This window comes from Sinohyriopsis cumingii, chromosome 13, assembly GCF_028554795.1.
Source record: "Sinohyriopsis cumingii isolate HCF-2022 chromosome 13, ASM2855479v2, whole genome shotgun sequence".
NCBI classification, from domain to species: domain Eukaryota; kingdom Metazoa; phylum Mollusca; class Bivalvia; order Unionida; family Unionidae; genus Sinohyriopsis; species Sinohyriopsis cumingii.
In genome coordinates, this window is record NC_142973.1 from 11,510,868 (window position 1) to 11,655,046 (window position 144,179).

The window sequence follows — 144,179 nt, forward strand, 5'->3', positions numbered from 1 at the left end:
GGATGTTGGATCTCTTAATACTGTTATCTTGTTTCCGTTCATGCTGAGTTCACCTGTCATTGTGTCGCCGGTGCTTCTTACACGATTAGCAACACTTTTTGCAATTTCATCTGTGATGGTTTTAAATGATATTTGAATCTCTGATTCTACCGCCGTCAGTAAACACAGGAATGTTATCAGTGACCGCACCGAGTACTCGTCGAATTATATCATTCCATTTGATATTGCTAGTTTTTAGTTTTCCGTATCGGTCCTGAAAAAGAACAACTTCATCTGGGTCAACTCCAGCCAGGTTCATAATATTAGCGAGTTCATCTTTAGTCGCGTACTTCGACAAATCAATGTCGGATTTTTTTTTTCTTACTGGTAGAAGAAGATCTTCCATAAATATCAACCATTATAATAAGACCTGTTGTTTGAAACGAAGCGGTTACTTGTATAATCATGCACGACTTTATGTGGCGGTTTGGATGACTTTGATATAGCGTCGAGTACATTAATTACTTCACTGCCGCATATTGGCGGATCCGTCATTGTTTGTGTTGGTAGCGTTGAATACCAAACCGCTGCGTGAAGTGGTGCGACATACTTGATAAACTCACGAGGTGAAGCTAAACCGTATGAATAAAAAAAAACGATTCCACGTGGATCAATTGCGTATGCGGTCCAATGAGTACCAGGTCCAGAACGTTCATCGAGATTAATAATACCTGTTTTAGCGCTGTTTGGTCGGTCTGGTAATTGATCTCACATAAAAACACCTCTAAAGTTTTTTATTTTTAGTTGTTTGGCGGAATCAAGTAAATCAAAATTTGATGCTGGAATTAACGAAGTGATCCTGGAAGCCTCAGACCTCTTCCCCAACGAGATCCCGGTAATCTTAATCCGGTCCCTCTTTTTTTTAAACCTCGCCCTGTTGATTTCTTTAGAGCCATTCCAGCAGTGGTTCCAACAGCACCCAATGCGGCTGCTTTTGCTACGGCAGGTGCCGCTGCAGCAATTAATGCTGGAATAGCCGCGAGAAGTGGAAAAATACCGCCTGTTTTAATTGAATCTTTAACTGCACCCGCAGAGAGATTAAGTTTGACGCCAGTCTTTGATTGCTTAGCGTCATTGAAATGTTTAAGTTGACGTTCTGATAATGATAATTTATTTTGACCGCCCTTGATCTGATTTCGCTTTAGTGATAATTTCATACCGCAATTTTTTGCTGAATTTGATTGAAGGTTTCTAATCTGACCAGGAGTCAGACTGACACTAACGTTATGATATGGCATTTTATGATAATACTCGCCATTTTCCAAATGGTGATTAAAGATTTTCCACTGGTGCATCAACGACTCTCATTCGACCACTACCACCTTCAAGTAACATCGCTTTGTCAGTGAGTATAACAGCGATTGCTCTGTAGGCGGCACCACCTGGCAGGCCAGTAACATAAGCTCGAAAGTGTATATCAACGACGGATTGCTTGGATAAATCAAGATGCTCCAGTGAAAAGTAATAAATCGGATACAGTTTTGTAAAATCTAACTGTGATATTTGGAGCCCAGTATCCACATTTTGATCACGTCCCATAAATGACATCAAACGATGATATGCACGCGCTACGTGATTTTGATCAAAATTTAGCAGTATATCTTCGGATGGTTCTTGATGTCCATTTATCCGCAAGGAAACTTCATTAACTCCAAGATTGTCAAATATCATATGTGAATGTAATTGGTCATTCATCCGATTATTATTTTGCAGCGCAATAAAAATGTGTCGTGGTGCAGAAACACCCTGCTGTGATGCTATATTCCACGTAAATAAACTATTAGCATTACCTTGAGCAGTATCTGTGGTTACTGTTAACCATGATAACAATGATTTACCGCCTTGATCCGTAAAAGAGAGTAATTTTTGTTCTTCAGCAATAGATGGAATCATTACTGGCATCCATAATGAAAGCTTCGTTATATTTACTTTACCAGCATCAGCAGCATCAGCACCTCGCCAGATTGCATCATTATCATCAGTTTTTCTTACGAGCACAACTGTGTGTTTAGCTCCAAAGATGACCTTTCTAACATTTCTGCAAAATCCAAAGATGTGAGACAATGGAATTGCACATGAAAAATTTCTATTGTTTTCTGACAACGCTGCTCGGCGTGCTGCAAATCCCAGGTTGTAATTACCATCAGCCCTTTTTATAATATCAAAAGCAGCAGCTGGTCTGGCTTCATATCCAAGGTTAGCTGCTGGTTTTGGATCATCTGCAGTATCTTGTGGTGTCCGTAATTTAATATACGGATTATGGTTGGCATTGTCGGTGGTATCCTTAGCAAACATCATTGTTGGACCAGCTGATCTTGTGTAATCATCAGAATATCTCGCTAGACCAATTATTGTTGTAGCAACATCAATATCCTTCTGAATTGATTCAATATTTCTTCCATCAATCATGTATGTGGCACTGTCAAACAACGCAATAATACCGTTGTTGACAAAACCAACTCGCAAATTGTTACCGTAGTTAGTATTATCCGCCTTTACAAGTTCACCTTCTACTTCAATAAACGCCTCAGCGGGCAAGAAATATCTACTTGTATCCTGAACCTGTAATTCGATTCTCCCCCGCTGATTTGGTTGTCTTGCGTCATAAGAATAAAATTGATAATCACGTACTGATTCATCTTTGAGGACCGGTGCATCCATGTCGAATGCTGGGTCAGACATACACTTGAACATTTTATTATAATTATCAATTTTCCAAATGGTGATCTAAAGACTGCTTCCCGCTATTAAGTTTGCAGTTATATTTCTTTCTGCTTCTTCAGATAATTTTGCTAGTTTTTGATTTGGGGCCTGATTTATTATTTTACTGACATTTGCGGGCATAACTTCAGTGCTGGCCAGTTTTATTGGTTGCTGTTGTTTTTTTTTTTTCGTACTAATCGAGCTAGTCTGTCCTTGACAGTCGAGAACGCTTTACTGGCAAGATTACCAATGGCGCCAGGAATTTTATCACGAACATCCTCGATAGCCTTCATCCCTAATTGTTTTGCAATCGTTATTGCTTTTTGAGCCATCCTTCTAAATAAACCCTGAACAACATCACCAAGTCCATCTCCGTAAACTGTTTTGTAATTTGGCAGTCGTGAGTTTACTACCCTGACCATGATCGGTCTACGCTGAGCGGTTTGTACAATCATTTTTATATTCTAATTAATTAATTGTTTAGTCGCTGTGATAATCATCGGTAATTTCATCAATAAGAGAATGATAAATACTGCGATCCATAATACTACCTTGAAATAATCTTCGACAAATATCAGATATTTCATTAACAATTTCTGAAGAATTGTTTCCAGCTCGTTTTCCTTCAATCAGTATTTCTAGTCGTTCTACGTCAGAAAGAACATTGTTAGGACAGGCAAAATTAAACCACTTCCCAAACCGCTTCCAGCAGCACCTGGTGCATCATGAAATTCTTCTTCTGGAGATTGTGGTCGGGGAAGTGGTTGTACTAATCGAGGAATTTGTGACTTTTGTGATGAGGGAGATTGTTGTGGTGAGGGAAATTGCGCTTGTGGTTGCTGTATTTTTTCAAAATATTTATCTATTGCGTTAATAAATGCAATATATCTAGTATCACTGTTTCTAGCTTGATCAACTCCATGGCGTATACGAAAAATCCATTTGTACCAATTTTCACGACTTATGGAATTATCGGCATACTCGGATTTTAAAACTTTATCTCGTTGATCATAACTTTGCACGGCAAACTTAGCTAATTCATCTGTGTTTTTAAGTTGCTTTATATATTTAACACTTTTGTCTGCAAATTTATCGTTTATATCAACTTTAGCCCTTGCTTGCTGCGTTTCTGGTGTGCGATCCTCCTCATCACCTATTTCAGTAATATCCTCAGATATTTCTTCGCCGACGGGTTGAGGTTGAGCTGCAGCTATTTCAGCTGGAAGATTTCGTAAAATCTTTTTTGTTTTCTTGGTTCTTTCTGCTATTTTTTTAGTCTGCGCTGCGGTTTGTTTTAATACTTGAAGAATACCCTTCTTTTTCTTCTCCTCGTCCTCGTCATCCTCATCATCCTTAAAATCTCCCCATACAGCTTTTTTAGTAATTGTTGTAATGGGTTTAAATAACTCTTCTGTACCTTCTGTAAATTCAACTTGTGATTGTTGCTGCGCTTGTAGGTTTTCTCTAAATGAATCTCTAACAGGAAGAAATTTCTTTATTGCTTCTAATCTTTCTCGAGCTAATCTAGCAGTATGTGATTCCTTGGCTGGTGGCATTTTATTAATATAATAATTTTTAATTGATAGCAGCAGAGGGGGCGGGGACCTCATTTTTTGGTCAATCTATATTAATCATTTTTTTTGTAAAAAAAGGGTGACCATTCCCCACAGTGGTCTGTTCGCCCCCTCTGCTGCTACATGAAAGTAGCACAGAGGTATGCCAACATTTTTTATATTGTTTATGTTGCAAATGCGAACAACTTCACCTTACACCTGTCATTTTCTCAGAAGCACATAGGCTCATAGATCTTTTGGACAAATTCACTATTTTATGATCATTGTGAATTCATTCAGAGACATTCTGGATGATATCATTGCGATAAATAAAGACTATTGGCACATCAACCTTTTCAAGATTGCTAGTACATCATTACATTCAGTATCGGAATTCACTTGGAGCACTCTATGCTATTTGACTTGGGAAAGAACTTTTAGGACTATTTGGGATTTAATTTACAATGCTGTAAATTCCTCTTAAATGTTCACTTTGTAAATTAGAGAAATACACTTATTTTTTTATTTTACAAAACGTTTTGGTTTTTCTTCTTTCAGTTGCTCAGTTTAAGTCCATAGAGTCGTGACAGAAAATGGGGGCTCGTCCGGGATATGAATTGCTTTAAAGCATTTCATAGATAAACTTAAACTGACTTTGTTTTGGATATTTCGTTTTCCCTGGTAAAGATTTTAATTTCACATATTTGAGAAATCTTTATTGAAGCCAAAACTTTTTCGCAGTGTCATGTAAAGTGGAGAACTTTCTTGTAAATCCTACCCAAAAAGGGCTAGAGTCTTTGAAAAAGGACAAGTTCATTGAGCACGCCCTAGGTTATGATCTCTTAGATGCGAACGCTTTTTTTTAACAAAGCAAAAGATAACGAATTTTTTTGATACAGTATTTGTTGTAAAATACATATTTGGGGTTTGATTAGTATGTCTTTATCTGATTTTCGTTGGAAATTGAAAGAATTACAGTTAAAAACCAGATGGAAATAGTATTTTTAAAAAGCTTCAGATTTAGAAGGTAATCATCGAAAGTTAAACACAGAAATAGGAGAGCGAGAGAAATAAAGAAAAAAGAAAGAGAAATATAATTTCAGAAAGAGGATAAGAAGAAAGCAATATAAATGCAGACAGAGAAGCATGAAGATGCAAATACAAATAGACAGAGAAGAAAGAAATATAGATGCAACGTGATAGAGAGGAGAAATATTGACATTGTAAAACTTGTCACTGTGTAAGGAAAAATTACCACAGTCAATGTACAAGGTGACATTACCACAGTCCATGTGCAAGTAAACATTATAAACATTACAACGGTCATTTATAAGGATGCATTACCACAGTCAATGTACAAGGAGACATTCACAGCAATGTACAAAGATACATTATCAAGGGTTAGTATGCAAGGAGACATGACCACAGTCAAGGAAACATTTAAACTGTCATTTATAAGGAGGCATTACCATGTTCAATATACAAGGAGACATTATCACAGTCAATGTACAAAGAGACATCACAGTCAATGTGCAAAGATGCATCACCACAGAAAATGTGCACGGACACATTAACACAGTTAATGTGCAAGGATACATTACTACAGAAACTGGGTACGGAGACATTACCACAGATAATGTGTAAGGGGATATTACCACAGAAAATATGCAAGGAGACATTACCACAAACAATGTGTAAGGAGATATTACCACAGTCAATGTACAAGTAAACACTACAACAGTGATTTATAAGGATACATTACCACATTCAATGTGCCAGAAGGCATGACCACAGGCAATGTGAAAGTAAACATTTCACAGAAAATGCACAAGGAGACATTACCAGAGTCAGTGAGCAAGAAATTTGGTAGAAAGCTAACATAAATCGTATACCTGAACTGGTTTGATTTTTTATTTCAACTGATGCCAGACGGGGAGATCATTGGAAACGTATTAGCAATACGTTACAAGCATTAATTGACGAGAGCAAGATTTATGTACCGTTATCGTCTTTAAGGGTTAGTTATCATGCTATAGCCCCATTGCAACTCTTCCAATCATTTTAACTCTTGAAAATGTTAACGGGCTACAGATTGTTCTTAGTTATAAGAAGCCCTTTTGGGCGCACGCGACGTAAATCCAAGTAATCAGTCAATCAAGTAATAAGAATTCTTCTTAAATGACGAGCTCTACTCAAACCCTTTCAATGCTCTTCTGGAGATAAGAGAATTTTAAGAGCATTTCAAAAGCTTTAGCATAAGAATCAACGTTCGTCTTATGCCTGAAGAGTTTTGAAGTAATGGGAAATTTCCTGATTTGGGAAGAGAATTAGAAGACTTTTGTAAGAATTTCCAAAGGGAATTCGGGGATTGATGTTGTTCTACTATTATTATTCCAGTGCATTTATCTCTTGAAGACGTAAACGAAATACATATCTTTGGTTGGAATCTTATTTCTTGTAACCAATTGGCAAATGATCTTCGCTACCTTTATAAATGCTCTTCGAGATTTAGGAGCGTTAGGGAATTTCGGATGATAACTAGGATACGTCCTATATTTTACCACATACCTGAAATGTGATTTGATATTTCAACTGGCGTCTAAAGGGGTGATCATTAGAAACGGAATAGCCGATACGTTACAGGAATTTAGTAAAGCATGCAGGATTTATATTCATTTATAATTTGTATGGGTTAGTTATTATGCTATAACTCCACTATATTATGCTATAGTTCCACTATAGCTCTTCCATTCATTATAAGACTTTAAAATGTTAACGTGCTACAGAGCTTCCTTATGAATTACAGTTCTTCTTAAATGACGACTAAAGTTCTTCGCAAACTCTTCTAATGTTCTTCTAGAGTTAAGAGCATTTCAAGAGCACTTTAAAAACCTTTAGCATTAGAAACAACGTTCATCTCTTGCCTGAAGAGTGTTGAGGCAATATGTCAACTGACCCGATTTGGTAAGTGAAGTTGAAGACTTTTGTAAGAATTACCGATGAACATTTGTGAAATGCTCTTGCTCTGCTATACATATTCGAGTGCACTTATATCTTAAAGGCGTAAACGACAAAAATGTCTTACTTTTGAATCTTACTTCTTGTAAAGTATTGGCAAATGCTCTTCGCTAACTATATAAATGATCTTTAAGATATACGATCGTTTGGGAATTTTTGAAGAGAATACGGGTAAGTCCTAACTTTTGTCATATTACAACTGACTTCAATAGGAGAGATCAATCTGCCTGATCTAACTTAGTATTAGCTACTAAGTTACAAGAATTAAGTGAAGCATGCAAGATTTATATACCGTTATCGTCTTTAAGCGTTAGTTATTATGCTCTAGATCCACCATAACTCTTCTAATCATTTTAATACTTGAAAATATTCACGGGATACAGATCTTACTTATGAATAATGCTCTTCTGGATTTAAGAGCATTTTTAGAGCACTTTAAAATTTTTAGTAGGAGAAGCAACGTTCGTCTTATGCATGAAGAGTTTTAAGGTAATATGTCAACTGACCCAATTTGGAAATTGAATTGGAATTGTTTTGTAAGAATTACCGAATGGCATATGGGGATTGCTGTTACACTGCTATAATTCTTCCCGCGCATTTATCTCTTGAAGACGTAAAAGAGATGCATATCTTTCTTTGGAATCGTACTTCTGACAAACTATTGACAAATGCTATTCGCTAACGATATAAATGCTCTTCAAGATTTACGAGGGGCACGGAATATCGGAAGACATTTAGGATAAGTCCTATCTTTTGTCACATACCTGAATTGTTTTGATTTGATATTTCTGATGACTCGAATAGTGATATCACTGGAAACATTTTAGATAATCAGTTATAAGAATTAAGTGATGCAAGCAAGATTTATATACCGTTATCGTCTTTAAAAGATAGTTATTATGCTGTTGCTCCAGTCTAACTCTTACACTCATTTTAGCACTTGAAAATATTAACGGTATACAGACCTTCCTTAGGAATAATAATTCTTCTTAGATGACAACTAAATCTTTTCGCAAACTCTGCCAATGATCTTATGAAGTTAAACGCGTTTCAATAGCTTTAGCATAAGAACCAACGTACGTCTTATGCAAGAAGAGTTCTGAGTTAACATGTCAACTGACTAGTCATGGGAAGAGAATTGGAGGACTTTTGTAAGAATTACCAAAGGGCATTTGAGGATTGCTGTTGCTCTCTTATACTTCTTCCACTGCATTTAGATCTTGAAGACGTAAACGAGATACATATCTTCCTTTGTAATCTTACTTCTTGTTACGTATTAGCAAATGCTCTTCGATAGCAATATTAATGCACTCCAAGATGTACGTGTGTTAGGGAATTTTGGAAGCAAATTAGGATACGTCGTATGTTTTGTCACATCCTGAACTCTTTTGATTTTATATTTCAACTGACTCATTTGGTAATTCCCACAAAAGTCCTCCGATTCTCTTCCCAAATCGGATCAGTTGACATATTCCATTGAGGCTAGGGTGCCACCATATACTACTTGCATCCAAACGGTCTTCATCTCTACTCCTTGTAGGTCTCTGTATTAAAGGAACAAATGTCAGACTTAAACCAAAACAATACATCTTGCTATGCGACCCTGTAGAAAAATTATGAAAAGATAAGCAGCCACGTTAATACACCTGAAACGATTATGCACACCAATTTTTCCTTACACAATGACAAGCTTTACAATGTCAAGACATTTGGTTAATTGTTTTCATAGTAAGTATATGTTTGCATCGCAAACTTAAAATGCACTAGTTTATATCTGTCTCCAATAACATGAACTATAGGAACAATATAATTTTAGGAAAAATATTGATTAAAATCTTTCTAGTTATCCACTATCAATACTTGTTTTAAATAAAGCCACCGAGGTTTTGTTTATGAAGCCTGTCTTTCATGAAAGCCAGTAAGTTTTCTTTTGATTCCATGTTTCACGTATCATAATAAATTTGATACCATTAATAATCTCAGGCAATCGTTCGAAAATGACGCACTAAGCTGACTGATAACCTGATTTTCAGTCGACCGATAAGGAGACAGTATTCCATTCACTGCGCTGCACTTGCATATTAAGCATTCGCGACCATGACCTTGTCGAGCGGTAGCGTCGAAATATAGTCTGGCATTCATTAAAGGTATGATAAGTTCAACTTTGTATCGGTATACAAAGTCGAATGCCTGATCTAAACGTTGGTACCAAATTTATTATGCTACGATAAATGTAGCTTGAAATATCAGCGTTGATTCTTAAATAGGTCACGAGAGAAAAGAGAGGTGTCCTCCATCTATACAGTAAATGTATAATTTGTAGGTAAATTTTAAGTAAAGATATACGAGTTCCTGTGGTTCAACAAGGACTCAAAACAGTTACTGACTAGAAGTAGGTCAGATTCGTCCGTGTACTTGGCTGTACGTTCGTCTTCTGGTGCAAAAATAGATTTTGTATCATCGCTATTGTCTTTTGTGACAGGACCCAACATATTCGAGACATTGGTAATTTCAAATGTCGATGAAAAAGATGTGTATAACTTGTGGTATTATTACCAGTGTTAGAGGTCAATGGGTAAAAACTGTCATAGCTAGCGGTATCTCTAATCTTCTGCGTCGCATGATGAATCTCCACTCAGGATATATGTCTTTGTGGGCCTTGCCATTGATAACAAGTTTAGCGGGAAATTCGAATGAGATTCTTGCTCCGTTACATCTTTCATCTCTAATAGTATAGTTCTGCGAGCATCCGTAATCTCTTGAGGACAGTAACGGTTGTATCTATCAATTTCGGATGTTCGACATCATTATTTGCATGTCCAGGAATCACGAAAGTCATCGATTAAAGGCCTCTAGTTAACTCTAGTCAACCTTTCCTATGGGCGTTTACACGATGAGCCATGTTGATATAGAAAGTATTAGGATCAAGCAAAAGTATATCTGACAAAGTCCCTGAAACGACAGCGATGCAATCTTCACTGACTTCAGGTATGCTCCAAGGTAGAAAGTTGTTTCTCCTTTGTCGCGCCTTACTAATGCTTTGTATGCAACAATGTCATTACGCTTTGTTGTCTTCGATCTACGATTGCGGATGGCAAGTAGTTCTTCCTTTGTCATACGAAATGTATATTGAACTGACTTAAAGTCTTGCAAGTACTAAACTATTGGCCCAAGTTTATCGCTTACATTCAAAGCTTTAAACAGTTCAATCACTGATTTATTCCATCTATTACATCTCACTGGGAAGGTACTTAGTTTAGTTTACAACAAACATGAGACTTTAATTCACAACAGTTTTCATTCCACTTCATATCTATCATCTGCAAACAGACATTGTTATTTTTATAAGGGTCTGGTAATATGGTACAGTATTGGTATTCTTCAGTAGTATCATAATGGGGGACTAAGATCAATTTTAACTGTCGCTACTAACAACGCAGTGCACCTTTTCTAGATTCCCTGTGACCTTTCTTTACAGGAGAATTTTTAATACTCACGTGTATTCACGATTGTAGTCGATATGAGTCCACCTGGAAGCTCGCATCAAATGTTTAGAGATTGGAGAACCCTGAAGTGGTAAGTGTGGGCTTATACACTCCTAGTTTAATACGATTCGTTAGTCTGTATTTATACGCGGAATCGTCAGAAGTTTTCCATATCTATCAGCACCGTCAAGAACTACACCATCGTTTTATCTTCGATGGCCACCGAATACATATTGGCAATTGTGCTTTGACTGCTTTGTGCGCCGCGGGATTGTCTGATAAGACACGCATTCTTTTATATAAGTTTTACAAAATTATTTTTCCAGTACCTCCAACCACACCAGTTGCTATCGATGTAGCCCTTACAACAATTCCGATTGGTGTGCCTATGCTAGCTGCGTTACTCGTAATACGTCCGCGAATAATTGGTGTTGCTCAGGCCAGTCCACAAATAATATCCACGACAACAAACACGATTTCGCATTTTGTAAGCAAATTGTTTTACTGATTTAATCTTGCAGCTATTGTTCAGCTACGATTATTTGTTCGAGTTGGTAGCCTTAAGGATCCATCACAATTCAATATTGTGACCACGAAGTATGATTGGTCGGCAGGCAGACCCTGTCCAGGCTCATCACGTCTATGTGCAACACGCACATACACTTACAGGCAATTAAATTCTTTCACTGATCCATCTGTCATGCAGTCAGAAAAAAATCTGTTCCAGGGGGATATTTATGTTTGTGTCAATTGATAGTACGCTTCCACTTTCACCTAGAACTACACCGACTACACCCTTGCTTTGTTTTGTCAACGATCGATCGAAATTTTCGTTCAAGGAAAGTTACAGGGACAGGCACGTCCTTACTGAAGCCTTGGTCTTTTATTTCGCTGGTCGAGTTGGTTTAATCTGCTTGTCGGAGAATTTTATCCCAATGGATGTGTCGGTGAGAATCTTTTTGTTGTTGTAGAAACAATCCCTTGGTAATTTTACGCCTGGTAGTGTGGTCTGCGTTCAGGTTTGTTCAGATGATTCCATGCTGGCCTCGAATTGGTATTGACACCCCAGGGTTGTCAAAACGGTCGATTTCTATTTGACCCTCGATACCTGGGCTACGTTTTCATACACATATTTGTTTTGTTACCTAATCAGCATTGTCAACGTAATCTTTGATAAAGGCAAACCATCACACCATGATTTTAAGAGTCCTCGTTTCTCAGTGATTTCGTCCAGGTTTTGGTGATGGCTCCTATCTTGAGATATTATTAGCTCATTTGTGTCGACGCCAGCAACAACCCGGTTACTCAGCTCTATCAAATTGACTCTGCATTGCAAACCTGGTTAAATCCATATGATCGACGAGTCGTGTTGCCGCGCTCAAACGTTCGTCAATGTCAACACACGTTTTGTGTATACTTCAAGTGTAGCTACTGAGTGACGGTGCAAAATTAAAGCGCATGCCAGGTCGGGGTTCCTGCAAGTGCATGCAGTACTCCAGCGACAAGATATCCACATATTAAGCAATCTGTTCGAGTTTGCGACACAGACTTGAATGAAACAGTAATAGGCGTCAAGCTCTGGCATCCCGGAAAGCCACTATATAGATAATCAACGACATCACGTGGTGGTGCAATTTTGTACGAGACTAAATGTTATCCATTCAGATTACCATGCCAATTTTCTACGTGCGGAGATCATGAACGTTCATCTCGCATAAATACACCATGGAAATGTTTGACTTACTTTGTCATTGCGAATAAATTAGAATTGGTACATGGACATGCTCTGCTTGAATGTGTCCTTTGTTGAGCACCCCAGAAACGATATGCCGCCTCCCACTGCCTTTATCTGAGCCATCACAGATGAGGTTGCAACAGCCCCTAATGTCACTACTTTTGTATCAGTCAAACAGTGCTAAAATCACTGCGAGAAATATAAATATTCTACCGCTTTTTGCATTTACGTCAACTCTGACTTTGACAACTTTAATGTTATAGAGATATCTTTTACCCGCCATAAATTTATTAAGCTATGTTTGAGTTAAACGCAGGTGACATCTCCAGATAACTTTGTAAGTGAAATGCTCACGTTTTATTTTCGCACGCTGGTTGTCACTAAGACTAGCCTTAAATTCTTGACATGACATTGTGTTTTTCATTCATGAATTTGAGCATCAATGAGGATCACGCGGTCACACGTGCCCTTCTATTAACGAAGCATATCGGAATGCGTCTCTAGTTGGGTATGGGTGCTGAGTTGCACTTACATTTTAAAAATGCATACGGATCAGGGACTGTTTGAACAGATCCTAATAAAAAGTACCACGCAGTCTAGTCTCTTTGGGTGAAATCTGCACACATGTCGATGTTTTGATGCAGGTCCATGTACGACCACAGCTTGTAATGTGTATGTGCGATTGAATTGTCTTCAACGCCAAGCAAAACATTTAGGAGAGTTGATGATGGCCGTGTAAACCATGGAAAAACTTTAGACACACCTAACTTGTCAAATATTATTATGCCATTGGTTTTGGTTTGTAGGCCAGTTACCTGGTCTACAGTATGAAATGCCACGAACACATGATTCAGTGCACTGATATCTCGTTGGTTATTTATTGACCATGGAAATTACTGAACGCTGTGATGAGCGCAAGAAACAACAACGTTGACAACTCCAGGCCCAATACATGAAAACAAACGCACTTCTGTTTTCATCGAAGGAGTTATCACAACCATCCATAATATATGTCTTGACAACCCATTACTATCAGCAGCTACGCTGGGACCATGCCAAATTGTAATGTTGTCGTAGTCCTTGCTGGTCAACACGACTAAGGGAATATTTGCCCTTGCTGGTTAACACAACTAAGAGGAATCTTTGCCCTTGTTGGTTAACACGACTAAGAGGAATCTTTGCCCTTGTAGGTTAACACGACTAAGAGGAATCGTTGCCCTTGCTGGTTAACACGACTAAGAGGAATCGTTGCCCTTGTTGGTTAACACGACTAAGGGAATATTTGCCCTTGTTGGTTAACACGACTAAGAGGAATCTTTGCCCTTGTTGGTTAACACGACTAAGAGGAATATTTGCCCTTGTTGGTTAACACGAATAAGAGGAATCTTTGCCCTTGTAGGTTAACACGACTAAGAGGAATCTTTGCCCTTGCTGGTTAACACGACTAAGAGGAATCGTTGCCCTTGTTGGTTAACACGAATAAGAGGAATCTTTGTCCTTGTTGGTTAACACGACTAAGGGGAATCGTTGCCCTTGTTGGTTAACACCACTAAGAGGAATCTTTGCCCTTGTTGGTTAACACGACTAAGAGGAATCTTTGCCCTTGTTGGTCAACACGACTAAGAGGAATCTTTGCCCTTGTTGGTTAACACGACTAAGAGGAATCTTTGCCCTTGTTGGTTAACACGACTAAGAGGAATCGTTGCCCTTGTTGGTTAACGCAACTAAGAGGAATCGTTCCCTTGTTGGTTAACACGACTAAGGGAATATTTGCCTTTGCTGGTTAACACGACTAAGGGGAATCTTTGCCCTTGTTGGTTAACACGACTAAGAGGAATCTTTGCCCTTGCTGGTTAACACGACTAATGGAATATTTGCCTTTGCTGGTTAACACAACTAAGAGGAATCTTTGCCCTTGTTGGTTAACACGACTAAGAGGAATCTTTGCCCTTGTTGGTTAACACGACTAAGAGGAATCTTTGCCCTTGTTGGTTAACACGACTAAGAGGAATCGTTGCCCTTGTTGGTTAACACGACTAAGAGGAATCTTTGCCCTTGTTGGTTAACACCACTAAGAGGAATCTTTGCCCTTGTTGGTTAACACGACTAAGAGGAATCTTTGCCCTTGTTGGTTAACACAACTAAGAGGAATCGTTGCCCTTGTTGGTTAACACAACTAAGAGGAATCGTTCCCTTGTTGGTTAACACGACTAAGGGAATATTTGCCTTTGCTGGTTAACACGACTAAGGGGAATCTTTGCCCTTGTTGGTTAACACGACTAAGGGGAATCTTTGCCCTTGTTGGTTAACACGACTAAGAGGAATCGTTGCCCTTGTTGGTTAACACGACTAAGGGAATATTTGCCTTTGCTGGTTAACACGACTAAGAGGAATCTTTGCCCTTGTTGGTTAACACGACTAAGGGGAATCTTTGCCCTTGTTGGTTGACACGACTAAGAGGAATCTTTGCCCTTGTTGGTTAACACGACTAAGGGGAATATTTGCCTTTGCTGGTTAACACAATTAAGAGGAACACTTGCCCTTGTTGGTTAACACGACTAAGAGGAATCTTTGCCCTTGTTGGTTAACACGACTAAGAGGAATCTTTGCCCGACTAAGAGGAATCTTTGCCCTTGTTGGTTAACACGACTAAGAGGAATCGTTGCCCTTGTTGGTTAACACGACTAAGAGGAATCTTTGCCCTTGTTGGTTAACACGACTAAGAGGAATCTTTGCCCTTGTTGGTTAACACAACTAAGAGGAATCTTTGCCCTTGCTGGTTAACACGACTAAGAGGAATCGTTGTCCTTGTTGGTTAACACGACTAAGAGGAATCTTTGCCCTTGTTGGTTAACACAACTAAGAGGAATCTTTGCCCTTGTTGGTTAACACGACTAAGGGAATATTTGCCTTTGCTGGTTAACACGACTAAGGGGAATCGTTGCCCTTGTTGGTTAACACGAATAAGAGAAATCTTTGCCCTTGTTGGTTAACACGACTAAGAGGAATCTTTGCCCTTGCTGGTTAACACGACTAAGAGGAATCGTTGCCCTTGTAGGTTAACACGACTAAGAGGAATCTTTGCCCTTGCTGGTTAACACGACTAAGAGGAATCGTTGCCCTTGTTGGTTAACACGAATAAGAGGAATCTTTGTCCTTGTTGGTTAACACGACTAAGGGGAATCGTTGCCCTTGTTGGTTAACACCACTAAGAGGAATCTTTGCCCTTGTTGGTTAACACGACTAAGAGGAATCTTTGCCCTTGTTGGTCAACACGACTAAGAGGAATCTTTGCCCTTGTTGGTTAACACGACTAAGAGGAATCTTTGCCCTTGTTGGTTAACACGACTAAGAGGAATATTTGCCCTTGTTGGTTAACACGAATAAGAGGAATCTTTGCCCTTGTAGGTTAACACGACTAAGAGGAATCTTTGCCCTTGCTGGTTAACACGACTAAGAGGAATCGTTGCCCTTGTTGGTTAACACGAATAAGAGGAATCTTTGTCCTTGTTGGTTAACACGACTAAGGGGAATCGTTGCCCTTGTTGGTTAACACCACTAAGAGGAATCTTTGCCCTTGTTGGTTAACACGACTAAGAGGAATCTTTGCCCTTGTTGGTCAACACGACTAAGAGGAATCTTTGCCCTTGTTGGTTAACACGACTAAGAGGAATCTTTGCCCTTGTTGGTTAACACGACTAAGAGGAATCGTTGCCCTTGTTGGTTAACGCAACTAAGAGGAATCGTTCCCTTGTTGGTTAACACGACTAAGGGAATATTTGCCTTTGCTGGTTAACACGACTAAGGGGAATCTTTGCCCTTGTTGGTTAACACGACTAAGAGGAATCTTTGCCCTTGCTGGTTAACACGACTAAGGGAATATTTGCCTTTGCTGGTTAACACAACTAAGAGGAATCTTTGCCCTTGTTGGTTAACACGACTAAGAGGAATCTTTGCCCTTGTTGGTTAACACGACTAAGAGGAATCTTTGCCCTTGTTGGTTAACACGACTAAGAGGAATCGTTGCCCTTGTTGGTTAACACGACTAAGAGGAATCTTTGCCCTTGTTGGTTAACACCACTAAGAGGAATCTTTGCCCTTGTTGGTTAACACGACTAAGAGGAATCTTTGCCCTTGTTGGTTAACACAACTAAGAGGAATCGTTGCCCTTGTTGGTTAACACAACTAAGAGGAATCGTTCCCTTGTTGGTTAACACGACTAAGGGAATATTTGCCTTTGCTGGTTAACACGACTAAGGGGAATCTTTGCCCTTGTTGGTTAACACGACTAAGGGGAATCTTTGCCCTTGTTGGTTAACACGACTAAGAGGAATCGTTGCCCTTGTTGGTTAACACGACTAAGGGAATATTTGCCTTTGCTGGTTAACACGACTAAGAGGAATCTTTGCCCTTGTTGGTTAACACGACTAAGGGGAATCTTTGCCCTTGTTGGTTGACACGACTAAGAGGAATCTTTGCCCTTGTTGGTTAACACGACTAAGGGGAATATTTGCCTTTGCTGGTTAACACAATTAAGAGGAACACTTGCCCTTGTTGGTTAACACGACTAAGAGGAATCTTTGCCCTTGTTGGTTAACACGACTAAGAGGAATCTTTGCCCGACTAAGAGGAATCTTTGCCCTTGTTGGTTAACACGACTAAGAGGAATCGTTGCCCTTGTTGGTTAACACGACTAAGAGGAATCTTTGCCCTTGTTGGTTAACACGACTAAGAGGAATCTTTGCCCTTGTTGGTTAACACAACTAAGAGGAATCTTTGCCCTTGCTGGTTAACACGACTAAGAGGAATCGTTGTCCTTGTTGGTTAACACGACTAAGAGGAATCTTTGCCCTTGTTGGTTAACACAACTAAGAGGAATCTTTGCCCTTGTTGGTTAACACGACTAAGGGAATATTTGCCTTTGCTGGTTAACACGACTAAGGGGAATCGTTGCCCTTGTTGGTTAACACGAATAAGAGAAATCTTTGCCCTTGTTGGTTAACACGACTAAGAGGAATCTTTGCCCTTGTTGGTTAACACGACTAAGGGGAATCGTTGCGGACTATCGGGAATAGGACACGAAAACTGCAATGAGTGTCCACAAAGTGTATACTTTAACCCTACTTGATTCCACCGTTGAAATAATTATTGACGCAGATCAATGTAGGGTATACTAGCAGGCTGTGGGTCTACAAAAGCCGCATGTCCATGTACATTAAAGATATAAAGAATATGATCAGCATGTTCGGCTGTGTCACTGACAAACATCTTAGTTGGGACAACGGACCTCGTCTAATCGGCACTGTATTTGGCGAGTTCAAGAATGGTAGTGGCAACGTCAACGTTATATACAACGCTTTGATTTCCTTTCTGTCGATAAAATATCACGCGTTACTGAACAACGCCATAATTCGGTTGTTGACAATTCCAACCTTAGTACCGTCGGCGTAAACTTTATCGTTGTCTTATCAGTTCTCCGTCGATTTGTTCTAAGGTCTCACACGGGAGAAAAAGTCTGTATGGTGCCGTTTATTTGTAATTACATTTGTTAACGTTCATCGACGAATCTATCTCGGAAAGAATACTAATGAAAATTTTAAAACTCTTCGATCTAGCAATTGAATCGCGTTTATATCAAACACGATATCAGGTGCATCTTTGAATCAGGCTGTAGTTTACACATTATCGAAGTCTACCTCGCCACCCATCGCAAGTATATAATCTGGTAAGTTATACAGACCATTCCTATCTTTTTTTTCTCACGAGGTTAGTACTAGGGGTCACGTTAAGGCGTACTACAATTTAACCAGCAAACGTCAAAGTTCACTCTAATGATAATTTCTTACTACGTACGTCTCTCTCTCTCTCTCTCTCTCATTGACTTGTTGACTCCGTCTCGATCTTGCTCACTTTGTCTGTCTGTATGGCTTTATATCGTCTGCTTCTGTATGTATGTCTGTCTTTATCTCTCCCCCTCTCTCTCTCGCTGTCTATTTGACTCCGTCTCGATCTCGCTAACTTTGTCTGTCTGTCTGTCTGTCTGTGTCTGTCTCTTTCTCTGTCTCTGTCTTTTTTCCGCCTGACTCTATCTTTCCCTCTGACTGTTTCTCTCTTGCTCACTCTCTGTCTGTCTGTCTTTGTCTGCGTATCTGCCTCCCCCTCTCTCTCTCTCTCTCTTTATATATATATATATATATATATATATATATATATATATATATATATATATATATATATATATATATATATACGAATGTAATGTTTAATGTTTATTTTGGGTGCCTTTTTTAGAATTTTAATCGACGTTTTAAAAATCGATATGTATATCTTGAGTGAGTCAAATGTCTCTGAGACAGGGTAAAGTCATTATACGGATATAAATAGAGGATATTTGATTTCTCAAACTGAATAGCTGATATATTTCATCAATTGAGTGAAAATACTTTTTTTTTCTTGAACCAACGAGATGAAATATATCCGTAATTCACTCGGGGTAGCAAAACTAAAATTGTATGCTAAAATGCATTGGCTAGCAGAATGTGCTACGGATTTCTTCCTGTATCCCATGCAATAATGTCGGCGTTTCACTTTTATATTCTGCTGTGTCTTTCGTGAATTTGCTCAGAAAATATTCGTAGCAACATATATATCTTTTCTAATTAAAGGGGAAACAGCACATAAAAATAAAGAAAACATTTATGCATAGTTTGGAATTGAAATCTGTTTTGCCTGCTATCGAAAAAATCTATCCCAAATTTCTGGGTCAAAATGTTTTCTTTATCTGTAAAGAAAAGTATCTGATATACCACTCAGTGCATTATCAAAATTATTTCTCTTAAAAAATCAAGGAAATTCACGGCCTAGCATACAGTATCGACGGTTATATTTTATTTATTTCTCTAATGCAAATTTGGAATGAACTAAACAGACGTATTGATGATGCTTAAATTGTTAAAGCCGCTCGTGAAAGTAATAGTAGCTGTCCAAGAAACTTTCGATGTCAAGAAGGAAAATCGAATATATCGAATATAGATTAATTGGTAATGCCGTATGCATTTCCCACGGTGTTTAAATAATAACCTTTCGATGGAATTTTGATGTATGATGACCTGACAAAAAAAAGCCATTGATCGCCATTTAAAATTTGTAATCAAGTTCTAAAAATGACACTGAATTAGTTGTTACTTAACTACTACATGATCTGTTTGACTTGCATTCGAGTACGCACATATTCGAATCGTAATCAGATGCCGTAAATTTAAACTATTGCATGCTCGTAGAATTTTAAGCTTTGCAGGGTGTGTTGCCGAATCAATGATTTATTCTGTGTTTGTTTCCTTTATTAACCAAGCCTTCTTTTTTTATGCTTTAATTCAGAATGTTTGTCCCAGTTAGTGCTTTCGGTTGTCTCCCTTGAACACAGCTCGTACTCTGAATAGTATGTGAGGATTTAATACATTACCCTAATATTTTTTTTTTATGACATGAAGTTGAAGATGGTGGATATATGTCAATAAATCTGAAAATAAGTTTTATACATAACAATCACTGAGTTGGTCTTTATCTTGTTTTATTTCTGTCTATGTTTTCTTCCATCATTTGTCTCTTCCTCCTTCCTTCATTTTCTTTCTTTCATATATGCTTTTACGATATCTGAATGCGATGGAATAGGTACATTTATGTGAGATACAATTTTGTGATTTTAAGGAGAATAATGTTACAAGCCAGGGGCATTGCTTGACCGAGCGGTGTCAAACCCTGGGGTAATTCTGCTAGAAGTCACAAGTATACCCCAAATTTCCAAAGACTTATATACAACTTCAATTGTAAATTAGAAAACCGACGTGTCCATTCAATACATACATTTTACTATAATCAATGCAAGACCATGGATCTCACAACCTGCCAAATATCTATCAACCGCACATCTGCATGGTTTCCCTTCATCGGGTTTCCAGACCGTCAGCCGTTCACGCCGTAGAAACTATTCAACTATCCCCTAACACAGGGAACTATTCTAACTATGCCACCTTAGGCCAGCCAATTCATGGTTTCAAGGCACATTTAGCCAGTACAACTGAATCACATTTGCCACCTTGGCGACATAAACGGTATCTTCTAAGTCCCTTCTTGTTGATTACATTGCGTAATTTACCGGTTTCCTGCCGTAGATGCTGCCACTGCAGCCATACCACCAGTGTACATTACTAGGTTTAACAGGAACTATGGCACGACAGGGACACTCATGCGGCTCTGACCAGAATTCACTAAATGTGAACCCCTGGCATCATGGAAACTCACTAACACTTCACTCCGTGACGTTTGCTCCTAGTAATTGGCTAATTATTTCGAGCGAAGGAATATTTCCGTGCACCGTGTTCCAATAATCAAACAAGTAATCACAAATCTAAGAATTCCTTAAAACTGGGCGCTATAAGAATATACGCATACTCCAAATTTATTACAATAAATCAAATGATTAAGGTTCACGATATAGATTTTTTTTACCACCATTGGTCATTTCATCTGTATAGTAATATTTTTTTTTGTAAATCGTTTGAGGCACAACAATTAAGTAAGGAAAGATAAAGCTACTGAAATTTAGTCTGCAAAATATCTAAAGTAAACATTAATTAAGCGAGAGAAAAATAATCTTTTCAGTACATGGAATATTAGCTAGCTCATTTCCAGTGCTAGTACTATATGTCACGATACGAGGTTTCATGAATGAAAAATTGATTAAATGAATTAAAATAGAAACATTTGAACATATGAGATAGAGATCCAATACGTCATCGAAACTTTCACTGGTATCTGAGCATTTTTTTATGATCTCTATAGAACTGCAGTTGGACATATTTTAACTGTATTAGATCCTACAGCTAAATTTTGAACATATTCTCACTTGTATATATTGACATAACGGATTCGGAGTTGATATTTCAAAAATCCCAGTCTAATGAATCGACGGACACCATGCTGGACGAAAGAATTTGCAAGCTTGCACGGTTAAACGACTCTTGCATACTAAATATTGCAGTTACAGTTACGTCCCCTAACATTTCCACGCTGTAGCATACTAAATATTCCAGTTACAGTTACGTCCCTAACATTTCCACGCTGTCTTTATAGGTAATCTTGAGACTAGAGTGGATGAGTGACGAATTTTTCTATCTTGAAAAGTGTCAAAAATTATAGGCCAAATTTTTATTATTTGGTTAATATTCTACAGAAAAGGGGTGGACCTGTAAAATGAATAATGTAGAGAGAGAGAGAGATGTACATGGCTTGCCATGAAAAATCTAATTTACTCCTCATGTTGCATAGTACATACGTATCAGAAGATGTTGTTGCAGTTTTGTAATATATTTTGTAACCGATAAACGTCGACAAGCTTTCCTAAGTTTATTAAAATAATTTGGAGATAGAATACAGACGGAAATCTGAGTGAAAATGAATAAAGAATAAATTAGTAACATTTTTGGTTATTCATTTTTTTAAGGAGGGTTTACTAGAAACTGCATTCTGATAGATAATAACGATGACGAAACATCACAATCTTGGATGAATGTTTTTGACATTAGAAAGGCATTCTCTGACTTTATGACTAATCAAATTTATTTCAGAACAGCAAATATTTATTAAAGATGCATCATCGAAATTATATATATATATATATATATATATATATATATATATATATATATATATATATATATATATATATATATATATATATATATAATTCGGATAATGATATACAATGGAATAGTGTGGACCTGTAATAAGAATAATGGAGAGAGAGAGAGAGAGAGAGAGAGAGAGAGAATCTATAACTAGAAAGGAAAGGGCGGGATACATAGAAAATGTATAGCTATGGATATAGACAAATACAGAAAAATAGATCGTTAGATGGGTGAATGGATATTGAAAATGACCAATACATGTGATAATTCTTTATTTATGAGTTTGCAAGGGTCTATTAATTTATCACAAATATAAAGGGTAAATCGGGAAATTCAAAAGCTAGAGATTGACCAAGATTCATTGTATTTAAGATTTACAAGAAGATAATATAAAAATCTAAAAATATTTGCCCTCTAGTTGTTTACCTTGAAAAGTATTTTTTATCCTGTGTGTGACATGCACTAGGTAACAGAATAATTCTCTTGTGTTAGACAGACACAAGGTGATATACATATCTCTTCTCTTGTGCGTGAGATGGAAGATGACAGTATTGATATTGACAACAACAGAGAATTTATGTAATTTGTGTTTCAGAAGTTTGAGTGGAATATCACAAGTATGACACGTCATGCTCTTTTTTTCTGGTTTTCTATTTTGTTTTGTTTTGGGGGTTTTGGGGTGATTGGTAGTGATGTTTATTACGTTGTTTTTTTTTTAGGAACGATGTAATTGACTTGGTATTTGTATTTCGACTTGATCGTCTGATGTAATGCGAGGACGTCTAATCAAATAAAATGGGTATCTGTAATGTTGTCAGCCAAAATTTGAATAAAAAGGCTAATTAAAAATATGCTTCTGCAAAATGAATTCTAAAGTCAGTCAATAATGTCATGATTTAGTTAAGCACCCTTAAAATATGTTTTTCGATCATTATGCAGTCGGAACGTTTGGGGTCTTTTCATGGCACCATTCATTGTGTTTCTCTCTTTGGAAAGAGCCGACGATGTTCAGAATGAGGATTATGATTACAAGCATGGAACTGTGCTCAAATATCATTTTACAGAAATGTTTTAGGACAATTTTGATTGACAAGCAGAATTTGGCAAAAATTCTAATAAACAAGATGACGATGACCATGAAGTAATGTGATGATCGGCTTCTCAGAATTAGCGTCTCCTTCCCAGGCACATATCCAACAATCCTGCGTCTGAAAATAATAATAATAATAATAATAATAATAATAATAATAATAATGATAATAATAATAGTAATAATAATAGACCAGACAAGACAAGACCCTTCGTCTGTAGATAGGAAGTATAAAATAAATGTATGACTCAAAATAATTAAGTCGATTATAATAATATGTATGTAAGAAAAGCCATTATTCCAAAGAGACACTAATATAATAGGAAAAACAAATGGTGTCACAATCCTAAATATTCAGAAATATAACCACGAAACTGGACGTTTCTAATGCATACAGTTATATTCAAAGTAAAAATTTTATATAACAACAAAAAATAGGGGAAAGTAACTAGAACCAATGCAATGCTCTCCTTTCTCTCTCAAATGTTTATCTACTTAACGAAATTCATGTATGATTATTCTCGTTTCTTTTGAAATGTTTCATGCCTTTTAGTATATGAAATATTTGACCTTAATGTACTCGAAGCTTTGTAAAATGAAAGCCATCTTTGATTCATTTTGATATGCTTTGGAAAAGGACCTATATGATTCAGACAACTTGTTACCAGTCACTTACTGTTGTATAAAATGGACCTATACGAGTTAGACAACGTGTTACCAATCACCAGTCATGACAATAAAATAGGTTTTAATACAACATCTAATAAATATATCACTGTAACTGCTTGACATTTTTGCAAGCATCAAAAACACACATTGCTACAATCCTTTTTAAAAGCTAGGAATATTGCTATTTCTAAAACGTTGTAGAAGCACTGTTCGATATATGCAAGCATACCACCACAAAAAGGAAGAACAAAAAAAGAAGAAAAGAACATGAAAAACAAAACTTTTCAAGATGAATATAATGACGACAATGATGAATTTGTAATAAATCTGGAGCATGCGCACTTGCTCAAAGCGTACCGTTTTAAGGAATCCTTAGATTTTTGTGATTACTTGTCTGATTATTGGGATTCGGTGCAATGGAAATACTTCTTCGCCAGAAATAATTAGCCAGTTACCAGAAGCAAACGTCACGGAGTGAAGTGTTTGTGAGTTTCTATAATGCCATGGTTCACTTTTAGTGAATTCTGGTCAAAACCGCAAGAGAGCGACTCTGTCGTACCATAAGCCCTTTTAAAATCTAGTGATGTACATTGGTTGTGTGGCTGCGGTGCCAGACGTTATGGTAGGAAACCGGTAAATTACACAACGGAATCAACGAGAAGGGGCTCGGCAGATAACGTTTATGTATCCATGGTGGCAAATGTGATGCAGTTGTACCGGCTAAATGTGCCTTGAAACTATGAATTGACTGGCCTAAGGTGGCGTAGTTAAAATAGTTCCTTGTGTTAGGGGATGTATAGTTTCTACGGCGTGAACGGCTGACGGTACGGACAGTGGCGTCACTCGGGTTGGTGTCACCCAGTGCGGTAGCTCATGGTGTCGCCCCCATGGTCCTCCTTCCGTAACAGACCATACAGAATCCTTAGTAATGTCATTTTGGTGTCACCCCCTCTGATGGTGCCACCCGGTGCAGTCCGCACCCCCCGCATCCCCCTGGCGACGCCACTGCTGTGCCTGCTAGTCATGTATTTAACTATGATCGGTTATCCGCTTATGAAATCCGACTAGACCGAGCAGTGTGTGCTCTGTAAAATTTGCAATTTTTCATTTTGGTGTCACCCCTCTGAGATGGTGTCACCCGGTGCTGTCCGCACCCCCCGCACCCCCCCCCCCCCAGCGACGCCACTGGGTACGGAAACTTGATGAAGAGAAACCATGTAGATGTGCGGTTGATAGATATTTGGCAGGTTGTGAGATCTCTGGTCTTGCATTGATTACAGTAAAATGTATGTATAGAATGGACACGTCGGGCTTTATATTTTACAACTGAAGCTGTATAGAAGTCTTTGGAAATTTTGGGTATACTTGTGACTTTTAGCGGAATCGCGCCAGGGTTTGACATCGCTCGGTCAAACAAATACCCCTGGCCTGGAACAGTATTGTTCAATCTACAACATTTCACAACAACAACAGCAACAACAACAACAACAACAAAGATCATGAAATGTGATTGTATTGCATCAAATGACGGAAAACAAATAAGAAAGAGTTGTTCAAACTAATTACCTCTCATGGTCAAAAACAAAACAAAGTCATCTATCATTCTATTTGCTTTCATGTCGACAGGAGTTTGTGGCTGTTCCTCTTCACGGTAAGAATGAACGACAGGGATTTCATTAGACAGATCATTCTTAACGTCAGCCGTAAGATCATCCCTCCAAAGGTCATCGAGATATAAATCACCAAGGCCACTGCGCTTGCGCTTTGTAAAGTCTTGAAGAATAAACCAACATTTATATTATCAGCTGAATTGTTTTTATCGTTTATAAGTAATGCATGAATGAATAAAATCAACCTTTCTCAAACACTTTTGACAGTGACTTCATCATCGTGATATCTGAAGAAAAAATATGTATAGATGCTGAGATTTGATATTTACAGGTTACTGCATTTCAATGGAAAAATATGAACGACTTTTTTCCCAATAATACTGCACGACCTCGTGAATACAGTATTATTTTATTTAAAAAGCATGAGTTCATATTTTCCCATAAAAATGCAGTAACGTTTTTATTATATACTCATTTCGTTTTCCTACCTACGGTTTTAAAATAAGGAATACACTACAAGAAGCAAAGTAGTTAAATCTGTGCTGTATTTCAAAATAAATACACAACCGTCGATTCATCAATGCAAAGCAACAATATTAATGTTGAATTTCGTTGGGCGCTCGACCTTAGTTTTGTTTAAAAATTCTCATTTTTGTCTGCTTAAATTGAAATTTAGAGTCATATTGAATGAATGCACATTAATAACGTTTTTTGTTGGTATGGAATGGGCGGAGTTTGTTGCTCTGTTCTGCTTTTCTGCTTATGATGGACTGAATTATCTGGGTCAGATCATTGCAGTCAGAAGAATGTGATTTCAGTTGGAAATGCAGTCGAAATGACAGTACCGTTTGGGTATGTATAAGGTTTACCATGACATGGGTCATTCGGATTTTCAGAAATAACTTAGAAAGTACATTTTGAGGAAAGTCAAGATGCATAAATGTAGGTATATTTTTACCATTCTTATTACCAACTAAATAAGATATATGCTTATGCCCTGTCACTTGCATGCTCACTCTTGGGAGAACCCCAGCTATAACTTGTATCATATTGTATCATAAAGTGTATGTCTTCTATCGATAACTTAACACTGTATCAACGGGGGGAAAATTGCAAAGCAACTGTTCTGTGACAGTCCATTCAGCCAGCTTATTGTCTCTGAGACTTTAAGTTTTCTACCAAAACCTTCAGTTTCATTTTCTCTAAAATTTAGTGTTTTGACTCACTAAGAAAATGGCACGTCTCTGATAGATATGCTTTTCTCTGCTATTTTTACAGAAACCTGGACGGCACTGGCGATAATCTTAACCATTCTAATTGTGATAAATTACGAATATTTCTCCTAAATAATCTTTTTAATGATTACAATGGTATTTTCAATTACTATGTATCTCGCGTTTATTGTTGACATTGCGAATACCAAGTTCATTCGTTTGTTTGTTTGAAAGTTTCATTTATGAGTAAGAAAGTTCATTTTGAGGAAATTCATGATGTAAAACTGTAAGCATATGTTTGACCATTCTTATTACCAGCTGAAGAAGACATGTTTGTACCTTGTCATTTGCATGTTATTTGTAAGGACCCGGCAATTTTATAACCTTTCTGGCGTCTATCGCAAACTTAAATCCGAAACAGTGTGTCAAAAAGTTAACGAGGAATGTGGCAAAACAGCTGGTATGTGGCAGTCCACGAAACAACTGCTTTAGTTCATTCAGAAACAAATTTAATCAACCAAACCGTAAAGCCTCTACTACATGAGTGTACAGGCTTTTTTTTTTACAAAGCAGTTCGTAATACACTATACTATTATTGGACAGACGTGTTGTGCACGTGCGTGCAATATGAAGGCGAAAAATATCGTGCACGATTCTGACAACGTCAAGTCAACGGAAACGAAAATGAACACATATTAATTCAAGTTATTCTCCTCTGGAAATACAAAGATGTCAAAAATAACATATTGGGAAAAAGAGATTTGGATTTATAGTGAAATTAGAATATATTCTTAGACTGTATTATTGTGATTCAACAAAAGACTGTTGGCACATCACTACGACACAGGCCATCACAGGTACATCAACACTTCCTGCGCTGGATTTATTTTAGAATACCACTAAATTTTATTCAGGACCTTAATCATTAGAACTTGTGTTAACATTTCTAGGACTATTTCTGATTTAAATCGAATACCGAATAAGTTCTTTTTACATTTTTCACTTTGCATTCTATGGAAATAAATACTTCGTTGAATTTTACAAAACCTGTATGTTTTTACTCTTTTCTGTAACTTTAAGACCATATAATCGTGACAGTATATTGAAGGAATTGTACTTTTGAGTTCACACATACAATTGCGACTAACAGATTATTAAATATCTATACGTGTTCATTGTTCACAAAGAACTGTCTTACCGAAATAAATAAATTGTCAAAAAGAACAAAATAACATATAAAATCTTTAAAAATATTTTTAAAAAATGGCGTATCCTAAATCATGGACACAGCAGACTTGGGACATCTTGTGAGACTATGGAAATTAGTCACGCTGTTGTACGTGCGCGTTTGTAGCATATTTAAAAGAAACTATGCTACATCGTACGGTATTTTTCTACATTTTATTCCCATTATTGTATATTATTATATGCTCATTTTTTTCCCCGTTAACTTTACATTGCCAGAATCGTTCAATATTCGCCGATACTGAACGCGCGCCACAATACACATATAGCATTCACGTGAATAAAGGAACTACTTTCTTTTGTAAACAAACAATGGACTCAGACGCCAGCACTTTTGATTTGTAAACATTGTGGTTGTTTAAATTTGTTTCTGAATGAACTAAACATGTTTCGTGGACTGCAAAAAAACCCCAGCTGTTTTGGCACATTCCGCGTTGATACAATGTTTCGGATTTAGGCTAGCTATAAATGACGGAAGATTAGGTCCTTACAAATAACATACAAGTGACAAAGCATATACTGCGTTCTTTAGCTGGTGATAAGAATGGCAAAATAAAATATACTTACAGTTTTACATCCTGAATTTCCTCAAAATGTACTTTCTTAATTCTGCAAATCCGAATTACATGAGCCATGTCATCGGTTTTCAATCTGGATTGCACATTTCGAAATTGTGCTGTAATTTCGATGATAAGTGCAATTGCATCTTCCTTATTGCACTCAAAATGAAATAAGGATTAAATTCCATAGCGTCTTTTTGATAATTGCAATTGAAAGACTTCATATTTCCCCCACATTATGATTTCAAACATTGAATGACAGAAACAGACACATTTGCGGACGTAAACACGCTTCTCCCGCGCCACTTCAATATGATGCATTTCATGTATAATTTGCACAGATGAATCCAGTCCAAAATCACAAACTTTCGTCGAATCGAAACAAAATACCAAAATATATTCATTCCAGATCAAATGGAACAGTTGTTGCAATGCGCATTCATTCACAATATGACTGCAAGTTTCAATTTTAACTAGACACGCCATTTTTTTTTCTCGAAAGTTATGTCGAGCGCGCGACTAAGTTCAAATTTATCTGGGCGGAGTTATGTGCGCATTAATAATTATGTCATTGTGTAATGACAAATCTGCGCTTGTGTATTTAATTTGGAATACGGCATTCATTCATTTACGTTGCTTCTTGTAGTGTATTTTGTTTATATAATTAAATCTTAGGTAGAATAAAAAAAATGAGCATGTAATAAAAAGGTTACTGCATTTGTATGGGAAAATATGAACTCGTTTTGTCGGAAGGATATACTGCACTCACAAGTTCGTATAATATTGTATATTACTACATCGTACGGTATTTTTCTACATTGTATTCCCATTACTGTATATTGCTACATCGTACGGTATTTTTCTACATTTTATTCCCATTATTGTATATTTTTTAACGAATATTTTTCTTTTTCTTTTAAATTACAAAATATTCGACTGATTTGTTAAGAATAGAAATCGGGGTTTGTCATAAATATTTTCAAAGTATGCAATTACGAAATCTTATATATGTAATAACAAGAGGAAAATATGAGAATCCAAGACGTATTAAAGTTTATGCAGTTCGACAAAGTATGAAATTGTTTTGTATCCTATAATATTTATCCATCTCATCTGTCTTGTATATTTTGCCCCAAATTTAAATTTATTTTCATCCATTTAATCCTTCGCAGGAAACAATTTATAAAGGTTGACTATATCTTTAATACTTTCATATACTTACCATATATCCCAAAACCCACATTTCTTCTAAGTATTCTGCCCAGAACTGTGAAGGTAAAGGGATGAAATGAAACTTATAAATGTAATGATAAATCCAGATCATTTTGGAAAAACATGCAGGAATCGATTTTAAATAGCCACTTGTTCGTATACATAGAGGGTAACACGTAGATACTTATGTCACCTTAACACGAATCGCCACAACATACTATTCATGGCATTGATTGCTGGATGATAGTTACGTATTTATGATCGATTTTAAATAGCCACTTGTTCGTATACATAGAGGGTAACACGTAGGTACTTATGTCACCTTAACACGAATCGCCACAACATACTATTCATGGCATTGATTGCTGGATGATAGTTACGTATTTATGATCGATTTTAAATAGCCACTTGTTCGTATACATAGAGGGTAACACGTAGGTACTTATGTCACCTTAACACGAATCGCCACAACATACTATTCATGGCATTGATTGCTGGATGATAGTTACGTATTTATGATCGATTTTAAATAGCCACTTGTTCGTATACATAGAGGGTAACACGTAGGTACTTATGTCACCTTAACACGAATCGCCACAACATACTATTCATGGCATTGATTGCTGGATGATAGTTACGTATTTATGATCGATTTTAAATAGCCACTTGTTCGTATACATAGAGGGTAACACGTAGGTACTTATGTCACCTTAACACGAATCGCCACAACATACTATTCATGGCATTGATTGCTGGATGATAGTTACGTATTTATGATCGATTTTAAATAGCCACTTGTTCGTATACATAGAGGGTAACACGTAGATACTTATGTCACCTTAACACGAATCGCCACAACATACTATTCATGGCATTGATTGCTGGATGATAGTTACGTATTTATGATCGATTTTAAATAGCCACTTGTTCGTATACATAGAGGGTAACACGTAGGTACTTATGTCACCTTAACACGAATCGCCACAACATACTATTCATGGCATTGATTGCTGGATGATAGTTACGTATTTATGATCGATTTTAAATAGCCACTTGTTCGTATACATAGAGGGTAACACGTAGATACTTATGTCACCTTAACACGAATCGCCACAACATACTATTCATGGCATTGATTGCTAGATGATAGTTACGTATCTATGATCGGTATGATGGTGCCTTCATACCATGACTTCAAAACACTGCATTTATTATTCAATGAATTTCCCAAAAGAAACGACTCATTTATGTTTCACTTTGTGATATAATTGTATCTTTGGGTCTCATAAAGTTAAAGACCCCAATTTTCCCCAATATATATATATATATATATATATATATATATATATATATATATATATATATATATATATATATATATATATATATATATATATATACAGGTTAGAAAATGTTAATTCGTACTATACGGAGATTCGAACCCGTTTCCGCGGGTGAACGGTGAACAGCACCCATCGCCTTGCATGTAGTCACCTACCCCTATACCATCTCAACCATGCACACATCACGAAACAAATGGTGTGTCAAAGTAGGTGGTTTAAGCATCCGTTTGTGGCAAACACAACCTAAAGTCGACCGAATAATTAACTATCATCTGTACACATTCATTCCAAACTCCTAAGACAGAAATCAAGGTATATGGAGAAAATTATAGAGGATTACGACTATACAGCAAACCAGAACGGAAAGTGATATCCCTGGAGTTTGCGGGAGATTGCTTAATAATACTAACATCATTTTTATAAATACGAATAAATAGCAATATCTTACGCCATTATCACATCATTATGTATTAAAGTTCTCTAACCTGAAGCATGATATAAGAAATGTGTTTTAGTTTGTTTGTTACGTGATCTGCAACAAATTAGCCTATCATTAAACTGAATTTATACCAAGAAAAACAATTGCACTGCCCCAAAACTAAACATTACACAAAGTGCTATTCTTAGGTTCAACCTTAAAACTAGCAACTCCTTCTGATTACATATATTGTACCATACAAAGGTCAACTACTGGTGTGTCTAGCTCACAAGGGTGTCAAGTTTATCGTACGGATAGATAGATAGATAGATAGATAGATAGATACCAATTATGGAAGCTTCTTTTGAATAACTCACCTGGATCTGCACGTATAGATCTCTGAAATAATGAAAACTTTAAATATAAGCTGACAGTGACATGTTCTTAAATTGCTCATTTTCCAATAATGTAAAAGATCTGATTAGTTGGTTATGCGGTTAAAAAACACATTCGAATGTCAACGACAAAGAGCAAACAAACAAAATCAATGTATAGACTGATATTCGAACAGTTTTATCTATGTAATTAAGTGTACGTTGTTATATTCTGGATATTTCTATTTATGTCTGGTCATAGCAACATATTTACTGGCTCTAAGTTTATAATACTCGTGCATTCAAATTTAGGGGAAAACAGAGCAATACCTTTGATTTTGATGAGGAAACCGCGGAGTCTCCGCTATCAGCAAATACACACAGCACCATTGATAATATAATTGAGATGGTGAGGAACTTCATTTTCTTTTGATCCTGAAAAAGGTTACAAACTCTTAAACAAACCTAAACAATATATTTAGGTCGAAAATATTTATCGCAACACAGGAACAGAAAATTGCACAGCCTGATTTTAAATACCAACGAAAATTAATAATAATAATAATAATAATAATAATAATAATAATAATAATAATGATAATAATATTGAGGACATTATATAGTGCATAATCTTTACATGCTTTAAGCGCTTTACAACATTAGACAACACCTATAAGATAAAAAATACTTGTAATGATATGATTACAAAAACAAACACAATGAAATTAGAAAACATAAAAAAAACATACTGAGAATATTTAAGGTAGGAAACATTATTAGGTCATTAAGCTTGTTCTTGCAGTCGAAATAAGTGAGTTTTGAGAGCACTCTTGAATGATAAGAATCACTCTGCTAAAATTTTAGAGAAAAGAGTTTGCCATCTGGGAAATCCTGTCAAGGACACAACCCAACATTCGTCCATTCGTAGTCGTTACAGTATACTGAAAATGTCTTTTCATTCCGGAAACATTCACAACCAAAGTCCTGCTTTCAGATCATTTAATGTGAACCTAGCCGTCTGATCTAATACTTGTACCTGTTAATATGCTTTTTAAATGCTCCATTTCTTAGAACCTATTTTTCGTATCAGTGGTAAGGCAAAACATGAAAATAAATCAAAGACACAGGTGATAACTAGAGAGTTCAACAATCAGTAACTATTTTTTTCTAAATGGGATAGTTTGAAAATGTAACTTTAAGTCCAGCCATATCATCTTTAGACAAATCTTTTGTAATGCTGTTTCTAAATCTCCATACTTCCGTGTCATTTCTTTCCTAAGTATAAGGGACATCATGGAATAAAAGACCAATGTTTTGATCATTTTAAAGTCCTGTTTGGACCTGCTTAAACATTTTAAAGTCCTGTATGGACATGTTTAATCATTTTAAAGTCCTGTATGGACAGGCCTGAAGTTATCGCATGCATTATGCTTTTATTATCTGGAACAGCTTTCTTTAAAATTACACCAATTATTGATTTCCTCTGAGTACGTGGCTGAAATATGTCGTTTTCATGACTCCATGATACCAATTCTAGATCACTTCTGATTGAAATAATAATTTGATCCTAAACATATATATCCAAGAAGATTAAATTTGTCAGGCCTTAAACTACCATACTGTTAACTGCATCTATTGGGTTTTGATTCGACGGATTGAGGGATGTCATTTTCTGGGTAGTTCTTAAAACACCGTTGGTCGTGAAATCATGTCAACTTCCTATTGTTACAAAGCTGTTATCTTTGAGATAGCACTAAACAGTCTCGTAGGTAAAATTTTGAAAGAAACGCCAATACTTTATTTCGTTCCACGTTATTTATAGTTTTGTCAAAAATGCATAATTTCACTCTCTGTTCACAAGGGAATGATCCATACACAGGAACAAATCTGTGCTACCCGGTTGAGACTTCATGGTTTGGATACAATGTGTATAGCGGCTGCTCATTTTCCTATAGTCATGCAACAATGGAACTTTTTTCGTAGTGATAAGTTTGGTGTTAAATCGGCCTGCTCCACTTTCATCTTTGTTAACGTAATATCAGAGAGGCAACTGTCATCATCGTCTCCGATTTAGTTCAGTATAATTTATTTACATCGTGCATTGTGTGAGTGTGTGTGTTTGTGTGTGTGTATGATTCTAAAGGTAAAGAGGATTATCATTTAGAGAATTTGCATCGCCGAGCAAATTTTTTTCCCGTTAAATTCGGTTTCTACATTCTATGAAAAGTCTGAGAAAGTGTAGATATTGGTGATTACAGAGTTTTATTAATGTGGTGTGTGACTTCAAAGATGAGATGGCCCATCTTCGATTTAGCCTTAGGATAAAATTTTAATACTATTAGAAACTAAATACAGATGATGCATCATACGGATATATTTTTTCAAAGCTTTTATCACAATACACTTTAAAAATTATAATAGTTTAAGACAAATAGGGTTCTTAGTAATATATTTTATCTTCCCTCCAGGTATACTGCCACTCATTGTGAAAATAATATAGTGGATAGTTCAAGAATGGCTTTTTTATGTTCATTGACCGGATTGCAATGACTGCGGGGTAAGGCATATCGATTGGCATGTCTCGCCGTCATAGCTAATTACAAAATGCTGATTTTACCAAGGGGTATACTTCAAAAACTGTTAATTGTTCGAGTTTTATTTTCTTCAATCAATATGGAATCCTACACGCACAACGCCTTTTTGGAATTAAATTGATTGCTTCTGATTAAACCTTGCAAGCGATTAACAAGATATAATGAAGCAGATGAGACAAACTAGAAAATAGAAAGAGAAAACTAGCAAATTAAACTGCTGGTATCATATTCTTTCCTTGTACAAAATAAAAAATTAAATTATAAAGGTGACTGAGAGCGTCAGATTTTCTACTTATTTAAACTTAAAGGCAAGATGGTAATATGTAATTTGGTGACAAAATATCATTGTCGAGTGGCCGTGCTGTTGAAAACCCGATCAATCTTTTCGGATTTGTGGAATGTTTGTTAATTTTTGAATCAAAGTGGTATACTTTTATATTTTGAAGGTACAGAATGTCCGAAACTAACGATTATCTGGGCTAGAACATCATGGTTAGAAGAAAAGAAACACGAAACAAACGCACGCGATGGCATCTATACCCAGTGCAAAAGCGCAAGAGAAAAGCCACATATTCACCAGATAAGACACAACATTCTAATTTAATACGTCTGCCAGAGCCATTACTCTTGAGCGAATTAAGACACTGAATACTGACGTCAAACTGGAGTTCATTTTTATTTATTTGCAAGAATGTACAAAAATGTTTGTGAAAGGATCCATATTGTTGAGTGTGAAGCACGTGCAGCACGTCAGCTGGCATGCGCTAAAATCTTTGCATCAGAACGCTTCCTTACAAGTATATTGACCCTGAGGCGTGTCCAAGGCGTACCAACATAATATGTTGAGGGATTGGGGAATGCATGCGATTGCAAATGAGGGCTGATTGTCTGTATTGTATAATTTCCTCACTGACCTTGACCTTGATGGTATATATTGTTGTTGTTGTTGTTGTGGGGTTTAACGCCATTTTTCAGCACACGATAGGCTATATATGGCGGCCAGTATTAATGGTGGAGGAAGAACCCGGGAAAACCCCAGAAAGAACCACCGACCCACGAGAAGCTACTGGCATGCTTTCTCACATACCTACATTGGCTGAATCTGAGACTCGAACCGGCGCAGACAGAGGTGAGATGGCAGTGATCCGTAACGGAGAACGCTTTAGACCACTCGGCCACTCGGGGCCCCCTGATGGTATATATACGTACCAGTTAAATAATTCGTGAAAAATTATGTTCCATTGTTTAAATAAAGATCCATTCCTGATAGGTTACAAACATTGATCCGGCGCTACTTCAAAAGGTTTCCAAATATAAAATTTTTAAATTATAATTTATTAAAATGCATGCACTTAAACTGTAGCTTAATTTAGTCAGACAGATATAAATTTTTAAAAAATTTGAAGAGCGACATTTAATAGTTAAGACATGAGAAAATATGAACTCAGCTGGTAAACGATACTTATATTCACGCAGATTTCTCGTAAATGATATTTACATTGCAAAAATGACAAAATGATGGCAAATATTAAGAACAAAAATGTTATTGCTTTCACACACACACACACTCACACACATATATATATATAGATCTGGTGACAGTAGTTAGAATGTTCGCCTCGGGTGCGGTGGGTGGCGGATACAGAGTCAGACTTAAAAAGGTACTAACAGCTACCTCGCTTGGCGTTCAGCATTAAGAGGTTAGTGTTAGGACTGGTCGGCCTGGTGTCAGGATAATATGACTGGGTGGGACATCATGCTACATGTCTGCGGCATGATGACCCAGTGCTTGACATCACTATAAACTGCCACACTGCAGATTTAGTAGCGATGTGACTGAAAAATTGTTAAAGCAACGTTAAAAATCCAAAGCACATACACACAGATAGATAGATAGATAGATAGATAGATAGATAGATAGATAGATAGATGGCTGGCTGGATATGTAGATAGATAGATAGATATATATAACATCAACATTAAAATAACATGGGTTTTTAAGGCGTTGGTAAAATAACATGGCCTTTAAAGTGTTGGTATTAAGCAATTATATATAACAATACTATTGGTATATCAAATTGTGAGCCGCCGATAGCGCATGAATGTGGATATATAAATATTGTTTCAACATTAGGCTATATTTCAGCAGTAGGCTATCGCTTGCGTATTCTTTAAATCTGTAATTAATTTCCACCGATTAATCATTAGCGTTGTACTAAAATAACGATAAAAATAATAATTCCCATTTTCTAGATAAATTAAACCTGTTGTAAAATTTATTTGAACACTGTTTTCATATTACCAATGATAAAATGTCTCTGTACCTATCAATGATGGAAATATGTAGTCATACAAAACAACTGAAAGGACAAAGTTAGACATGGAGGATACAAGCAATTGTATGGTTGGTAGCAGGGCTGTGCAGAGTTCATTCAATCCGTGAATACACAGTTGCATTTAATTGTATAACTGTATAAATTGTTTAATTTTTTCATTACAAGGAATGAGGCTTGCAGAGTTTTCTTTCAATGAAAAATGTATACAACGAGTGGCATATCATTAATACAGCGTACATACTATACATATATTTGACTTATATCACAAACGAGTACACATATTTGCACTTCCAATGGAGTTACGATATGCTCTTGGTAACTGTGTATTGACCGAGTGAATGAACTCCTCACATCCCTGCAAGTGTGCCCGCTCTACGATTTTTCTTCTTGTTTACAATTACATACGTTGATTGTTTTCTTTTTGAGTTTTTATTTTTATTCACATTTATTAAATCAATATAAGACATAATCATGATTTAAACACAAATTTGGGTTTTATGAAGAAAGTAGTGCACTACAAAACACGGTTAGCCTCTTGTACACTGAACCTAAACTGTCAGGCATTCACTTACTGGCGTATGGAAATTAGCGTAGAATAAAAACTAACCGAAATGAAGAATCAACAAGAGGTAATTAAAATATTTTAATATATTGACAGTTCATCTAAGTCATTATTCTGCTTTAGCTAACATTTCTAAAGACTATAAAACTCTCTCTCAGTGACGTCACTTCCTTTACAAAATTTGAAATTTTTTATAGACAGTCTCTGAGAGAGAGAGAGAGAGAGACAGACAGACAGACAGAGACGGACAGAGACAGAGACAGAAAGACAGAGTGTGAGGACGGGGGCGACCATTTGAACATTTTTCTATTTAATAATTAATAATCGAGTTTTAGAACTTTATAACAGGTTGAAGAAACAACAACAAAAAAGCATTAAATACACTACAGTATGTATGCCTCGTAAACTCGTAACCGACAAATTTAACATGTTGGCCTAATGTCGACTGGCGATTGCAACTATGTATCATTGATACTGTAGATGGATCCCATGGAAAGCTTAATTATACCGTTACGACGAACCAGATTACTGTAGGTTACTTGGTAAAAGTTCAGTTTCAGTATCTTCGTATATATTTCTCTCTCTCGCTACAGATGTTTTTGTCCCTTACGCACGAGAGGGGAGAGGGAATGGGGAAAAAGAAAGGATTCCGATGAAATTTTGTACCATTTTAATTTCATTTAGAAAAAAGGGACTATTAATACTTTTTATCATTACTTTCGTGTCATTTATGATTAATGAATGAGTAGAAATTAACCATTTATCTGTAGGTCTGCAGCTGAAAGAATGTTTATATTGCTCCATGGTCGGTTCACAATTTGATATACCATTAGTATTGGTATATCAATTTGCTTTATACCAACATCTTAAATACCATGTTTTTTTGAAGAATATTTATGTGGAATATATATATATATATATATATATATATATATATATATATATATATATATATGAGTGCGTACGTGCGTGCGTGGGTATGTGGTTTGATTTGATCCCGAACAAACGCTTCAGAGATGTACCTTATGAGTCCATCACAAATGGATCTAAACTATAAATCTTCAGGTTCCATTGTTTCCACACAATTACGTCATATTATGGGATGTTTTTGGAGTATTCTGTTAGTGTGCAGCATCCTTTACTATTTCATCAGTTTTTATTTTGGAAAAGGTTTTAAACCTTGAGAATGATTTTATATTTATTTCCTATTTAAAGTTGCCAATTGAAATATCCTAATATAATGTCTCATTTATATTTAAGAAAACGTTTCCTAATGAAGCCATATCAAAAAATTACAAATGATATTGCATATATCCTATCTTTCGAAAATTGGAAGAGGGAATTTTAACAGACTTGTTCCGCTGTAACCATAGTCGTTTCATTTCCCTCGTTTTGAAAAACTTTCAGTTTTGCTGGGACACTAATAATAATAATTTTATTTGACATATGAAAGAATCGATTCATTACAAGTTGTATAAATAACTCATGACTGAAAATCGTGCTTTGATCAAGTTGGTTACGAATTCAACCCAGTGTTAAGATATATTAATTTCTATTATGTACCCAAACTACAGTGATTCCAAAGTAAATCACCCTCACAAACCCATTACCATATCGAATATTTAAAGGCGGTTTTCGAAAGTGCCCAGTTTTAGTAATGTATGGGTGTTGGTCTTATCAAATCAATGCTCCGGAAAGCATTTAAGTGCAAAAGTCTGATTGGTAGTTGTCACAGTCCTGCTGTGTGTCGATTATATTGAAATGTCTTTAACTGAATTGAACCAGGTTCATTCTTTTGAAACAGAAGATTCTATTTTTCCGAGACACCGGAATTCCCTAACGTCCTCAAAAGCCTCATTAATATACAGCTCCTTCAATTGGCTCTAGTTGTCAGAAAATTAAATTGATTCACATCCTCTTTCTGTTAATTAACAGTTGAAATTTATATTTTACGGTGCTCAAGAAGTCATGACGCTTGTTAATGGATTGCACACTGTGTATGAACAGCCGTTCATGTAATAAGTAATCATTTTTCTAGCATCATAAGTTCATGAGCATTGTAGAACACGGTAGAATATGAACTTCAAGTCTTATAGTTACAAATAGTTCAATAAAATAAGAAGAAACTCGAGGACTAACATAATTATTAATTACGATATTGTCTATAAATCGTGTCAAAGCACGTAAGAAAGATTCATGAACACAAGTGAACACATTATCAGGGAAATCTTAAAACCGTTCAGGTTTACATGTTTACACTTAATACTCACGAACACATTATCAGGAGAATATTAAAACCGTTCTGGTTTACATGTTTACACTTAATACTGACGAACACATTATCAGGAGAATCTTAAAACCGTTCAGGTTTACATGTTTGCACTTAATACTCATGAACACATTATCAGGGGAATCTTAAAACTGTTCAGCTTTACATGTTTACACTTAATACTCACGAACACATTATCAGGGGAATCTTAAAACCGTTCAGGTTTACGTGTTTGCACTTAATACCCATTTTGGAGATCTTCAAACAAATAATCTACATTAATTTTCCCGCGAATTTAGCTGCGAGGGATAACCGTTAACCTGCATAAATCAGCAAGTAGTTCCGCCCCTAACCAAATATAAACTGCCAGTATGATGTAGCCTATACCATCATGCGTGTATTTTGATTTATCTTTAAAACTGATTTGTAGCGTTAGGATCTCATTGGGATTTGCTTTTGAAGATATTTAATAGGAGACATGAAAGACTGGATCAGCGTGCATTAGCTAGTTATCGGGTGCATCATCACGATAATGGATTCCTGGATAATCTTCTGCTTGGTGTCTTGGCTGAGGGCGACTTAATCTATGTTAATATCATCAATCTGATGAATGAATCATTGTATGATTGTATTCCAGTTCTGATACACCCGTGGAAAAATGGATTTAAAAAATAGCACATACGGTACTGTGAGGTTGTAGGATTGAATTCTGAATGATGGTAAGATGCAGTTTTGTGTAAATCGTGTTCAGTTATTGGCTTGCGTTTAGTTGAAAGTCACTATAGGTGCTCGGTATTACCGGTTTATCCCGATTTTTTTCTATTGCACGTACCATGGTATTTTTTCATTGCACTTCGGAAGTTTTCGCTAGTATGGAGTGTACGAAAATTCCCGAGAAATTTTTGTTAGGAATTTCCCTACCTATTATACTAGTGTTGTAGCTAGTAAATGTTTGGCTTCAGTATAAAAACTTCCCATTTGTATCCAGAAGCTCTTTTATTGTCATCATAATGTGTTTCACAGAGTATCAGATATAATGTAATCATCCCACTTTGTAGTTACAGTGTTAGATCACATCCCACTTTGTAGTTAGTGTTAGATCACACCCCACTTTGTAGTTACAGTGTTAGATCACATCCCACTTTGTAGTTAGTGTTAGATCACACCCCACTTTGTAGTTACAGTGTTAGATCACATCCCACTTTGTAGTTACAGTGTTTGATCACATCCCACTTTGTAGTTACAGTGTTTGATCACATCTCACTTTGTAGTTACAGTGTTAGATCACATCTCATTTTGTAGTTACAGTGTTAGATCACGTCCCACTTTGTAGGTACAATGTTTGAACACAACTTATACCACAATCAACATTACGACAGCCAAGTCATCTAGTGTAAGGTAATGACACTTTAACTTTTATTTTGTTTTGGGGGACGCGATTTTATTTTAAGCTGATATATCGAATTTTCTTTAATCTCAAGATAATTATTTTTTAAATAATATAATGGCTATAATATCGTGTTATTTTGCCATAAATCAAAACAAGACAAATTTTAAAAAATTTCAGACTGCATCAGACCATTACATTTATACCTATTACAACTGTGGTATAGCGTGTTACGTATCGTGGCATGTTGAGAAATACTGCGGTATACTTCGGTTACAAAATGTTTCGTGGTTCCCAGCTCTAGAAGACAGTATATATATATATATATATATATATATATATATATATATATATATATATATATATATATATATATATATATATATATATTCTATTTTCAGATGACAAGGTTGAAAGTAGGAAGCATCTGCACTGGTTGCTCTGCATAACTATGAAATGAATACAACTTATGTACTGTTTGATTGCAGAAAATATTTAACACCTAGAAGTTATATGAGAAGTTATATATAGTTTGCAATGTGTAATTATGTCCTTTTTACAAGTTTTAGATATTAATTTATTATTATTCGGAATTGTTTATAAATATATTTTCATTGTTTTCAATTGTGTAGTAAGTAATAGTGTAGACAATATCTGGAATTTTTTTTGAGACCATGGTTTTGTCCATTGAAGAAAAAAAGTAATCCTTGAACTTGAAAGGGTTTTTCATAATTTTTATGTTAATTACCTCGTATCGGTTTTACTAAGATCATTTTTTTTCCCCAAGTTTCTAATTTAGTGCATAACATTATATAAAGTTTTAGTACCAAGTCCTGTTGGTAGTGATGCAGCAACCGCCCAAGCAATTCCCGCAACATTAACTATTTGTGTGTGCGTGTATGTGGGACGAATAGGGGCTAGTTATAGTCCCAGATTCCCATAAACAACATTTTTGTTTATTGACGTGGAGTCTCATAACTAAGTTTGTGTGCTGGAAGTGTCTAGCCACGTACTGGCGCAGTCGAGTGATTCATGACAGAAAGTAAAGATACAATTTGTGTGTGCACAATAACGACCGCTTCATAAACTAAACATTTATACAATTAAGAACAAATGGAACTATCAGCGGAAACGTGAATAGCTGAGTAGTATTTATTTAACTGCAGTTATGCTGGTACAATGCTGGGTACCTTTCCAGTATTGATAATGGCCACAATACACATAGTTTTGAAGGAATCGCTCGTTAGATATACTTAAATATATAATCTACTCAAACTAATACTTGGCTTTTGTTTCTATTGTGTTTTCTTTTTTTAAAGTCGCTATGATCGGGTCTTCTTTAATACTAGGTACTATCCGGATACATATCTGTACATGACTTTGGCAAGAATATTTTCTTTATAGTCATACAGAAAAATGCAACTGACAGAGTTTGTACAGGACGACTTTCGCCAACGTGTCAGAAAGGGCTAACATTAACAGCGAGAAAACCTAGCTCGCTGATCAGGTACTAATTTGGCACCTTTAGTCATTTTAGCCCCAAAAAACTATTATGTCCGTAAACCATGTGACGTTTTGTATTCGTTGATGCTCTGTAATCAAACGAACACAGATTTTTTTCCGATAAAACAGAAACAACATTTCATCTCATTGTAATATTTACAATAAGTGAATTGTGTTGTATTAAATACTATTTTCAAAAATAATTCATCTATATGTCACGGGCTTAAAAGAGCATATATGCTAAAAGGCAAAGTCCGTTTACACGTTAGAGTTTCTAGTGTGTTTAACGTTTGTTTACGATTGTAGATTATAATGTTTGTTTATGAACAACAATTTGCAGAACTAAGTTTTTGCCATGATTGTAAAAATTGTACTTTAAAATAATGTGAAGATGTTGACATAGAACTTTGACCTTAGGAGGTTCTAGAAGGCTACTTTCTTCTTCTCTTGTTTGTTAGTTATAAATATGTAGTTTAGTGATTCTGAGTTTAAGGTCTAGCCTTAGAATGTTCTTGAAGAAAATGTGTTTATGCATTTGATAGAAAAATATCCCACATCCCGGACATCTAAATATGTATTATGTTTTTATGTAAGTTGAAGAAAAGAGAATTATTTCATTCGTATTTTAAACCCAGCTGTCTTCAGATATAATTTGGAGGAATCGTTTATTTTAAAAGTATTCATTGGAATTACAAAGTGCTCATTGACACTTTGAACTAAATTAGTATGTTGAGATTATTGGGAATTAATTAAATACATTCTGAAATTTTTTCATCGTGATATATCACGAATTTTGGCACATCAGTTCATCCAAGAATATTTGCACATCAGCAGATTCTATCACGGAATTCATTCGGAAACACTCTATACGTTTGACTTGTGATAGTGCTTTTAGGAATATTTGGAATTTAAGTCATAATGCTCTAAGTTACTTTTAAATTTTAAATTTATCTTCTATGGAAATAAATGATTTGTTGAATATTTATGTACTTGTTGGTTTGACATTTCTGTTACTTAGTTTAAAACCATAAAGTTGTAACAGCAGATCGGATGGATTATTAACCAAATACTAGAGCAATGCGCATGGGTAGGAAAGTGAATTATGGGGAGTTGATATGCCTTTAAATTACATAGGTAGTGGGATTGACTAAATACTTATTCTGCAAAAAGTACAACTTGTTTTACATCCAGGGACCGAATTCTACGTTCATTTATGATGGGAGCTGTTCGAGAAGTTGACGTTGGTCATCCTGAAGAAATATTGTCATCTGCACTTGTTTTATTCTGACTACCAAAAATCTCAGAAAAACATGTATAAACGTACATGAACAGAGTGTAAGAGATGTTAATTTTTATGTCTAGTCCAAGATCCATGCATATTAAGGTATACCCCCTCCAAATCCCATGATCGTTTGCCTAAAAGATGTTTCTTCTCCAAATCTCATGATTGATTGCCTAAAAGATGTTTCTCATCCAAATCTCATGATTGATTGCCTAAAAGATGTTTCTTCTCCAAATCTAATGCTCGATTGCCGAAAAGATGTTTCTAGAATTGTCACTTTTTGAAACAAAACAGGGCCAGTTGAAATCAAACAAAACAGGGCCAATTGAAATCATATGTTGTAGAACGGTTTTTGACAGTTGTCAGATTCTTGGTGTATACTGGTTATATCAAAATGTCTCTAACTGAGTTAGACTATGATGAATCTGTCACAGGAAAAAAAAACATAACTATGTGAGATGATGCAATCCCTCATGTGCCCATAAAACTTAATAACTTATTTTCTTGGGGTGCATATCAGTCATTAACGTGTACATACACTTATTAAAAACATTTTCTTGGGCTGCACTAATTGTAGATTCTCTCTCTCTCTCTCTCTCTGTGCAATTAATGTAGACAGACAATACTGGTAATGAATTAACTATGAGAATAACAAGTGATATGCAAATCTTCCTTGGACTTAAAATATATGATCAACTTTACGCCAGCAGCTGGTGTCACCTTGTAATGACATTCATGTCGACTGGCAAATGTATCTTAAAGGAGACAAAATCGTTGAACAGTTTTCTTTAGAAAAGTGACTCATGACTAATGAAGGTGATGGCACATTTGAATTGCTAATAACACCAACCATCACTCACTCTTTATTGGTTGCGGGGAAATAAGTAAGTTTTGATACCGTATTGCCTTTTCTCCGATTATAAATGAAAGAAAAACATAATTTCAATTAAACGTCTATTAACAAATCACACAGCTTTTTCTTGCAAGATCTATTGAACCATTTCAGATAACATTCGGTCTCGTGCGGGAATTTGTTTTCGTTCTTTATAATACGTCATGTTTTACAGGTGCGTGTTCAATTCAATTTTATGACATTACGTTTAGATCAAACTTTGTATCAATGGGTTCTTATAATATAGGCTTTTAAAGTGATATACATTAAAATCAAAACATAAAAGTTCAAAAAAACTTATCCTTTTTCAGAATTTATGTCAATATTCTAATTTAAAATAGTATAAAAAAATACAATAGTAAGTTGTAGCTGCTTTGTGCGTTATGTGTTACATTTTTGTTGGTGCGATTGTTATGAATGGTGTTATCATTAAACTGCAGTGTAGAGATTTTAGATTTCTACCTATTTCTCAAAAAAGATCTCTGTGACAAGCGGGGACGTTTAAAATAAAAGGTATATCCTTTTAATATCCTTTCTTTTTGTTCGTTTATTTTCAGCAAGTCTTCTCGGTTTAATAGCACAGTGTCCTTAATCACATTTTATATAAATGGACATTTGAATATTTTAGGTTTATGAACCTTTACTCTAGTTTAACATTTTTTGGTCCAAAATGTGATGGTTTACTGTTTTCTTATCAATTCTAAGGACGATAATTTTATTCTCGATTGAAAAAGTAAGTTTGCCTTCATTGTCAGGTAATACGCAATCATGTTTCACCTCATTCAATTGTGGACGGTTAGTAGACTATGTGATAATTGTTTATTCATTTAGAGCCGGACAGTATTTACATTAAAACAAATGTTGTACAGATACAAGAAAACAGTTCTAGTACATATACAAATTTATTTTAGACACATGTATGTCCTCTATCCTTTTTCCTCGGGAAAATCAAGTTCTAAACATTTATATAGGCGCAGATATTCTCCATTGACCTTATTGTATAGGTCCGTGAATATCGTTCTGATGAACGGTAATAAGACGGATGCCATCCCCAATCAATTCTGATTGAACTATTTTTTGTTGTCTCATGAATAGTTTACCAGGCTATATTCCCAAGGTATGAAGATATTTATGTACAGACATCTCATTAGCGAATTTAAACAATTTGACTTGCTTCTTTATTTGGCAAGCTATTCCAAATACCGCTCTGTATCACTTCTAGCTTTGAAATTGGTATGGCTATGGTCCTAGAAGCGTAGGAAATAGCCTGATAATCAGCTCTGAAATGAAGTAGTTGGGCTTGCCAGATTTGGACTATATCCTTTTATTCGACAAGTACATTCTGTTAGACAAATAATAATAACGCAGTGGGGATCTTTTAAATTTTGTTTTCTTCATAATAGTTTGAATGTTTTAGGGTTTATTTTATATTGTTTATTAAAAAGGATATGTTAATTTGATTTGTTAACCCTGCTTCCTATGTTTCTATTATATTGTGATTATGTTAAAATTATTATTTATCTCTGTACACAACCAAATAAAATGCATCACTCTATTGGCATTTGGATCAATTGCTTATATCAATGGCATTAAAATGAAAGCCGCAAAATTATGCACAAACATGTTTTTTCAATTTCAATTGCACGACAGATGGAACATTCTATACTATAAAAATAAAACAAGTAGGTTTATGATAACTTGCACAACTACTTTTACACTAGTTACTTTCTTTTTCCTTGAGTATATTTCTTCCTTCACTTTGTTTCATGAAAGTATTAATAATAATTCTAGCGGATATAAAGCAGAGTTTTCATAAACTCATCCAAGTGGACATATTAATATTCTCTGCAAGCCTTGGCCAGCCAGGGTCGGCTGTCTGATTCTATCTTGGGGAAAGGCCCCAACCTCTTACTTCCACAAGTGATAGTCTATTCAAAGCACCGTTAAACCATTCAAATATATTCACAATGCATTCACAGCACATACTAGTTAGTTTTCAACAGTATTGACAAAGCTAAGCAACGCTTATATACAACATACCGTCGCAGACCATAATACATACATTTCGATGTACTTGTGTTCAAGATCTCAACATATACCACAAAGACTTTGTTTTCAAGAAAAAAGTGATCTCATCCAACACGAATGTGGAAAAACCATTGTCAGCCCAATCGGCTGCTGTCAGAGACGTGATAATCAATGGTTGTATGGAAATGTCTCAAACTAAATCAAGCTAGTTTCAGTCTGTCGCGATTCATAGTTACAAATTGTTATTATTGTTATTGTTATTGTCCAGCACAGGATAGGCTGTACATGGCGGCCAATATCAATAGTGGAGGAAGAATTAGAAAACTCCTGAACAAACCACGGACCCACGAGAAGCTACTGGCAAGCTTTCTCACATACCCACATTGTCCGAATCCACGCAGAGGTGAGATGGCAGTGATCCGTAACGCTGAGCGCTTTAGACCATTCGGCCACTCGGGGCCCCACTAATTGTATAAAAATGTTTTAAAAAATTCTTTGAGTGACCATGAACCATATTGGATCAAAATATTATACTACATAAACTTTTTCATAACTTGACAAACTATTATTGTTTCGAGCCTTTAACTGTTTTAAAGATTAAATAAGTTGTCGTTACCTCTCTCTCTCTCTCTCTCTCTCTCTCTGCCAATGTTTCCATGTTTTTCTTAACATCGATTAATATGGAATGAATAACAACCAGTGTCTGTTTATGATGTGTTTCACGTCGACAACATGATGTGTTGTTCTAGATTGAAGTCACCTTTCAGACTCCACACACTGAATCAATATTCTCAATAACAGAACGTCTTTGCTACTACTGAAGCCACCAATTGATCATGCTTCATATGTTACAATGGAATATCCTAGTTATGAATTCGCATATGCCACGTTTGTGATGATAGGACACGAGTAAGTCTAGACCAGCTGAAATTAAATTACTTCCGTTCATTAGCAAATCCTACACATATTTCATCCCTACCTTTACAAAACCGTTTCCTGCGTTTTCCTTTCTTTCATTACATTTCCGTTTAGTGTCATTTATTCTACTGTATTCACAAGAAGAAATAAAGCCTTGCGACACAAAAAGCACAGCACTGTATTAGTTAAAAGCCACAATACATACTGACATATTTTAAAAATTAATGAATACAGTTTAAAAGTGTCTATGATGTTTTGATATTTACAGTAGTGTGACATATTAGAAAAAATAAACAAGTTCAGCTCTTTTGTGTCTGTGTTGAAATTACACACGTGAAAAAAGAGAAAATAAAGTACATCAGATATGTTCCTATTAAGTCTGCAGTGTCTTGTTACTGATATAGACGACGGATATTTATTAATAAATTCAAAACTCAAATTAACTATAACATGACATTTATTATTTAGACGTACAATCGTAAAACAATGCTGTACCAGTCTGTAAGAAGCGCGAAACGGAAATGTAGAGGACGGATGCCAATAAATATCCGTCATCTACAATTCCGTCTGTAAGTTCATCTTACTGAGTTTCGCGCTTCTTACAGACTGATACAACATTGTTTTTCGATCTTACATCTAAATAATAAATGTCCTGTTATAGTTAATTTGAGTTTTGAATTTGTGGCGATTTAGCTTACGCCTTGGAATCGGTATCTTGTGCTACTCTAATGCAACTTCAAAAATAGATGAGTTATTTTTAATACTTTTTTGCAATGTTTTATTGGATTTTTTTCCCATGCGTGTCATTGTTTTAAAGAGATTTATTTCTCGTACTAATACAACCCAAAAGTAACGGTCCTGTACCCTTGATGACTCGGATAAGTCTAGTTCATTTGGAATTTCATGTGTTCAGTCTTACTGATCACAAATAATTGTGACCAAAACAGTGACAATATGGCGTCAGACATGAAAATACAATGTATCTGATTATCTTGCAGCAATTCCACCATCGCATCTTTATGGAGAAAACCACCAAACTGCTTGATAGCAGTGGTCACATCCTACTTTCTTTGCTCTTTTCTTACAGAAGCTGAATTGATCCATTGGTTTGACTTTGGCTGTTTTTCAAAACAGAAGTTAATGCCCATTTGCCACATATACGTAGATGAATATATCATCCGTTACGATGAAAACAAATTAATTTTAATACACAATGTCTCCATACTTTCAATGAAATTTTGCATCTAGAATTTTCGGGACCAACAGATTAATGCAATGATTAACTCAGAAAGCGTTTTGAAACAGTTTTGAATCAGTTTTAGGTGATTATAATGAACTACCCCTTATAACTTCACGTCTGTTCAGGGTTTTGTGTTAAAATTTCTATAAGTATTTTTTTATACAAATTAGCCGCTAAGTCTTTAGTTCATTTCTGCATGGACATAATCAGATCTATTTAGTTATAACAAAGCAGATGTGATAAAGGAGAAGCATTGATTTTTAAATGCTGACTTTAATGTTGTATACACTTCCGCGAGTTAAAACATTTGGTTTGATTCAGTAATATATCTGCAGGTCTTTAAACTGGATTGGGCGGAGCACTTTATTAACGTTCAAAAACCATACTATTCAGACTAAGCAGAGTTGAAAGGCAACTTTAAATTATCTCTACAAACTATTAACTCTTCGATTGAATTGTATCACATTTATTGGCTTATGTTATACTTGGATGACGGTAATTTTCAATTCCCGTGATAAAATTGATCAGTCTTTCTCTAGATAAAACTATTTTGAACACGCTGTTCTTATCAACATTAAATAAGTGTTAATAGCTTCCATTACTGAGGATGGATTTTAATAATAGACAGTAGACTAGTATATGTTCTGTATAATTTACAAGGGCGCCGTCTGTTTTACACAAAACTAGCGATTAATCTCATCATAACATTGTATTTTATTTGAATTTTTCAATTATTTTACTGAATACGAAAACATTTGCAAGTTACCATTACCTAATTTAACCCCAGATAAGTGAAAAGGGACGATAGCTTAACAAAGACATTAGGTATTTGAATAAAACAAAATTGCATGAAATCATACTTACGAATTCATAAAATACACTATGCGTGATTAAAATAGGCAAAAGCATTTCTTAAGTCGGTTTGCGTTTGTGGAGATCAAGCTTCCAGGCATTCTTTGAATTACCTTCACATTGCACCAAACAAAGATTTGTATTAGGGATACAAATATAATTCCTGTAAGTGAGGAAAACAGCAACAACGAAGATTAAAACAAAAACAATTAAATGACAACAAAGTTATGTAGCCCACTTAACGTTCATGAGCTGTAAAACTAAAATTCTTCATCAAAATTTGGATTTTTACTTTATAATGTTCATTTTCACAACTTAATCTGGTATACTTGGGTGCCTGACTTTACAAGAGAAAACTTGCATTAACCTTCTTATACAGCTTGACATTTGGATAATTATTTTAAGTTGTTAGCATACTGACATGATGTTTAAACCATTCATTCCAATCCCAATGACGTACATTTACCGTCATCTCCTGGTAATTCTATTAATTGAAGGTAATAATTATAATAGCAGAATCGCATTGTGATGCTCGCTGGAAACCGCAAGTTTATTTTTTTTATCTTTCTCATTGTAAGTCATTGCAAGCATTGCTATAAGATTGTGAACGTTGTATTCTTTGAATGCCTAGACAATCCAAATAAATCTTTTTCCACACCTATACTAACCATCACTTGCATTAAATGTGATCACCTTCCAACAATGATGATTTAGATGCAATTAATTTGAGTTATCGTCATGAATACAGATAGGTTTGTGCATTTGCACGATTAATTCAATTGCTATGCTTAATTACAAAACTAGACCAGAGGATGTGCTTTAGTCAGTGTCAAAGAAAGCCATTAAGTCTCGAAAAGGTCTACAATGATGTATATGTCTCGGGGATATTCTCCCAGTACGCACCTTGTAGATAATGTGCTGCAAATTCACCAATGACAAGTAACATTTGAAACTAGTGGTGACACATTGGACATGTTATTAACATATAGCTCCCTGGTCATTATTTAGTCGTAACGTTTGCAAAATACAAGACCCCGAATTTCACAAGCATATGTTGTAATAGGTTGGATAATAAAGTTCATAAGTTTAATTCCAGATTTACCATGTTTATTTGATGTGGCTAATTTCTGTATCTTTATTTACGCTTCTTCTCTGTCTTTATCATATAGAGAAACATGATTAATTTTATTATATTTTTTATTGCCAAGTGTATATTGAATATGCCTATTTTAGTTTTCTCTGTATTAAGGGTTAAACAGTCAATTTAGAACTGACTCAAGTTGATGTAAGTTTTTCTTATAAGCCAGTTCTACTAGTGGCTAGTTGAGTCATATCATCTACATACATTAAGTATTTTCTATCAATATCCTGTAATACAAAGGGATAAACATGGAGAATTAATTGATCAGGAAGGTCATTGTTACACAAATTTAAATGTTTTTGACTAAGATTGCAGCCTAACTTTAATCTAAACTTTTCTACAAACACGATGACGTAATCTACAGTTTAATTTTACACAAAAAGTACTTCCGTGTACATATATATGATAATCGTAAGAAAAGTTCCTTTAACGGTGTAGTACATTAGCTTGCAAAGATTCCTTCTTCATACTGTATCGAAACATTTTCGTACAATAATGAAACAAGTAAAAACATACTTACTCGCACACATTAATGTGTATTGCTTCGTGATGAAATGTGTACCAGACATATGATCCATTTTTGTCAGGGTCTCAAGCCACTTTAATAGCAATTAATGTCATTAAGTTTGTCTATATATTGGTGTCGTTATCTGAAACCTTTCGGATAATTTTTAAAGATGCTAGAAACAACAATGCCTGTATAATTGGCATCTTCTGCAGGGCAACCCTTAAAGATAGATTTGATCCTACTGTTTTCCACAATTTGGGCAATTTCCCATAGAAAGAATAGCTTTTGGATACAGTCACATAATGACATAAACCAGGAACTGAAGCTGTGATTCTTTTTTATGAACCGAAAATAACTCTGAAGATTTGTTGATCGTAAGTGAGGCAACAGCAGAAGAAAACCCCATCCTAGCGTTATGATAATCAAATACACCAGATTCGTAATAATTGCTTTCATATCAATACTTAAGTCTTGCTGAATATGCAAATTGATATTTTTGTCAAAAAATTAGTAAAATGTGGTGGCATTTCACGAGGAGCCACTGCAGAGGTCCTATCCTCCTCCAAACCACACTGCAGCTTCCAAATCTCATCCAGAGTTTGCCAAAGGACTTTTGGGTTGTCGTTCACCACCATTATCAAATATTCATTAAATTAGTTTTATTAATTTTGGAACTCAGGCTTTAAACGATCTTCATAATTCTTATTAAAAACACTTTTCAGAAGCAAAAGGCGCCTAACATTAACTCCTCATTCTTTGACTCGCAACAGTCATTAACAGGTTAAGCACTCATCATCAAATTAGTGTTTGTATAAGCATGCGTATGAGTTTGTTTGTAAAAGTACTCATTACAGATTCCACTTAATTTAGCAAAGTAAAAACATAGATTACCTGAGTAACAATTAAACCATTCCACATAGTTTATATACCACAGGTGACAGCTCTTCTAATGTGTTACTCTCAAACGCTTATCGGTTTCAAGAGACACGTATTGGAAAGTTAACACATGTGTCTTAAACATCTCCCACAGTAAAATAAAGTTTTTCTAACAGATAATTATTTACAACACAGTAATATACAGTAAATGTTCCGTATTATTATTGTAAGGGGTTTTGCCTGAAGTATCTTCTAGAACGCTAAAACTAGCTGATTTACAAAAGAACTGCAATACATTTGGTCGCTGCTCAGTTTAGTGTATTGCATTCCGTTAATTACGTTTCAGCATTTTCTTCACTATGTAGGTGTTCAAAAATATACTTGAAGGAAGGGAGACAATGCAATATTTTCTGACAATACTTTTCCGTCGGTGACAGGAAATCGTCATGGAGGAATCGATTTAAAGTTTTAAATATGCATTGTGCGATTTCACGATGAGTTACATCGTTATGCTCCATTAGACCACATAACAGGTAATTTAATGTCAATGAGTTAGTTTCAAAACAAAGTCATTTGGCCTAGTTTTCAAAGCAAAAAGTATATTCATAAATAGAAATCAACACTATCTCAATGCGTGTAATATTGTTTATAAGGAGTAGAAAACGGTTTTGTCAGCAGACTTGTGAACAAATTTGTAAGTTTTACTAATTATGTTAATTATATTAAATTAAAAGAGAGAAAGCAATTATTGATTTGAATATATAAAACATTGATTTAATTTTAATATAGTATTATTTTCAATGATTTCGTTACAGATGACGATCATATCGGAAAATCGTTTTAATGTTTATCGTGACTACTTCCAGTTTAAGTTATCACACTTTAACACCGTCATTGTGTTATTCTTTACGATTTTTAGGCGATACCGGATTCTGTTGGATAAATAAAACCATGTTTCACATTTAGTGAAGGCTCAGGACTCATAATAGCCAGGGCTTTTGAATGATTACACATGCTTATTTTAATATCTTGCTGTATGCAATATATAGAGGTTTAGAAACATAGTTTGTGATTTGCATAAGGTGTGCATGTTTTCATCAACAAGACAACATAATGTATTGCATTGAACCCAACAAAACGATTTGACAATATCAATACAATATATTGCTAAATATGTGACATAAAATGCTATCATTTGAATCTAGCATGTACTGTCTCTCTGATGTAATCAACCCATCGTTTACGAGGCACACGTGTGCATATATAACTTAATTTTCAACTATTCAGACATTTTTATGTAAGTCAAGATAATGTCTAGAAGTGTACCGATGATTTGAATGGTTGGATAGTCAACACATGGTAATTGCACTCCAACTAAACGTTTTCCTTTCTCAGATGTGTCATATAAATAATAAACCAGTAAGGATGATATCTTAAAATAACTCATCCGTGTCCATGTGAATGTCATTTTATATTTTACCTTGGTCTAAATTATGAAATAAAATCTTTATCATGTCTTCATGGTTAGTACAAAAGGCAGAAGAAAACGTTTTCATCCACTTATTTGCTACATAAAAGAGGCTGTCTAGTATTCATTGGAATAAATGTGTTTGGTAACTGCCAATTTCATTTTACAGGAAACTGAGTTCTGATTCCTTTCTTCAAGGGTAATAATAAGTAATACTAGTAACTATGTATCAAATTCGAAACTATTCTTGAGCGTAAATAGATAATTTAGGACATTTATCAATCCAGTTTTTCTACCATCCATTGAATCGTTGCAAAAGTGTTTGACTTAGCCCATACATCTGTTTATAAATTGCAAGATTCAAAACCTGATTTCACAAACATATGTTGTAATAGGTAAGATAACAGAGTTCATAACTTCAAACCGACCTTGACACTTTAGTCTATTGTTGTAATAGGTAAGATAATAGAGTTCATAACTTCAAACCGACCTTAACACTTTAGTCAATTGTGACTAATTTCCGCTTTTCTTTTCTGCCTGTACTCTATAGAGAAACATGATCAAGTTTAACAGAGCATTTAATGATTATACCAAAAATCTTATATTCTCCGTCATCTTCAAGGCAATTATTGTTTTTATTGTAAATTGCCATTTATTAACATGGTTACAATCGTCATTGAAAAGAAATGTTGGACTTTTGAAAGCCATTACTACTAGATATTTGTAATAGAAATAACAATTAACAGTAACGTATTGTAACACATGCCACAAGGAAATCAAAGATATCGGGAAAACTATTCGTATGCAACTAATTAAATGGTTTGGACTGAAAATTGTTTCAATGTTTCCCGGTCTTGCTACAAGTGTGAACAGTTAGCACATTTTTTAGTTTTAGTAAAAATAAGCTAGATTTTATTTATCTATAACAATTTTTTAAAAGACATTTTCCTTTTACTTGTGTTGTATATTAGTTTGCAAAAATGCTTTCTCCAAGCGATATCAAATGGTTTTCGAACATCTAGCACAAACATATTTTGCCTTTAATAAGATTTTTTATACAATGATCATTTTCTTCAAAATTCAGGTCTATAGCCAATTTGATAGCAATTAATAACATTATGCTTGTCAATTTATTTTTAAAGCTATTTATCTGAAATGTTAGAAACATTTATTAAGGCTGTTAGAAACAGGAATGAATACTATTGGAAATACACCAGGCTCGTCCTTACCTCGTAAAGCTTCATCATTATTACAGACCTGCTGATTATACCAATCAATGTGTTTTTCAAATTGTAAGCAATATGCTAGCCACTCACCAGGAGCCACCGTGGAGGTCTTATCCTTTTCCGCACCACTGTCAAGTTGTTTTTTTTTTTATCTCATCTAAGGTTTGACAGTAGAGTTTGGGATTGTAATTCTGTCTTATGCAAAATATTCACAAACTGCACCTTGTAACGTTTGTGTTTTTGTTTTAAAAGCTGTGTATATTTTTTCTTAAGAGAGTAACACTGAAGTAAAGGTTCATGATATTCGTGTCGACTGGCTTTAATTTCTCTCGCTTTGACTCTCCAGAGTCCTTTACGGATTAAACTCTCGTCAGCAAACCATTATTGTATAATATTTTGGTATGAGGTTTTTCTTAATAGTTTTACATTTGGTATCGTATCCTATTTTCAGATTGCACTTGGTCAAACTACCACGGATAATGTTGTAAATTCATATTGGCTTGTTAATATCTGTATTCCTGTCATTCGATTTAGTTTTAGACTGATGTATCTTTTCCTAATTACGAATAACCGGATCTGAACTGCCAAATAGAATATTAACGTTTTTTTCTCGATCGTCAAAACGTTTATTAAATCAATATCAAAAGAAACCGATCAATTAATTCCTTTATTTGCCGTAAGATTATTTCAGCTTTCCTACCATTAAAAATGTAAATTGCGTTTTGTTTAAATATTTCAAGAAAATTAAATACGGTTTAGCAGATTACTCCCTGTATCTTATACAATGAACGAAAATAAACTTAGAATTACAATTCGTATGTTTTCTTCTAATTCAGGCCTGTTATGTTACAACGCTTCCAATAACTGGGGGCATTGTAACTGGTTTGTATTGCCATGCAGAAAGCAAAGATATCAGCGATAATTACATTCTGATCAAGCCCCTACTTTTACAGAATAGCAATATTAAAATAACCTCTTTAAGGCCCTTTACTTTGTGTTTACTAAACTTAACTTTATTTTCACCAACAGAAACGTAGAGGCATGTAAAAATTAACAGTTCATTGTGTGGGTACTTCGTACATAAACCACATCAAAGGAACCATCTTCCAAGAAAACATGGCAAGAAAAACAAGAAATACATAAATACGAATGCATTGGAAAAGTTTGTTTTCTTCAATTAATGCACAGAGTATTTCCATCCTTGGCTTCAAACGGCTGGAATACGTCTCCAAATTGTTGGCAATTCGCATGACATAAAATTATTATATTCACGCAGTTAAATATAACGCTACTATTCGCTGTGTTGTCTATTCTTCTATTAACGAACGACGAGAACAGGCAATACATAACATTTATTTTCTAACGAGTGACAGGAAATAATAAACAGCCAAGCACTTGTGTGTTTGCGAGTGTGTGTATATTTGTGTTGTAGATTTTTCGTTTTATGTCCGACTGATGTGTCATTCAACGCCGTAGTTCGTAAAGTTTGATACATTGATCTGAACTTTTATTTACAAGACTGACCTCTTGTCAAAATAAATCTCTTTCCGGTAAAATATCCCATATCGAGGTAGTGTAGGAAGGAAACCGTTTTACTCAGTAGAATTTAATAATGAGTAATGCTTTCGAAAACCTTTGGAGACAAAATGGCCCGTGAATGTTGGGAAATATCCCCATCAGAAAATAAGTGCCTATCATACAGACGTTTGGAATCACAATGAACATGGACCGATATCTATATATGCCAACTACATTAATGCCTTTTATTCATATGTACACCAGTTTATAATACTGCATTACAAACACTAATGTCCTGCAGTATATTGTTTGTCTTCTTACATACAACACAAACATCTGGCATGATCGAGAATCTATTGTGAAACTAAGAATGGTATTCCTTCTTGTCTGCTTCGGTCAATTTAATTTTCTACACATGCATAATTTAAAACAGTATAAAAGTTGAAAATGAAATAATGAGTTTTGTGGAGTTGACAGAGAGAATCCCATTTATTTGTTCTGTCATATTAGACAATGTCAATCCATATAATTTTGCTATTACCTATGGGATAACATTCTTAATGTTATTTAGAGGATGGTGGTATACAGTCGACGCCTCTGCTGTGTATCCTTGATCTTACTAATGCAAAGTCTGACCAATCAAATTCCCATTTGCAGATGTATTAGAATTTGTATTTGTACAACAGGCATACTTGCAATTTATGCACAAACCGACATCGGAGTGCAAAGTTCGTGCAGTCCCCTTCACAATGTCATGTAAGATACAGTTACTCTCTACTCTACGTACTTTACAATCGTGTTTAAAACTCTATCTCACCATTCTGAATTAGAACTTACATTGTTGTATTTGCCTATAAAAAGCGCGGAACCAGCCGTCAACAGCAAGACCCAGATGTCTCATCTTTTTGTTCTACAGCAGATCAGGTTCAACCAAGAAATCATCAGAATAACAAAGCAGACCGTAGTCGGACGGTACATAATACTGTGGTAGATATGAAATTACACTATTCGCTGATGGGCTTGAGTTATATACGAATACAATGATAAAACGAGACATTAGCTATGCTTTACCGATATAGTCAATTAATTAGCTGATAGCGAAACGAAACGGTAGATGACAGAAATACACTTAAATTATCTTCATCGAGCCTGCTACTTTCCGTTGCATTTAATTTGTCATTAATTGATATTGGGAGATTTTCCACAATAAACTGCGGTATTAATAAACTGAAAATTGACAGTTAATGGACGAGGCCAATATGTTATCAATAATTCTCGATGAATTTCGTTGATTAATCACGAGTCAGAAATTAATTACTCGTGTTTTCCTTTTCTTTCAGCATTGTATCGTAACCAGTGTATTGCTCAGACCATTGTTTTCTGACATCATGGTCAATAAACTGATGCTTTCATTCACTAAGAAGAATTCCTTTCAAAGCTTATGTAGTCTTAAGGATTGGCAACCTTTCTTTACTCTTCTTGCAACTTTGGTTAACTGGCCCGTGGGGTGTTGAACTAGTATACATATTTTTTATTTAGCTTAGCATACACAATTGCGTAAATATGCGTATTTCTCATTTTCTGTCTTTCTATTTCTGTCGGTCTGTATATATATATATATATATATATATATATATATATATATATATATATATATATATATAAAGGAATACAAATCATAATGCAAATTTGTAAATAACAGTCCTTTCAAGTGCATTGATACCAGCGTACGTCAGAGGTTGACTGAGACAATTGCACATAGACTGAAAGCGGAAATCGCAAAACCAGTCTAAGCTATTTCAACTCTCAAAGAATATTATTCGCCAAAGACAATAATAAAACAGAACCTAGCCTCATACAAAAACGTAGAATTTACAAAACGTTACATCATTAAGGATCTAATGCAAATAACATATGACTTTATTGTCTTGAATAAATTTATAGTATAAGCTTTCTATTTGTGACAACGATATGTTAATAACATATCATACCATAATGAGTCAGGAAACATAAAAAAGGAATCAAAGAACAACGGAGTCCAAAGATAGTTACGGAAGGTAGTAGTAAGTTCCAACAATCTATTGCTTTTAATTTTGGTAAAGAACTTGTTTCTTACAATGCTCCATTGCTACTCTTAAATGTTGGAAACAGAATAGTATATAAAACAAATATCCTAGAACAGGCTTATTCCATTATCCACCAAAAGTATTTTTGGAAGCAAAAATATGAACATACTTTATTGCTGAGCCTATTTGCGAATCCTAAAACCCAGGTAGAAAAATCACATCGATGTAGAAATAAATTCCTACTTCAGAAATCACTGAGGGTTTGACCCGTATATGTAATGTTCATTGTAAAATTAACATGACCTAAATCGTTAAAATATTGAATTGAGATTTTTTACTAAATTATATAAATTATGGCAATATCATGTATAATTTATGAAAAATTAGTTAATATTAAGTAATTTAATAACTTCTTTCTAACTGACACTTAAATTGTTGTAACTTCTAAATCGGGAATTATTAACTAGACACTGAAATTTATTTCATATTGTGTCATATTTCAAATCTTATTTGATGAAATTATGTTTTCGAACATGGGTCTATACAGATGTGGATGCCATCAAAGGTTCAAAATAGAACGTTAGTAAACAAATAAGCAATTACAACGAAATACGTAAATATTTTTCACTTTGTCAAAGTTGCTATATAAGGTAATATTTATATTAAAACAAAGAAATAAATAAGTGATATGTCTTGAAAATAAGCCCAAAGATAAAATGGAACAACAAAATACTAATTAATAAATAATATCTCAGTTAGAACATTGTAGATGATAATACAAAATTTCATGTCTAAAACGGGTAATACAGATACAATGATAGCACCTAACTATTGCTACAAAAAATGGTAGTAATTATCTCAAATAGTCAAGCTAGACAAGAGATAAAGTAATGGATGTCACCAAATAACAGTTATACATGTATACCTGTATAAAATTCTTTATAACCAACTGTTGTACAGGACCACAATAATAGTTCCTGATGTAATATAAATGTATTTATTAAATGAAATTCTCAACAAAACGAAAGTAATTAAGGGGTTATTTAAATACAGTATGCTATTTATATCAATATTGATGTCCTTACTTTTGGTGCATGACTGTAAATTGTAATGAGCTTTATATAGGTATTTGCAAGTTTTATTTTCAGAATTTATAACAAACCTGTTCACATGTTTGGGGTAATTTTCAATTAAATGATTAAGTCCCATGGGCTCTGTTGCGACTTAATAATGTATGGTGCAAAATGTCACGTGGGAGGTATTGCGACATAAATCGCGTAGGAAAATAACGCGACACAGACACATAAGGTGTAAATAATAGTAAAGAAGTGGATAAATAATTCATTCCTAATCGTATTTCCTATGTTATTGTTTTAAAAAGGTTTGCAGATGTATATAATGTTTTGTTTGGACTATTTATTGGAATTGAAAAGTGCTCATGCGACTGGAGTAAAGCAACATTTCGGGATTATTCTGAATTCATTCGAAAGAGGTTTTGGACAATGTCATTGTGATACATCAAGACTGTTGACACTTCATCATATTCAAGGATATTGGTACATCAACATATTTACAATCTGGAGTTCATTCGGAACAATATATTATTTTGGATTGTGATAAAACATTTTAAACTTATTTTGCTAAGTTTACACAGCTTGTTAGTTTTTGGATGTTTATATTACGTAGTTTATGACCATAGTGTCGTAACAAGTAAACACAGCCCATTGAATCAACGATACAATACAATTATATATTAATAGGTATGATAATCGGATACAGGCCATACAAAATATATAATAAAGAGAACAAATATAAATGAAACGTAAAAATTGGAAGATGTTTGCAAGGGCTCGGTATGTTGGGCATTTAATAGGTTTATAAAATAATTTGAATGACAGATCAGTAAAAAAAAAGTATCAAAAGAATGGGAAAGTCACCATTAGGTGAAGGGCAAAAAGAACTATTTGAAAGATAAAGGTGTAAAAGTTGCATAGGCTTTCACAGCTATTAGGCATGACTACAACAGCTCTTTTGTAAAAGGGTAAGTGGAAAGAGGTATTTGTAGTAACTGTAGTGATGACGGTGATAGAGATTGTAGTGGTGATAAAGGTTTATCGTTTTATAACAAAGTAAAACAAGGAATGAAACATATTACCAATGGCGTGTGGATACATTCAGCATATAAGTAAGTGTAGGTTCAACCAAACTCCGATCTACAGTTTTATGTTCTTCAGGGCCATTATCAACCCAATATTCACTTTTGAATTTGCGCATATCCAATCGTGGTGATAAAGAATGTTAAATATTTAATAAACAATTTTGAATTGTTTCAGATGTATTTTTTATTTCATGGTTTAAATGCTTGATCATCAGGTAATGCTAGTCATCATTCAGACAACATTCGTTTTAATAAACATTACGAAAAAACAAATTAATAGTTTAAGGTGGAAATTACATAGGGAAGGAGAGTTTGATCTCGTGAAACAAACACTAGTTTGGTCTGACATGCACATCTCACCACAACGTTTGACAGCTTGCAAGTATGGCGACATGCCGTCAATTGGAAAATCATCTATTGCAGAAATAATATTTAATTTCCGTCGCATTTTGCTGTTGGTACTACATAATTGTTTATAAGTGGTAGATTTAACTTGAAGCGTGAAAAAGATTGTCACTAGAAACTAATAACTAATTTGCAAGCTTTAGTAAATCCGAGAGTACACATGACTAGTTGCATTAGGTTTTACAGATATATAGACAAAATAATTGAAGCTGTGTGTATTATCAGCTTTGATTCTAAATGCATTAAGCTAGGTCAGCGTACATATAATTGATCAAAACAATCCTCTCTTCCGATGGGAAATTAATGAAGTATTGTTCATCGGTTATTGTAATGGCAACACCTTCCGTGTTGTCGGTAACGCTTATGACGGCAAATAATTGGGATTTTAAACAGGAAACTAATTTTTGGTGTTTTACAGTAAAACCAACCAGATGGTGATATTTCTTTGGAGGATATAATTTTTCATTATATGCTTGGTAAACTGCCCAGGATTGAACACCGATGAACATTATTCTGAAAATCGGAATAAAAACTTTGCAAATATAGGGTAAGATGTTTTAAGATAACAAATATAAAACAACCCTAACCTGTTCCTCACCTTATTCAAAGATGCAACTGAGGCTGTGTCAGACGTACTGAATTCAAAAGCTGTGAATGGATGAACTGATTAATAACTCCAATATCTCTAACGATTCTAGTTAGGACAATTATCTCTCTTTATATATGATCGACAGCCGAGCCACCAGCTCTTCCCCGGTGTTAGTGATCGCACAGTATTACATAGCACAGGTAAGCATTTAGTAGCACACGATGACATAGCACATGTAAGCATTTAGAAGCACAAGTCAACAGGGTACTACAAAATAGTCAAATGTAGATATAATTTATAGTAATTTCGATTTGTGATGACTAAAATAATATTCTTTGAATTTTGGACAAATATCAGAATTAGCTGTACGTGGAGAAATAAGTCTGTAAAATTTTACAATTATTGCTCCATACGTTAAGAATATAGTTGGATGGGACACGGGGGAAATGGTAGAACGACTTAATTGCTTCAACCCTCTGTATCAAAGACACTACCACAGAACGATAACCACAAATTTGGCATTATAAACCTAGTTCCCTTACTATTTACATAGTAACTAAAGTATGGGATTGGCACATTACTTCATTTAAATATACTGCAAAGAAAAATAATAGCTATAGTTCTGATTATGATGTTAATCAAGTCTTATTTTTGTCGATAATATTTTTGTTAAATATATAGTGTGGTATTTTTTGTAATGTTGCTATTAATTTTAGATGAATGTGATTAAAGTGTTACATTATCCATACTACTGATATTTTTTACATCTTCATAACACGCAAAATGAATGAGAACATTTAACATTCCATTAAGTGCCTTTAATAGAAACCACCGGATTTCCTGACAAATTCCGTTCTCTAATCACGAGAAGCTGAAGAAATGCTCACATTTGCAATTTATGGTTTTAAAAGGTCAGGAATCGCCTTCATTAATGTTAATAGCAACATCAGGAAATTCATCTCACCTATTGTTTTATGCCCCATTTACCAATTAACGTTCGCCATGGTTTCCATAATTGAACAAAGACGGCGTTATTCATCGACACATTTTCCCCAAGTGATGCCACAGTGCTAGTTTAGAATTTATTTTATATGACATTCTAATGGTTATTGATTTCTAATAGAAGTCGCAGCTTCTGTGGTGTTGAAGAGTTGATTCTAAAGTGGGAAATCTCAGAGTACTCCCCTACGCAGGTAACGATATCGAGACATAAGAAACCATAGCAGGTAACGATATCGAGACATAAGAAACCATAGCAGAGACAAAACTAGTGAACATTAAATATTGTCACTTACAAACGGTGCACAACCAAGAGCTTCATGCAATGATTGGTGAGGTAAATAAAAATATTCTTTGCAATAAATACCTAACGTTCTCTTTATTTTCTTTTAAGAAAAAATATAAAACATGGTTTGTGCATGGTGCAATATGAAAAAGTGCGACGACTGCAGTAGTATCTACAGATTTCGCCCATGGAATGAAAGGGTGCATAAGCAAAGAAATGTATGGATAGCTGGGGTCAGTTTATAGCGTATCACATCTCTCTCTCTCTCTCTTATTAAATAAAATGACAAAAGGATGAATCCTATGTTTATCTAATGGTAAACACACACAAATCCCAAGTTCACTTTTAGTGAAAGTTTAATCTTAATGAGTGAAGCTGTTTTTAAGAGTTTCAACATGGATATTGAAGACAGATTAAAGATGGACAAAGTAAATCCCATATATCGCCAGCTTATTGATATGAAAGTATACAAGGAAATATTTTGAATAGGTCTCAACTCTTGACTACGTTTCAGGAAATGAAGTCAATTTTAATGGGTTAATGAATCAGTTACGGTTTTGAAGATGACACAAACTAACTTCAAATTTCTATATATTAGACTTTAAATCTTTAGATTTTAACAAACAATAACTATTCACAGAAACTGGTCCCATCCAAAAAGTTGTCATGAAAATTGTGTGACTGTGTGTAAGATTTAGATTTTTAACGTAGCTTTAAAAAAGGTTAAGTCATATCGCTATGATACCTGCAGTGTGGCAGTATAACGTGATGTCTAGCATCATGCCACAGACATGTAACATGATGTCCCACCCAGTGACATTATCCTGACACCAGGCCGACCAGTCCTAACACTAACCTCTTAATGCTGAGTGCTTAGCGAGGCAGCTGTTAGTACCATTTTTAGAGTCTTTGGTATGACTTGGTCGGGTTTCAACCCACGACCTCCTGCATCCAATGCGGAAGCTCTAACCACCGGGCCACCGGAGCGGTCTGTAAGGAAAATTTAAAATTAAAAAAACCCCATTAAGGATATCTCAGGACTACCCGGGGTCTTATCCTAAAATTTAATGTCTGTGTCTTTAATTGTGTTGAAGGTAATTTGCATCATTAATGGAGGGACAGATAGAGATTTACATGAAGTCATAATACCCACCTGTTTAAAATTTGCATTGGGATAACAGTCATGGTCATTGTAGTTGAAAATTATTCAAACATTATGACTGTCAAGACAAAAACAAAACAAATTTGCCTTTCTCTGAACTTAATTACATAACTAATAACTACACACATTAACTATACTGATGAGAATTTTATTTTAATATTTAATACTAGTTATACGTAAGAAATTCTTCCTGAAACAATGTCTTTCGTCTAACCTAATATGATATTACAATTGTTCATAATATATAAATTTTCTATTCATTTGTCATGACTGTAGAAGGAATGTTTGTGAGGTACATGCAAACAGTGAATGGGAAAGCTGCCAAACTCAACTTATTCACGTTACAAGTGATGCTAATTATTATTATTATTATTATTATTGCCTCAACTTTCTCAGAAAAAACTGAGTTTTTACAAGAACTACAATTCCAAACATTTTATGGAATTGTTTTATATATTATGCAGCAGTGTTCCTTTAATATAACATTTGCAACCGTCAGTAGCTAAGACAAAACGTACGCAATATATGGAAGCATTGACTGCTTAGGACTTTGCACCACTTCCCTTGCAAACACTTTTGAAACTGGCATTCCGTATAGCTTCCTTCTGATTATCGTTAGATTACTATATTAGTTTGTTCAAAAACAGTTACATATGTACATACTTTCTAGCTAATATTGTCAAACCGTTCGATGACCACCAAGTTGTTATTGACCATACCTTTCTTTTGTTATGTCCGCCATTTTTAGTATGCAGCGTAATTCGCAAAGTGCAAGCAAAAATTAAAAAAAATGCAAGACAGTCGATGAATTGTTTCGTGTTGTAGGATAGTTCAGATTGTGTATAATGCAATTGTTCTATACCATTACCTTGTGAACATATGGCCTGATTCATATACCTCCTATTTAATGTCGCTACAACTATATTCCATCAGTGAATTAACCATTCGCTTTAGCTTCATATTATTGCTCCTTTTGCTTTTATAAATATATATTTAAACAGACGCAAATGTCACTTCTCTCTCTCTCTCTCTCTCTCTCTCTCTCTCCTGTTTAATAATTGAGACTTACTCTTTATTTGTAAAAGAAACCTTTGTTACCAGATTAAAAAAGGGCAAATTCCGCATATAAATATTTTGGAGAATATATTCCAGAACCCAATTTCAGAAAAAATCTCAATATTTCACCAGAGACTCTAGATAAATATATAAATATGTTCCAGTGCGTGAAATCTGATCTGAAAGATATCAAATAAAGTTAAGAATATTATTAATTTATTTTCAAAATTAAGGCAAAATCTTGTTAATCTATAGACGTATTTACTTGACTGCTAACTCACTCAGACGGCAAGTTTTAACTGAGACCAATTATTGATAAAAATACTCGACACAATGGATCATACTAGTTGACGCAAACTGACACTGAAAGGGATCCAGAGGCATTACCAAGGACGGATTACGGTTATTGGCTGATAATTTTGTGGAGAAAAACAGAAATCGCATTGCCTCGATTGACTTTGGCTTTTAATGTCTATTAAGTTTTCCTGATTAATGGTCGTACATTAAAATGCCTAACAATTCAGATAATTGTTAAATCCTTCTTCGAAAAGTGGCGATTTTAATGTTCTACACGATAGTGAGTCAATAGCCAGCCCTGTATACATTTTATTTTGTTTGAATAAAAGGCAGCCGTTCTAAGTTCCTATGAAAGAACGACTTGCAATAAACACTCAGTTAGTTTGACAGATTATTTAATATTATTTTTGGACAACATTCATTTATTTGCTTCTCTGGCAAATGAGGAATATCGGGCTTTATCTAGCATGGTACAAAATATTTTAGTAATACGTAAGAACGTGAACATTTACAACTTGCATATTTTGTGTGTTTTTATTTTCATTAGTTTGTCAGATTGCTTTTATTTTAAGTATTTTTTATCATTATTTTCATTTTAGAAAAAGGATGAAAATAAAATCTGGATTAACCTTTATCATTGTATTTTGGTAAGAAATGCAATTTCTGGATTTATGTAAATTTTCAGGATGTATGTACATCGTTATAAGTATTAATGTTATTGATAGTTTATCAAATTCCGTAACAATGTACAATATATATATATATATATATATATATATATATATATATATATATATATATATATATATATATATATATATATATATATATATATATATATTCACATTCCGGGGAGTGAGTTCTGATTGGTAAGAAATTGAACTTGCCTTCCAAAAGAAATTCAATAGTTGATATAATTTACCCAGGTCACGATTTCATAAACCATTTCAAGTTCAGCAGAACCTAGCTAAAAGTTTGCATTCTGATCACTTATAAACTACAAGACAAAATTAATCAAACGTGTCATATTGGGGCTTAACATGAAGATGCTAACCTTAAAGACCGTGTTTTCTCGCTTATAAGTTGGGTCAAACTGCAAACAACCAAGATACCGCTTTGCCATAGGATAATGTGTCTGCAAATCAGGGTCTATGTTTTTTTGCTCTAATGATACTCCTAACAATCTGCATATACCCAGATCTGCTGTCGCATGATACCACGGCCAATCTGAGTCTTTGCAGTAGGACCCATCTTACAAGTTCATATGTATAATAGTGTACAATAATGTAAAAGGGGCCGGTTTTTACACAACTAGTATTTATGAATTAATTGTTTGACATTTTATAAGTTGGCTAGAATATTTAAAACTGAGAAAAATCAATTAAAGAAAGAAAATGCTTATCATGCTTTCGGATTGTAAAGAAATAAAACCCAACGACTCTATGCTACAAAAAAAAAAAAAACTTCTTTTTAGGTATATTTCTGTCCGCGAAGGATAGACCATTCTGGAAAGTTTCTTACTTCTTTGATTTCTAGATATATGTAGATATAGTCACAGTTGTCACCGATCACAAATTCTCGATCTGTTTTCCAATCTTCTTAAAGAATTCATGATTTGTCTTCTGACCATGTGAAGCAGTCAGCTAGATACGTGTCTATGGCCACGGTTGTCGGTTGACAAGAATGATGCTGTGTATCTTTATCAGTCTCAAACCAATATTCTCTTCGTTTTATTTCAATGTACACAATAGCTTGACACACTTATTTCTGTTTCAATGTACACTGTAGCTTGACGCGCTCCGTTCACCTCCTTTTTCTCCAATATGATTTTTCGAATTGACATCAATTCAGCTGGAAGAAATTTCCCATGTGCTTCATCGTATAGTTTGAAGTAATCATCTCTGTGCCACATGGTATAGTTTGAAGTAATCATCTCTGTGCTACATGGTATAGTTTGAAGTAATCATCTCAGTGCTACATGGTATAGTTTGAAGTAATCATCTCTGTGATGCATGGTATAGTTTGAAGTAATCATCTTTGTGCTACATGGTATAGTTTGAAGTAATCATCTCTGTGCTACATGGTATAGTTTGAAGTAATCATCTCTACAGGTACTTCCAACTCAGGTCCAAAATTATACCAATTTCATTATTAACGCGTATATTTAATAAGTTTTCTTTTATCCATCTATTATCGTTTTCATTTCACCATCTGAAAATTTTCACTGGTAAATACTGAGGCCATGCTTGCCATAAAGAATGCTTTTCTTATATGATCCTCTTAAATTATTCTGATTGGTAACCTTGCTTTTACCAATCATTATGTCCCAGATGTGGCATATGTTACGAAAATAACACTTAGTACGGTCTTCTTCGGAAATGATTATGGATTTTGCATTTTCTAATCTCAAAATTCTTCATATGCAAGTTTTGCAATCCTCCCAAACAACATGTAAAATATCTTAATGCAATCAGTTCCCTCTGTAAACAATGCAGTTTTATTATTTGTGAATTATCTTTAGATAATCCTGCAAGCATCTATTTATAATTGTTTTTGCAGTCTAAGTTTTGCTGTTTTTCTTCCAGAACACCTTGTCTGTGACAACTAGTCTTCATTCGTAATTGTCTCCGTAACTTTGTCATCGACGTTGACAACGACACAAACTACAAACCTTTGACCAAATCACATTCAAATTGTAAAAGCCAACAATCAGAACCTTTAAATGTTGGCTGAAAATTGTGAATTTCACAACGGAACCTACAACTGAACCTACGCGGTTCGAGTCTCAGATTCAGTCAATATGGGTATGTGAGAAAGCTTGCCAGTAGCTTCTCGTGGGTCGGTGGTTCTTTCAGGGGTTTTCGTGGGTTCTTCCTCCACCATTAATACTGGCCGCCATGTATAGCCTATCGTGTGCTGAAAAATGGCGTTAAACTCCACAACAACAACAGCAACAACAACTGAACCTACATCAGGCATCATGCCGATTGTATTTACTACATTTCATGACAATCTTTTGTCACCATCTAATTTAGTTGACACGGAGAAGTGATTTAGTAGTTCTAAAAATGAATTTTCGATCTTGTGTTTATTTGAAACACCCTAGGTAAATTCCTAATCTCCATATAGTGAGATCTTTCTGCGGCATACAAAATGACTAAAATTTTACTCTCTCTCACGGGTCTAATTTAATTTCTCTCTTGCCTGTACATTCAAAGCCTGAGTAAATGGTGTACTTCTTGTCTCAGACAATTAAGAAATTGATGGATGTTGTAATTTAACAAATGCCTGTACCGGTAACAATCACTTCTGATTATTGCCGTATTGCTATCAGAGAAGCAGAACTCTGATCGCCATGTGTGTCTGAGACAGACAGACAGACAGAGAAAGGGAGAGCACCCGAAATTGCAAATTATAGTTAATGAGTCAGTTGCAGCTTCATGAGCAAATTCTGATACGCGTTTAATATCCTCTCTCTGCATCTTTCTCTCATATATTTATTAATTAAAACAAGCCTATTTATGGTTTTTGCATGAAGTAACCCAGCTCTTCTTCACATAGTTCTTAAACTTAATACAAATTAGAGAAGTAGCCCCTTTTTTCAAACAAACCCTGTCAATATGTCGACTGAACGAAAACATAAAGTGTATTTGTGCTAGTGTAACTTAGACCTGCAACAATGAATCACATTTCACATGCCCTGTAAAAAGGACACAACGTGTCATTTGACGCGTTTTATCTGTCTAGTCATATATTCTTCCCAGCTGGTGATAAAATTTTATGTTTCTGATGATCGTATACCTTATGAATTTTATGAAAGGTCATTAAATAAAATAAAAGTCAGAAAGCACAGTGTTTCACTATGTTGGCTTTTGTTCTAAATCAACTCAAAACTACACAATAAAATGATAAACCTCAACTCTGAGCTCGTAATTGCCTTAAACACTTTGCATGTTCCAAAAACAACCCATTTTTTAAACCTGTTTTGAATCTGTACGTGCGAGATTGTGTGTAAAAAACAACACAAAAGGGAAGATTATCTATAATGCGTAAATTTGACCTTTGTATCGAAATACCGTTTGATTTGCCATCAATTAACAATACCGCCTATTAGCTATATTATATAGAACAAACGTAGTACTTTGTATCAACAGTTAATTTCAGCGGCATTCATATAGATGTATGATTTTTACGAAAAATCGTTATGGCTAATATTTGATACATCGGAAACAATATAAAATTCACAATATAAATAACAATATGGACTTCACGACATAATTTGTCATTTATAACATGCCATACATTTTATTTCCATCACAACAGCTGTTACCTAAATATAATGTTATAGCTCTTGATCACAGTGTAAACAATTTATTAATTCGTCCAAATTACTAAGACTATATTTGAAGATTTATTGACGAAGACTCAAAGGGCCAGAAGACCACTGCATTATGTCTCGCGGACTTGCAAAAAGAATGCTTCCTCAAGCGTGAAAAATAAGACTACTTACTCAAGCGTGAAAAATAAGACTACATACTCAGGCGTGAAAAATAAAATATTGCTTTCTGCACACGAAAAGCCATAAAGGTAAAATAACAATATAAAATAGAAATTTAAAAACCAGAGGGAGAACTTTGGAGAGAAACACACCTTTCGATGAAAACTGTAAAAAAAATCAAACTATTTTTTGATAATCATTTAGTATATAGTTTTGCTCGGGAGTAGGCAGCAATGGTTCCTTTTACTCTCTCTCTCTCTCTCTCTCTCTCTCTCTCTCTCTCTCTCTCTCTCTCACACACACACACACACATACACACGAAAACCGAGACCTATTACATGATGGCAGAGGCGGGAAGAGAAATTGTATGTTGTCCTGATAGCACCCACATTTTAACTATTCCAGACTTTCTTAAACATTTTTCCGGAAGTTTACTATTTTTGTAAAGAAAAATTGCATAAGCTGTGCTCGCACTTCAGGATGAATTGCCATGATAAGTCTTGGGTATGATCATCATTTATAGTGCACGTGTTTTTATTTATTATATTACTTATTGTTCATTTTATTTTTTATTTGTTTAAATTTATTCTTTCGCTGTTTTTCTTTTCTATCTTATATTTACTACAGGTTATGTATTTGTCGCTACGTTTTGATGTATAAGAAATCGAGGTCTGCCAATAATATGAGATTTTGTATTAGATCCTAAGTATCGAAGTGGTTTACATATTCTCTTCGTATTCCAGCACACGCGAGTTCGATCCTGAAAATACAGATTGTTTTAACTGTCCCATCTATAGTTAGTAATCTTCTCCGGTTTCTCTTATTTTGTTACAGACTGTATAAATGTATATGCCTCAAACAAGCATGAATTGTACTTTTGCTTGTTTAACTTCTTGCTTCAAAGTCATTACCATCGTGTACTACATGCATTAATTAAAAAAAAAAAAAAACGGTTTAATGATTATAGCTTCCAGCCCTTACTTAGGTTCTGGCAGGTGGCAGCGGATGGCATCGTACCGTATGTTTGTCGACTGGTTATGCTACGTTATATACCTGTTTATAAAGTCGGATGATTTTTCTTTGTCTGATTAATCTTTCAAATTATGTGATGTTTATGAAACGTGGCCTTCTTTAAGAGCATTGCACGATTCGACAATTTGTTCATATGATGGTGTTTAATTTATAAGTAGCTATACTGACTGGACTAACAATTCTTACTGAATCAGCGTTCCCAGGCATTTTAAGCTAATTTGTTGCAAATCCACCGCTGGACTCGTGCAATGCAATTTCATACTAACAATGGATTATGGAGGAAGCCGGTAGTATTCAGAAAGTGCAAACTAGAATCTATGAAGAAGTCAACTAGTATGAAATCCACTCCCATTTTCATAACATGCATAATTTCACAAATATCACAACAGCAATGCATCGGTAGTTATACAAAGTATTATTATATAAATATTATCAATACAAGCCCCTGACCATTACCATGTTACTTTACCAATTACTGGAAACTTCAACTATAATCATCGTTCTAGATTCGTCTTACACCGTTTCCGACCCCATGTTCAATCCCAAGTTTTAGGTTGTGTGGTCATCCCCAGTGGTTGGTAGTTCTCATCTGGTTCTCCGTTTCTCACCAAAGATCCACTCATATCACCAAACTGGTCTTCGATAATGGTAATTCGTATTTATTATAGCTATTGACCAAGCGATGTATAATATATTAAGTTTAATTCCAGTACGCTCCAGGAATCTGTCCCTGATATTTTTTGTTGAAAACTGCGAGTAATCTACTTTCTTTTCTTGTTCTGTGTAATCAAGATATAGTAACTATTCAAAGAATCCTCATGCAATTTATTTGGAAGAAATAATTGTAACGGAGAACACTGATTTTTAATCCCAATTAGTGCACCAGTCTGACATGCATAGCAACAGATTCATAGCAAAGAATAATATTGCCTTCTATACAATTCGTTTATACGTTTCTATAGAATTTCACATACATGTATTGATGCCGAACCCAGATGCAGATAAAGTAAACGACAAATGATAAAAACTGGCATGATTACTGATATGACAAATATGAAATTTTATCTGGATTATCGACAGTGTACTAAGATATCCATCTTTTACTGACGTTTTTGTAATGGCCAATGACGTTTCGACTGAGGAAACATTCTATAACAGCAAGATGGTGAATCTAGAAAGGCTCTTTTTCCAGATCGAAACGTTGATTTATTCAAATTAAAACTACACAAAAATTAAGCCTTCATACGATATTAGAAGGCTCGTTTAATAAGCAATTCAATTATGTCGCTTTAGAGATAAAGTTTTACTGCCCACAAGTTATGAATTTGTGTCTTATTTTTAGATATTTGAATTTAAACCTGGTTTTATCTCATATCACGTATGTTTACTGCAAAAATAAAGCTTAATTAATGATAAATTCTACAATAGTTGAATTAGAAATATTTTTAAAAAAAAAAAATACCGACATAATTTTGTTGCCTGTCCTTCAAAATTATGCAGATTGTCAAGAGTTTAGATGAGGTGGGTAATGAGGGATGACAAACTGCACAAACTTTCAAATAAGCTCATCAAAGTTTCAATGATTCAATGATTCATGAATCTTATATCTAAAATTAACTATCATCATATCAGTAACAACTGGAAATAACTGGCTTATATTATTTATAACATGTCAATTAATTTGATATTTTGAGACCTTTCTATGTTCTAGCCGAACATTTTGGATGCTTCATTTTGTACTACTGCGACACTTGGACACATTCTTTTAAAAACATGGAGTTGCATAAAAATTTGTCAATAAACCTTTAACTTCGTATCTCTGTACCCAACTAGCCTTCATTATGTCGGCAAATATTCAAGCACTCAAATATTCATTTCCTTACACTTTGCATTTTATTTTTAAATAATGATCTGACAAATTGAATGTTTCTTTCATTTAAAAGCGCTGATTAAAGTACACAGTCCCACAACTTGCAAACGGGGAATCGGAGCAGTTTAGAAATACAGTCTGCTTCACTGCAATGACCGTCATCTAAATGTGTGATCTGTGAAGAATTGTATACCATTTTTCTGGCAATTGTTTATCGAAACAATTACAAGCAAATGATTTTTGACATGTTGGTAATAAAAGTTGCAAATTGTATTCCTGTTCGATGATAAACGTTACCACAGTGATGTATGCAATATGTGTTGGTTATTTTACAGAATATGTCGATATTAATTTCATTTTATGAATTAAAAACATTTTATCTCACGCACATTTTTAATTAGCCTTAAAGATGTCATAAATTTTGCAAAATATTGCATCATTCATTTTATAATCGGTGATTTAATTTATGATTCAATACAGAATCGGTACAGATTAGATATTTATTGCAATGATATTACCAATTTGAAAAGAAGTGATGTTATCCGTTTCACATAAAACGGCAAAGTTATTCCATAAAACAGGAGGATTGAAAAGATTGCATCAAAAATTCTTCAGGAAAGCTTGGAATTTGAGCTCCACACAATATTTTATATTGCCGTATTAGGTATGTGCATATGAATTATGTGAAAAAGTCACTAATTTCAAGTCCTTGGGCATTAGACGAACATGGAATAAGAAAACTCATCCCCTGCATTAGTTTAAAATATTTATCTTATAGTAAGTTGAAATCAGAATAGAATTACAAACACCACCAATTCAGTTACCCCATTTTTGCTTAATTTGTGAGACATTTAATATGAGCACGCATTTAAAAGATCATCAGCCATAGATTGTATAGGAACAAGAGCGTGCAATGACATAACATCATAGATTTTATAGGTACAATAATATACAAAGACATAACATCATAGATTTTATAGGTACAATAACATACAATGCCAAACCTTCTGATATAAGCTTCCAATACTTTTCATCAGAGTTACAACTGTTTCAAATCATTATTTCACAGACTTATTCCAGAATTTGCGTCTTTTTATTAATGTTACATAGTCTTCCGTACTTGCAATGAAGTAAGTCAGTTATGGCTATCAAGTTTCGATTTTTATCATTCAAAACTAAAATAGTAATATTGTATAGTTTTCATTTAATGTTCTTGTCATATATGTTATTAATATATCTTAATAAATAGCTTCACATAGAAACAGAGAGAGAGAGAGAGAGAGAGAGAGAGAGAGAGAGAGAGAGTGTAAAAAGAAACCTCTTGGTTTCTAGATCAAAAATACCTACGGATGTAGGGTAAAAGATCAAACGTATTATGGTTTTTTAAAGGGCAAGGTCACACACAGACTTTTATGCGTCCATATCTCTTCGTATGTAGTCCGTATATGCGAACATTTGTAACATATTCTATGCACATTTAATAGTAATGGCGAATTTTTACAAATAAAATTTAGAGACATATGGTATATCTTAGACATGGTCGGTATATTAACATGTTTCCGACAATAATTTAGCAGAAGGCAGAATCAGGACATCATAACAATAATTCAGTTATAATTGCACTCAGTCAGAGCAATGAACATGTCCTAATTAAGTTTAGTATCTCACTAATTAATGAAGCCTAAAACATAGTTTAGTCTAATGGCCGTTTTAACTGTCTTTGACTGCACCATTTTCAACACAAGTCAAAATGAATAAATTATTTTCCGGGCTCTAATCAATATCACTTACATAACAGTGAGTGGTTGCTAATCGGATGATGAAAAGTAGAATAGCCTTTTAGATGGAATAGCCTTTTAGATGAGTATTTTATAATTTATAGAAGAACTTGTGGATTTAACTGGTTTGTAACTTTAAAATGCCTTCCGTCCAAGTGTGTCACAAAAATAGCCGATCTAAAACAACGCTCAGATCAGCATTAAATTGCAGTTTTAAAGAAGGCAAACACAGCCTTGTCTTCGAAAAGATAAATCAAATCTTTTTAAATATTTGTAACTTTATTAAACTTGTATGTAAAAATATAAATACAGACAATGTTTATCTAAGCGTGAAATCACTGGTAATATGCTCCAGTAATAACAAATATATTATTCAATCATCGGTATTCAAACGTGACAAGGATAAAAAAAAGGGAAGGAAAATCTCGACTCAGGGCTGAGCAAGTGCACATAAATAAAGATGAAAACTATAAAGGAACCGAGACCAGATTCAGTATAGGCATGAATTCAAGCACCTTTATCCATTGATACCTCGAACTCTTATATAGGCCAATTCTTTAAACGAGTGCAGATTTTCAGTGTTCTAATACCCCAAACTGTTCTTTATTACAAATTTTGATACATTCAAAATTTCCCACCAATTAGTACTAGAAGAACATTAATAAGTAGAAAACCTCAACAAGAACTTAAGAAGTCCAGTACTTACCTTATTCACAAAATATATTTTCTTTCACACAGTCAATCTTTCGGTCAGTTATCTCTGTGAGCAGCCAGTTCAAACTATATTTGCTGTTCTTAATGAAGCTTTGCGAGTCTTCTCTGTCTCTTCCTGACGACAATTACTAGAGTACACACGTATGGAAACTTGCGACTAAGCCGTTGGCTCGAAGTGAGTTTACGCCCGCTTGTTCACTCGTACGGACGCAGCCTTTCGAGTCTGTTGTTAGTGATGGGATATCGGTTTAAATATGAACACAGAAACGGATAAGGGGCGTGGATCATCACCAATCAATACACCTACATTCATAATTTCTGTCATACCACAAGAATGTCATTCGGCAGAGGCGTAAATAACAAGCTCCTGATGAGGAAGCTCAATTTTTTTTTTTATATTTTAAAATTGCAAAATATCGCACACATAAAAGGCACAATTTTCGATTGCGATAATGCTACGTTAACAATAGGTTATATACCTGTTTATAAAGTCGGATGACTTTTCTTAGTCTGATTAAAATGGAATTATAAACCATTGGCTATTCCGATCTATACCAAACTCTGCATGATTCAAAGGAATATTAATAATAGCTTAATTATGAAGTTCACTAGACCTACTTTCTGCCAGGAAAAAAAGCAAACGATTTTTTAAAAAATGCTTTTTTGATGTTAGAGTACTTCAGTATGATTCAGTATGGTAAACCCCGCCCGAAGTATCTGGTAAATAACTTTATATCAATATCATATTTTCAGATTTAACGAAGGAGCAAAGCCGTTCACGAGACATATATCCATTTGTCGATTGTTTTAGGTGATACATGATTGATATTCCCTGCAAAACTATTTAATAATACAAGGATTCTTTATTAAAGTTGCTACCTTTTACAATTTGAAAAAAAATAAATAAACTGTTCACGGTCTCAAACTAAAAGTTGCATGAAAATGAATATGATTCGATTAAATATCGTCGTGTGCCTGAAATGAGGGTAATTACATTTCCATAAATAGCATTTAATATTTGTCTTACTCTAAGTAATTCCTTGTCTTTGAAAACATATGTCGATAATTCGCACCGGGCGTCCATGTATACCTTTCTATCTATACTTGTTCAACAATATTTCGCACCGGGTGTCCATGTATATCATTCAATCTATACTTTGTCAACAATATTCGCATGTCCATGTATACCTTTATATCTGTACTTTTTTCAACAATAATCGTACCGGGAGTCCATGTATACATTTCTATCTACACTTTTTCAACAATAATTCGCACTGGGCGTAAAGGTATACCTTTCTATCTATACCTTTTTCAACAATAATTTGCACCGGGCGTCAAGGTATATCTTTGCATCTATACCTTTGTCAACAATAATTCGCACTGGGCGTCAAGGTATACCTTTCCGCCTTAACTTTTTTAAATAGTCACTGGTACAGAGAGTCCACGTATACCTGCCCATCTAAACTTTGTTCAATAGTCATTCGTACAGAGAGTCCACGTATACGAGTCCATCTAAACTTTGTTCAATAGTCACTCGTACAGAGTCCACGTATACCTGTCCATCTAAACGTTATCAATAGTCACTCGTACAGAGAGTCCACGTATACATGTCCATCTAAACGTTATCAATAGTCACTCGTACAGAGCGTCAAGGTATACCTTTCCACGTTAACTTTGTTCCATCATTTAAAAGCATGAGGTAAAAAAATGCATTTGGTCTGTAAGGGCTTCAAAGTTTAAGCGAAGAAACACGCGCACTCACAACAGACCAAATGCACACTTTGAATGGCAAGTCGAACAAATGGATAAGTGAAATACAATTACACGCAATCGACTGTACATGCAGAAATAACCCTAGTTTAATGTCTGAATAGACAAAGACCTTTAACAGATCCTCCTAAAATCTAGTTTTGAAAGCAAGCAACTACTTTTTATATTTGATATTGTTTTTATAATGGCAGCCTTTTTTTGAATTTAATCAAAGACAGTGTCGTGACTGGTTTTTACTCATCCTTCGATCAGCCGGCGTGGAATTTCACTCAAAGTAACACGAATGACAGATTAATTGCATCTCGCTACAGCAAGAGATTATTTTACCGTTGTCTGAACCATCATTAAAATTGTCAAATAACTTTATATTCTGATTCGGTTGCAGACAATTTTACAGTTGGTGTTAGTGTTCCTCTCTACTATTTCAAAATATAATGTACAGAACTAAAACTATAAAACCGTCTTCTGGCAACTTATTTAAAATGTTGCTAATATAAATACTACTATTCTTGTAAGTATAAAAAAATATCAAACCTAAATAGTTTAAAGTTATATGTATTTGACCCAAGTATTATATCTAAATTTTTGTTTCATCTGGAAAAGAAAGGTAGTCGTACTGAATGCCAGAAGTTTGTGGTTTGACGCTATCCTGATGAGACAGTTTCTGTACAAAATGATAACCATCTCACTTTCTACAGACTGGACACTACATTAAAATCAAAATTCATTTCGCGTTTGAAAGAACCTCGCACATTTAGGAAAGGGTTCAAATAAGGCTGGCAAACACACTGTCAGAATAACATTATAAACTTGCACTGTGTGGCTGGCGCACGTGTTCCCTATGAAGACACATGTAAACATGAAAAGTCACAAAGACAAATACATACATTTTAATGAGTGTCTAAACCAAAAAGCAGCGTAACACGTTCATTATGGTGCATGCAATACGCAGAGCGTAAATATCTACTAATGAAATACAACTTCCGTGGTGATATGCGGTGATGTTTCGATATAACTATCTCCCAGGTAAGAACTCGAGCTGTTGACGTGGGTATTTTGCAAACAATATGATAAAGGCCAAAGGTAAAATATTTAGATACACATTCCCAATATGCATAATTACATACAAGTAGTGAAGGGGGATACATTACGTACAATGGAAATTAGCATTACAGACCCCCTTGGGAACATATACGTACAATGGAAATTTAACATGGCGAAAAATCGTGGGAACATATATGTACAAGGGGAATTAACATGGGAATAAATCGTGGGATACTATGCGTACAAGGGGAATTTAACATGGGAATAAATCGTGGGTCAATATACGTACAAGGGGAATTTAACATGGGATTTTTTTTTAAATTTTAAAAAAAGGGGGTAGGCAATTCAAAGGCTATCTCTTTTCGAGAAATATGGGGGCCCTGAAAAGGGCCTTTGGGTTTTCTTTTAATTTCTTCTTTTTCTCCACCAAGTTCTTATTTTATCTCCTACACTCTTCTTCCCTTTCTTTTTTTCTTCTCCTCCTCTTCTTTCTTCTTCTCTTCCTCCTCTTCTTTCTTCCTCTTTTCATTTTCTTCTTCTTTTTCAATTTTTTCGTTCCATTTGCGTATTCTTATTCTTTCCTCTTCATCCTCCTTCTCCTCCTTTATCTCTTTCATAACGCAACTAATCTTGTCCTTTGCTTTTCTTAAGTTATTAATTTCCATCTTTACACGATGGGGACTATAGGAATAATGGTCTTCAACCAGTCTTATTAGCATCTGTTCCATTATTCCTAAGTTGTCTAAAACGTCTTGCAAGGTTTGTATTTTGTCCATTTGGTTTGACGCCATCTTCTTTTTATTCTTTGCAGAATGGTTTGAACGACGAACACTGTGGGTTCTTATAGTGAAAGCGCGTACGTGAAGGAAAACATCCCCCTAAAACATAAAATGGATCTTACCTAGATCATGACCCAACAACGCGCGGACGTGAAGGAAAACATCCCCCTACTTTCTCATTTCATATAATATAACCCTAACTATACTCTCTACATACGCTAATAATCAATAAATAAACCCATAATCTACTATTCACACAAACTTACTTCAGCATTTACAAACACAAACACACAAACACATACACTTCCACTATTCGTAAAGAGTTAGTGTTTATATTCACACTACTCTACCTATGCACAATGGCAATTCGATAGTTATTTCTTTTCTAGAGTATTGGGTAGCCCTTAAAAGGGCTGTTTTTTTTGAACTCCTGATGCACCTATCTAATGGTTGCACCTTCCTGGCCTGGCGCCACACACGCATCTTCTTCCCCAGTCTTCTTTCACCTTTCTTCTGGGGAGCGCAGAGGGAGAATGATTCGCTTCAACACCCCAATCCTCTGTCTCGGGAATATTGAACGACATCCTCTCTTCTCTTTTCTTTTCCTCTTCTTCCCTCTCTCTTCTCTCCTCCTCTTCTTTTTTCATTCTTGCTTCTTCTATGATAGCCTCCGCTGATAGTTCGTTTACTATGCGCCTGGCATATTCCAGGTGCATCTGGAGTTCTAACAGTTTCACTATTCTGCTATTCATTCTTCTGGCTGTGTTGATCAATCAACAAGGGTAGCTAGACTGCCCAGCGAGTTTCAATTTATAGTGAAAGCGCGGACGTGATGGAAAACATCCCCCTAATAACATAAAATTGATCTTACCTAGATCATGACCCAAAACAACGCGCGGACCTAAAAGAAACACTCACTCACTTTTTTATGCTACCCATCACTATTGTAAAATTTTTATAAATCACTTCAATAGACTATCCACATACGCAAAGCAATCCAATCTAACCCAAAATATACACCTCTAACAGCCAAAAAAACAAACATCATTTTAATCTACTATCCATACCAACTTACTTAACCACTTACTAACACAAACACACAAATACATACACTTCCACTATTAATAAAGAGTTAGTGTTTATTTTCACACTACTCTACCTACACACACTGGCAAATTGATCGTTATTTCTTTTCTAGAGTATTGGGTAGACCTGAAAAGGGCTGTTTTTTTGTTTGCTATGGCATTCTTTTTTAGTTTCTAAGAATGCGATGTCCTCTGAGGATAGACTTTCTGGCGATAGGTCTGCTTCTTCGGAAAGAGAAGAAGAACTCTTTGGTGTCGATACGGCAATCGACAAAGCCTCTGTCAGCTTCAGGTTGCTGCTGTTGTTGTTGCTGCTGTTGTTGCTGTTGCTGCTGTTGCTGCTGTCTCTGAAGTCTGTACTTCTCTGTCCATTCTTCTTTTTCCCTGTTCATTTCTTCTCTGAAGAGCTCTTCTATCAGGTCTTCAGTGATTTTTAACATTCTCACATTCTCTATTTCTTCTGGCTTCGGTATCAGACTGTGTCTTACCCTATGCAAATTCACGTAGGCTTCGTTGAGCTTAGCTAGTTTGGAGCACATCTTCGTAGGAGGATGAGTCGACAATGGATGGTTAGACTGGAAACAACCCCGGTTCTTAAAATCAAAGCGCGGACGTGAAGGAAAACATCCCACACACGGTTTTCGAGCCGCAACGTTCAGTGAGTGTCATGAGAGGGATAGTAAGAAATCAAAGAGCATCAATCCAACATTCTTATAGCTAAACAAAACCACAAAGGCATTTTTTCAAAAGACAACATTTTTTATTCAAAAAATCACTTAACACTAAACAACAACAACTCTAACATTTTTTAACAATAATCCAACACTATAACATCAAACAATTTTTTTCAAATCACAAACATTTTTTTCTCAGTGGACAATCTACTTTGAACAGGGTTGACAACGTTGTGAATGAAATTGTGATTTCCACTGTTGGAAATCATTAGGCCATTGATGGACACTACGTTTCCTAGCTTGAGACAAAAGATAAGCATAATGGTCACAAAACCATCGGTCTACTTTCACATCGTTTCTTGAAGAAGAACGAGGATCAAAATGAGTCACTAAATGTTCTAAGGAATAGCCCAGGCTGCGATGATGCAGAAAATACACACAGTACTGTCCACACACCAAGGAATCTGTGCCTTGTAATTTCACGTTATTGAATCGGGTGGTTTGAGCATTTCTTCTCATAAAGTCAATGATATCGTCTTCCAAAGGGGGCAATCCGTACGAATCGAAATATTCCACACATCCTTCTTGAGGAAAGTAAACGGCTACCCAGTGGGTTCCTGGGAGATGACTGTCGTCCGTGTTGATCACGTAAGCTTGATGGTCTTTAGGTTTGCGATGAGGGAGTTCATCTTTAGCACAGACGACAGGATTCCAAGAAGCCGTATACGAACTGTGGTTCAAAAGGTAATAAAGTTCCCAGGTATCCATTGTTTTGTGTTTTCTTCTTCTTCACAGGTAATAATAAGTCGTCAATTCGATCCTGACTTTTTGCTTGAAAATGTCTGACGAATAAACGGTTATTCGTTCTGTTTCCTCACTCTGATTCAGGAGAGCTTCGATACGATGGATCTCTTGAGTGGTTAATGGTGGACAAGAATGTTCACGCAAGTCTTTATACCACTGGTGCAACACGTCTTTGTTCGAGATGAGACTCCAAGCTTCGTCCAGATACTCGTCCAATTTTTCTTCTTGACTTAACATCAGGCATTTATCGTGTTGAATTTGACTGGGATGATCGTTTTGACATCCATAGCAATTTTTCTTGATCAATTCCGTCATTTTATCGACCAAGTGTTTGGCAAAACAGGAGACTAAATGGGCTTCTTGTTCTGGCCATCTCGACTTCATCATGATCACTTCTTCTTTTTCCACAGTCTCCTCACATTTCATGTCCAAAGTTTCTCCACTAGGTAAAGAGGGATAACAGTCTTCCATGACTTCTAGTAATCTAGAATAACTTCTCTCAAACTGTTGATTTCTATGGTATTATCGAATTCTGCATACAGGATGACGTTCACTGTGTTCCCTGCATCCAGTGGACTCGCAAACTGAATTTCCACACGAATCTGGCCGGATTTTATAGGGTGGAAATGTCCCTCGTCGCTGCCTTTGTCTGGAGTGAAATCGAAAGCCCACAAAGCGTAGCCTCCTGCATAATCGTCGTACTTAATGCCGTGACTGGTGTTGGTTCCTAACTGTCCGGTAGCTTCGTACAGGGACAAGTACGATCTCAAATAATTCTTTGCGGCACCAAAGTTAGGCTCAAAGGGTCGGGTACACAAGGTCTTGCCATTTTGGACACATTGTAATGATTAAAGTAGAAAGGATTTTCATTGTAGGCTCCATTGAAAGCTGAATTCTTGACGATACCAACAATCAAACGCTTGGGTAATTGTCCTTGGAACAGATGATCTTCGATCATGGATCGCTGTCCAGCAGGAATGGTGAAGGTTTTCACTTCCACGCGACGTATTGGATACTTGGCGGTCGTTCTGCTCAACGTCTGACTGATGTCGTTACCTACTTTAGGCAGCACTTCCACACGTCGCACGTAGAGTCTGGCTTCTTCGATTTTGGTTTTGTAAGTGGCATCAGCAGCAGCCATCAAATGGAAAGCGGCACTGCTCCGATTCAGTCTCAGGCGGATATCTACCCCGTTTAGCAAATACTTTTCTTGCAACCACATGTCCAAATGCAAGCGATCCGTTAGTTCTAAACTACGACTTCCAGCAATTTTCTTTTGTCGTTCTACAAATCCCGTTGGATTTGAAGCATCCCCAGCAAGTGTAATGCCGTTGAACTTAGTCGCCTGGTCAGGTTTCCATACCACGCAAGCATCCAGATGAGTGTTCTTGGCTTCTTTTCCGTACGTCAAGAGATTTTCCAGGTAGGCTCGATAAGGGTAAGTATCCATGCTGCTGCTGGCCAGTTTGTTATTAAAGTACAAGTCCACTTCGCTGAACAAGGAATGCATGAAATTGTTGACGGAAGCTACTGCTTCATCAGCGTCTATGTTAGCGTTGGGTGGTTCGATCACTTTCACTTTCAAGTATAGGTAACTACTATTCAGATCGATGTAATCTTCGGGCTGTCCTTTGATTTCAAACTCGATGGGAGCGGAATCAGTCAATGAGGAGACGGGATGAAATTCCACCCACTGGGATTCTTGCATCGTCATCATGGTGGGGGGCATGGCAAACATATCCAGTTCCGTCTTGGAACAAGCGCAAGACTCTCGGTGCATCATTTTTTTGTTGCTGTGTCTCAATAATCGAAAACGTCTAAGTCTCGAACGGTTCTTCTTTTCTTGGCCTTTCTAGCTTGAAGTCTGGTAAAAGGGTGTTTTCTTCGTCGTCCCTTTCTGCCTTGTCCTTGCTGAATGCCTGATTCGGTAGCGTGCAGGACATTTATAGGTGTGTCTCGTCGGCCTAAAATGTCTTTACCCGTTTGCAGCAAGACATTTTTGCCTGCCCTCATGAAGGCTTCTTTAGGGTTTTGTTTGTCGATGATGACATTTTGGAGAAATTCTTTGCCTTGCGTCAGTGCCGCATCTTTCAAGGCGTGCAATCCGCGTGTCACCATCGGTTTCAACACCGGAGCCACCGAACGAAAGGCCGATTTTAACATGTCTCCTAAACCGTGTCCTCGCTGTCGAGCAACCCCACGGTACACTGGATACATGACTTACTTACGAGTCGTGAGAGAACCGTTTTCGAAAATGGAGTTTCACCCTGACTTTTCCTTTGGTGAATGGAATATTTTGTCCCAGATCTCCTTTTATAGCAATGTTGACCGTGTCCAAATAAGACTTGCTGACGGGCAAATAGTGAGGATGGACAAATTCGCGGTGGATGTGGTAAGTGTTTCCACCTTCCTCGTCAGTGGCCGTGGCAGAATTTACTTTGAAAGGAATGACACGTAGTAACGGTACGGAGGTGTGTCCCACCACGTTGTACTCCACCACATCGGAGTACACGAAGATCAAATTCAGTCCTTGGTTGAGTTCTACCGGGTAACGAAAATACCTTGCAAAATGCCCGTCGTTGTCAATCTCTGCCATTTTAATCTTTTTGGTGTCCTTATCCATGACCATTTTGAGGTCTCCACCCAAAATGTCATACAATCCAGGGCAAAATTTAATACGTATACTTTTTTCATCACTTTCAAATCTGATGAGTAGACGGTGAACTGTTTGTGGTACTCGATGGTGACACGTTTTTTTGCATTGGTCAGAACTTTGTCAAAGGTTGCATAGAATTTGTCAGCGATGGCTTCCACCAGATGTTGACCACTAAAATAATGGCCTGGGTTAATTTTAAAGCGATAAACGAAAAGAGGAGGAGGAGGAGGAGAAGAAGAAGAGTCACTGCTGCGGGATAATAGCTCCTTTGCAGAATGTGAGTTATGTTGAGGACTGCCCGTCATCTTTTGCTGCAGTGCTGGGTCCAAAATTTCGACGTAAAAAGTGTTCTGAGTTTCAGTGATGTTTTGGATTTGTGTTGGGTGAATCATTTCGACTAAAGCCACTTCCCAATGGGCTTCGTGATCTAACGGGATGGCTTGAGGTAATTTGGCCGTGTAACAGCACAACGTGTTGTTGGGAAACACCTCCATGGAACTGTCACTGGGTAAAGTTAAGTAAAATTGGTTTTGGTGACTCATAATTCCAGAGTTCTGTGGCTGTCCGAGGGGTTAGTGGACGTCAGAGGCGTGTCTCCGTCTAAAATGGCGTTCTGATTGTTTGTTGTTGGAGTGGTGACTGACACTGGCGCTGGACACAACGTTCCCGTTCGAGGAGAATTTCAGGGAGGGATTAGGAAGCAGGTAACCGATGCAACTGCTCAATAAAATGGTCCACAATTGTTTACCTCCTTGTTGCAAACTCAGATTGGCGATGGCTGCCCCGATGACACAATACACCACGAAGATTTGGCAGAAAAAGACGATTTGCGTTTTAGGCACACGTTCTCCACACCACACCCACAAGGGTTGTTTTTGTAAATCTTGCACAGAAGAACTAGGTGAAGAAGGACTGGTCGACGTAGCTGCGTCTGCTGTGTGAAAGGGTATGATGGTCACTTCTTCTTTTTATAGTCGATGACTTGCGAAGCGTCGATCCAAGAATCGAAACTGGGTGGATATCCTTTCCAACGTACTTTGACTTCTTTGACACGTCGTTTGCCCACTTTACGGGTTCTGCGTTCGAGAATGCTTTCGATGTCGTACACGTCGTCTTCTTTTTTGGTGACACGTTGTAACTCGGGCAAATAAAACGATCCTTTGAGTACTTCTCCGTTCATGTCTTCCAATTTATAGACGGCAGGATGACGGCCATGCACTCGTCCAGTGACGCGAAACAATTCGGTCGTCCAGTTAGGTAAGTAACCTTTGTCGAAAGTGCGTTTGGTTTTGCCAATGCGCACCCAATCTCCTACGGTCAACTCTCCACTTTTCTTGGGGACAGCCCTCGTCGGGGACGTACCGAACAGGCGCTCGAACACCAGCACTTCGTTGTCGGGAGTCACGTCCTGCGGGGCACGTCCGATGCTTCGATGGTAAGATTGGTTGTACGCTTGCACCAGGTGCGGTAAGATGTCGATGTACTTCAGAGTGTGGTGATGCGTAAAATATTTCCACATGCGTTCTTTCAAAGTGCGTTGAAAACGTTCCACGATGCTGGCTTTGGTTTCGGGATTCTCGGTGGTAAAAAAATGAATGTCACGTTTCTTTAATTCTTTTTGGAAAGCTTGGTTCAGAAATTCGGTGCCTTTGTCCGTTTGCCATCGAAGAGGGTGACGACCGCTTTGTTTCAACACCCGTTGCAGGGCTCGCACTAACTCGCTGCTCGATTTGGAAGTCAAGGGCACGACCCAGGCAAATTTGGAAAAGACGTCGATGACACAAAACAAATTTTTGTAACCACGATTGTAGCTGGCTAAATGAGAGACATCGGCTAAATCGGCTTGCCATTGATGATCGATGCCTTCCACTCGGGTGCGACTTCTGGCAAACTTGCGTCGAATGGGTTTGTGTAAAGTGTAGGTAGCTTGTTCTTGTAACCATCGTTGCACTTGAGGTAAACGGAGACTTTTCAGTCGCGTTTTGGCAGCACGATACAATTTTTGAACTCCTGCGTAACCTGCAGGATGGGAGGGATCGTAGTAAATGCTGGCTAAGACTTTTTCCATTTTTTGTGTTGGATGGTGTGTTAATAAGACACCCACTCTTGGAGGATGCTACTCTTTTTCTCTTGGGGTACTTTCTTGGATTGCAATGCTTTGCGTGTGCGGCCAGCAATAGGTGTCGAAGAGGAGAAGGATGTCTGAGCGGGGGATATCGGTTCTTGTTTCACTTCTGTCTTCACTTTCTTTTTCTCTTGTGAGGAAGAAGGGGTGGCCATCATCTTTTTAATCCATCCAATTCTGGAGGTAGGTGGTGTTGTTAACTTGCGTACTTTTTCTGGTGGAGTTTGAAACCCTTCCTCTTCTTCTCCTTTTTCTGTCTTGGTCACGGGTACTGGTGGTACTGGTACTGGTACTGGTACTGGTGCTGGACTTTTCATCAAGGTCTTAAAATCTTTCAGAGTGTGTAGAGCTGTTTCGTCTAAAGCTTTCTGGTGAAAGAGTTGCAGTCGTTGCAAGAGTTGACCGTACTTTTGCGATTTTTCTGTTTCGGACAAATCTTGGCGATCCATCAAGGATTGCAATTCGTGTTGTAACTGGGACATCTCGCTCAATTTGGGATTGGGAGGTAAATGCGGGGTGCGTTGTTCTTGCCACCGATGGTATTCCATCCATCGTTTGTAAGGCACTAAAGCTAATTTTCGTCCTTCCATGGAGTTGTCAGGGGTCGATTCTGAGATCTTGGAACTTCCGAGGGCCTTTTTATCTTGCTCCCACCAGTCCTCCCAACATGGTTCCCAAGACTCCTTTCAGTATGGGGCCTAACAAGAGAGGTAAAATGCCTCGACGTTGCACTAACATCTTCTTTTTTTGACGAATGGGAATTTTCTTTTGAACCATTTTCCGAAGAACGTGACGATGTTTGCCTAAGCATTGTTTCTGGTGTTTGGACAAAGGGATCGTGCCTTTCAAAACGTTCAAACAACATTCGCACACGGTATCGATGACCTCTTTGGAGGCCGTTTGAATGAGTTTTTTCGTAGGGGTGGAGAAGCTTTGGACAGGACAGATAACAGGTCCCCATGTTTGGCTAAACGTGGTGGCAGTCCTTTCCTTTTCTTTCCTTGGGGTTTTCTGGAGGGTGACATCTTTGAGTCTTTAGGAGCACCTAAAAACACTGATACCCTACTTGGTCACAGGCCTTTTTTATACTGGAACGCGTCGCCACTGATTGTCTTTACGTCGTATTAGTTTGAGGACAGGCATGACACGTCGTGCAGGGGTACGTAACGGACTAAATCGAGCCAGTTCTTGCTTGGACAAATCCAGTAAACTTTGTAACATGCCCGATCTTTCATGGACTTTGATTTTGGGAGAAGGTACTTTGTGAGCAGCAGCCACTGCCGCTAAATTGGAGGGTCCTGCCACTGGGGAAGTTCTTTTGGGGGTCATCAACGGAGAAGTTCTTGGTGTGATCAACGTCTCCAAGTACTCTTCAGTTCTGGGTGTCATTAACGGAGAAGTGGACAAACGTGAGGCTGCCGGAGACGCAGTCACCGCCGTGGCAGGTCGTGGTTTGCGAGTGTAAGGTTGCGTCCTGGCCGAAGTGCCTCTCTTGCGACTAGTTTTCTTCTGTGGACTTTTCTTTTTCTGAGGACTTTTTCTCTGTTTCTTTTTCTGGGGGCTTCTTTTCTTTTTCCGGGGTGGTGTCTGGTAAGAGGAGGGTCCTGCCACTGGAGAAGTTATTCTTCTTGGGGACCTGGTCTTTTTCTTCTTGGGGCTTCGTTGGACTTTTGTCTTGGGGATAACTTTGGGGGCATTAGGATCCCATCTTAAGAGTGAGCGAATGATGACCCCTCCTAGAGTACCGCTCCCTCCAGGTTTCAAAATGATTTGATTTTTGGTTTGAGTGTCGATGCGGGGATCGGCCAGTTGGACCAAAGCGACTTTGTTTCGATCGAAAAAGCGTTTGGTTTGATGAGGAATCTGAATGATTCCTTGGAGTAATTGACGTGCTGTCACCGTGAACCATCGTAAGACTTCTTTGAGACTAGCTTCTAAGACACGAGCTCGTGTTTGTGGATCTTTTTCTCGACTGATGCCATACAAGGCACGAATCAATTTGACGGGAAGATGCGACTGAAGGGACGTCATGTTCACACTGTGTGAGACAGACGAAAAAGGGTCTGAGGTTTTTATAGATTTTTTTATGGGGAGTGAAATGAAGTCGAGGACGGAGACGTGTACAGGACAGGCCCTCCGTCTTGGCACCAGTGGTGAAACAAGTGGGTACGAAATCGCAAATCCTCGGGGGTCGTAGGTTTCAAATCGACGAGTAAATAGGCGTGTGGCGTTTGAGTGGCATCGTCGTACGCCTGAGTCAGCCAAGGCGTTCCTAACTGTTTGGCTAAGACTTGCACTTGCGATTTATCTCGAGGGCTTTTAAACAAGACCACGTAATGTGCATTGAGACTGATGGTGCGATGGGCTTTACTTTGTTGAAACAAATTTTGGGTGATGTAAACGACACTGGCATTACGGTGATGCCCTTTGCGCGTGAACCACAGTTTAATTTCTTCTTCGTCTTCTCCTAACATGTCGTCGAAAATGACCAAATGGGTTTGACGGGAGTCAGAGACGATGCCGTCGTCTTCTTTAGGAATGCCTTCCACAAACACGATGGAATCGCCTTGACTTTCTCGCAAGAGGCTGTACGCCGATTGCCACTCTTTGTAACACCACACGATCCGTTGAGGTGGCCGATCGATCAAATGATGTTTATGTTCGATCAAACGTTTGACGAATTCGGTTTTGCCAGAACCGCTAGGTCCAGCAATGAGCATGTTAAAGGGATGGCGAAGATACAAAGCCTCCCAACTGGCACGATCTAAATGTTCGTCGATGACTTTGACAGTAGAGGAAGAGGGAGCAGAGACATCAGAGGTAGCCATGGTGTGAGAAATGTCACTTGTGACACGAAAAACAAACAAGACAAGAGTTTATATACTTTTTCAGAACACGTTTATTGAATGTTTTTTATCAAACATGAATACGAAAGACAAAAATACATAAAAGCCAAAGGCTTAAGTACAAGGATAAAAGGCACATGATAACGATGAACGTGGAATAAACACAAGTGTCTGTACAACAACCACATGTTTTGGGTAATGTTCTAACCAGTTCTATAGTAGGGGGTAAGGTCACACAAGTGTCCTCCCGAAAGGGTCTTTCAGGTCTGTCGACGACAGTCCTGTCCTGGGTGACGGGTTCTTCTGGCACCGTCACTAACACGGGTTGAAAAGTAACTTTTATCCTTGAACAACTCTCGTGCATACTGGGCCACTTCTTGGGTCCAAGCCTCAAAACCCCATTCTTTCCAGGCACGGACATCTGTCCAATGGGGATGTAAGTCACAAGCTACATACACAACGTCATACACGTCTTGGGTAGCTAAAAGTTGACGAATCTTTTTTTCCTGTTGAGGTCGAGAAGTATCCAGATGAAAACGCAAGGCTTTGAGCAAAAGGAGTTTTTCGTGACCATTTAAGGCCATGGAGGTGGTAAGTACTGATCGTAAAGAGTCCACAAAGAATCGGCTGGTAAACGAAATCCTAAGAAACAAGTCACTAAGACACACACCAATTGTCGTCCCAAATTGAATGGATACAGTTCTTGTAATAATTGATGGTAATGATCCACGGTTTGAATATGGTCATTGAGTTCCTTCCACGGAATCTGTTGGATGACATGTGACATAAACCGTGGCATGGCAGCCTGTTTTTATATTCTCTTCTTTTTTGGACGCAATACACGTACTTTCTAGCCAGAGATCTTCGTTCTCCAGTAGAGAATCTAAATCTTGCATACTGTAACCGAAACGTCAGAGTTCGTTTAGAAGTTTCCTCTTCCGCTAAGTAGATTCCACGTAACAAATGTTGGTAATCCTTTACCTTGTCTTCCTCAATGTATTGCTGTAGGTGAATCTCGAAGTAACCATAATTATGAACATGTCGATCATTAGCGACCTCAAAGTTTTGAACAATGTCTGACCATTGAAAGAATTTCTGACGAATCAGTTCTCTTATACCATTCAGGTACCAGTGGTTAAAGATCTGGTGACGTAACGGATGTAATTGTTCTTTACGTTTGACTTGTATTTTCACCAGCTCTCGGTAAATCCTTTCTCTCAATTCCACAGGCAAGGCACGAATGTTCTCTTGTAAAGTATTCATGAATAGGTCAGTCCGCACAATTCACAAAAGTAATCCACATAGTGAGTAATTTCTGACCACTGCCATTCAGGGTAACGTCCAAGAATGTCACTGAACTCTTTTGATGTAAACGGTCTAAAGCGATACAATAGGAGGAATGCACCCTTGACCCAAAGAAATCTAACACACTGGTTGACTTTTTTCACTTTCCTCTTATGAATTTCTCGACACATGAGTTCTACAGTGACCCATTGAGATTTCACTCTGGCAAACCCCTGCCAAACTTCCTTGTAAATCTTCTCTTGTAGTTCTTTAGGTAATGATTCAATATCGTTTTTGAAATGAAGTTTAAATACTAGTCTCGGTGATGTCCAACATTTGACTCCTAGCCAATCTGGTTTCTTCTTCGTCAACGACATGGTAAGTTACTTCAATGTCTCGGTCCCACTAAGGGTAAGTAATGACAATTCGGTGACCATCGAGCATGTTCTACGTAGGCCGAATCTTGCGGTTCCCAGTGGTGAAGTGACACACTGCAACTGAAGCACTTGACTTTATCTCCTTCGCCCAAGTAGAAAAATCCGGCTCTGGCTAATTCTTCGGGGGTCGGTCCTCCCAGATACTTAGGTCATTTTCCTTTGAACGATTGAAGACGATTTTCAAAGTCGCAGTATTCCGACAAACGCACAGGGAACGAATATTCGTCTTTCACAGGTTCGTTTCGATGAGGGTTGGGTGACATGAACAGGAGTTTGCTCAGGGCTGGATGACATTCGTAGGGGGGTAAACGTGAAGGTCGACATTCCCCTTTAAACCCAGTAAAATGTCCAAGAGGACGAGCGGCATCACTTTCGCATCCCTCAGGTTTGACACGCACAGCATCACTTTCCATGATAGGGGTAGGGACACTAAAGTTCCCATGATGCTTTACGGCATCGCTCAGGTCACAAGGTACAGCATCGTATCCATCGCAAGGCTCACAATCGCACTCGTCTGCAAACTCCGTTACACAATTACAATGGTAACCACATGGACAATCGCAGTTTCCTTCCGGACATTTTCCGTCGCAATGCATGGGTCTTATCCATCCAATATTAGTCACACTAGAGGAAGATACAACTTTTTTACAATCCCCAAACTGGAACGATGCCTCTTTCAAAGTATTCATCTTGTTCGCTCGGTCTTGGTAGTCACAATGAACTATCGATCTTGACCATAGCCCTTTTTTATACTAGTCGCAATGCAGTCTCCAGCTTGTACATCTTTCCTTTTTTACGTTTTTAATGTCTTGTTTCGGAAGGTACCGTCTCTAAGGTACCGTCAACATTGTACCGTAGTGTGATGGGTAGAAAGGCCATAGAAAGGTAAGGGCAGTGCGGAGACCATCGAGTATGTTCCAGAATAGCTGAATCTTTATAGATACATAGATCCATTCGTAACTTCAGTCCGCAAGCGAAACACTGTACCTCGTATCCCAATCCTGACTCAGGTCCCAAGTAGACAAATCCTGTTCTAGCTAAAACATGCGAAGAAGGTAATCCTTCCCTATCCGTAGGCCATTTCTGAAACGTGTCCAATCGACGGGCACAATCACAATAGTCAGGTAAGAAGACTGGAAAATGGTAGGGTTTGAACTTGGAGTTCTCATCGGGTTTCTCACTCGATTCTTGCTGTGACGAAGTCATCTTTCTGGTGAGTGGCTATCCTCTTACAACCAATGTTTTATACCAACGTGTCCATACGGTAAGGTGAAATGATTGCGAAGTCGAACTCGCTTCTGGTACACGATTTGATAAACTTTTTCCAAAGGTCGACTGACGATGTGGTGAGTGGGTAAACGTACAATCTTGTTCGGTTGGTAAGTGGTCACTTTAAAGTTTCCATCCTCTCCCGATTGCAAGGCTTCTTTCAATACCCCAAAGTTGACCACTCGACTGGTACGATAATTCAGAGTCAGTCCTTTCACTTTGCACGTCGTGTGCACTTCTCCTTGTTTGTCACGGTATTCGTAGCCGTAATTTTTGGGACCGCCACTGACGAAACTTAGAATCTTGTCGTCGGGATGCTCGTCTGTCCAGGCTCCTAAACGGTCTCCTTCGATGTTAGGGTGATGTTGAATCGGGTGATGGATGTAAATGCAATTGTCCGTGTCAAAGTACAGGACGCGTTCTTCTAACAGTTCTAAAGCTTCATACAATTTTAAGCGAGCATGGGCTGTCACGTAAGCCGCAATGATGACATTTCCAAAAGGGTCGTCTTGTACAAAGTCCAGATCTTCTTCGTAATTGACCAAGATCAAATTCTCTCGAACGACGTCCACGTGTTTCATGTATTTGGTTTTGTCGTGAATCATCTGGAAGTAGCGGGAAGGTTCTGTCAAATATTCCGTCTTGGGTAAACACGGTTGTTGTGCCATTTTATTACCCCACAAGCAATTTAACATCACTTTGGCAAACGATTGCCTGCCTTCGTTTTTCTCGATGTGGTCTAAAGTGATGCCTTCTTGTTCGTAATATTTCTCTTTGAATTTTATTTGGTCTTCGGGAGTGTGACACCAGGAAGGATAGCCGCTGGCTTCTTGCTTCAGTTTCAAAAAGGCATCCACGTAGTCGGCGAAAATGCCTTTCTGAGTAGGGTCACCCTTGGGGTATTGTTGTGTCTTGGGAAAGTGGCAAATTTCGTATACTTCTAACAGTTCGTATCCCATGTCCAGAGCTTTGAACAATTCTACGCTGACCCAGGTTCCCGTCAAGGCCCGTTCTTCCTGGCTGTGATGACAAGGCTGGTCTTGGTTGCACGTTTCGGCACAAGTACGGCACAAGGGAAACATCAGTTTGCCTTGACAATGGTGAGGTAAGACGGGATGGTATAGGTTCGTGGGAGGCAAAACTTTACACTTGATCAAGCCTTCGTATTGTCGAATGTTTTTCAGGTCGATGTGTTCCGTTAACAATTGCGGGTGCCCTACAGGAAAGCGACAATATTTGCACACGTAGGGATACAGCGAACACACGTCCAAGTATTTGATTTCTTCTCCTTTCTCTTCGTCGGCTTGGTACAGCAAACAGGTGGCATTGGTCCTTCCTCCGTACAAACTATCCATCGGGTTCAGCGGGTCCATGAACTGGTAACTTTCCACGAGGCGTTTAAACTCGGGATCGGTTTTCATACGGTGATCGTACTCGTGTTCCCACATTTCCACCACTTGGTATCCTTGCTGTTCTAACTTTAGGCGCCGCTGACAAGTGTCCTGGTACAAGTCTTCCATGGTTCGTTGCAAAAACTGATTTTTAGTGCCACGGTCAGGGTAACAAACAGGACATCCGTGAAATAAGCAACCGTTAAACTCGTACACGATCTTGGGGTTTTCTAAGTCCCAGCCATCGACCGAATACGTTCCGATGGTCTTTTCGCCCCCTCCGTTGCGGGCATGCTGAATCCACTTGTCTTCCTTGTCGCACAAGTAATGTAACCAGCGTAAGGCTTTGACCGAGTATTGACGTTTGACAAAGTGGCTCGTTTGAGGGCTGATGACAGCCACGGTGTTTTCAGGCATGAATCGTTGTCGATACACTAGGGAACACGCTTTGGCAATGGTGCAAGCTTCTTTCAAAGGATCGACCCCTCCGTGTTCCATGAACAGTTCTCGAAATTTTCCACAGCAACGCCGTAAAATGTCCACGTCGGAACGACAATACTTTAGCATTTCTTCCTGAAAGTCGAAAGGGTCCGAGGCGTGAATCTGGTACCAAGCGTAGAAAGCTTCTCGTTGTTCGGTACGCATGTTGTCGGGGTCGTAATAGTGAGCCTCAGGCAAATGGGGTAGAACGGCATGTTGATTGGCTTCCGTATTGAAAAAGTGTGGAAAGTACCCTTTAGCCATTTCTGTCATTCCAAACGTTTTAGGCATTCGACTCAAAGGCATGGCCAAGTAACTCATCGAATCTTTAAACTGTACTTGTCCCACTTGCATGAAAATGATTTTGGCTCCGTTCAAAGTCACTTTAGGACGCTCGGTGCCTTGTTCCGTATAGTATCTGAGAAGAAACTGTCCATCGTATCCGGAAAAATTGTGAGCCATCTCTGTGGCATGACGATGACAATCTCCGTAACGTTCGATGTCCTCTTGGCTCCACGTCTTGTCGACGGGGTCTAAGACCCATTGGGCAAAATCGGCTAACGTGTTTGGTCCCCGAAAGATTTTTTCACGCCCTCCGGGAATCTTGCTGCAGTGAGGGCAATGACTGAAGATAGGTTCTTGAATGCACTTCTCGCACGCTCGATGAGCCACGCAGAAATTAGGAATGTGAATGCCAGTCTCTTGCATGCATTCGAAATCGAAAAAGATGAAATTGCCTTTCTTCTTGTGACCGTCCTCTTTCTCTGTTGGGGGTTGGTATTTTTGCACGTAACATTGGTGTTCCAAGTCCACGATGTGGTGACAAATGTGACATTTTTTCTTTCCTGAACATACGTGTGCCTTGGTATTATTGGTACGTATGACTTGTTCACACGTAGAGCACAATCTCAGGAGTTGACAAGCGCATTTTTTCTGTGAACCTTGCGTCTTCAAATGTTGTTGGTAACAGGTAGGGCTGACAAACGTGCGCAGACAAGTTGAACAAGGCACTGGTTCTTCGCTCAGACAGGGTGAAGAGGCCAAACATCCTGTGCATTTCGATCCACAATGCTTGTGTTGCTCTCGATTGTTATTACCATTGTCACATTTCTCACAGTAATAACCGTATCCCAGGAATCCGGTGATACTGGTAATGGTATCGAAATGGTCATCGTGATGATAAACATGAATGTATTTTCCGTCCTTAAAATCTTGGCCTCGAAACAATAGAGGCCCGCGCATTTCTTGAGGGTGCACTTTCAAGGTGTATCGTGGAGCTAGGACATCTTGCAATTTTTGCATCTCAGGAATGCCACAGGGTGTGTCTTTGGACAGTCCGGCTTGTTGTAACAGGAGTTCTGCTTCGTTTCGTTGTTTGGCTCGGTCGGAACGTTGAATAGTGTTCCAGGTTCTTTTCCATTCTACCGTGTCGTTCTTGTTGGCATAGGTTCGTCCCACCACGATGGCACGGGCTAAACACATCTGGTCATGAGGGTTGTTAATTCGGACGAGACTCTTTTTGGTGTTGCGAAGGTCGTCCACCAATAACATCTTTTTGCGTCCAGTCCCTTGAGGAGGAGAGACGTGGGTCATGTCCAGTGTGGCTTTACCATCGGTGATGTCAAACTGATCATTAGATTGTTGTACGTGTTGAATCTTGTCCATGACTTTGGAAGCAGTCAATTCTGCAGGGGTGCTAAATTCGATCCAAACAGGGGATTTCAAACCGTCGTGTTGTATGGAAAGTCTCAAGCGATCGTCTTCTTTGGGTTGACATTGTCGCTTGAGTGCAGTGAGCAAAGAATCCCACACCTCAGTGATGAACACTTCTGCTTTCTCTAACGGCACTTCAGCCTTGAAATCTTTAAACTTCACTGTGTATTTGTAAGCCGTGGTTCTAAATTTTCTAGAGGAGCGCTTTTCCGTCTCTCGAATGGAATAGTACTTTTCAGGGTTGACTAAGGGTGGTGAACTTGGTTTAGAGGGTTCGGATTCTGGTTCACTCATGTCCTCTTCAAAATCACTGGCATGAATTTGTGCCAAGATTTCAGCCCTGGTACGAGGCGATAGATCACGTTTCTGCCTCTTACTTTCTTCTTCTTCTTCTTTCTTCTCGAATGAATGGGATCGTTTCATCTTGAAAGCAAAAAGTCAAATGACTCAAGTTTAAACACCATGAACTACTTTATAGTCATGGCAGACCAGCGTATATAAAAGGGTGTGTGTCTTGTCCTTTCACTATTCATTTCACTCTCAAGCCGAGCACAACGATGGAAGAGACTAACCAGATGGAACGTTTCGTCAGAGCTTTGCGAGGGGTCATTAGAAAATTCTCTTCAGACCAGCCTACGGACTACTCTCCTTCCTTTAGAGATAAAAGTCAAGATACTTGCTATATCTGTCAGAAGAAAGGGCATTGGTCTTCAGAGTGTCCAGACCGTCAAAAAAGAACAAAAACAGGGACTAAAAAAGACAAAAGTCAAGATACCTGTTATTATTGTAAAGAAAAAGGACATTGATCTCCAGATTGCCCAAAAAAGAAACAAGAGGAGTCAGAAGAAAAGAGGGATTCTTCAGAAGAAGAGAGGGATTCTTCAGAGGAAGAAGAGGAAGAAAAAAGACAATTCTATTTACAAGAGGCAAAGAAACAGGAGAACAAGAAAAGAAGAAGGGAAGAAAATGAGGAAAAGACGGTGAAGAAATTCAAAAAACAGAGAGACTAAACAAGGAGAAAGAAGAAGTCAATGAACTTTTTATTAAAGTGTTGTGTTGAGAATTGTGAATTGGATTGTAAAAAAAATGGATAAAAGAATAAATGAATGATATAAGGTAAGAGTCTTTTAGTTATGATTTTAAAATAAGAACGTACACTCACGCACTCATACACAGACACGTACTATAAGGGTAAAACGGGTGGGTTTTTTTGAGTTATTGGCAAATTGAAATTGTATTTCTTTTCGAGAAATGTGGGTGGCCCTGAAAAGGGCCTTTTTTTCTCTTTATGGTGTAGGGGTGAGTTTAAGCAATCAACTTTAACTGCCTTATGCCTTTGCCACGGTCAAGGCCTACTTCTGAACTGCGTAATGTTGATGATGATTGGGTTGAAATCACTAAGGGTGGTACGGTAGGCTTAGTCACAGGGTTGACGTGTTTGGCTCGGGAAGGTCGTATTCTCTTCGGTCGTAATAAAGAAGTCTGATACATTTGTTTCAGACTTCTTAACTCCGCTAAAATGTCCAACAGTACCGTGACCGTTTGATTTTCACCCTCTTGTTTCTTTGCTGCTACTTCTTCTTGCTGTTGTTGCTGTTGTTTTTTTCTTACCTCTTCTTCTTGCTGCTGTAGGAGAAAAGCTTGTTCCGCTTCCTTTTGTCGTTGTATAAATTTCTCCAATTCTTCTTTCTGTCTCTGTCTAAAATTCTCCACTTGCGGTAATGAAGAAGGTAACGAAGGTTCCGGAACAAATTCTTGCGAGGAGAGAAAATCCACAAAATCCCAATTCACCTCTTCTGAAAGTAAGTCCGGGTTCCCTTGGGTGGTCTCCCCTGTTGGTGCACCCCATTGGATCGTTTTCTGAGTTTCCGTCATGTTGAATCACTGTCGCATAGATTGACTACACACAAGCGCTAGCGAATCTATATAGACTACGTGACGTCACAGACTGCTCTCTTCGGATTGGATGAGGGCTGACTGAATTTTGTAACGCGTGTTCGGATTGGTGAATGAACTCAATCCGTTTCAATCCTACCTCTGCCTATAAATAAGCACAGTTCAGTGCATTGATTCACCTGTTCTCGTCGCTTCAAGATGTGGACCACAGTTGAGTCATCCACCCTTGTGTCTTCCATGATGTTTCGGACAGACTTGCTCATGTATGTCCGATCCAAGTGGACCGTTGTCCACAGGACAAACACCAGCCTGTGGATACGTAGGATCTACGTTGAAAGACAAGGATGCCTGAAAAGAGTGCTAATTTACGGGCCAACAGTGAGACGCAGCCTAAGGACAAGAAGAAGACCAATGCGGTGCCATTTATGTTAATGAATACATTAACATAAACCCAAAGGCCCTTTTCAGGGCCAACCATATTTCTCGAAAAGAGATAGCCTTTCATTGCCTACCCTTTTTTTAAATTTAAATTTAAAAATTTAAATTTAAAAAATTTTAATAAAAAAAAAATCCCATGTTAAATTCCCCTTGTACGTATATTGACCCACGATTTATTCCCATGTTAAATTCCCCTTGTACGTATAGTATCCCACGATTTATTCTCATGTTAATTCCCCTTGTACGTATATGTTCCCACGATTTTTCGCCATGTTAAATTTCCATTGTACGTATATGTTCCCAAGGGGGTCTGTAATGCTAATTTCCATTGTACGTAATGTATCCCCCTTCACTACTCATACATGTATAGATAGATACATACATACATACATACATACATACATACATACATACATACATGATTGATACCAAAACTAACCAGTACAAATTACAAGTTCATTTAATATATCTTCTCGCATGAAAACTATTTCAGACACACGAAAAGACATAATTAAAACAGAATTATCTCTAAAGACTAAGAGCTTTTTTTTCCTAAAGAACTTTAACCTAGTGTCAATTTCAAGGAAGTAACGTAAATGATTTGGATGCATTTTTCAATGGCATTAATAATTGGAGACGTTGAAGATACTCAGTAGAAATGTCCAACACTTTCGCTCGGTAAGACTTAATGACCATAAAAAATAGAAGCGAGCGAGTTGAATATATAAAGATTTACTCAAAGTGAGAGTCTCTAATTACATTGAAAAGACGAGAAAATGTCATTGAAGATTTATTCGATATTTTACATAGCATATTTGGGAATAATATACGCGAAAGTACAAAGGCTCTCCTATGAAAACACAAGATTATTAAAACGCAAAATAATATTGGTCTTGGATCTCTTCTATTATATACTAGTAGTACATACTTTTACCACTAACGGCTACGGAGATGGCATTTGGATTTTGTTTGACCAACAGGAAGAAAAACATCATTCCATGTTTTGTGGATTATCTGCGGTCACGCGAGGAACAGTGGGATATAATAATTTTGCTCCGCCATGATTCCAACCTATACGTGTACAGAATACAGTCAGACGTAACAGAATTGGTGCATACTAGTGTATTATATAACAGACATAATGAATAATGTAACTTAATGTTACAAATGAAGAAAACAATACTCATAATGCAGAAACAAATAAAATTGCCCATGGTCCTTAAATATCTGCTTGGCTCCAGGTAAGCAGCTCTTTTATCTCATTTCTGCTTTATCTGGTCTATATCGATTATCGCAGAATAATCCTAAAAGCGTTCCACATATATCCTAAAGAATGAAATGTTCCGAATCAATTCCAAATCATATAATGTACTGGTCTGCCAATACAATGGCATTGTCCAGACCTCTTTTGGATAAGTTCACAATGGTCCAGAATAGTATTTTAGTCAAATGAATAATCCTAACAAATGTCTCCTCTCAAATGATATCTAAACACAACATTATACACATCTTCTGACAGATATTAATACAAGAAACACATGAAACAAAAATCCTAAATAGGAATGAAATAGTTACTCAGTTTTCACCTTTACATTTCTCAGAGTCTATTACGACTATATGTGGCAATAAATACCACGTGACATACGTTACTACTCAATGAAATATTTCACAATACCTACTCACATGACCTACGTCTTAAAATAACCCATCTGACATATCAATCCAATGGGAAATAACGTAACGCTTCTATGAACCCACCTTACCTCACTAGCTAATTAGAAATTAATCTAAACTTATCCACAGGTTCTATGTAGGTTACATTTAATTTGTAAACACTTATTTGTAGATCAAAATCTTTAAAACAGAATCTGCACTCATGGATAAAATATAAGATATATAATATCACTACAATTTTCAGTCATGAACAAAAGTTACGCACAAAACAGACATCCTAATGTACCAAGGGTTACACAAAGTGTTTAATATTTCTGTTCGGGATAGCGATAAGTTTAGACAAGGGTAACCAGACGCATGGTTCATGTTTTGGTTGTCGGTTTGGTGATGTTAATTGATATTACTGTTCTGACTACTTCACGGTTGAATTTTGCTTTTTGGTATGGAAATGCTGGATCAAGGTGGACATGAGAATGTCGCAGGTAACGAAACATTATGCATGTCGTGGTAAACATTTTGCTGTAAAACAATCGACTCTATATAGAAATTATTTCCAGCAACTAAGAATTCATAATTCAGAATTTAGTTTACGTTGAATTCATTTATGGAGAATGTCAGCAAAGTTTTTTTTTCTGGTTTTAATGTAACAAATGTTTTGTCACTAGTGAAGAAGAAACTGATTTTGCTTACCAGATCATTATAGAAGAAATTTGCTTGGACAGACTCCCAACTCGCAACAGCATTTATACAATATATATATATATATATATATATATATATATATATATATATATATATATATATATATATATATATATATATATATATATATATATATATATATATATATATATATCAGTCAACGTGCTCAGCTCTTTGTATATAATATTACATGTGGGAATTAGTATATGTGACTAGCATGATTGGTGTATAGACGACGTTCAGGATTTTGCAGCTGTCTACTGTTTTACACATATCAAGGTGAGCAGCTTCCTGGGAAATGGTCTCAAAATTTCAAATTCAATACAGCCATGAATCACACACCGAGAATAAGTTGATCTATTCCTGGGAAATTGATTTTTGGTTTCGGTAAAAATGAACGTTTCTTACTGAGAGATATAATTTTATCGACAATAAAATATAATATGTGAATGTTACACACCATGATCCTGTTAATTAATTTATACCTTATTTATTTCCAATTTGCTGATATTAATTAACATTCGCATCCATACGAGACAAATTGCTGTTCCTGAGGAAAAATATGAATTAAATTAATAATTAATTAAGCGGCGGTGACATTAAATGATCAACTTCGTTGTACTTTGTGGAACCTAAGGGACCTAAGGGATTGGTGGCAGCAAATCAATGATGTTTAAAATACATGATAGGGTAGTATCCAAAACATGTATTAGATCCAATTGATACACTTTTAAGAAGACACTTTTATCTCATGCATTGGCAAAAACGATATCTTCAATCAATTAGAATTATTATCGACAGAAGAAACGCAATTCTTTATTTTTATTTATAACTATTAAATTACGTAGTTGCATCAAAATGCTACGTTTAATTAAAATATATGCAGAAAATTGACAACAAGTTTAACGTTGTAAAAATGTGGCAGTTATTTAATCACTCTCAATCGAGACAAAAGGCATATGCCAAATTCTTTTAATAAATGTATGAATATCAAGTTAGATTTGATGATGTGACACCAAAGAAGTTCGCTTATACATGTGTAATATCAATTATAGCTTCACTGAGCTAAAGGAGCATTGTTAGTAATTGTTTCTATAACAACACCCGACCACGAAAGAACACAGCAATATGCATTTTCGTGAATTTGAGACCATAGACTTTATAAAGACGTACCATACAGTTTTGTGACTGATGGGTACATCAAATTTAGGAAACCCTGGTCCTTGCTGCTCATGTACTCTGCGTTTATGCAAGGTTAAACAGATATGGAATCCTGGTACGTGTTTAGGCTGGAATAAACAGTAACACAAGAAAGAGTGAGAATAACAAGTTTTGAAAAAATATAATAATTTGTTTCCCTAGAAAATTCTGTAAAAAAATAAAATTGAACTTACGGTTTTAAGAATCAAATCCAAAAATAATCCAAAAATAATCCACGATTAAAATGTATGAAGTCCTAATAGCAAAATGTTCCAATGATTTCAATTCGAGTCCCGACGAAGAATCCAAGATGGAAGACGATGACGTATCCTGTAATATGTAGTGTTGAAGTCCTTGTAGAAACAAGAAATATCACTCCGGTTTTGGAAATCTGAATACAGTTTTATATTAAAAAAAACTGTCCTTGTTCAACAATTGCACATGAGCACACGTATTTTCCAGGAAAAAAGAATTAATCCTTTTGAATCCAATTAATTTCAAATAACTCCAAACAGCACTACGTACAACTTCCAGTGTAAGAGCCCAGCTAACACTGAGATATCTCTCCAAAACAAAGGTTATATCATATTCTAAAACCCACAAAGGGGGTCATGTGATCACATTCCATAACCTCGTCGAAATTATGTACTTGTTAAAGATCACGTGCACCCTATGTGGCCCTGATGAGAACCAATCATTTTACTCTAAGACATAAAAAATAAAGAAAATTGTTTACAGCTTAAACATGTAGTCCCATCATGACCTCGACAACAACCAATCATTTTAAAATAAAAATAGAACTTATTTACGTGGTTGCTACTAATTTTGAATCAAGGTCAGGATCTAGGTCAACACCTGGTGTTTACTAAAACAGTCAAGGTCAAACTATTTTCTGGTAAACGTATCATTTCCAGTGAATAAATTTACATTATAATAGCATGTAATGAAAGATATAAAAAAAGTAAACTGACAAACAAACAATTAAATGGAAATAAATATATATTAAATCAGATATAATGAAATCTAATATACATAACAAAACCGTATTGCATTGTAATTTGTAAAACATTTGGACACACTTTGCTTAAAAAAGTTAACAAAAAGTTATTTTGGACCAAACATAATGTATCGTTTTTCATGAATGATAATAGAACATGCTTAAGCCGCGATGTCTTATTAACGCGAAAAGAAATATAAATGACATCCAGATTTTGTATTATGTGTCTATTTATATAACATGACATCTAATACACCTATTGATTGTAAGTAACATGACCACAATTATTTCTAGACAAGGAAAATGTTTTATTCAACTGACGATTTCACATCCAATAAGAAATAGTTTTGCATGTAGTAAAAAAAATATTTCCAGAAAAAGTCATTTGAAATGAGCAAACTATAAATAGGTTTAAAACAAATATTGTGTTAACTCTTTAGCGTCATTTTGTTTCTCTTCTTCTTCTTCTCCTTCTTCTTCTTATTAATTAATTTAATTTAATTTAATTTTATGTTTAACTGAAATAGCAAAAATAATGTGTGAAAAACAGTGGCATTTTTTTCTAAGACTTTCAGAAACATTTATCCTACAGAACCGAAAGATGTCATCTGAACAAAACATTGAACTCTTCATATTTAACATGTTTTAGGATGTTTCAAATGTTAGATTGATTGCATGTATATTCTCTGTCATCCTCTTCTTTTAATCTAAGCAATCAGTCTTCATCAAAATTTATTTGGTGGTTGCTCTCCAAGTTTCTTGGCCGTGGTTTGAATTTACTTGCAGGAACTTGTCTCTCAAACTAATGAGTAATTTTCGAGCCACGAATAATACATTCCTGTTGTGAAAGTAATTGCTTTATTTCTTGTAGAGGAAAATATTTTATTTGCATTTCCATTACGAATAATTTAAATAGCAAGATACGACGCAAACAGCAAGAACATCATACACTTCATGATAAAGTACTTGAATCAGAAAAAAATGGAAGACTGGATTCCAAATGCAAATCTGCTTGCCACTTTCTCTGGAATGTTTAATTTTATGTCATTAAGTAGATCTTAATAGTTGTGATGTATATAAAATGCATCAGTGTATGGAATTGTATAAGTACAAGTAGCGTAACAGAATATTGGCAAAACCCTGGCTATATAGTGCTGAGTAAGTTAAGATATCCCCAAAAGGCATACAAATAACGAGAAACGTAAAAAAGAGTAAAATCATTCAAACACCAAGTGAAATGTTTCGTATAAAATGCATAGCTTTAAAATGTCAAAGACCTTCGCAACAGGAAGCTTTCCATGACAAAAGGTAATCATTCAAACAAACGCAGGCATCATCGCTGCATTGATACCTTTAACAGATTTATAGACTTTTCTAATGAGGTCGTTTAGCGGAATGTTTTTAAGTAAAACATTTTTTCACTGACTAAGCCTTTATTATATATCAAATAAACCGAGCAAAAGTACAAGTTTAGAATACTCGATCAAGAAAAAATGAATGTTTTTTTTTTTGTTTGTAGAAATCGTTCTGTTCATTTTCCATTCATTGTATTCATGACTTCCAACAAGCGCAACTTTGATCAGCTAAGCTTGCACTATCTGCATTTTTTCTACACTGCGGATCTCATGCGTCTTTAGATATGCGACAAACAATGGTCTTTTTTACTCTCCAACAGCAAGGAATTTTGGAACAATCGAAACACGATTGAATTAGTTCATACAATGTCTATATGATAACTTGTCGATTCTTCTAACGCATGACTAGTCTTTATGTTTCAGCATATTATATTATCTTCATTTAGTGGATGGTTTGAAACGTAAACGGATCATTCAAATAAATTGGACTGTGTATTACATCAATAAAATTCAAACGTTTAATTAAGATATACATGTACCACACATCTATTTAATATTACATGTTTGATCTGACGTTTGATAAAGCTTTTCAAACTGTATTTCCTTATAACGACGCACATTCGAACTACTTAGGAACCTTCTTTTCATTCTTTCTTGACGCGTTGAATCTAGCTTTTGTAAATCACTTTTCGTTTTGAATTTCGTAATACAGTAAAGTTAAATATATTTAGAAAGCGTACAACAGGTTGTGTAATTGATACGAAACCCCATTTGTTTTCTGTAATGAGTCGGAGGAAAGAAATCGTTATAAATACGATTCGGTATGGCCCTCTTTTTCCGCCTACTCAATACGGAACACATATGCTCTTTCGTGTCAATTTGGGTTTATCTATCTCTCTCTTTCTCTCTCTCTCTCTCTATATGTGTGTGTGTGTGTGTGTGTGTGTGTGTGTGTGTGTGTGTGTGTGTATGAATGTGTGTGTGTGTGTTATCAACAACTCATCATATTTTAACAACACATAATAAACTGTTGATTCTAAAGTATGCTATAACGTTCTGATGAATCTCAAGCTAAATGTAAACGATTACTGAATGGCGTGTATCGATATTATTACGTTACTGATACAGTGTACCCTAAATCAGTCACACAGTGGTAACTAATACATTCATCTATCGCTTGGGAACATGTTCTATCATTTTGTACATTATTATGTGTATACGATGAAAGTTTTAAAGGCATCAAAGCAACTTACATTACGATCTTTGTTCTTCTCTTTCAATCTTCAAGATAAGTTATCATCAGCATTTCACATATGTTTGCGAAGTCGACTATAGTTGAAAATTGTTTGCATCACGATCGGAATTTTATTTCACCGCCCATAGTGCATTCCCGTCGTGAACAAAATTGCTTTTTTTTCGGATGAAACTGTTTTTGCCATTAATAAATTTATCACAGTAGGTTGGTACTGGAGCTAATGTATTTTTGAAAAGGGGATATATGTGTGTTCAGTTAGGTAAAATAGTATCTTTCTTTCTTTCTTTTTTCATGGGAATATAAATCTTAGATAAGAAGGACAAGCTATAAGTAATTGCTGACTTGGTCACTAATCCCTGCACAATATATTATTTCCCTTTCGAAATAAAAGCTATTGCGGCAGTGGTTATCGTAGGTAAGGGATAATTTGCTTCTCTAACAGTCAGTCTAAAAGGTTGCATGTATTACAAATATTGGTTAAAGTTTATAACTGGTTATGGGGATTAAGTATCATGTTGCAGCCAGTTAATTCCCTCGGGACATGGATGTGTGATCATTTGGGACATGGATTTGTGATCACTTGGGATGTGGATGTGTGATCCTTTGAATATTGGAACTCATAGTCTGAATAAGGTACTTTACCGAGTACTGTGATCCGAGTACTACCAAAGGTCAGATACAGATACTAACACAGAGAGGAGTCATGACTGTAGGAATCGCAGTATGTACACCATATATTTTGCTCTTGCCTGTAATTAGTTTTTCTTGAGCGTTCATTCTATACCATTCCATGCAACATGCCTAGGATTATTTTGCCTGTAGCGACTATTACTATTATCATGATCTTTACGTGTGTAGAGAGAACTGGCTGCTATGGAAGGTGTTTGACGGCGCCAAAGTTGTGATGCATGATGTCAATGTTTCGGACTAGAACTTCAACACTCTCATTTCTCTAGTGCTTCTTGTCTCTATGAAAAAATAACAATAGCAATTATAATGTTCCCAATATGATGATTTGTGATTACGAATGCACACACACACACACACACACACACACACACACACACACATATATATATATATATATATATATATATATATATATATATATATATATATATATATATATATATATATATATATATATATATATATATATATATGCATTTTTAAGAGACATGTTACAATGGATCAAAAGCAGGGCAAGAGTGCCTACACTAATAACTGCAGTTTCTGGCAAATCTTCATTTTTCAGAATCAAAGAAAAATCCCAGGCTGATGATTAGTAAAGGTAACTGTTCCTTTATGAAAACAATTATATTACATACTGAAGAGAGAGAGAGAGAGAGAGAGAGAGAGAGAGAGCTCATTTGTCCTTTTTCAAACTGTTACTTAAATTTCTTCAAAATGCCGAATAAATACAACGTATACAGAAATTGTGTGTTAAATATTTGACAGTAAATGGGTTTTACACTAAAAATTGATTCAAATATCGTATGCCTACAAAGTCTCTTTGTGTGTAAAACAATGATGTTAATTTTCCTTTGACATATCTATTTTGTCTTCAACTTGTACTTTATGGTACTTTATATGACTCATATGGTCCACATATTTTGTATAATAGTTAACACTGTCAGATTTGAGACAAGCAGATATCATTTTCAATATGTTTTTTTTCTTATCAATAAGAACTTTGAACTACATGTCCACGGATGTTTCCTCTCTCTCTCTCTCTCAGTATCTCTCTCTCTCTCTCTCTCTCTCTCTCTCTCGCTTTCTCGTTTTCTTTTAAAATTATATTTCCTTTTCACTTTGCGTTATAATTACAACCCGTAACATTTCCCAATGGGTTATATCAAATGCAATCTGACCAAAAATATAGACTCAGATGCACCTGATTAATCTATAGACACCGCATGAATTAGTATGTCTCCAACTATTGCATCCCCTAAAGTAGCATACCCTGCAAAACTAGCAAAGCGTATACATACTAAATCATTGGAACACAACCTGGGGTCAATAGACAAGCTTGGTCTTTGATGCTGAAAGTATTTCCGTACATGGATCAGCATATTTTGGCTCAAAAGGAATCTCATCCACTTTATGAATATCGATTTCCCTGTTAACGAATTATATAGATATGGCGTGTCAGCATTGAACAAAATTAGAATCACTGACATAATTAATGCTAGAACATGTGCTTTGGTATTGGTCTGTTTTTGTTGTATTTATTTGTTTCAGTGGGATTTTACTCGAGCATTTTGTGTTTTTGCGCCAGGCTACATACAGAAAATACTCAGTGCTCTGTATAAAATATATCCTCGAGGGAATCGGCTGGCATTTCGGCTGGGAATGATGAAATTTAGTGTGCAGAGAGCTGAGTGAAGTTTGAACTTTGAAAGTAGTATAAAGGACGTAACTCGACAATCAAACAACATCATTTTGCATGTTTCACAGAAACCACTTTATTTTGACTTTAAGAACATGTTTACAACCCAGTCTGGGTGATCTCTGAAACGCTCTACATGATCATATTTTAAAGTTTAGAAATCATCAGAACTATTATTTTCTAGCCACCTAACATGCATTTTCACCATAAAAATCATAAATAAAAACACACATAAATGAGAACAAATTAAAGAAAAGTTCGAACGATTGAAATATTTAGACGAAAATAATTGGAACTATGTGATTCTTCGTAGCCCTTATTTCATATGTGACTGATGATAAGAACGAAAGATAAAAAGTGATAACCAGTAATGCTACGGAAATTGTATATTCTTAGTTTCATTGACTGCATGTAAGAATATTTATTACTGAATACAAATAGTTTTAAGCACTTTAAAGCCCCACCAAGGTGGAATTGGTAATGCGATTAAAATATATAGATGAAAACAATGGAAAAGTATATACATCTTTGTTGCTCTTATTTCACCTGTGACTGCTCTTATTTCACCTGTGAGATTTCTTCATCGCCCACGAACAAATCGAAACGAGACTGCGTCATCAACAAGTTACTGAAGATTTTATACATCGACGGAAGTGACCTATTATCGAACGACAGGAGACTGTTTACGAGAGAAAATCTGTTTTACTTGGTCATGTTGAGTTAACCTTCTGAGAAACGTTAACTCTTGTTCGCAATAATTGTTTATACAAACTTATGCATATTCATGAGAAACGCTGAGGAGAAGGGACAAACAGGAAGAAAAATAGAACACAAAAGCAATGTTGATTAATGTTCACTGAATGTCTTGTAACCGATTCCTTTTTCAACACACTTTTCTTGTTTGTATAGTGTTTGTTACGTAGTAAAGCCGTTGAGTAAACAAAGAAAGCGAGGAAACATAGTAATGAATCTTTAACAAAATCGCATTTATAATAAAGTTGCAAATTCAAATGATTCCACTCTTTATATATCCTCGTATGTCTTTTTTTTAATGGCTGCATTATACAACCTATGGATCTGTTATCACTATTTAAGTGTATCCCATATTCAACCAATGAGAAATTTTTCTCTGTTGGTCTTGCTTCGAGGTAAACAAGAAATAATGTGATCCATATCAATCATCATCACCTTACCTTCCTGTTTGGGAAAAATCAACCACATGCGGTAAAAATTGACACATAAAACACTTACCATTGTTACTGTTGAATCTGATTTATTGTTTTGATTTGATGCAACTAGCAATCCAACTCTTGTGCTCTGAATTAGCGTACAATTTAACCGTCATATTATTCATTACCAAAGTTATCTGTTTAGTTATCTGAAGTCGTAGTCTTTATTTTATTATTTCTCTTTGATCGTACTATTCATTATGCGTAATTTGCAATTACCTCAATAACATTAGGCTCAGTTTTCTCCATTTTACCATTTAATTTTGTATTAGTATACATCTTTTATATATTACTTTTTAATTCAATAGATTTTGTATTAGTATTCATCTTTTTTATAATAAATTTTTAATTCAATAGATTTTGTATTAGTATACATCTTTTATATATTCCTTTTTAATTCAATAGATTTTGTATTAGTATTCATCTTTTATATGTTACTTTTTTAATTCAATAGATTTTGTATTACTATTCATCTTTTATATATTACTTTTCTATTTCAATAGATTTTGTGGGGCCCGGAGTGGCCGAGTAATCTAAAGCGCTCTTCGTTACGGATCACTGCCATCTCACCTCTGTCTGCGTTGGTTCGAGTCTCGGATTCAGCCAATGTGGGTATGTGAGAAAGCTTGCCAGTAGCTTATCGTGGGTCGGTGGTTCTTTCTGGGGTTTTCCCGGGTTCTTCCTCCACTATCGTGTGCTAAAAGATGGCGTTAAACCCTAAAACAACAAAAAATCAATAAATTTTGTATTAGTATTCATCTTTTAAATATTACTTTTTAATTCAATAGATTTTCTATTAGTATTTATCTTTTATATCTTACTTTTTAATTCAATAGATTTTGAATTAGTATTCATCTTTTATATATTCCTTCTTAATTCAATAGATTTTGTATTAATATTCATCTTTTATATATTCCTTTTTAATTCAATAGATCTTGTATTAGTATTCATCTTTTAGATATTCCTTTTTAATTCAATAGATCTTGTATTAGTATTCATCTTTTAGATATTCCTTTTTAATTCAATAGATTTTACATTAGTATTCATCTTTTATATAATACTTTTTAATTCAATAGATTTTGTATTAGTATTCATCTTTTATATAATACTTTTTAATTCAATAGATTTTGTATTAGTATTCATCTTTTATATATTACTTTTTTAATTCAGTAGATTTTGTATTAGTATTCATCTTTTATATATTACCTTTTTAATTCAATATATTTTTTATTACTATTCCTCTTTTATATATTACTTTTTTAATTCAATAGATTTTGTATTAGTATTCATCTTTTATATATTACCTTTTAAATTCAATATATTTTTTATTACTATTCATCTTTTATATATTACTTTTTTAATTCAATAGATTTTGTATTAGTATTCATCTTTTATATAATACTTTTTAATTCAATAGATTTTGTATTAGTATTCATCTTTTATATATTACTTTTTTAATTCAATAGATTTTGTATTAGTATTCATCTTTTATATATTACCTTTTTAATTCAATATATTTTTTATTACTATTCATCTTTTATATATTACTTTTTTAATTCAATAGATTTTGTATTAGTATTCATCTTTTATATATTACTTTTTTAATTCAATAGGTTTTGTATTAGTATTCATCTTTTATATATTACCTTTTTAATTCAATATATTTTTTATTACTATTCATCTTTTATATATTACTTTCTTAATGCAATAGATTTTGTATTAGTATTCATCTTTTCAATTTCGCTGGACTTTGGAACCCCTGCCAACAACTGGTTTCAGTCTCATCATCGATTAATATTTATGTTTTTGAGCATGATCAGTATCCAATGCAGTTTGACCTCGATTATTTTGTTTTTGCTTTATAATTTTCGTTTCCGGATTTCTGATCTGGTTGTTGTCTTTTGTGGCACAATCTGAACCAATGGTAACAAATATGACGGGCATGAGCCATTGACGTCACCGCAACAAAACATTCGACCACAACCGCTGTAACTGATAATTTACGATTTGACATTCGACGCTGTCAAGACAAAAGGAAGGACGATCAAATCAGGGGATTAATTATAACTTTAGAGCAGTAAAATCTTATTTCCTTCAATTGTTATGGAACGCCTACAGAAACTCTTAACAACAAATTGCTTCACATAACACACATTCGTACACAGATGGAACCGAACTATCGCAATGTGTTCATGTAAAGTTACGTAGGAATTTTGTATTCTTGCAAAACACGGTCGAAAATTCTTTGGAAAATGTTTATTGTTTGTTTGAATGCAGAAGTACAGAAATTTCAGAATCAACGCCAATCATGCACTTGATGGGGGGGGGGGGGGCGGGGGGGGGGGGAGGCTACAAAATACGTCGGCTAAGGTTTTCTTCTTGGTTAATAACGGATTGTTCGGAAACTACGAAACAATAAATTTATCATGCCATCTTGCTCATCGTCAACTGAAACAATCAACATATTCTTTTCAGCAACCCTCAGGGCAATATAATATCACCATACAAGAATAAGGATATTATACAGCCAACTTTGCGAAAATACATACAAGAAAGTAAAGATCCTAACAAGGCATCCCTCTTAATTCCGTACGCCGATGGCTTCCTCTCAGACCGAGTGTGGACAGTCAGTAGCAGTGTAGTAAAATGCATGTACTTTGTGTCGAGTTGGCTGTCAATTCTGGTTTTGTTTCTAATATCGTCTTTAACTGAAAGAAGCCGCCGTGTACGAGCTGCAGACACACTTTAGAACATCGTTCTCTGTGCATCTAGACGTCTGTCTTCGGTGTGTTCACTAAATTTTTTATATCGTCTATAATAATCATTAATTCGGGTACTCAGTTAACTGTTGAATCCGTAAACTGTGACATGCCTTAATGTTAAATTGCCTTTCATACACAACGTGGTCGTGAAACATTCTCACCTGTTCAGATTCCGAGACCACCCGAGCTCTGGAATTGAGATTATGCTGTACTCACCCTAGTACTGACCTTGGGAGGTAGTGTGCTAATGGAAGCTTTCTATCGCCCATTCTTTTCATTTATATTAGCAAGAAGTCCATTGTATATGCGCAACCAACGGAGAATAATCTGTGAAATTGGTCAATATGTGACCCTACAAGAGAAATGTAATGGGGATATAATTCGGTGACCTATATTAGTAACCGAAAATACCACCCTTATTACACTAATATTGTCAATCTCTTTGAGATTCTTTATGATGCGAATTAATGCATGTTAGTGGTTTTAGTCAGATCTGTTTTATTTATTATGGCTATACCACACATAATTTTGTATTGCTGCAGAGAGTAAAGTGCGGATTCGTTAATGTTCTCCACCATTGTGTCAATGTACCATCAGACTTACTTTCAGGACCCGTGACAATCGGAGCATTGTTTCTTTGCATATAGAAGGTATTCATTGGGACTTAGATGGAGGTAAGGTTAAGGTAAATCTACTTCGAACTGACAATCCTTACTTTGGATCCAACATTTTATCCTGTTGAGATTAAAATCCCTGATTAATATCCTGCACGTACAGTTACCAAAACGATGGCACTAAACGCTCTTGAAAACGATGTTAATCAGGACATTAGTCATTTAGCTGACACATTTATTGGTCAAGCTTTTGATGAGGTAACCATTGCTCCTGATATTGATTAATCAAGAGATATTTACCAGACTGATTCTCTTTTTACGACTCATGTTCTTTATTCTAATCGGGGTTATAAATGACAGTCACTCGTTGTCGAACAGGAACAATATTCTGAGAACCCCTGTTTGTTTCAGATGGACATTGGCAAAACTGAAGCCACACAAGGCTCAGTTTCTTGTTTGGTAAATTATTGATTCCTTATGAGAAAAAAAACAGACCATCTGAGTTACCCGCTGGTGACGAGTAGTCAATAAGGTAACAAATTGTCGCTCCGAAGTCACATCGATAGAAAATCATTGATCTAGCACATGAAACGCACTTGTCTGTTTGTTTAGAAATCACTTATCACAGGATCATTAATCATTTTTATTTGCTAAAATTAAAAGATATGTTTGTAAATACTGTAGATTTTGTCACACCTGTCAAATAGTAGCAAACAAGAATCAGAAGACACAAAAGGCTGCTCTTCAACATATTCCTGCATTTTGCAAGCTATTTCAGCAGGAAAATGGTTGACATTGTCGGTTCCTTGCTAAAGACCAATACGTGATAATCCATTTGAGAAATTTGAAAGCTATTAATATAGTAAAAGCTTTAATAAAGTTTTTTTAACACTTGTTGGGCTTCCAAAAGATGTCGTGTCTGATCAAGTGTCAAACTTTCTCTATGGGATTTTCCAGCAAGTTATGCATGAACTAGGTATCCAACAGTTTATGTCCTCTACCTATTACCCTGCGACTCAAGGATCTTTGGAAAGATGCAATCAGACTTTCAAGAAAATGATTTGGTCATACTGCTTTGATACAGGAAAAGACTTGAATGAGGGTGTTTATTTACTATTGTTTGTTGTTAGGAAAAGCAGTTAAAACATCGTTAGGTTTTTGTCCTTCTGAACTAAGGTTTAGACATACTGTTCGTGGACCAGTGAATGTATTAAAAAGAGAAACATTTTTTCAAAAGTAGATTCAAAACTTTAATCTTCTAGATTATGTCTCTGATTTCAAATATAACAAACATTCTGACAATTATTCAAGTAAACCAAGTTGCAGAGCAGCATGAAATACAAATACATACTAAGCGACATACTTGTATTATTAAGACTCTTAGTTATACAGTTAGAGAACGTTTTGAATGTATAGAAATATGCCAACCGTCCATGAGCTAAAACAAATGGCATAACAGTGTGGAATGCGAGTACCAAGCCGTGTTCGAAACACCAACTATTGTAATTATCGGATGTGTTTGTGAATGGACAAAACAGTCATTGTATTGCATCTGCTATTGCTACTGAGGCTGATATGTTATGTTCGTGAACAAGAACGTTGTTCGTAGTATAAGACACCATTGGTACAGAGGTCGCTGAAAAATAATAGCTAGTACAAGCACCTGAAGTCAAGTTTCACATGCGAAGTAGTGACTTAGAAAATCACGTGACAATTATCCCATACACTTTAAAACCAGATAAAGACGCTGGATGACTTTTATCCAATGATTCCTCAGTTCATATCGGTGTTGCAGCCCTCGGGTACCATGTGACGTAAAGCGGATACTGCTCTTAATGTGCATTTAATTATGACACTTAACAACAAACAATCATTGGACCAGGATGAATTATAAGTTACAACACTGGTTTTCAAAGCGTTCTTTATATACTTCTGAATCACATGGACTCAAAGGCAATCAATAATAAAATCCGTAAATGTAATGAAAAGATTTTTAACACGTTTGAAAAACACACCAGTGCAAAAATCAGGACGGACTATCTGCTTAACTAGAAGCGCATATTTTCTCATATCAACCATTTTGTGGATCGAATTATATTAACCACGAATGTGTATTCCGGCGCAGACAGTGATAAATGTATCAAATGATAACAGATTTTTTGAACAGGTGATTTTGTCGGTGTTATATCCAGCGAATTATAAAAAGATCAACCTGAAAAAATACCAGTAATACTTGGGTGAACTCAGTTTTTGCTAACATTAAATTTCCAATGCCGGTTATTAATTTTGGCAAAAAGTTTGAACGACAAACTCTGATATCGCTGCTAATGAATTCGATTGCAATAAAGGCATGCAACCAATTCGCTTATCTCCACAAAACGTCAGCTTGATATTGATTTGCTTTTATTTCGTGATTCAGAGTCGACGTACCATTATTTGTGGATCAAAAAATTACCTTAAACCGTGTACCGTCACAGCGTGATCGAGAGTAAGAAATCTCCTTGACGACATTGCATGCAAGCATATCTAATACCAAATAAAGGCTTGAACACCATGACTTGTATTGCGGTGGAATTTGTGAAAAACTACATCATACGCAAGTGCCTGAACCAAATCAAAACATTCTAAATTTACAGCGATGCAATGAAAAATTAAAGTACTCTATGCCGTTTGTGCGGACATCGAATGTCTTAACATTACTGTTAGAAACTGTGGCTCCAATGACTAGGAACTAATAAATACAACACAAGTTGCTAAACAAGTCCGATGCGGATTTTCTTACACTGAATCACCAATATTTTATCGTGGTAAGGACTCATTTGGGTGCTTCTTAAATCTCTCGAGGTAGCAACGAAATGGATTAGAAAACGCCTCTACACACCCACCATGACACTTTTTGCTAGTGATAATAGTTTTCTGGGGCCACTCATTGTAAGATTTGAGATGTTTTTAATGAAAATGAAAGTGGAAGCCAAGTTCGTTATTATCGTCACATAACTTGCTCAAAAAGGATGATTTACACAGCGCATTACGAATTACAATTACGAATTCAACCAAGTCAAACAAACACTTCCTGTAGCATTTCATAACCAGGCTGTGTGGGTATGATGGTCATTTAATAGTGCAAGTAGTCCTGTCAGTGACAAAGGCGCCAACAATTGTTATTCCAAACAATATTGTAAAATATGTTTCTTTTATACTCAGGCAAGAACAGTTAATCGATTCCTTGCATTGTTTAAATTTGTCGTGTTAAAGGACTTGTTAGCAAGTTAGCTGCAAAAAGTTTCAAAGTTGCTAATCCATATTGCACCACTAACACTCACATGTTGACTAATCGTCGGTTTAGCTGGATAGAAAAAACTCAACTGTTATTAAATATGATTTTTAGATGGTTAATATCGGAACGGTTGTATTTAATTGCACCGTCAGCTGATGGTCAACCGTGTTATGAAGTTCTCAGAGATTTAAAGAAAGTGTTGAGTGACGAAGCGTCGGTCAGCGGCAACGCCGCTATCTTGATTTCTTTGCCGCATTTGATGAAGCAATTACCAATGTTGATCTGGATTCAAGTGAAAATAATCTTGTCGTGTATGACGATGTGATGTTTGAATACCAAGTTTGATCCCGCAAGAATATTTTCACGAGGTTCACACAAAAACTCAGATGTAATTTATTTAATACAACGATTTGTACACGTGATAAAAGTGATCCCGGGAAATGTTAACATTATATTTCGTGGTATTGATGCGCATGGTCTTGCAAACATTCGTTAGACTTATTGCGCCGCTGACCACTCGTGGGATGAATTTCATCACATGCTAGCTGAGGTCAATAAGGACCGCTATAGTTTTCAGACAGATGGAACAAAAATATCATGCGGGTCTTGACACGACAGCATATAACACAAAAAATTAACAATGATAATAGTCATATAAAATACATCTTTCCTCCAGTGCTATCGGAGAAGAGTATGAAATGCGACGCCGTAAACACGAGGAAATGATTCGACTTGCACCACTACTTGAAGCTAATAATTATTTATACTTGTACGGAGAAAGTTGTCTACCGTTAGATAAATCCAAAGGAAAATGTACACATACCGCTTGGAATCTTGAGTGTTGCGAATACAATTGTCTTTCCTGGTTGTGATTCTGAGTCGCACTTGATTTCTCACTTAGCATCTAAATCTTAGATCTGTCCATCATGTTTAATTGCCTGCTGAATGCAGGACATGAAATCGTGGTCCCTTTTTTTTTTTTTTTTGATTGGAATTTGTTAAAATTCTTTTTAAATGGCAATGTGACTCCAGATAAAGATATACCATTTTATTTCGCGGGAATCGTGTGTTTTAAGGAACATATTTTCCAAAGGCTCATTCTATTCTGATAAGCTTGCAATACTCGATTGTCTATTGACTGAAACAATAAATATCAGCAATGCCAACATTAAATTTACAGTCAGTACAAACCTAAGTGTCACTCTCGACAGTACGCTCTCATTACACGAAAATTTAATACGTGGCGTAGCTAGGATATTTATACCTCTATGCGGGTCCCCATGCAAAGTTTAACTATTTGTCCCTGCCTATACTATGTTGTAAAACAAAATGATTCGTGAGCCCCTATGCTTTGCATACTCTTTAATGTGGTTGCTACGCCCCTTCATATAATGAACATACACAAGGCTGTATTTTTGGAGATGATACTCATCAGTTCCATTCGCAATTTTCTTCCAGTTGATGCCACTAAAACAATTGTGTTCCTTAGTACTTTTAAGACTGGACTGTTGTAATTCCTTTCCATCTGGTTCGTCTCAGTATCAACTACATAAAATTCAAAAAGTTCACAACACGGCTACTCAGATCAACCTTAGATTTCGAAGAAGAACTGAATGCACCATTCACCACCACGACCCTCCGGCTCTTTAACCTTCACTACCTATCAGTTCTATCAAGAATCGAATACAAAATCTATTCATGATGCTACATTTCTTTGACTAACTTCAGTATAATATACCTATCTGACCTTACTCATGTTAAAATTCCATATAAAAACTTACGCTCCGACCACGATGACCGCTGGGTGGCCTAAGTGATTAGAGCGTCCGCCTCGGATGCGGAAAATCGCTTCTTTGAACCCCGGCCAAGTCATACCAAAATTTGTAAAAATGGTACTAGCTTCTGCCTCAACGTTAAGAGATTAGTGTTAGCACTGGTCGGCCTGGTGTCAGAATAATGTGACTGGGTGGGACATAATGATACATGTCTGTTTACCAACGTCCAGCTACGTGGGACGAATTTGACTGGGTGGGACATGATGATACATGTCTGTTTACCAACGTGCAGCTACGTGGGACGAATTACCCATATATCATATACACAAGAACACTGTGTCCTCATTCAAGAGTGGTCTTAAAACACCTTCTTGACGATTACCAAAACAAGCGTAAAGACTTAATAATATCTACTTCCTTAATTATTATCAATGAGTTTTTGTTTTGTAATGTCATGGTGTTTGTTCCTGTAATCTTGTCGTTGTATATGTTTTTAAGTGTTATCTAATATTGTAATTAGAAGAGTATCATCTGTATTACAGATAAATAAATAGACCAGGAAAAGGAATCTTTGTGCATTGTACAACTCTCCTGCAGTAGATCTCACTAACAAATGACATCTGCTTACAAAAGATGTATTGATATGTGATATTGCATTTCATTGCCTTACTATTAAGTAGTATTTGGCAAAACTTAGATTCCATGACCTGCATGCTGGTAATTGAAATTCTTTTTAGGAGACTGACTGACTACCATTTATTCTTTGTGGGATAAAAAGGGACAACATTTCAAATATAAAGCCCACAGTACCTATTACATATAAGAATATTCGGTAGCTCTGTTACAGGTAGGTTTTTCCATATGTCGTGGATAAAACTTTGCAGTGCATGTGTCCTATGGCATTTTTATTATCGTGAGATACGTTGAAATTCAAGTTCAGTCTTTGCAAAGCATGTAATCTTTGAGCTATCTTATATTTTCAACAGACAGATGAATGTCCAGAACTTGCTTTGCTGGCTTCAAGGACAGACCCGTAGCATGGGTCAACATTTCCTGGGAACTATCTGTTGTGTCGAGTGTTGTGTTGCACAGTATTTGTCTGAGTGGTATAGATGGCAGTATTGACGGACGTAAGCATATACTTGCAAAAATTACACCGTTTTTAATTGGACGTTCGTCTGACTTAGCTATTATTGACACGCATTTGTTATGATGAACATAATAATTCAGTTCTTTAGATTTGTGTAAGTGCAGCCACTGGCGTATAACAGCCTTTGATCCAAACATTAGGACGCTGATCATCTTCATGTGCTACACCAGAATAAACCCATACAGGATTCAGGTTGCTCAAGGGCTGTCGTATACAGGATTCAGGTTGCTCAAGGGCTGTCGTAACTTTTGTGCTTCATTGTACACTGTGCTTCCAATTTTCACTAAAAAGCTGTGCATTGTAAACAGTAGCTTGCACTGACTTTACAATAAACATTTGTTAGCATTGACCTTGAACTACGAATACATGCAGTCTTTTCGTAAAAGCTTTCAAGCCAATCGTCAACAAAATCTTACAAAACACAGTGATATAGTAACTTCTGTGATAAGTAATGCAAACAGTATTGATGCTAAGATAATGCCATCAGCGACAAGGAGATGAGCAACGAGGAGCTTCAATTTTGCTATTGAGTATAACAATTAGAAGAATGTAAAGAATGCAAATGAGAAAAAGTGTCCGATAGATAGTGACAAAGAACTCGTGAGCCTTAAAAAGGAATCCATCTTTCTGCAGGAGTTAAATATATCAAAGCACTAGCTTAATATAAACAGGGTTATATTATGATAACGGAAGGAAATTGATCATCTATAACTCTCAGTTAATTGAACTTTAGCTGTTTTGTTTACGCTGCCTGCATGAAAGATTATATTAATATAAACTGACTATTAGAGAGAACATTATATTACCAATCCAATTGATAATGGAGATGGAGACCAATCCATTTCAAAATAGAGAATAGCTTTTGTTGTTGGCTGTTTTTTTCTTTAAATGAACTTAAAAACAACATATTTTATTGCACCAGAGACAAGAATAAACAAAGATTGCTTTAATTCATGAAAGTTGTTTTAAAATATATTTGGTAGGAATCAAACCCGTGACGTTTTGGTCAGGAGTCGAACACATAACCAACGCAGTTTCGCAATCAAGACTTACATACTTCAAGTTAATGGAACTATGGTAAGAGGTGATGCAAACAAATTTAAGAAGGGGAGACTTAAGACTTGAAATTAGAAGCTGTATAATGTCTATGGTCATGATGAATGTGTTGGAGGGTTTAAAAGAACTTCCATCATAATATTTCAAAACGAAGCTGGTTTGATATGAAGATCACTGTCATCTTGCTCTAATTTAACAAGTCCATGCTTGTGTCTAAGTAATGGTCTATAGGTCAGTTTGAATAAAGATTCATAAAAGGCAGTGAAATTAATAAATAATTGCGAAAATGCTCGTATATAATAAATAATTTGCCTTATCATAACTCAAACCGGACACCCGAATGAACGCATCGCAGTTGAACGCACTGCCTAGGATTGTTCTATAGCCTTCTTTATCAGTTAAGTGTACGAAGAAAATAATTTATTGGACTAGTGTTATGTATATTTAATTTGCATTGTTTGTTGCTAGGTCTGTTCAGTCATTATATGATATAGATAATTGTATTTTGGACTTGATCTTGTTCAACATCAAGTTCAGTTTCTACTTGACCGGAATCATTGATTTTAGTTTTGAAAACAACATGTTTATCTCATTTAGAATTCAAAGCATTGAAGATTCCACGTCAAATGCCGAATCAACCTGTTGTTTGCTACATATTATATTCTAATTTTAGTAACAGACCTTCTAATTATAGCTAAGATTTTATATTGTAAACATTTAGAACCTTCAAGAATGAAATTTTCCATGTGGTAATAGATTTTTAGAAAATGTTAACTGTGACCTGAGGTGAAGTAGAGGACTATGTAATCTTGTTTGTCTTGAAATTATTCATTCGTGCCGTAAGATCTGAGCAGAATCAGTTGTATTGTTGTTGTGTTCAGTATTTAATTTGGGCTGGAATTTATTTATTCAAATTATTTATACAAAGTGCTCAAAAAATAAAATTCTTGAAAATATATACTTGGATTTATAGTGAAATTTCAAATAATGATATGGCCTTGGATTGTATTATTGTGATCCAACAGAAGACTGTTGGCACATCACCACAACACGGGTCACATTCACATCAACACTTCAACGTGGGATTTGTTTTAGAGTACCACTAAAGTTTATTCAGAACTTTAATCATTAGGACTTTTGTTAGAAATTATATGATGCAAGTTTTTCTGACATTTTTCTCTTTGTATTCTAGGGAAATAAATTATTTGCTGAATTTTACAAAGCTTGTTGCTTCTCGCACTTTTCTATTGCTTATTTTAGGACCATAATACTAGGACGAAAAATGATTAAGAAATATTGCATTATGTTGAGGCCTTGATATCTCTTAGGTCGCTGACTGCTGGTCTAAACAGTGTAAATGGGACACGGGGCACCGATGATGGCCCAAAGCAGTTTTGTCGCCCTTAGACCTCTGGTTTTCTGGGCAACCCTAGCCCCCTCTGCAACCCCCCCGCCCCCATTACTACGCTACTGGATATCAATGAAAGAGACTCTCTCGTGGTTCCGTGAGATAACCGCTAAAAGAGTCGAATTGAATACCATACCACACTGTACAAAGGTTTATATACCAAATTTTGAAGTATACGTCCATGCAGCATTACCACGGTTTTCCTTGAAATGGTGGACATTCTCAACAAATAACACCCAAACTTGACAAAAAGTTCCACGGAACCACGAGTCTGCACGGTAACACATAATTGAAAGACAAATTACTGGTCGACGGAAGTGCAAACGAAACAGCTATGCGAGACAGCACATCCTTATTTCAAAACAAGCATTAGCGATACATCATGCCATATGTCAGACAACATATAAACCTGTATGTCAATATAGTATGCATAGTTATGTTCGTTTAATACGAAAGTTAAGTGCACTGGGAATTTTCGAATATAATATTTGACGTCTTGAAGGGAGAAATTCTGATAAACTGCATTAGTGTTGGCGTGGGTTGAAGAATAGTATCATAATATATATCATGTCGTAATAAAATTATCTTATCCACACTTCTATTAACCCCCATATATCATTTTTCTCTCGTTTGTCGTCTTGCATTATGGGATTTTATGCCGGTATGACTGTACATGCACTTAAATAGCCATGTCTGGTCTTATTCTGATGGAAATGCAGACATTTTTGGGATAACTTTGTTGTCGCCTACAAGCTATACTAAATCCAAATCATTAAGTTAACACACTTCAACTGCAACTTTCTCTCCCAAAATTAAATCAGTTCCATTTCAGATAGTCAAGTGAGGTGACCATATTAGATTATCAGCAACAGCGATCTGTAGAATTTGTTGTGGTTACCTAAAAAGCGGACGAACTTCTGTGTGTGAAACGATATTTTGGAGAAGAGGCTATACTCTTTAAAATAATTAGAAAATGTAGGCATACGCTCTCTTATGAAAAAAGATATTTGTATTGATTTATACAGTGGACAGAAAATATTACAATCCACAGCAATCTTCTCAACATTAGTGTGTAAAAAATCAATAATAGGAATGCTTAAGAAACAAAAAAATGAATATCGTTACATTTAAACTTATGTTATTAAATATCATAAAATATTAGATTTTAACCTGCACTTTTATTTCATTGGATTATACGATATATATATATATATATATATATATATATATATATATATATATATATATATATATATATATATATATATATATATATATGCATATGAAACGTGTCTTAGGACGCAAAACATAGGTTAATCAACGAGTTTCCTACATTATATCTAAACTGATATGTAGGTATTTTATTGTCGTGAATAAACTTATTTTAGTTTATATGAAGAAAAATAACTCAGAATAATGTGATTTTGAAATAGATTTAGATAATTCTATCATTACACTTCTGCCTGATATATAATGGCATGCATGTTCCTCATTGGCAGAGACATGTAAGCACTCTAAAAATAGAATAAGTAATGTCTTTATAACAATATATCAATATAACCTCGTACTAAAAGTAGAACGTGTAACGAATTATAACACTATTACATAGTGACAAAAGTGTAATGTATAATGTATTCAAAAACCATATTACATCATGCGTAAAGTGGAAAGTATAATGTTTTCAGCCAGTAATTTACAGCCCATAGTGGGATGTAATAGTTTATTTAAGAGGTCTAATTATGTCATGGTTCCAGTTAGGAATGCGGCTATCTGCTAGAGAAAGACATTAATCTCGTGATATGTGTGTGTGTGTATGTGTGTGTGTGTGTGTGTGTGTGTGAGGTTACGAACTGACCACATTAGCTCTGTTGAGCTACGAGAAGACGGTATCTAACCAGAGGGGCGAATATTGTTCGACACCAAAAGAGATAAACCTGACAAATATTTAGGTTGCATTTGATTTATTTGAAGGAAAGATAGATCCATATCTGTGCTACCCAGGCGGAAGAATTCCAAACTGAAACCAAGGTACAGCTGATGACCCGAAGAGGATGGAGAGAGAGAGAGAGAGAGAGAGAGAGAGAGAGAGAGAGAGAGAGAGGGGCACAGAGAGACAGACAGACAGAGAGACGTATAGACAGATAGAGAGACAGACGGAGAGAAGGAAACGCAATACGGCGGTGCTGACCAGTCACCAACAGTGATTTGAAAAATACCAAAAGAAACCAGGTTATGCTGCCATGCCGGCAATTTGATTTCCATCAGTTAATTGGACATATGATGAAATTTGTTTTACCGACAGAACAGAACGACTAAGTGCAATTGGCATAAATTTTGTAATTGTATTTTTTTACGAGACAGTGTATTGTTTAAATAACAATTTCAGTTTTATTTTGTTTATGCAATTAATTAAATTGTTATACTTTTCATACGGGAGCTCGTGTTGTTCTTTTATGTATATCTTTGCTCAGATCTCTGTTATTTCATCCATTAATTCAACATTTTATGTTGTTAATTACTAGATCCGGGCAATAACACCGTGTTCGATCATCTCCTAAATAATGAGTACCAAAGCAAAATAACAGGTGGGGGATTATATCACTCACTCCCTCACGTAACGTATGAGATTATATATCGGTCAAGTATTAGATTATATAAAGGTCATGAATGAGATTATAAAAAGGTCATGTATGAGATTACATAAAGGTCTAGGCCGAGTCTGCGATTACAGAAATGTCAAGTCTGAGACAAGAGATATGTCAAGCGTGAGTTTGTGGTATTGGACAGAATTGAAGAAATACTTCCAATTTACTGGGGCCAGAGAAGGTGAGATAGCGCGCACTACTAATAAAAATAATAACCGCTGCAACATTACTCCGTTGTTTCAATTTCCACTGGCTGCTATCGGATCCACACCATCATAGTCATCAATTGCTTCCAGCATGATCTGGATAATGATTGCATTAACTGTATTCTTACCTCAAGACACGCGTATAAGAGTCGTGAAATACACTAATGTCTCATTAAAGTTTCATCTGTTATTTATTTGAAGCTAAATTATTTGCAGGAAGCTTCAATTATGCACAATAATAGTTTCCATGACGCGATAGTGTATACCAGTAAAAGAGAGATACATGCCAAGCATGAAGCTAAAAGTAACGATGCTCTCTCTCTCTTTCTCCATAACCGTGTTTATTGTGATGTGCGTTAAATTTAAAGCGAAAATCTAACGTAATATATATTCATTGAATCTTTATTTTTTTATTAAATATAGCTATATCGCACACCTGGGCTAAAAGAATTGATTATATTCCTTCAGGTGTAAATTTTTAATCAATTTTGTTTTAAAGTTTAGTAAGTTAATTTAATAATTATACAATTTAAAGGTCTTTGTGCAAGGTAAGAAAATGTTAAAATTAGATTTTTCGGTCTGATATAATTTTCAAATCCATGCAATCACATTTTCAGGGTGTTGTTGTTTCTTTGTATTTACTTGTTCTTTAGGTCATCATTGTGAGTAGTGAATGGGGATACTCTAGGGTCTGTGGACTTCTTTGTTAAAAGAGTGTTTCTACCCTGGGGTCTATGGGAATTAACATGGGTGGGATACTCTAGGGTCAATGGTAATTTAGCATAGGGAATGTATAACGTCAGTGGACTGAGACTAACTAGGGTCAATAGGAATTGGAGAGGGGTGAGGTCACAGTACTGCACACTGGGAAAGAATGGCAACAATGTTGCAAGGGGATGACCTGAATACGCGTAATTCTAGACACATAGATATAGAGACAGAGTTAGAGACATAGACATAAATAGATATCTGGACATAAATCTATCACACACAAAATATTTTAGGAAAAAGAGAATATGCATCTTTTCGAGACAATGGATGGGCCCTGAAAAAGGACTTTGTTTTTTTTTGTTAACAACATTCAGTTAACACAGAGTGCATCGCGCTGATCTTCTTCTCTTCCTCAAAGTTCGTCTGACCTATGGACCATAGATTAAGACAGGCATCATTGTCTGTCCACATAGATTCTTCTTTTCGGAACGGCCATCTCTGTGATATGAGTAACAGCCCATGATGATCTGACATAGACGGGATATTCCGGGTTGAACAACATCGACGATAGGAGGGTACACGATTATACGTTAGTCCACATCTTGTGATGAGAACATGTGAATGAGCTGAACAGCGGTTATTTATAATGGAAGAGCGGATCGAAACGGGATGAGTTCTTTCACCAATCCTAATATGCGTTACAAAATTAAGTCACAGTACGGAGTAGTTCGTCGGCTTCTCTTTAAAAAAACTTCGTATGACACCTAGCAGAGCTCCAATCAGAAGTTCGATCTGTATTGGCTTTTCCATCTTTCTGGTAGGATTGAGAGTGAAATGAATACTTTGAGGGAAGACAGTAACCATTTATAAAGGGAAGGAACTGACCGTACAATGATATATAGGGTAACATGGCGTTTAAAATGTAGTCATTTGACCTTTTGCAATCAAGATGAAACAATATCATCATTTCGTAAAGAAAGGTAGAGACAGAAACATGACCTATCGCCTCGCACGTTAGTTGAAGTTTTGGCTCAAATCCATGCCAGTGTTTCGAGTCAAAAAATTTCAAAGATGGAAAATACATTCATGTCTATCGTCACGATGAACATTTCGATGCCATTACCAGTATTTCCGTATTATTGGGATACGGTTATTATTGTGAGAAATTTGACTATGGCTATAACAATCGAGAGCAACACAAACATTGTGGATTGAAATGTGAGAGATGTTTGACCTCTAAACCTTGTCTTGGCGAAGGACAAAGACAGGTGCATTGTCAGCGCACTTTTGTCAGACATACATGTTACTAACAACATCTGAAGACACAAGGTTCACAGCGGAAAAGTGCTTGTTAACTGCTGCGATTGTGTCTTACTTGTGGACAAGGTATACGTACTAATAGTACCAACGCTCACGTATATTCAGGAAAGAAACGATGTCACATTTGTCACCAAATCGTGGACTTGGAACACGAATGCTACATTGAAAAATACCAACCCAAACTGGAGGAAGAAGAAGGTGACCAGAAGAACGAAAATTTCATCTTTTTCGATTTCGAATGCATGCAAGAGACCGGCATTCACATTCCTAATTTCTGCGTGGCTCATCGAGCGTGCGAGAAGTACACCCAAGAACCTATCGCTTGGCATTGCCTTCACTATAGCAAGATTCATGGAGAACGTGAAAAACTCTTTCGAGGACCGAACACGCTGGCTGATTTCGCCCGATGAATCTTAGACCATATCAACGAAACATCGAGTCATGAGGACATCGAATGTTACGGGGATTGCCATCGCTATGCAACGGTGATGGCTCACTATTTCTCGGGATACGATGGACAATTTCTTCGCAGAAACTGTACGGAACAAACCACCGATCGTCTTAAAGTCACGTTGAATGGAGCCAAACTCCTTTCCATGCAAATGGGAACAGTGCAGTTTAAAGATTCGTTGAGTAACTTAGTTATGCCTTTGAGTCGAATGTCTAAAACCTTTGGAATGACAAAAATGGCCAAAGGTTAATTTCCGCACTTTTTCAATACCAAAGCAAATCAACAAGTCATTCTAATCCATTTACCTGATGCTTATTACTACGACCCCGACAACATGTTCACCGAACAACGAGAAGCTTTCTACAAAAATGGACTGACCTTTGCTCCAGTGTGAGTGTGATTTGGACTAGTTCAAACGATATGTGGTCTAAATTGAATGTTGTGTGTGGTTAATATCGTGAACGAGTTTAACGTTTTTTTTATTTCACGGATGTCCGATCTGTTACCCTTAACAGTCAAGTGGTGAACTTTGTGGTATTTAAAGAAGCCATTAAATCTGGAAAGGATCAACATTGTAAAGTGACAACCTACGAACCTCACAATATTGTAAATTCAGCCACACACCAAATCGTCAGTCGGCCTTTGGAAAAACTGTATCAAATCGTGTCCCAACCACTTCACTTTACCGTACGGGCACGCTGATATTGGTCAGCATATAAAAAGGGAAAACGTCCAAGACCGATAATTCATTGTGACTACAATTGCCATGCGAGAAAAAAAAATCAGTTTAAACAGACACAATTCAAGTTCGGTGATTCTCAAGTGGAGTGCGACGCTATGCCTTGCGATTGCAGTGATGCCGTACGCTGTGACCTCAGCGATTCAGTACACCATCGTGGGAATTTAGCTATGACTACTACTACACCTACCATGGAAAGTGATGATGTGCGTGTCAAACTAGATGGATGCGAAAGCGGTGCCACTTGTTTTCATGGTCTACTTACTGGCCTTCATCCTCAACGCGAAACCATTCAGCTACATCTATCCATGCCTGTGAAAACTAATTCGGGTTTCACCGTACCCTTATCGAAATGAAACTATGAAAGAAGAATATTCCTTCCATGTGCGTTTTTCTGAATAATATGATTTTGAAAGTCGATTCTAAAAAAATTGGTACGGTACTCAAATAAAACCGCTTCTGTTCAAAATGTACCTTTATTACCTTCAACAGAAGAGGGTATAAAACATTGCTACCATTCCACGACTTTATCAGTTGTGATACAACAGATTCCGTAGAAGGAAGTCAATGACACTATTCAGACCGTGGAGGATGACCAAAACTTTTTACGAGAACTGTATCCATTGAATTGGGGTCGTCGTGTGGTGTGTGTCTTAGTGATTTCCTCTCTGGGATTTCGTTAATCAGCGGATTCCTTGTGTCCTCTTTACGAAAGATACCTACCACCAAAGACATGAGAGTGGTACCTTTAAATGTACACAAGAGTGATGTGTGATGTGATTTGAATTTTTAACGTAGCTTTAACAATTTTTCAGTCATATTGATACGATGTCTGCAATGTGGCAGTTTATAGTGATGTCTAGCACTGGGGCATCATGCCGCAGACATGTAGCATAATGTCCCACCCAGTCACATTATTTACAACCCGATCTAACAAAAATTGGTAAATGGGTTGACAAATGGGTATTCAAACTATCAAAAGGAAAAACAACTGGAATATTATTCTCTCCTAATCCCAGATGCATTATAGAATCACCCACCCTGTACATATAAGGCGAACCCATTATATTTGAGAAAATAGCTAAATACCTGGATATTTATTTCGATCAACACCTCGCATGGAAATACCACATTACCTCTTGAGAATATTTGCTTTCCCTACTCCTATCCAGAATCACTATATCAGAACAACCCAAACCCAAAGCTAGCTAACGAATCCATACTAATCTTCCTCAAAGAGATAGATAAAGTAGTAAAAATCTAATACCATCTTAATAAGCAAAATAATTACTGATACCACTTTATAGATATACATTATATACATTTTATAATTTATTTACCCCTATCACCCTCACCACCATCCTGTTTATTTCAATTATAACTCAAAATTGAAACAGAAAACCCGCCCCCACCCCCAAAAAACCCAATCATATAATTGATTCCGCTTCCATACAGGCCGCTATTAATTTACTATAAGCCATTATGAAGTTTTGCCGGGGTGGGACAGTGGGTGCGGTGGTGGCATACGGTTCAGGTAGTATCAGCCTGTGCGCGGGCCGATACTACAACCTGCACCTACTACTGAATACGACACTGCAGGCAGCGTTAAAAATGTGATTTGTTACACAATGCAGATCTGACCATCCATTGTTAATGTGTCAACCTGTGAAGATGTTTTCCAAACTAGCAAAGCTGAACGATGCCCAAGTCCATTTGCATCGTATCAGGCAAACCCTGATGCCAAAGCCTGATGAAATTGAAAATATTAGAATGTTGAAATCAGCACAAGACCTGATAGAAGAGGTCTTCAGAGAAGAAATAAAAAAGGAGCAAGAAGTGTGGACCAAGAAGTACAGACTTCTGAAACAGCAGAGAGAGCAGCAGCAGCAACATCAACAGCCGCAGAAACCAGACAGAGGTTGTGTGGACTTAGAGTGGGCACGAAAGAGTTCTACTTTTCCTTCGCAAGAAGCATGCCCTATCCTGTGGAAAAGCCGATAAAAGATTGCCACATCCCCAAACAAAACAGGAGAATAAGGAGGAAAAAGAGGATAAGGAAATGAAGAAGAAGACGAAAAATGTAGTGAAGAAGATAAGAAACTGGTGAAAAAGAAGACAGTAGAAGAAAACCACAAAATTACCTCGAAAAGATAGGTTTATGTTCATAAATCAACGTATGTCTATGCCTCTAACTCGGTCTCTATAATTATGTCTATATTTGTCATAAGCGTAACGTGTATTCAGGTCAGCCCCTTGCCACACTGTTCCATCCGATTGAGGTCAGCCTCTTTCAACAGTGTTGCCATTGCTTACTTAGTGAGTAGTACCGTGACGTCACCATTTTCCGATTCCTATTGACCCTAGACAGTACCAATCCGTTGTCATTATATATTCCCTATGTTAAATTCCCATTGTCCATAGAGTACAGCACCCATGTTAATTTCCCATAGTTACCAGGTACAAACACATTATTTTAACATAGAAGTCCCATAGATCCTAAAGTATCCCCATTCACTACTAGTGTGCCATGCAAAATCGATTAGATAGAATAGTTATTTGTTTGGACCAAAGTGTAACTCAGTAATGGAAATGAAGCACTACGGTGGTCAGTTGTTATAAAATTAGGTTACCAGACTCAGAAACAAAACTTGTGTGTATGAAATGTTCCAAACCAGTCGAAATGAATATAAAAGCAAATTTGACATATGTAGCTGCCCATTGAGTAAAATCAAAACAGTACTTTATACAATATTTTTGTTCAAAGTGAATAATTAATTTCTTCAGTTTGGTCAAGGTTGTGTTGACCTACAATATGTAAGATGATACCGCCTATTAACACCAGAGCCAGACTAATAGTCCTTCCATTGGCAACAGGTAATTAGGTAAATACTTATTAAGCAGGTTGTTTGATATACTGGAAATGCCTGTTCCCATTCCTTAGAACTGAAGGTGCATTTTCTTTGCGATCTCGAAATAAATGACTCGAGCTCTAGAGCTTAATGCATTTAGTATTTGTATTTGTTTTTCAGCCATACAACAACACTGTAAAAAAATTGAAAAGTACATTATTCGCTTGTGGTAATCATTTAGGCACTTTACTATGTTCGTTTGGGAATCTATCCCGGAATTATGTTAACGAAAATGGTAAGGGAGTTTTTAATCTTTGTTCAGTACATATAAATGGACAGCGTACGGAATAACTTTACTCGTAACATTGCTTAAGTATAAAATATTATGTCCCATAGACTGCGAATTACAAATCAATAGCATAGAATGTATATATCTACCTTACAGCAGAGGTGACACATCAGAAACGAATAAATAGATGTTAATTCAGATAACAACATCGATCATCCAATCGTATTTTATATAATTAAAAAAATATATACTTGGCTATTAGTCACTAGTCGTTAAAAGTGACGGTTCAGCAATTATTTACAAATGATTTGCTGAAAAGATTAGATTTTGGATAAAAATTGATATTTGTCCAAAAAAAGAAGTAAAATAAAGAATGCAGTGAGATCAAATCTAAACAGAAAAATAGATCACATAAATAATTTTGCGCGCGAAAGTATGCGGCAACTAAAATATATCATTTTGAAGAAATCAAGTGCTAGCTATCCCCTACCCCATTACCATAACGCTAGCAATCCCCTACCAATTACCATAATGCTAGTAAGCAATCCCCTACCTCACTACTATAGTGCTAGTAAGCAATCCCCTACCTCACTACCATAGTGCTAGTAATCCCCTATCCCATTACCATAGTGCTAGCTATCCCCTACCCCATTACCGCAGTGCTAGCAATCCCCTACCCCATTATCATAGTGCTAGCAATCCCCTACCCCATTACCATAGTGATAGCAATCTCTTATTCAATTACCATAGTGCTAGCAATCCCCTACTCCATTGCCATAGTGATAGCAATCCCCTACCCCATTACCATAGGCCATATGCGCAATTTTTTAAAATATTTTAATTTCAACAAATGTAAAAGTTTCAAAAAAGGTTCCGGCGTGAGGTGAGGTGAGGGGGGTGCATTATGTTTAACATTAAGACAAAATTAAAATTATTTACATTTAAAGCTGCCTTCCCTCGCCAAAAATCGCAATAGAGATTTAGTCCAAGGTCAGCTGTGATACGTGGCACTTGTGGTAGATAAATTATGAAAGTTTGAAATTTATATCATTTTAAAGCTAAGTCCGTAAGAAATTCAAGAACAATGCTGCCATTTTCCCCATCACGATCTAGGTCAAAAGTTCAAGATGACAGTTCAAGCTACCAAAAAGTCGATTGCATAGTCTGCTGTATGACCTCAAAAAGCTCATTGACACATCAATTTCTTCCAGAGTTTACATGTAGCAGGAAATTCAACAAAACCAATGCCAACAACGACAACTACAACAACCTAAATTATAGAATGTATAGATGTATAGAAATATTAGCTACCACTAAATCACAATTCATCTACCTGTGTGTGAATTGCTAATCATATGAAAATATTTTAAATTCCCATCGAATTCCCTTTTTTCGTCATCCTCCACTGCAGATGAAACATCCATACGAGTGTTTTCACAAAGCATCTTATCTGTCCTTATTTTCATATATTTGTGCAGAAGTTGGTTTGTTGTTATTGTTGTTGTTGTTTTGAGTTTGTTTTGGGTTTGTTTCACGTTGGTTTTCGTTTAATGGCAAGAGGGCTTCCTGTAAAAATGCCAGCAATATTATAAGACCATCCTCAAAAGAGTTTGCACCTGAACCTAATTGCTTGGAACAGTATCTATTGAAATCGTGTTGATGAATACAGGAAGGGGACTTTATCCATCTTAATATATTACCAACATACTTTATCTAACAATCTTTTGATATTTCAAACCAATAACACAAGACTCCGTTTGATACTTTATCTAACAATCTTTTGATATTTCAAACCAATAACACAAGACTCCGTTTGATGCATTGCACATGCCAATCGAATTCTAAGACATTCGTTTCCATACACAGTTTTTTGTAACATATACTTCTTCACGAAAAACTCAAATACAGTAGTTGACAAGGTACATCCTCGTTTCTTTAGATGTATTAGACGAACAGCGCATCATTATTTTATAATTTCCTTACCTGTGACATGTCTTGTAATTCAAGGTTCTGTCGTACTTTGCTTCCTATCTGCCAACATTGATGTACTCAAAGTAATTTGAAATAGGTTTTTGATCAAATTTCTCTTTCTCTTCATATTCAGCCATCTCTTGACAAATTCAAGGAATTTTCTATGTACAAGATCTTTTTTGACCGTTTGTTACTTAACTCAACCCAAAAGGTTGCTTATGATAATAAAAGAAGATGGTCCTGCAGGCGAAATGATGTTACACAAATATTTCCAGGAGGAAGATTTATTTTACAAAAGAACTTACGAGCAATGAAGGATTTATCTGTTCTAAGAGACATCATATGATTATATTTTCAAGCTACGGTTCTTTTCATGTCTGAATTTCTTTCTTCTGAAGTTAATGTACATTATAAGCAGCACCAATAAAAAAGACCTGCTGATGTAAACATAGTTACTTTGTCCCAAATATTTTACGATATTATACAAAATTAGAGCATATGTCGTTATTTCAAGAAACTATATTCTTATTTCTTTGGTATATCTAAGTTACAGACCGATGTCAAGTTAAGAGAAAACTTTGGTATTGACCCTTTATACATTTATCCCACGGGATCTTGGGTTTCTCAATTGTAACTATCCTCCTAAGTATAATTATAAACAGTAATATCGTGTAAATGTTTAACAACTGCGATACTGCGATGTAATACATTTTGACATTGACGTGCGACGTTGACCTTTTACCAAATATAACGATCATATTGTCCATGTTCCTCTGGGCATAATCTTTAACATGACGTATGCTGTCAAGCTCCCACTGGACAACAACAGGCCCTGGATTAATAATTGCACGATCATGATGCTTTCCCAAAAGTAGACTGGTGAAAATATTTTTGACAAAGAAAGATTATAGTCAAGTTAAGGTATTAACAAATGTGTTTAAAACCCTGATGGTAATGATAAAAGGCACCTGTGTAAAAATAGTAACATATTTTGTGAATTCTCCTACACATGATCTTCTTCCGACGTAAATTCAGAGAATATGTATATTACCTGTCTTAAATGATTCGTATCATTTATGCTTAGGACTGAGTTTTCTGTGTCTGAAAATATGTGTCAAGGAATCGCTAATCAGCAAAGTAATGTAATTAGGACAGGGAGGAAGTTCATCAATTCGTGCGTAACTAAATTATGAATTCTTTACCAATTATTAGATGGTGTAGAACGTGAGCCGACTGAAAGCCAGTCGGTAATTTGTTTTAGCCAAGCGGGACAAAGGAAGTGTCAGAGAGGGCTAATTATGTCATGCTACTCAGTTATGCATGTGGTAACCTCTAACAAGGCATTGATTTATGACATTACGTTGTTTGTGTATAAGGCGAATGATATTAGCTATTTCTGTTGAATATCGATAGACGATATCCGACAGAAATGAGTTGGAATATTTGTTGATCTGAGAAGAACGAAATCCTGACATATATTTTAGGTTGGATTAAATATTTGTATTCGAAGGAAAAAAGTACACCTGACTGCACGGTGGGAAAGAGAACGCAGTCCGCGAAAAAGATGTGATGACGCGAAGAGGCTAGAAGAGAGAGCGAGAGGAGAGATATGGAAACGTCGACCTATCACAATGATTAGAAAAAACCAGAAGCACAAGCTGATGCTGTCAGCGAATCATTTACATGTCATTTTTGTTTATGCAGTTGATTAAATTGTTGTATTTTACATACGGGGGCTCGTGTTTTTCTGTTTTATATCTCTGCTCAGTTCTCTGTTGTTCTACCGTTAAGTTCTGATTAGGTCATTAATTGCTCGATCCGGCAAAAACACCGTGGTCGATCATTTCCTAGATAACGATAACCATAAAACCTTAAGGAGTGGGGGAAGCTCTCTCACATATCCACCATGATCCCACCACAGTATATGTCATCGTCTTTGTCATACATTGACAGTTTGTGCTAATAAAGCATTCTCTGAATATACCCTGTATTCAACTCTTCCATTCCGTGGACGAACAGATCACCTAATATGACTTGACAGAGTTTAAATATTTCCTCCTTCAATCTAGGTAGGAAGCCCTTTTCAACGATTGTTTTAATTTGGAACACCTCACTTTTACCCAAATTGTAAATTTAGGTATTCCAAATGTATCTGCTTCAGCCAGAATCGTGTTTCTTGATACGTCATTAGTGTTATTGAAACTACCAATTAAATTTGGTACAAAATCAGCTCACTTTAATGTTTTACATTCTCCACAATATAGTCTGTGAAACTGTATTTAACTCAATACAGATTTTTATTTTTGGCGGGAGCAAACGGGGTTTGTTTGGTTTTATTTGCTTGTTTGAGCAAGATGACAATCATTCAATGTTTATTTTCGTTTTAAACATCGTTTTCATCAATCATCTGTATCTTTTCAAGGTTTCAGGCTCTGAAGATTTTTCTAAAATCATTGCACGTCATCTCCTATTTTCGTTTTTGCTTTTTTCAAATCAATCATATTTAAAGAAAATATATTTCACTGTCATCCACGTTTCTAACCCTTTATTTGTGAAATCTTGTCCCCGCTTTGATGTATAATGTGTATTCAGATTGTCGAGTCAACTATTATTTCATTTCAGTGTATTTTATTTATTTTGTCCCCTTTAATTAGTTTGCGCAATTGATTGATTTTTCTGCAAGAAACTATTTTTAGGATTGAAGTAAAGATGTCTAATGTACTGTTCTGTGTTTGTTAACAAAATAATACGTATAGGCAATATAGTATGCCTAATAGATTGCATTTGGGTGCTGTCAACAGGAGGACGTAGGAATGATGTCAAATTTTCTACAGATTCGCCATACAATGTTTTCCGTAAATACTGTGTCTATTTTTGAAAATTGATGAAAATCAATTTTCAAGTTAACGAGAACGCTGTGGTTTTCTCTAGAGTTGGTTGCATACAAATTTGCATCTTTACTAACTTCAATTTTATTTTTGAATTTAAATTTAAATTTATTCCTTCTTACTACTGAACTGTTTGCTGTCAGGGGTGACGGTGCTTATCTGTATGATGTGATAATTGAAACGAATTTGTAAATCTGTTGTTCTTTCTGAAACCTTTGAGTATATCTACTCTTATATTACAAATCAACAATTTAACACTGAGATATTTAATGTTTTTATTTGACACATCTAGCTTTGAATGCACTTCTATCTCCTCCAAACATGTAAACTAACAAGCATTTTGTCTAGACACAGTAAATCTTTTTCGTGGAATATTAATCACTTCTATTTTTAAAAAAAATGCATTCAATTAACTGTAGCTTTTTGCTGTAATTTGTGATACGTAAAACATAAGTGTTAGCTTAGCTACTTATCTTAAACTGACTGGTCTATTAATTTTTTTAAAGCTATACATTTTGTAAATTAAGGTACTTTTTATGACGCATGGACCAAGACTAGGCAGAAACAGGTGAGCAATCTTAAAAAAAAACCAACAATATTCGTATTTATATAATGGAAGTTTGAGATTTTTTCTGATCTGGGTCAGCGCTTTTCAACTTTTCCAGCCCCAATAACATTATTTTTTCAAATGTGTATGAATCTCTATTGAATTCACGAGGGTAACCAAAAGCGCAAGCTCGAACGCAAGGTTTAGAAATCCCAATCCGATTAAACCGCCCCCACATAAATGCGGAAAGTGGAACATAAATTTAGCTAGAAAAGCGGGTCCACTTTGTAGCTCGTGCGTAGCCGCTAATATGTTTCTTCATACTAAACTTGCACGGCTAAGAAATTCCAGCCACACGAAACCGGCACGTTTCAGAATGCGCTCTCGCCGTAAGAGCTCATAGTGGCTACTGTGCAAGTGATGTGATGTGATGTGATTTGGATTTTTAAACGTAGTTTTAACAATTGTTCAGGCATATAACTACGATGTCTGCAGTGTGGCAGTTTATAGTGATGAATAGCACTCGGGCATCATGCCGCAGACATGGCTACCGTGCAAGAATCTCACTGTTATACTGATCAGTTTTAGAATTCCGAGAATGTCATTATGCTAGTTCACAAGCATGGTGCATGCTGTGCAGGCGTACTTCATAACCCTGCATGTCTACGATATGCTTCTTAAATCGCAAATTGTATACTACTTATAAAGTGTATCCATCTATAAAACAGCCAGTGTCAACACAATCTTACATGTAAAACTGACTGGCCACAGCTGAAAAATTGTTTCCATTGACGGAGATACCTCAAAATATAATGAGCAAAATCAAAACAGGAAATTCGTTTCTTTTGACTTAGCTATTTTCACTCGTGAAAAAAGAAACATTTCGAGTCATGTGCCTTACTTCGTTATTTGAACCATGATTCCAATTCAGCTTAGAATTTATTTCATCTACAAGCTCCCCAATTTGTTCGCAATGATTAACTGATTAAATTCACTGTTCATCTTGCATTGTTTAGGGTTTGTGAGTCTTGAAATAATTATAAGACACATCTATTCAAATGTATATCCAACCGGTATGAATTATCTTCAACAATTGAAGAAATATCAGCCGTCTCTTCAAGCCTTAAAAGTAAGGGATGTTAACGTCGATTTATTTTAAATCAGAACTAATACATGCCTGACATGATGATGTGTTTGTTTTTGTTTGTTTGTTTTAGTGTTGTTGTTTTTTTTGTGGGGGGGGGGTGTTTTGTTTGTTTGTTTGTTTTAAACTGTAACATGGTTAAACATTCCATTATATAGCTGGGGATTGATGCCATTTAATGAAAATAGCTTAAGAATTCCCACGTGTGTCTCAAATACTTCTTCCTGTCAAGATGTTAACATATTCGATTAGCGACACCGAACAAAAACTAGTTCACCTACTATGCAACCGTCTCGTTAGTTACCATATTGTATTGTGACTGTGTCCACTGCTAGCTTTAATATTGGCATACAGTCAATAGCATCAAGTACGCATAAACAAAGAATACCGGTTCCGCTACCCCGCTTCCCTCGCCAATTAACGGCACATGGATCCAATGATTGCTTTACATTTTTGTATTGCTTCTTTGTTTTAACAGTTTTAGTATTCTGCTCAGTTAGGGGTGGGGTGTTTAAGGTGTTGTCATGTTGTCATGTGTAATGAAATATCTATAAATTTTAAGTACATGAATAACGAGAATTGTATTGTCTTACCTACCTACCTATTTTTCTACCTACCTTTCTAAATACCTACCTGCCAGCCTACCTACCTACCTACCTAACTGCATGCATGCATGCATACATATATACATGCATACACACATCATTGCATCCACACACACACACACGTACGTACGTACATACATACATACATACATACATACATACATACATACATACATACATGTATTAGACAAAATTAGTATTATACGAATCATATATTCTCTAACCTGTATGATAGTTATAAAAAATTATATTAAATATTAATTCTGCCTAGTTGTAAGTCTCTATAACTAATTCTATATAGCTTGATTCCTGTCATAAGAATCTGCAAATACTATCCAGATAGATGCGAATTAATTACTAGGTCACTGTGAAAATGGTTCTGTTACGCACGAGTGCAATTACCACCTACTTTGTGGCATTACGTTTTGGTGACCTGTGTTCGAATGTCGGTAGAGTACGAATTAAAAATTCTCTATCCTGTATGACTGTGTCTAAATTAAGTAAAATATTCTCTGTTGTAATACCGTGCAAGATTTATAAATATATCATAATGAAATTCAAAGCAAGAACTATTGGGAGTGGTAGAACAGACTTATGTTATACGTTCTGTACTTAAATTTGGTGACATACTATTTCAAATGACTTCATATGAAATAGAACGGCCCTTGATCTTATTTATTGGAAATGATTGGGTAGTATTCACTTTGATATAGTCTTGAAGACGACACAGTTTTTTTTTCTGATGTAAGATTGAGAACCATCTGATTTAGAAGCAAAAATTAAACGGCGTCATTATTACTTAGATGTGTCCATAAATGATTCTAAATGGCTCCACCATTATAAAAGATTCGTGCAACACTTCCTTTTGGGTGCTTTCAGACAGTTTAGCCAGAGGGAGCAAATGATCTATATGCAGTTGAAATAGTATGGCATTATTGAATTTTTATTCTATAAAAACGAGTGGCATATATTTTAGAAAGGTTAGATATTTCCTATCATTACACTCGACTCTTTGTATTTATTCCGCATAGACACCGTAGGCAGCAAGAAGATGTCAGAAGTGATTTTTTCTCTCTCACCAAATAAACAGATTTTGAAGACTGCAAAATTTACTTAATTATACACTGTGCCCACCTGTAGTACAAGAAAAATTAGTTTGCACCCTACAAACACAACCAAGCCTGCTTTTAACATTATTATGAAAGTACCTCCTCAGGAAACATATTCCCAAGATCACAACAACCAAAGCATACTAGGAAATGAACTTCAATTAAATAAATAGTTACCTTTCTAATGCGTAAATATTTCTGCTTCACTTAAGTGGCTTCTGAGTTCATTAACCACGTTTGCCACGTTTACGTGTAACGAGGTAGTACCGTACCTTCGACCACTTTGTGGTGTGTTACAGAAAAGGAATCAGATGCAGCTCTGCAGTGATACCAAATAATTTAGACGTAAACTTTCTGCTCGCATTAAAAATAAAGTGGGAAAACCCTAATTTTATACCAGATTTATTTAGACCAAATATTAACTCTTTTCGGAACCGGAGTTTGTGTCAGGATTTTAGACTATTTGGCCTGAGATGTAAAACTGAACCGTCTTAACTTGCACACGGGCAGATGATGAACCTTTGCGAAAAGTAGGTTAAGTTTGAGATTTGGAGTCAAAAGTGGCAGGAGCACAAAAATCATGAATCCAACATAAAAAGCCGTCCAACTTTTACGCTTCTAATAATGTGTGAGCGAAACAGGCAACAGAAACCGTCTTATATACACCTAGGCATCCGGCTCAAAGAATATTCTTCTGATAGCAGATCAATTTGGATGTATTAAGAGGTAACCCAAAGAAATGCGTTTCCTACCCCATTTCAGGCGGAAATGAAAAGAATATATAGGGGTCAATGAGTTAATGCGAGTTTGACTGCACTTATTTTGCATTGCATGAATAAATAATGTCTAATAATAGGACGGTTTCGTTCTAACCAGAGACTGACATTATGTTGGACAATTCGATATTGTTTAGAACTTTATCTTGATACCTATACATTTCTTGTTCGGCTTTTTTAAAGCAGTTCTGATCAGTGTACTCTATCTAGACATCACTGCTATCCGTGTTACTAGAAAAACCGAAATACACGCATATTAACATACTTTAGTTGAATATATCGTGGTACTCACCATAAGTATTATTTGTAAGTGTTTGAATAATAATGAAAACAAAATAAATTTTGATTTAAGGGATTTGATACGAATGATTTGCCTTTCACCTATTTCAAGCACATTTCGTATAATGACGTCACTGGGTTATAAGGTTTAACGCCATTAATAGGCTATATATAGCTACTAGTATAAATGGTGGAGGAAGAACCCGGGAAAACCCAGAGAGAACCACCGACCCACGAGAAGCTAACGGCAAGCTTTTCTCACATACCCATATTGGCCGAGCCTGGGACTCGAACGGACGCAGACAGAGGTGAGATGGTAGTGAGAAGGTATTGATCCGTAACGGTGAGCGCTTTAGACCACTCCGCCACTCAGGGCTCCCCAATTTATTATTATTATTATTATTCCTGAACTATTCCTAAATTAAATATTTGTTTCTGTTCATACTGGTTTTGTTTCAATTATTTAAGACTGTACAATTATTGCCAGACTGCTGGCAACATTCCGTTTGAAGGAAAAACGTTCCCGAAACATTGCTGCAACATAAAGTTGTCGTGATCCGCAGGCACCATACTCAGATGAAAAAGGATAGCATGTACATAAAATGGGTCACATTTATGGAATATTACATATACTGAATATATTTGAAATATTTGATTCTATTTTGAATAATATGTTGCGGTTCAGAAATATGGGGATATGAATATTCACCATAAATAAAACCAATTCAACACACATTTTGTCAAAGATATCTTAACGTACCAAATACTGTTCATAATTATGCTAGTCTTGGTGAACGTGGATGATAATCTTTGGTTACAATTTATACGTTCATATGTGTAAAGTACTGAACTAAAATTATACAGATGCAGACAAGCCGATGTCCTTTCCAGTGATATATTATGTTTTAAAAAAACACAGATGATGTGGGCACAACACATGGGCCAGTAAAATTAAAAGTGTTTTATTCTCTAATTGTTTTGTTTATTTTTTATGTTCTAAACATGATTTGATAGACTGAACTAGAAAGACACACTAAAATTGAAAGGGGTCGAAGAGTTTTAAAAGTATGTTTTAAAGAAAATATCAAGTGTGTTGAGGATGAATATCATTTTGTATGTAATCGAAGACGGAAATATATTGGCTAGATTTATTCTATGAACCCTTCAGTAAATAAATTTACAAATTTAATTTCCACTCAGAAAGTGTTCCAAAAATTGTGTATTTGCTTTCAAACAAAGATATGAACTGCAAAAAAATTATCAGTCTTAAACCTAAACAATACTTTACTAGATTGTTTATAGCACACAGTGTTCTGTACTCTGTTTCATTATGTTATGTAGTGAATGGACTTTCTGTTCTGTTCCGTTCTAAATGCGGCAATTACTTCTAAGGTTTCCAAACCTGAATATTGAAATATACGTCACTAGAGATATACAAAATGTCGTCGAATACTTTTGTACTTTGATATTCTTCACTTACGTTCTGTTTATGTACAATATTACGATTCGCCGCTAATCAGGTATGACCGAGTTAGAAATTGGTAAAAGGTAAGTAATAGATGTAAAAATCACTTAAATCAAAGTTTAATTTTATAAACATAAGTATTCAAACAAATATAAATCATTTCGTATGTGCGCACACGGACATATACTCTGAAAAAATGTAAACACTTGCGTATTTCGATGTTTCTAGTAACCGCTGTTATCCCGTTTCAAACAAATTGAACTTCCATGTTGAAAACCTTAATACATTTAAACTTAGTGTTGTCTTTATTAGCATTTCGGTTTGCAAAGTTACCTCATGTGATTAGTATTTTAAAAGAAATGCCACAGTCGGAAGCTTCCCTCACTATAACTATTTAAAGAACTTATCATAACCGTCATAGTTACAACGAAGCACGGCAGGTCCCTTATTTAATTTGTGACGTTCTGATTCAAAAAATGATTGACGGTCAGTAAATGTGTGAACTAAATGTATGAACCCGAATATACAGACAGCACACTGAGATTTGGATATCTGAGAAAGTAACTTGGCCACTGGTCGTCACGTAACTCGGGTCAATATATTATCTGAACTGGAAGTTCTCAGTTGACAAGTTATTGCTTTATTTTTTGCATAACTCCGAAAACTTTGCCGTATCAAGGAGCTTAAATTACGGCTCTTCAGATTTAAGGATAATTTTTTTTTAGCGTTATCAAGGCCTATTTTGGCGCAAATACTATCGGCAGATTTGACAACTGCACACTGCACAAACAAAATACTACTGTTACCTGATTCGAGATAAAATACTTTGGTACCGGATATATTTACCGCGCTAATTTATCTATAGTCTTACATACTCACTATGAATATCCAAAGTAATGTACCCCAAGTTAATTTTAATTGCTATTTCTGACTATAGAAGATTGTTTTTTTTGTGATAGCAGAAGAGCAACCTTGACCTCACAGTTCTTGTAAAGCTTTGGGGTGGAGGCTATTTGAATCTGACTGTATATCACTGCAAGAAATCCGGATTTAACCTTCGTTATTTAGACGCCCTCCCCTCCCCAAATCCATAGGCGTTTCTGCAAGTTAGATGAAAATATGTGAATCAGATCTCAGATAATTTCAGGGAAACTAAATTGCTGACGGACAAATGAACGGATGTTACTATCACATCATACGTTCCACATATCCTACAATCAACATGCCTACATTTTAATAACTTGAAAACAGAATTGTTTGTTGTGGTTTGCGGGTTTATGGTACCCAGTTTATGTGTTAGGATACCCAGTTAGTGTATTAGGGTACGCAGGTAATGTGATAGGATACCCATATAATATGTTAGGTTACCCAGTTAATGTGTTAGGGTACCCATTTAATATGTTCATACTAACCGTATTGAAATCTCATCCCAAACTATATTTTCCTTCCGAGATTACTCTGAACTGTTTTGAAGCGTCTGCTTGTCCAACTACAAAAACGATGGCCTATGATGACAGGTCCTACATTAATGAATATTTAGAATTTATTTCTCACGACAAATTTATCTTGCTACCAAATTTAATGGCTAATTCCTAAATGAATCGTAATTAGGGCCATCTTAAGATCAGTACATGCTTTTAGGCTTAATAAAGGTCTTTGGTACAGCTGATGGAAGTGGTAATATAATTGTCTGCTTCTTATTCGTTAAAGTTTATTTCCTTCAAAACTGATGCTAGGATAAGTGCCGTTCCGTCTCCCATTCTGTTTTATGAATCGACCTGATCTCTACTTCATTAAGCTGTACTTTCTTTTCGACAAAGATAGGCTATTTTTCATCCTAAATCCTTTCAGGTAGACACGTTTTATGTTGCATCGTAAAATCAATTTGCGTCAAGCACACGTATTGATGTCAAGAAAACCATTCCTTAATACGATAACAATAACTTTGATCTATTTTTAGACCTAATGCTCTCCGACAATAAAACAATTAAAACCCTTAGTTTCTAGAACACACTACCAAACAGTCAAAAAGTTATGAACATATCGTAAAATCGCCAATAATCTGGCACCAACGTACGTAACAGATCAATTACGCCCTATTATTGGAGTAACTACGTGTTCATATCTGAGATTGTAGAACAAACCTTTATCAAAATTAACGCATTTCTTCGTCTACTACTGCGTAAAGCAGTCTTCAGCTATCAGCTATGAATGAAACATCAATTCCAGTTGTTTTTCTAAATAGAAACAACCACTGTATGCGTCTCTCGATAAAGCGACAGCATTTTTTTTTTCAGTGGGAAAATCAACGTCATAGTATCCTACTCACCCGCATACTGTTGTACTCTCAATTTTGTTTTTATCATGATAATACATTTAATAATCAAGCCTTCTCGTGCTGCTCAGCAATGTAATTTTGTGTTGAATGTATTCGATATCGTCATAAAAAGCTGTCATGGCGGAAGAGGTCAAGGTGACCACGACCGAGTTAAGTTCGGTCTGCTCCAGTACAGACAAGAGTAGGTTTTGTTAGTGTGTGATACATTTCTGCCATTGGAAAATGTAAGAAGTGTCACCTTTTCAGATTGTGAACTTCACTAATTCTATTAGATATTTAAGGACTTTATTGGAACATTTTATTAATCAATGTGAAACAGTCGGTCATTCCAAGGACGTGAAGTACAAACGTTAGTACAAACAATACTGATAAATATGTTATAATATAACTTTCATCACTATGAACAAATTCAAAATGTGCAAAATTAGTTCTCATCTTATATACATTGTTAAAGAGTGGAACATAAACATATCGCAGGATAAATTAATAGCATTTTTTAAACTACAGTAAAGAACGCACTAATCATGAATGCTCGTGCGCTCATGTTTACCTAGGAAAAATAGCCGTTAAGTTCGTAGAAAATTAACGCACTTGGAAACAAAATGTCCCTTAGAGATTCAGCAAAGAATTCAGATGGGAGTTTTGAAAAAGATACGGCAGGTCCAGGTCCAGAAAGTAGAGTATCACCAAAATCAACTCCAGATAGAACAATATGGGTGTGTACCCCAACCCCCACCCCACCAACATTCACCCAGACTCAGATTAGTCAGTTCTTAATCAAGAAACAAGATACTAAAATTATATAAGTGATAGATTAAAAAAATTAGACGCTGTCTCCAAGGCCCTAGA

At 36.0% G+C, this 144,179-nt stretch overlaps 1 protein-coding gene across 1 annotated transcript; it reads right to left on the reverse strand.

Moving 5' to 3' along the window:
• Window positions 1–22,476: 22,476 nt before the first annotated feature.
• Window positions 22,477–75,670, reverse strand: LOC149784944 (uncharacterized). Its single transcript, XM_089931165.1, has 6 exons — window positions 75,457–75,670; window positions 32,285–32,389; window positions 31,958–31,979; window positions 29,830–29,874; window positions 25,545–25,751; window positions 22,477–23,427 (listed from the first exon to the last, which is right to left on the reverse strand). Exons 2-6 carry the CDS (start codon window positions 32,375–32,377, stop codon window positions 23,387–23,389), a joined length of 408 nt encoding a protein of 135 aa, XP_089787291.1. The 5' UTR covers window positions 32,378–32,389; window positions 75,457–75,670; the 3' UTR covers window positions 22,477–23,386.
• Between the last annotated feature and the right edge of the window lie 68,509 nt (window positions 75,671–144,179).

What these genes read in the sequence shown, in the direction of transcription:
- LOC149784944 (XM_089931165.1), bottom strand. Translation starts at nt 32,377, where the DNA reads ATGAAGTTCCTCACCATCTCAATTATATTATCAATGGTGCTGTGTGTA. An exon ending in TTTCCTCATCAAAATCAAAG is followed by an intron (nt 31,980 to 32,284) that starts GTATTGCTCTGT and finishes TCATTATTTCAG; the next exon opens with AGATCTATACGTGCAGATCC. An exon ending in TGTGGGTTTTGGGATATATG is followed by an intron (nt 25,752 to 29,829) that starts GTAAGTATATGA and finishes TTATTCTTCAAG; the next exon opens with ACTTTACAAAGCGCAAGCGC.